This window comes from Jaculus jaculus, chromosome 7 (assembly GCF_020740685.1).
Source record: "Jaculus jaculus isolate mJacJac1 chromosome 7, mJacJac1.mat.Y.cur, whole genome shotgun sequence".
Taxonomy (NCBI): domain Eukaryota; kingdom Metazoa; phylum Chordata; class Mammalia; order Rodentia; family Dipodidae; genus Jaculus; species Jaculus jaculus.
In genome coordinates, this window is record NC_059108.1 from 127,660,703 (window position 1) to 127,786,030 (window position 125,328).

Below are 125,328 nucleotides of genomic sequence, written 5' to 3' on the forward strand. Positions count from 1 at the left end.
AAGAACTTCACCCAGGGCCCATGTACTGCCATCCACCATTCGGCTGGCTTTTCCCTTTTGTCTTTCACACACCACATTTCTAACTTGGCAAAAATCTCTTTCAAGCTTCCAGACAGTAATTAAAGCAAGCAAAGGTCCGGGAGAGGTAGTGAAGAAAGCAGGGAGGGAAGAGAGCGCCCACTGAAGTTTGCAGTCTGGACTTGGCCTCAGTGGGACTCCATTCCTCTCCTCACCTCTCTGCCCCACTCTTCTTCTCCCCAAGCCCTGCTCTGGGGGGGGGGGGGAAGGGGGGGCGTGGATCTGAGGTCTCCCAGCCTCTGGTTTCCCAATCCATCTTGGGTGGTGAGTTCGAGGCCATCTGGTTGCAGCCGTGATGGCCTGCCCAGGGCCCGCGGCACGCCCTGTCCCTCCCCGCTGGCCTCCCGGGGGAAGTCGAGGCTCCAGGCGCCCCCTCACCCCCGCCTCCCCCAGCCCTGGTGCTCTCTCTGCCCGCAGCCGAGCGAGCGAGCAAGCAAGCGCGCAGCCGGCCCGGGCTCCCCTCCCAGCGCCGAGCCCTGGGCCCTGGCAGACGCCCCAAGATTGTTGTGAGGAGTCTAGCCAGTTGGTGAGCGCTGTAATCCGAACCAGCTGTGTCCAGACCGAGGCCCCATTTGCATTGTTTAACATACTTAGAAAATGAAGTGTTCATTTTTAACATTCCTCCTCCAATTGGTTTAATGCTGAATTACTGAAGAGGGCTAAGCGAAACCAGGTGCCGGCGGCCAGGGCTCTCCAGAGGCTCGGAGCACCCCGCGCGCTGGCCCGGCCCTCGGCCCCCCGAAGCCCCCCGCGAGCCCCGGGCGCAGCGCAGCGCAGGCTCCCGGCTCCCTCCCGCCAAGCGTCTTCTCGCGGTCGCCTCTCCTCGGCGCGCACCTCGGACATGCCAGGGCTAACGAGGTAGGTCCCCAGAGGTCTGCAAACCTCCCTCCAAACCTGCTGGGTGGAAAATGGCTAAGGCTGAGATTCCGGCTGGGTCGGGGAGGACTGGAAAAGACGTTAGCTCAGTGATGCAATGACATCGTTAATTATAAAAAGCTGCGCCTCTGAAATTTCCATCTTTCGTTTAGGAGTGGAGATTTTTTTTTTTTCTAGGAGTTTCGAGAGGGCTTTGCAGACTTATTCCTCTAGCCTTTTGGAAAGGGCAGCAACTTTGTGCGTGCCTCATAAGAATAAATAAATAAATACATTATATATACATAATATATAAGCATATATATTATGTATATATAAAATTTTTTTTTTCCTGATTCGGGGGACCGATTGCTAGATCCTTAGCCATTGCTTTGCTGCGCCGGCGGTTTGACAAGCAGACGGAGACTGAACATTCCTGGCTGCTTTTGCTCTATGTCTCTGTGGGATTCGCAAAGGGCATGGGACCCAGAAGTTTCGAGCCAATGAAAAGTGGAGACTGCAGACAGAGATACATGTAAGCAAATGCTTTCTTTGCGGAAATTGCAATTCCAGGCGGCTAAACCTTGAGCCTTACAGAACTTTCAAAGATGACATCTGCCCCCCCCCCCCCCCGCCTTTCTCCAGCGAAACTCTTGAAAACATAGCTGCTTTCTACAAATTAAACCTTCTCTGTGTGGGTGTGTGGGAGGGGTGCGGGCATGCTCAAAGAAACGAACGCTTAGCGTTGTCATCCTGGATTGGGTACCAGCACCTCGGAGACAGTCTTGATAGTTGGTCAGTCTGGCGGTTTCCCTTGCATTTTAGAATGGTGAACCCACCTGATTTAGAAAGTTCCAGGGATGGCTTTGGTACACACCACTCTCTTCCCTCTGTAGTATTAACCATCATGCGTTTGGGGAGTTTTGTAGGGTTTTTCACAAGGTGCCAGCTATTGATGCGGCTGCAGGGGGAGGAGTGCGTGCGGGGCTATTACTCCATTCTTTGGAAACCCTGTCGGTTAGCCCGGAGCTTACTTGTTCCCCCCAGGACCCAGCTATGGCTCCTCCAGGAGACTGGGCTTGGGACTGGCCATCACCCATTTGCCTCTAGCCAAAGAGAATGAGGAACAGGAGAAGGGAGAGAGGCTGGCCGGGTTAGCACGCCTTTTCCACTCACTCTGGAAGTCCGCTGCATGCAGCCGGCCTGTTCTGTCTCCAACATAAACGAGACAGGATTTTATAACCACCCAAAAGGAAACTTCAAGTGAAGAAACAGGAAAACATTGAAATTCATAATATACAGGCTGGAAAATAAATTTGTTATTGTTCTTTCATTCCTTCCAGATATAAATCTGGCCCTTGCAAATATTAAAAATAAAAATTTTTTTAAAAAGCCCTAAGATTTGGCTCTGCTCTTTATAAGGTCAGAGCTGTCTCCAGTGTTGAGAACCTGGCTCACACAGGCAACTTAGATGAAATGAAAAGTGCTTGCCCTGGGGCACTGTGTGTAGGAAGTGGGCTTGCTTCTCCTTGCATCACATGAGAGCTCCCGTACTCTCTGGATCCCCTCCTTCCCCATGTTGCTGCTTCACCTGAACCCTGTATCAGGGATGGAGGGAGGCACGCTGGGTCAGCTCCCTGGGACTCCTTCTGCGAAGGCAGGCATCAAGGAATTAGAGCACCTTGGTGCACCTTGGCAGATCGAGCCTCCGGATGCAGCCAGGTCATCAGGTGTATAGCCATGCTGAAAAAGCTTTCAGGATCCCTTCTTCCCAGAAACCTTCCTTGATGACCTCTGATCCAGCCTGGCCTTTCTGCCCACCCATGCTGCAAACCAGCCAGCTCAAGTGGGTGGTAACTGGGTCGTAGCTTTGCGGCTCTTCTGCCCAGGGTCCGCGCTGGAAGTCATAGTTTCCAGGTAAATTGCTTATTGAACTGAATGGTACCAGCAACTTACTAAAGGCGTTGCATTTGCATACGTTGCACATTTTCTTCTATCTTCACCATATTTTGTTCTTGTTTTTGGTATTTTTTTTCTGCAAGGTAGGGTCTCACCCTAGCCCACGCTAACCTGGCATTTATAGTCCCAGGCTGGCCTCAAACTCACTGCAATCCAAATATCTCTGCCTCTCAGGTGCTGGGATTGAAGGCATGTGCCACCACGTCCAGCAATCTTAACCATGTTTAAGTGTTCAGTTTAGAAGTGTTACATACAGTCCATCCACTTAGCTGTGCAGCTAACCCTCAGAACTATTTTCACCTTGCAAAACAGAGACTCTGTACCAGCCAGGTGTGGTGACACGTGCCTGTCATCCCATCACTTGGAAGTGGAGGCAGGAGAATTAGGAATTCCAGGTCAGCCTGGGCTACATGAGACCACATCTCAAAAAAAACAAAAACAAAAACAAAAACAAAAACAAAAACAGCAAAAAGCTAGGTATGGTGGCTCATGCCTGTAATCCCAGCATCCAAGAGGCTCTGAGATAGGAGCATTGCCATGAGTTGGAGGTCAAGCCTGGGCAACATAATTCTAGGTCAGCCTGGGCTATAGAGTGAAACTGTCTCAAAAACTCCTAAAGAAGGGGGGAAAAAAAGCTTTAAACAACTTTACCCCATCAAAAAACTCCTCCTCTCCCTTGCTCCCAGCCCGTAGGAACCACTATATATCTATTTTCTGTCTCTGAGTTTGAAAATGCCAGGTGGGGCACAGAAGTAGAATTCAACAGCATTTTCTGGGGGTGTTTTTGTGGGTGGGAACCACTTAGTTCACTTAGAATAATACCGTCAGGGTTTACCTATGCCATCGCGCCTGCTGTTTTTCTTTTGAGATGAGATTGTGCAATGTTGCCCAGGTTGGTCTTGAACTCCCGAACTCAAGTGATCCTCCCACCTCAGCCTTCTGGAGTAGCTAGGACTACTGTCATGCAGTACTGTGCCTAGCTTCCCGTGTTGTATCACATGTCAAAATTTCCAATTAAAGTCTTAAAAAATATTTTTCTCTCACCGGGTGTGGTGGTGCACACCTTTAATCCCAGCACTAGGGAGGCAGAGGTAGGAGGATCGTTGTGAGTTCAAGGCCACCCTGAGACTACATAGGTTGGCCTGGGCCAGAGTGAAACCTTACCTTGAAAAAACCAAAATAAATAAATAAATAAAAGTATTTCTCTATCTCTCTCTGTGTGTGATTTCATTCACCTATGGATATTTGGTTTGTGACCTTTTAGTAATTGTGAATAATGCTGTTATGATCATGGTGCACACACATGTGTTCTGGTCCTGGCTTTCAGGGTTTTTGGGAATATACTCTGAGGTAAACTTGCTGTTTTATACAGGTGAGAACTGTCCCAGTTTTCTCCGGCAGCCACCATTTTTACCTTCCTATCAGCAGTGCGCAGGTTCCAATTTCTCCACACCCTCTCACTTGCTATTTTCTGGGCTTTTGTTTTGTTTTGTTATTGCTGTTTGTTTTTAAATCGCCACCTTAATGGGTATGAATAACCTCGACCTTGTAGTTTTGTTTGATTTGAGGCACAGTCTCACTGTAGCCCAGGCTGACCTGGAACGCATCCTGTGACCAAAGCTGGCCTTCAAACTCACAGTGGTCCTCTCCCTCAGCCTGCTGAGTGCTGGGATCAAAGTTGTGTGCCCCACTCCTAGATTCAGGCTAGGTAGTTTCAAAGCCTATTGGCGACCACAGTTCATCAGCTGAAAGAGACCAAGGACTGATTCACCTGCCGGCAAAGAGGCTTAGTGCTTTATGGGTGGCCATGCTGGCTCAAGCCATGGTGTCATGGCATTTCCCGCTGCTTCCCACAGCATTTCTTTTCCTCGGAGCTGTACATATTCCCAGCTCCTCTGCTTCTTGGCGTGACAGGTCCCACAGGTCACATTCTAGGCTAGGGATGGAGAAACTGGGCTGCCTGAGCTCAGGTTCTCTCATGTGTGGACTGAGGGCTCCAAGCTCTGGTTAAGTGACTTCTTTGGGCAGATCTTAGTGCCTCTGGTTCCTGCTTTTCTTTTTGGGAAAAAAAAACAAAACTTTTTACTTTATTTTGTTTTATTTGTTAGAGGAAGAGAGAGAGTGAATGACAGAAAGAGACAGAGAATGGGCATGCCAGGGCCTCCAGCTGCTGCAACTGAACTCCAGACGCATGCCCCACTTTGTACATCTAGCTTATGTGGGTCCCGGGGAATCAAGCCTGGGTCCTTTGGCTTCACAGGCAACTGCCTTAACCACTGATCCATTTCTCCAGCCCAGGGTCCTGCTTTTCTTGCCTTTCACGGTTTGAGGGCATGGGGGCTCATGCTCTGTCTTTCAAGGCTCAGGCCATCTCCTGGTACAAAGAGGAAAGACCGAGGTAACTGGTGAATGTATGATGGATCCCACAGCTGTGGGTCTTCAGCTTTTGGTTTCTAAGCAGCAAAACCCTGTATTCAAACGTGTGGTCTAACTCAGTATCGCAACCCGTGAAGCAAGCAGAAGTGGGCTCCGTGTGGGATGTTTAGGGGACCTGGAATCTGACCTGGGCTCTGTGGAGTGCACCCCATCTCCCTTACAAGCAAGCAGTGAAAGTCACAGGAGGGTCATGTCCCCCCTAGACTCAGGTATCTTTCTGGGCTCACACTGTTTCTTGCCCTCCACAGGATACTCACGGTTACCATCCTGGCTGTCTGGCTTCCACATCCTGGGAATGCACAGGTAAGGTTTTAACTTATCCAGAAGCCTGTCACAAGCTAGGGAGAGTGAGTCCCAAGATTGTGTGGGTGGGAGGCACATTACAGCTCACCTAATGGCACTCCTTGGGAGATAGAGACTGTGGCTGTGGCTCTGTGAGGCTGAGTGGGCCAGATGACTGGCAGGTTTGAAATGGCTTGAGAGCTGGAACTAGAATTTAATATTCTGATCCCAATCTTAGGCTTTAAAATTTTTCATTTATTTATTTGCAAGCAGAGAGAGATAGAGAAGAAGGGGGGAAAGAGAGAGAGAGAGAAAGAGAGAATGGACATGCCAGGGCCTCAAGCCACTGCAAACAAACTCCATATGCATGTGTCACTGGCTTATGCGGATACTGGGGAATCAAATCCTGGTCATTAGGTTTGGCAGTCAAGTGCCTAAACCACTGAGCCATCTCTCCAGTCCAACCCTGTTTTATTTATTTATTTATTTATTTATTGAGAGTGACAGACAAACCGAGAAAGAGGCAGAGAGAGAGAATGGGTGTGCTAGGGCCTCCAGCCACTGCAAACGAACTCCAGACACATGTGCTACCTCATGCATCTGGTTTAAGTGGGTCCTGGGGAATCGAACCTGGGTCCTTAGGCTTCACAGGCAAGTGCTTAACTGCTAAGCCATCTCTAGCCCCCAACCCTAGGCTTTTGAAATCAGATCAGGCTACTTCATTTGTATTCCTCAAGGAGCCTCACCTCATCCTCAGTTCCCCCTGTGCATAGGGCCCTCATGCATATGTGTATGACCACACACATACCAACTAGTGGAAGAGGTGAGAGAGGAAGTGAAGGTTACCTAAACATCCCAACATGCAGTGTGCAGTATAAGGTAATTCAGCTCCAAACCTGTGTGTGTGTGTGGGGGGTGGCATACTCTTGAACCAAGTCCCCTAGGAGAGTGAAGGGGATGGGTGAAGTCGGGTTCAGGGTGAGGGTTTGCACAGCTGTGGCATTCCAGACCTTGTAAAGCCACATAAAGACTGGACCCATGTGTGCCAGCCCTGAGAAATGTAGGCTGAACCCTCTGGATGGCTCAGAGTGTCCCCTCTGTGTGCTGGGCTTGGGGAAGTGGAGAAAACTCCATCTTTGAGCAGGAGAAAGGGCTGCAGACAGGAGATAGTTGTATTTTCCTTTCTGATAAGAGTTTTGAAGCAGGGCTGGAGTGTAGCTCAGTGTTAAAATGTTTGCCTATTATGCACAACACTATGAGTTTGATGTCCAGCACTGAAAAATATTGAGAGAGCTAGCTAGATACATACATGCATATACACTCATGCATGGCAGAGATAGATAGAGATAGGTAGATACATAAAATAGAGAGACAGATAAAGTAAAGAATTTTAGATGTTGGAGAGATGTTGGCATCTTCTTTTTTAAAAAATATTTTATTTCTTATTTATTTGGGAGAAGGAGAGAGAAAGAGGCAGGGGTGGGGTAGAGAGAATGCGTTCACCAGGAAGGGCCTCTAGCTACTACAAATGAAAACTCCAAACACTTTGGGCATCTAGCTTACATGGGTCCTGGGGAATTGAACCTGGGTCCTTTGGCTTTGCAGGCAAGTGCCTTAACTGATAAGCCATCTCTCCAGTCTGGATGTTGGCATCTTCTAATCCAGCTTCATGAGGTATAGATTGAGACATCTAGGTCCAGCGAGGACGATGATTATAAGATTGTGTTCACTGGGTTTAGGCTGTAATTGTGTGCACACTTAGTTTTGCAACAACTTAGAAGTAAGTAGTAGCAACCTCATTTTACAGATAGAGAAACTAAGGCATGGGAAAGTGATGCAGTGAACAGAGGCTTGAGCGGGAAGTTGAAGCCAGCTAGACCAGTGGCCTGAACCTACCCCACTCCAGCAGTGAGTTTGAGAGTAGGACTGGAACCTAGTCTCCTGGGTTCTGTGTCACAGTTTCCTGGATTTTCTGTTCTGTGTCTTTAGCCCTGAGGCTCTGAGGCTTTGACCTCTCCTCAGGAGCCCAGGCCAAGCTCAGCATTTCTACAAACCAACCCACAGCTCAGGGAAGCCCAACCTTGAAGTGGCAGGAAAGTTAGGGACAGCTCCCACAGTCCTAGACACTGGGTTCATTTCTATGAAATATCCAGGCACTTCCAAAGGGCCCCTTGGATTGTCCTTAGTACAATTTTTGAAAAAATTCATAGGTACAGCTGGGTGTGGTAGTACACAGCTGTAATCTGAGCATTGGGGGCGGTGGAGACAGGAGACTTAGGAGTTCCAAGTCATCTTGTGTTATATGAACCCCTTTCTCAAGAAAGCTGAAAAGAAAAGTTCATAGCCAGGTGTGGTAGTGCATACCTGAACTCTCAGCACTTGGGAGGCAGAGGCAGGAGGATCATGAGTTCAAGACAAACCTGGGCTGTATAGTGAGATCCTATCTCAAAACAAGACAACATAAAACAAAAACCTAAACTTTAAAAAGTACATAAAGTGTTATAGCTCAAGTTGTATGTAACATCGCGGCTGCTTGGGACTGCTATGACATTTTCTTTGGAGTTGTCTTGCTGAGAAGAGAGGCCCAATCCCACATTTCTTAGAAAGGGGACTATAGCTGCCATGCAGATCTTATTTTACAAACAGGATGAGGATTTCATGGCGAGCACAGAATTTATGCTGCATTGGGCACTGAGAAGGAGATGGCTCTGGAAGTTGGCTTCCCATTCTCAGAAGAGAGATAATGATGGGGTGTGTGGCATTGTGACCAATACATGTGGCCATTATAACTAGAGCATTAGAAAGCCCTCCTCAGGGCTGGAGAGATGGCGCAGTGGTTAAGGCACTTTCTTACAAAGTCTAAGGAACAGGATTCAGTTCCCCAGTACCCACATAAAGCCAGATGCACAAAGCGATGCATGCATCTGGAGTTCATTTGCAGTGAATGGAGGCCTTGGTGCATCCATTCTCTCTTTCTCTGCTGGCAAATAAATAAAAAATACTTTTAAAACAACAACCAAAATAAAGCCCACTACAACTGCTAAAAGTGAGCTGTCATGTAGCCCCAATACAGGAAGTTTAAAAAACACCAATGTTTAAAATAATTTAATAGGGGCTGGGGAGATGGCTTAGCCGTTAAGGCACTTGCCTACAAAGCCTAAGGACCCAAGTTCAATTCCCCAGTACCCACTTATGCCAGATGCACAAGGTGGTGCATGCATCTGGAATTTGTTGCAGTGGCTAGAGGCCCTGGCAAGCATATTTGTTTTTCTCTCTCTCTCCTTCTCTGTCTCTCTTAAATAAATAAATAAAATATCAAAAAAAGAAAGTCTTTAAAAATAATTTAAGAAAAAAATTATAAACAAATAGGGCTTGACACTCCAAGTATTGGTATTATATGCGTCTTTTTCCTCAATGCCATTTCCCAAATTTCCTGCAAATACAGCTAGAAAGCTTTTAGAGTTCCTAAGAAGTAACCCAGCAAGGTGATCTGGCCTCTTTCTTCTCTCCCCTTCCCCGCAGCAACAGTGCACCAACGGCTTTGACCTGGATCGCCAGACAGGACAGTGTTTAGGTAAGACGCACTGCTGACCCCTTGCTATGGCGGGGATGTCCCGTGACAGCCCCTTCCCAGGGCAGTTCCTCCTCAGCTGTTGTTCAGGGATCAAAGAATCCATCCTTGTCCTCAACAAACATTCTGTCTGACTTTGTTCCATAGAGCTGCTGTCACCAGTTCCCATGAGCATACACCGTACACATTTTGGATTCCAGGCCTCTATAGGACAGAATCCCAACATCTGTCTCTGAGGCTAAGCTCCAAGTGGTGGCAGGGCTGTGTTCCTTTCCAGAGGCTCAAGGGGTGACGTGGCTCCTGGATCACGAGGGAGGGTAGTGGAATGCACCTTCTTGTAGTTGTAGGTCTGCAGTGGTTTTGTTGTGGGCTGTCGGTTGAGGGTCCTTCCCAGATTCCAGAAGCTAGGATAACATTCTTCGGCTGGTGGACCCCTCTTCCAGCTCCAAAGCCAACACTTTGGATCAATTTGGATCAAATGCCAGTCATGCTTTGAGTCCCTTCTCTTTCCATCAGTCAGTTGGTGGGTCATGGCATCTCTTTGGCCAATCTTTCTGCCTTTTCTACTTAGAAGGACTCCTGGGTCACATTGGGCACCCCTCCATAATCCTGGATAATCTGTCCCCCTTCAAGGACAGCTGATCAGCAATTTGAATTGCATGAGCTGTTTTTATTCCCCTTTGCCATATCACCAGGTTTGAGGAGATTCTTGCAGTAGGGTATTCTCTTAGCATGCCAGATAGTGGGAGAGCGAATTAGACACCATGAATGTTGTGACATGCTGGTGTTGTAAGATCATGTCCAAGTGGAGGTAAACATAGTGGGCCCTGTAACAGCAGAGGAGAAAGCACTGCTTTATGTCTAGGGACATAGGACTGATGAAGGTCACACTTGAATTGGGTATTGAAGGATGAGCAGGATTCTGGAAAATCACAACCTAGTTGGAGGGAATAGCATAGGCAGAGAAGAGGAAGTGTGAAGAACAGGGCAGACCTTTGTTCTACATGGCCCCCACACTGGGGAGTAGTTTCATTTTGTAGTTTTTGAATTTGATTTGATTTAGGTCAAATCATTTGTCCTCCTTATTTTATTTTATTTTTTGTTTATTTTGATTTATTTATTTGAGAGTAACAGACAGAGGGAGAAAAAGGCAGAGAGAGAATGGGCGCACCAGGGCCTCCAGCCAGTGCAAAGGAACTCCAGACACGTGCTCCCCCTTGTACATCTGGCTAACATGGGTCCTGGGGAATCGAGCCTTGAACCGGGGTCCTTAGGCTTCACAGGCAAGCGTTTAACTGCTAAGCCCTCTCTCCAGCCCCATTTGTCCTCCTTGAGTCACCTCAGCTGAGAAGCAGAGGGGAGATAGATGGTCTGAAAGAATGACGAGTCAACTGTGTCCTGGGGTCTCTTGGCTTTACAGTAAAGCGCTTTGATCAGGGATGCCCTGTACAGCTGGAGAACAGACTGCTGCATTCTGAACCTCGCCATTCCCCTTTCCCAAGCTGGGAGTTGGCGCAAGGTTTTCAGAGGACATGGTGGGCAACCTGCCTGGATCTAGCCCCTGGTTCCACACAGAGCAGGCTCCAAAACGGATGGCAGGGCCCAGCATACAGAGCCAGGTCTGCTGCCCACTGGAGCCGGAAGTGAGACCTCCCTGGACTCCTCTCTAACAAGGTGGATTTTCTAGACAGACCACCACTCTCCTTCCAACATGAGCTGAGCTCCAGTCTGGATGGACGTGGTGCTGTTTGCTGGCACAGTGTGAGCTGACTTTCAAGTAAGGCTCTCCTTTCTTAGCAAGTTACTACCTCTGAGCCAAGCCTTGTCATTTTGATGCAAAGGTCTCTTTCTCCCCTACTCAGCTATTATTTGGAATGGAAGTGGAAATGATTCATGTTTCCAGAGTAGAGAGAGTATGGGCGTAGGAGCTGACATGGTCTTACGTTCACACACAAGCACTGTTTGGTTGTGTGTATTATTATTCTTACCTTCTTTAAGCAAATCAAGGCTATTTTTATTTGCTATATTCATATATAATGAAAAATATATATATTTGTTTGGGCTGGGGAGATGACTCAGTGGTTAAAAGCACTTGCTTGTGGCCTGGGTTTGATTTTCCAGTACCCACGTAATGCAACACATGCATCTGGAGTTTGTTTTCAGCGGCAAAAGGCCCTGGTGCGCCGGGCGTGGTGGCGCACGCCTTTAATCCCAGCACTTGGGAGGCAGAGGTAGGAGGATCGCCATGAGTTCAAGGCCACCCTGAGACTACAGAGTTAATTCCAGGTTAGCCTGGACAAGAGTGAGACCCTACCTCGAAAAACCAAAAAAAAAAAAAAAAAAAGGCCCTGGTGCATGCATGCACGCACACGCACACACACACACTCCTATCTCTCTCTCTCTACATATATACATATACACATGCATTTGCTTGGGTTTCAAATGCGAGGTTCTCTCTGGGGCTGTGAGGCTGTGGAGAAAGCACTTGCTGTACGACTCTGAGTTTGGATCTCTGGTCCCTGCATGAAATCCAAAAGCTGTGGTTGGCTTCTGTAATCCCAGTGTGCCTGCAGCAAGAAGGGAGATGGAGACAGAACCTTCTGGAATGAGCAACTGTCTCAAAATGAGATAGAAGGTGAGAACTGACCTGAACGTTCACACGCTCACCATGACACGCATACGCCCACACTTGCACACATGAACAAACACACACACACACAATAAAATAACATCAAATAAATGAAATAAAGTGTGGGGCTTTCTAAAGAAAAGCCAGAAGTCGGTGATGGGTCCAGTTTCTGTGGATGGGCTCATACTTGGAATGGTGGGACTCTGAGGGCTGATGTGCGGGTGGTCATTTAGATTCCGTTCAGCCATTGTCTAAGAGCTCTGTACTGCCTGTGGTGAGCTGGCACGGTGTGGCTGGGGGGGCCCCTGACAGATCCCCCTTTCTGTGGCCTTTGCAGATATCGATGAATGCAGGACCATCCCAGAGGCCTGCCGCGGAGACATGATGTGTGTCAACCAGAACGGCGGCTATCTGTGCATCCCCCGGACCAACCCAGTTTACCGAGGGCCTTACTCGACTTCCTATTCCAACACGCCCTACTCGGGTCCATACCCAGCAGCCGCCCCGCCGGTACCAGCTTCTAACTACCCTACGATTTCAAGACCGGCTGTCTGCCGCTTTGGATACCAGATGGATGAAGGCAATCAGTGCGTGGGTGAGTAGCCTGGCGTCTGTCCTGGCCCACCCTGCACTTTGGTGGGGGCACTGTCCAATCCCGTGGGTCTCCCCAGATAAAAGCTGTGCCAGGTACTGTGCAGCCAAACAATGACCTGCTGTCTACAGATGTCTTAATTGACTCTTCCAGCCAATCTCTGGGTTCCTTTCTACCTTGGGAATTGAACTAACCCTCCCCCCACTTTTTTTTTTTTTTTTTTTTGCTTTTTTTGAGGTAGGGTCTCACTCTAGCTCAGGCTGACTTGGAAATCACTCTGTAGTCTCAGGGTGGCCTCGAACTCATGGTGATCCTCCTACCTCTGCTTCTCGAGCGCTGGGATTAAAGGCGTGCGCCACCACGCCTGGCTGAACTGGCCCTTTTCAATCTAGAAAGCCAATTTGCTTTTTCTCTTCCCTTACCTTCCCTCCTCTCTTTCCTCTTCTCTCCTCCTCCCCTCTTCCCCCTTTTCCTTTCTTTTCTTTCTCTTTCATGATCAGGCTCACATATTCCCAATTAAATAGCAACCTGTCTGGTCAGACTCAGTGGGTGACTCTCAACGCAAAGCTGGAGCCTGGGCAGGCATTGGGAGGAGCTTGCACTCCTGCCGGCAGCCTGCGGAGCCAACGCGGCCGCACTACGGCAGCAAGCACATTCCACGGGAGGGAACCTGTGTTCTCATGACTAAAAGGAGCCCTGCAGATGGGAACCCCGGGTAAAAGTGGACAGCCTACATCATGAACCCCAGTGGAGCTGGCAACAGGTATGACCAGTGCCCTGGAGAGCCTCTGGTTCCATTGACCGGCATTATCTTGGAGGAGAGTTGCCTGGGGTCCTACTTGACTGGGGTGAGACCAGATCCATGCACCATCTCTAGCTGTGGGGGAGAATCTAGAGAGAATGAAGGCTTTTTTTTTTTTGTTTTGTTTTGTTTTTGTTTTTCAAGGTAGGATCTCACTCTAGCCCAGGCTGACCTGGAATTCACTATGGAGTCTCAGGGTGGCCTCGAACTCACGGTGATCCTCCTACCTCTGCCTCCTGAGTGTTGGGATTAAAGGTGTGCACCACCACGCCCAGAACTCTTTTGACTCTCTCTGCAACTCTTTTTTGAGCTTGGTTTCCCCTTTAAGGCGTGTTTACTCGTGACATGAGTGTCCTATTATACGTATGTGGTTTGAGAAATATAATACATACACAAGAACTAGAAATATAAAAGGACACCATAAAACATGTGTGAAATGACATTTTAATATTTCCTTCTAATAGTCTCAAAGTGTGAGAGACCATTAATGTACTTAGTGAGTTTTAAAAAAATAATCAAGAGAGAGAGAGAGAGAGAGAAAGAGGCAGATAGAACCAGAGAAAGAGAATGGGCGTGCCAGGGCCACCAGCCACTCCAAATGAACCCCAGACGCATGCACCACCTTCTGAATCTGGCTGATGTGGGTCCTGTGGAATTGAACCCAAGTCCTTAGGCATCCCAAGCAAGCACCTTAACTGCTAAACCAACTTGCCAGCCCTACTTAGTGAGATTTTTCTGTGGTTTTTCAAGGCTCTGCAGTGTTGGGCTGTACCCAACATTTAGACAGACTGCGTTGATTTCTTATAATGCTGTCTATATGTTCATGTGAATGAGTATGCATTTCCATTTGAATATATGTAAATGATATGCAAACAAATGTCCTTGAGAGTTAGAAGGGAAGATTGGATACAACTGAACCCAAACTCCTGCGTTCTCACTGGAATCAAAAGATGTACACGTGTGTATATGTGTTGGTTGAGGTTTAGTTTGAGCATATGCCATGGAAAGGAGTGTGAGACCCAGTCTAGATACATGTCCCTCAGCTTTAGAACAAGGATAGCATCATACTTCATTATGATATGCAGCACAATAATAGGCCAATGTAACTGGAAGGTATTTTTAAAACATTTAATGGACAACTTCCATAAGTATAGACAATATATACCATGATCATAATCCCCTCTCACAACCACTAGTTTCTCCCTTCCAAATCCACCCTCCACTGAATCCCTTCTTTCCAATCAGTTCTCTCTCCTATTTTGATGTCATCATTTTTCCCCTCCTATTGTGTAGGTCTTGTGTAGATGGCATCAGCCACTGTCATGACTTATGGAAAGGCAAATATGGATTCTGAAAACTTAAGCCTGCGCAGGTAGAAGATGAGGCCAGCTGTCCTGACCACCAATCTACAGTCTCCTAACTAGATGCTGTGACCCCTCCCATCTGGTAGAAAAGAAATTACCCCCAAGAAAGTGGAGGAGGGGGATGCTGCTCTCCTAGGATATCACAGGGGTGGGAAGATAGATAAGCAAAGCGATCAGTTCCATCTGTGGTGGCGAGGAAGAGGGTCTGATGACAGTGTAGAGGCAGTCCAGGCTTGGGGACCTCAGCTAGCCATAGTGTAGGCAGTTCTTGGGACCCCTTCTGCGGAACAACTGCGAACTGTCTTGAAGGTCCACGAGAATCCTTTTCCCTCTCACATACGTCTTTCCAGGGTCTGAAGGCCTTCGACAATGAGGGTCAGGGCTGGGAAATCCATTCATCTTCTGATCCCTGTGATGTCAACCCATTCGTGGCTCTGAACCTGTTGCATAGACATGTAGAGCCTTAATAATGGTCCTTTTGTAAGTCTAGTACAATCTGGGAACCCCAGGGAGGACTGGCACCACGCCTGCCCATTTCCAAAGTCCAGTATTATGCATTCATAAGTCCTGAGTTCTTTTTGACTTCCCTTCACCCCACCCCACCATTTCCTGACTTACCAGGAATTTCAAATCGGCCCTCTCCGAGGTCCCCGTTGGCATTGTGAGAGGTGGCGTCAGGGGGCCGGAGCAGGAGAAGGCATGGGAAGGGCAGCTTTTTCTGACTGATGCTCTGGGGGAGCTGGGGTAGGAGTGAGAGGCTTGGAGCAGGCAAAGGGGAGCCAGGCAGCAGCTGGCAGAGGGGAGTAAGGAAGTGAGAAGGGAGGTTGCTGGGAAAGGTGGGCAGGGGCATGGGGAGAATGACCGTCCCCAGAACAATGGGTTTCCTCTGGGTGACTCTGAGAGGAAGCAGTCATGAGGCGTGTGTGGGTCAGTGAGAATTAGAGACATTTCTGAAGTTTTGGTGGCTCGGAGAGAAGGATGGCATCTCTTTGCCATCAAGATAGCACATAGTAATGGCAGAACCAGCAGCAGCCCCAGGCACTCGTTTGCAACCCGGGCAGGATGCTTGTGTGTCAATTAATAATGCACTTGGTCTTCACCACCTCCTGCAAGGTAGAACTGGCACTGCCTGTGTACCCATGAGGAAATCAAAGTGCAGAGGAAGCTCAGGACCCTAAGTGAGACAGGATGAGCCAGAATTTGAAAGACTGGGTTCCGAATAAGGAAACTGGGGTTTGGTAAAGGTTTGTTAAAGGGCTTTCAGAGATTCAGTGCAAAAGCCAATGTTAAGCACAAGGAGCTTGTGGTGCGTGTGTGTGTGTGTGTGTGTCTGCATGTGCATGTGTGTGTGGAGAGATCAATGTCAGGAATCTTCCTCAATTGCTTTCCACTTTATTTTTTTTATTTTTTATTGTTTTGATTTTTTTTGAGGTAGGCTTTTGCTCTGGTCCAGGCTGACCTGGAATTTACTATGTAGTCTCAGGGTGCTCTTGAACTCACAATGATCCTCCTACATCTGCCTGAGTGCTGGGATTAAAGGCGTGCACCACCACACCCAGCTTCCACTTTATTTTTTTGAGACAAGATCTCTCACAGAAGCGAGAGCTCACCAATTAAACTAGACTATGGAGCAGGCCCTGGGGCTCTTGTCTCCAGCTCTAGCAAAGGGATTAGAGACACATACCAGTGGTTTTTACATTGGTGTTTGTGGTCCAAACTCATGCTTGTGTGGCAAGCACTTTACTAAATGAACCATCTCCTGGGCCTCTGTTTTCATTTCTTTTTTTTTCCTTTTTTTTTTTTGTTGGTATGTGTATGGTGTATGTGTGATATCTGTTCACGTGCGTGTATCTGTGCACATGCTGAAATGCACATGTGTAAAAGTAGAGGGGATCATCCAGTGTTCATCTCTATGACTCTTAAAAAAAAAATTTTTTTTTTTTTGATGTAGGGTCACCACACCATGCCAAGCAGCTTTTGGCTTTTTGTTTTATTTTATTTATTTGCAAGCAGAGAGAGGAAGAGAGAGAAAATGGGTACGCCAGGGCCTCTAGCCACTGCAAACAAACTCCAGATACATGTGCCCCTTGTGTATCTGGCTTACATGGGTCCTGGGGAATTGAACCTGGGTCCTTTGGCTTCGCGGGCAAGTGCCTTACTGTTAAGCCATCTCTCCAGCCTCATCTGTATGGCTCTTTTGTCTTGTTTCCATGAGATGGAGTCTCTCACTGAACCTGGAATGACCCCCATCCCTCCATCAGACTGGCTGACTAGTAAGTCTCTATGATTCCTCTGTCTTCACCACCCCCAGCACTGGGCTTATAGGTACCTATGGCCAATCCTGGCTTTTCCCAAGGGCTCTGGGAAAGCAAACTCAGCCCTCATGCTTGCATAGTAAGTGCCCTTACCCATTGAGCCATCTCCCTAGCTCCTCTTCTTTCTCTTTTTTTTTAAAATTAAAATACTTTTTTACTTGCTTATATATTTATTTATGAGAAAAAGAGAATGAGTGGGTGTACCAGGATCTCTTGCCACTGCAAACAAACTCCAGACACATGCCACTTTGTGTATCTGGGGACTGGGGAATCAAACCTGGGCCAGCAGATCTTATAAGCAAGTACCCTTCACCGCTGATTCACCTCCCTGTCCCTATTTTGTTTTTTAGATTCATTCATGTATTTATTTATGAAAGAGAAAGACAGAGTCAGAGAAAGAGTGGAGTGTAAGCATTCTAGGACTTCCTGCCACTGCAAATGAACTCCAGACAAATGTGCTATTTTGTACATTTGGTTTTACTTGAGTACTGGGGAATTGAACCCAGGCTATCAGGCTTTGCAAGCAAATGTCTTTAACTGCTGAGCAATCTCTTCAGCCCAACTTTTAAAAAATATTTTTATGTATTTATTTTCAAGGAGAAAGAGTGCAAGACAGAGTGTGCAAGACTGTGAGAAAGCCAGAGGACGAGGGCCACCTGCCACTGCAAATGAACTCCAGACACATGTGCATCTGGCTTTATATGGGTACTGAGGAACTGAATCCAGTCCTTCGGGCTTAGCAAGCAAGTGCCTTAACTGCTGGGCCATCTCTCCAGCCCCTAGTCCAACTTCTCTTTTGATGAAAATTTTTATTCTGTAAAATTTTGAAATTGGACAAAGTAGAGAGAACACACATGACCAAGGTCAGGTGGCACAATCTCTGTTTTACCTTACACTTAGTCCTGTAACTTAATGCAAATACCAGAGACCTAACCATTTTATCCTTAAATATTACAGAATGATCTCAAAAAGGTCAAGATTAATTGTAAAATGACCACAAAAACAAAACCCAAAGGTCTCCCTTAAGAACCCATTATCAAACCTAGAAGATCCAACAAAGGGCTGGAAAGCCAGATGCACAAAGTAGCATATGAATCTGGAGTTTGTTTGCAGTGGCTGGAGGCCCTGGCTCACCCATTCTCTCTCCTTTCTCTCTTTGTCAAATAAATAAAAATTTTAATATAGTATTTTATTTAATTAATTTATTTATTTGGTTTTTTGAGGTAGGGTCTCACACTAGTCCAGGCTGACTTGGAATTCACCATGTAGTCTCAGGGTGGTCTCGAACTCATGGTAATCCTCCTACCTCTGCCTCCCGAGTGCTGGGATTAAAGGTGTGCACCACCATGCCTGGCTCTCATTTTATTTTGTATATGAGAGAGAGAGAGGGAGGGAGGGAGAGAGGGAGAAAAAGAATATGGGACATTCCAGGGCCTCCAGCCACTGCAGATGAACTCCAGATGCATGTACCCCCTTGTGTATCTGGCTTATGTGGGTCCTATGGAATTGAACCTGGGTCCTTTGGCTTTGCAGGCAAGTGCCTTAACCACTAAGCCATCTCTCCATATATCAATAAGAACTCTTTCCCATGGAATGTCCAGTTAGTGTTCAGGTTTTCTCAGCTGTCTCAGAAATGCCTCTCCCCATTACATGGCTTGAGTCAGATCTAAGCACAATCTCCTAATTGCCTCAGCTGTTGAGTCCTCTCTTGTTTCCCTTGCCACTTTAAGAACATTTATTTTAAAACATTTCTGTGTGTGTGTGTGTGTGTGTGTGTGAATGTGCATGTTCATGTGTATACAGTCTTTCTGGTCGCGCTTGCCCTCCCATCTCACTTTGAGGCAGGGCTTCCCTCTCTGGATTCTCCCTGGGCTATAGTCTCCTGCTGGCCTTACCATGAGCTTCCTGGAAATTCTCCAGCTCTGCCTACCATCTCCCTACCAGCACCGGCATGCCGGGATTACAGAAGCTTGCCGTGGCTTCCAGCTTTTTACACGGAGTCTGGGAAACTGAACGCAGGTACTCCAGCTTGAGTGGAAAGTGCTTGATTCACTGAGCCAGTTCCCCTTTGCGTAGATGACACTGTCATGTTTGTCTGACATTTCCTACATGTGGGGTTTTGCTGATGGCATTTTTGTGGAGGGGTATAGCCCACTTTTTCATCCCCTTTATTATTCTGCAAGGCAGGAGTCATCCAGAGACTTGGCTCGGTGCTGGTGGGACACGTTTGACAAGTTGCTTTAGGGGTAGCATCTTTGGTCTTCCTCCCTCTCTGCTCATCGATTTCTTACAGTGAGAGAATCACCTTAAGGAAGACAATGGGCGTCACTGTTCATGTTGCTTTGCTCTTTCATTTTGGATCCCTTTTCAGCAAAGCTTTCTTCTCCCTGGTGTTCAGATGAGCCAGTGCCCTGTTCCCGTAGGCTGAGCTGAGCCCTGTGTCCCGGGTACCTCTGAGCTTCCTTCCCAGTTTCTTCGTTTTGGATTCCACTTCAGAGGTGACTAAATCTTGTTTGTTCTGGAACAAAGTTTGGCCACAGGTTTGAGTCCATGAGCCCCTGGCTGTAAATCTGAATCACTTCAGGGTACTTTTTGCAGACAGAGGACATAGTGACCTAAGAGCTGCAGCCCATGAGCCAATTTCGTTTTGTGTCATTGAGAAAACTGGCAGCTCGGCTTGAGGGGATCATCAGCTCCACAAGACTGTGGGGACTCATGGCTGATTGGAGTGTGTCACCCAGATCCTCCACCCTTGGGAGATCTGGCAACCAGACTCTCTGGATGGGCAGCCAATCAGATAGGGTTAACTGGCAAGGAGGAGGGGCTGCTGGAGGGGAGCGTCACCAACCAGGGCTCAGATTAAAAGCAAAATCAAACAACACACAAAGTTCTGAGCCCGCCAAGAGCCATCTGGGAGAAAGCAGTGTGGGCCCATTAGCACAGAACTGAAATGAAAGGGTAGGGAAGCTTCAGCTCAATGCTGGTGCACCCCGCATTTGGACCCCCATTCTGGAACCTTTTTTTTTTTTTTCCTCATGGCATGCTGCTCCCTCTGAGTTCCAGATCCCTAAATGTGGCTGCCACTCACCTTTGTATGTTTATCACTTTTGAATTACTGTGGTATCTCTCTGGGTAGACAGGCCAAGTCCTGGCTTTGCTAATCAACTTGGCTCAGTGGCAGACCAGGGACTCCACCAGTCACTAAGGCTCACGATGTGTTTTCCAGCTGGGAAAGCTGTTTTACCAGAGCTGTGCTCCACCAGGGGATTGCTGGAATTCGGGCCATTCATGGGATTGATTGCAAGGAACATAATGATTTTCTGGACTGGTCTGGGAGTTTGTTGACCAGGGCACTCACACAAGCAGAGAACAACACATCCAGATCCTTGTGGAAGACAGATGGAGTTGGCTTGAGGCTCTTTCTTGAGTTATTTTTCCTGACAGCCAGCCAGCGTTTAGTCAGCCATATTCAGAGTACCTTGCTGGTGCCAGGTTCTGGCCTAGGCACAAAGGGGGACAACCCAGGGGCTTGCAGTCAAGGAAGGGTTGTTAGAAACTATACACATAGAAGACGAGGCCTGAGTGGCTAAGATGGTACCAGAGGAGGCCTTGGGTGTGCAGAAGCTGGAGCTCCGAACATTTTCACCTTGGTTTGGCTAGTTCCTGCCTTTGAGGCCTGGGGCTTCACTTCCTCATCTGTAAAATGGGTATGACAATGCCTGTCCCATAAACGAACAAACATGAAAACGCTTTGCTCAGACTTCTCATGGAGTGTCACACACCACATGTTAGTTGGGAAAAATTCAGAGGCGACTGATAGGGTCTTGAAATGATAACTCATACCTAGATCTAGAGAGTCTGAAAATTACCCACTGCTTCAAAAACCTTTAAAAAATGGTGCTCACAGGCTGGAGGGATGGCTTAGTGGTTAAGATATTTGCCTGCGAAGCCAAAGGACCCAGATTCAAGGATCCACATAAGTCATATGCACAAGGTGGCACATGTATCTGGAGTTTGTATGCAGTAGTTGGAAGCCCTGGTGAGCCCATTCTCTCTCTATATATCTGCCTCTTTCTCATTTTCTCTCAAATAAATAAAAGTAACCTTAAAAAACTAGTTACTGACCAAATTCTAACAGGTCATATTAAAAAAAAAAAATGGTGCACGCTTCAGTACTAGAATAATGCAGACAAGATTAGCATGGCCCCTATGCAAAGATGACACAAGGATTTGTGAAACATTCTACACGTTTTATGTAAATTTTTAAATAAGTTTATTTTATAAAATAAAAAAAGAAATAAAGCACTATTTAGAAAAGGAAGAAAAAAAAAAAACCCTTAAAATGGCCCCAAACTGAATTTGACCACACCCACTCTGTAGGCCTTCGGAGCTTTCCAGGGGACGACTTAAGTCAGAAGGTGCTGGAGATGCCAGCAGCGCTCGGTTTATTTAAGTTGTGAAACAAAGTCGCGGGGAGTCGCCCGCCGTGGCACGCGCTCCCAGAGGCCAAGACACCGCCAGAGCACGCGGGAACCGCCGCGGGGTGGCAGGTCTGTGGTTGGCACAAGTGAGGGAGCGGGTGGTCTTCACTTCTTTTTTTAATCCATTTTTAATATATTTTTTTATTTGAGAGAGAGAGAGAGAGAAAATGGGTACACCAGGGTCTCTGGCCACTGCAGATGAACTCCAGACAAATGCATCACCATGTTTATCAAGCTTACCTGACTAGTGCATGCTTCATACAGGCTTCCAGCTTGGGCTGTAACTTGAGACCCAGGCATCAGGCTGACATTGGGGGGTGGGGGGGCGGTGAGAGTGGAGGGCTCCTTAGCTGCTGAGAACCTGAGGTCGAAGTGGGCCTGGAGAGGGGACTCTGATGGAGGCTGGAGGCAGGTGACCCACAGTTGGCTCTCCTCAGCTGTCCTTGAACTACCCCCCCCCATAAGCTTGTGTGCCCCCACCCCGTTTTCTATATCTGTGTCAGTCTTTTCCCATCACAGGCTGATGTGCTGGGCAAGTTGCGGTCTCTCTGGACCTGTTTTACCAGCTGTGAACAGCGGGAACACGGCTGAGGCATGTGCATTGTCTAACCCAGAAACTGGCTCAGGGCAAGGGCTTCATAACTTATTATCATGATTGGTATCATGATTTCAAATCTTAGCATTCCTCCTTTTAAAAAAAAGTATTTTGGGGCCAGACAGATGGCTTAGTGGCTAAGGCATTTGTCTACAAAGCCAAAGGACCTTGGTTTGATTCCCCAGGACCCATGTAAGCCAGATGCACAAGGGGGCGCATGCGTCTGGAGTTCGTTTGCAGTAGCTGGAGGCCCTGGTGTGCCCATTCTCCTCTCTCTCTCTCTAATAAAATATATTAAAATATTATTTCAAAATATTTTGTTAGATCCCAGCACTTGGGAGGTAGAGGTAGGAGGATTGCCATGAGTTCAAAGCTACCCTGAGACTACATAGTGGATTCCAAGTCAGCTTGGACTAGAGTGAATTTTTTTTTTTTTGTTAGAGAGCACGAGTGAGCAAGAAAGGCAGACAGAGAAAGAACTGGCACGCCAGGGCCTCTAGCCACTGCAAATGAACTCCATAGGCACATACCACCTTGTGCATCTGGCTTATGTGGGTCCTGGGGGAATTGAACTTGGGTCCTTAGGCTTCACAGACAAGCACCTTCATTGCTGAGCCCTCTCCCCAGTCCAGATCTTACCATTCCTGTTGACATCTCCTAGGCCATCATTGGGCCTTCAGAACCCTTGGTCCTATTCTGTTGCTGCTTGTTCTCTCCCTCGGGAAACAGCTTGACGAGCGCATACTTGGAGGCTGAGGATTGAGTTCCTGACAGGTGATAGCAGCAGGCGCTGGGATTAGCTTGAGCTTCCATGGAGCCCGCAGCAGAGAAGGGGTTCTGGGATGCTGTCCAACGGGAAATGCAGATTCTGCCTTAAGAGGTCTGGCAGGGGCTGGGGAGGGCTGAGGTCCCTCAACTCTTCATTTAAGGACAGAGAAATGTTTTAGAGATTTACTTACCATATTACTTGACTTCATTGGAATATATTATTGTGTTTAAAAACAAAAACCCAGGACAGAGTCATTTTGAAGCCTACATTGAGGCAGTATGCTACTGAGGTAAAGTGAACATTTAAGATACAGGTAAGAACTGGACCTTGACCCCAGATTTAGTACTTACTATCCGTGAGGCATTAAGAACATCACTTGGGGAATGGAGAGATGGTTTGGTGGTTAAGGCCCAGGTTCAAATCCCTAGTGTCCACGTAAAGCCAGATGCACAAAGTGGTATATGCATCTGGAGTTCAGTTGCAGAGGTGATAGGCCCTGGTGTGCTCATTTTACTCCCCTCCCTGCTTGCAAATAACAGTAAATTATATATATATATACATATACACATATATATATATTTTTTTTTTGAAAAAGAGTCACTTGGCTGCTCTGACCTAAGTGTTTTTTGTAAAACTAATAATAATAATAGGAGATGGTATTATATTGAGTGTCTCAATCTAGAGTCTATACATTTAAATCAATGGCTCAGTTTTCATTGTTTTCCCACTAACTTCCAATTGGAAAGTTATTATTACTGTCTATTATGTAGGCAACATGAATTCATAGGCAGTCCTGTGCTCTTATCAATAAGTGAACCAGGCACATTTCATTATAGATGTGGTAGTTACTCTGAACTGCTTATAAAATCTTAGTCATACTTCTCATTACTTTGATAATGTCAGCAATAAGCCTGGTGTGGTGGCGCACACCTTTAATCCCAGCACTCAGGAGGCAGAGGTAGGAGGATCACCGTGAGTTCGAGGTCACCCTGAGACTCCATAGTGAATTCCAGGTCAGCCTGAGCTAGAGTGAGACCCTACTTCGAAAATCCAAAAAAAAAAAAAAAAATGTAGACAATATTAGATCTGTTGTATAAGCTTATTAATACACTCATAAAGAGGTATCTGTAGGGCTGGGAGATGGCTCAGAGGTTATAGGTACTTGCTTGCAAAGGCCTGGGTTTGAGTCCTAGTAACCAGGTAAAGCCAGATACACAAAGTGGTGCTTGATCTAGAGTTTGCAGAGACAGGAGGCCCTGAAATGCCCCTACTCTTCCCCCTCCCTCCCTCCCTCTCTCTCCTCTCATCCTTTCTTCTTGCAAATTAATAAATTTTTAAAAAAGAAGTACATGTAGAACTATATAACACATCTGTCTTTTTAAAAAATATTTTATCCTTATTTGTTTGAGAGAGAATGAAGCAGAGAGTGAGAGCGAGCGAGCGAGCGAGCGAGAGAGAGAGAGAGAGAGGAGGGGAGCAGGCAGGCAGATAGAGTGAATGGGTGCACCAGGGCCTCTAGCCACTGCAAATGAACTCCAGATGCATGTGCCACCTTGTGCATCTGGGTTACATGGATCCTGGGGAATTGAACCTGGGTCCTTTGGCTTTGCCAACAAGTGTCTTAAGCGCTAAGCCATCTCTCCTGCTCCACACATGTGTCTTTTAAGACATTTTGATAGTTGTTCTTTGGTGTATGAGGCTTCCTTTGTAATCCCTGAGGGGGGGGGGTTCAACCATGCAAGACAGGTTCATGGCACACACACAAAATTTCCTGGCCCAGATGCTTTCTCAGGACCCCTCTCTAACTTCAGAATGTTCTACTATTCTAAATCTTCCTTCCCAGTCTTTAGGGAACATAATTTTTGTGTCCAGACTGTCTGGATTCTGTTAACTCTTTCTCACCTGGATTTCTGGAGCAATGTAACTCTTTTCTACTTGTGAATTTCAACCAGTGCGCTCTCTGCTGGGACAAAAGCGCCTCCCTGTATGCTGTGGTAATCAGCCCTGGTCAGGTAGTGGTGAGGCATGGTGCTCTGCCTGGCCTCCTGAGCTGTGTGGGGCTGTTCTGTTGGGACGTGACCTGCCCTTGGTGCTTTTGTGCAGTAGGTCACTTCCCCAGTGCCTGGCATGGCAATTTTCTCAATGACCTACAAGTTTTTCTTGGCTCTCTTCTTATGTTCCCTGGTCTGGTCATGTTTCTTTGAATTATGTTCTACTCCAGAATTAGCCATTTGTATGTAAATAGCAAGTGGTGGTATAAGGGGAAGGATGAAGTGTGGATCCAGCTCTGCTCCTGAGGGCTCTGGTAAGGACGGGTGCGATGCCAGGTCTCTACAGAGCACCCGCTGGAGGACCGGAGGTCACAGTTACCTTCCAGTACCACAGAGGCCACTGAACCTGATGCTTTTGCAGTTAGCGGGAGGTACACATTGGAGATGGGGTCCTCACTACGTTGTCCAGGCTGATCGCAAGTGGGGTTCAAGCAATCCTTCCACCTTGGCCTTTCATATAGCCGGGATGACAGGGGCATAGCTCTGTAATTAGGTGAAAGAGGGTGACCAAGTTCACCGTCTCTTTTCTTGTTCAGGCTAGTCATAGATTTCTTTTCACACATGCTCTGGCTCCCGGGCCGTCTCACTGGCACACTGTGGAACCAAATCACCCATGCACGTCTGGATGTCACGTAGTTCCATATCCATCCTTGATGGTTCGCCTTTGCTTGTGTGCATGGTGTCCACGGGGCATCAGCAGTTCCTGCCTGCATGCTAGCTGTGATGCAAGAAACAGCGGCACGGAGGTGTCTGGACTGTGGAATACAGGAAGCAAAGGAGGGAAAATGTCATGTGAATGCAAGATTCTTGTTTCATGCATGAAGTCAGAGCATTGGGGGTCAGGCTGGTGTGCTGGCACATGCTTTAATGCCAGCACTTGGGACACTGAGGTAGAAGGATCACTGTGAGTTGCACCCCAGCCTGCGCTACACAGGGAGTTCCAGCTCAGCCTGGGCTAGAGTGAGGCCCTGCTTCAAGACCAAAAACAATTAGGAATCACATTTGAAAACATATTTATTTGTAAGGAGAGAGGGAGAGGGAGAGAGAGAGAGAGAATGAGAATGGGCTGCCTCTAGCCACTACAAATGAGCTCCAGATGCACTGTGTGCACCTGGTTTTATGTGGGCACTGGGGAATCAAACCTAGGCCATTAGGCTTTGCAAGCAAGTGACTTAACCACTGAGTCATCTGTATAGCCCCTAGGAATCATATTTAAAACCCCACATAACAGCTTCATGGCAATGACATCTGAGAGGCCCAAGTTATAATTCGTCCTGTAGGACGCGAGTGACTTACTGTGCCAGGGAGCAGTGGCAGGTAGTGTGAGACTGGAGAGGAGTACACACACTAGTGTCACACATACATGGCTTCACATTTCCCTGGGGCACAATCTTCTGAGTGTCCTGTCTTCAAAATGGGATGCCAATCTTACCTTGTGGCCTTTTCTTTTCTTTTTGTTTTCAAGGTAGGGTTTCACTGTAGCCCAGGCTGACCTGGAATTCACTATGGAGTCTCAGGGTGGCCTCGAACTCACCGTGATCCTCTTACCTCTGCCTCCCTAGTGCTGGGATTAAAGGTGCGCGCCACCACGCCTGGCTCTTGTGTGTTGTTTTGAAGTTTAGTAAGTGATACGTTGCTTGTCTGATAGTCCAGTCTGCACCCTTTAAACAATGTACCATCTCTTCCCACAGTCCTTGAACCTATTGTAAAAGCAACACCTACCTCTGCTTTGCAGCTAATCAGTGTCTGTCCTGGTCAGACATGCGGCAGGAGCTTATCCCAGGTGGGAAGAGTTGGAAGGGAGAGTTGAGGGGCGAGGTCTCCCTTTGTTTTTGTCCACACACAAATACAGTTGTGTGTCGCTTAGGACGGGGATGTGTTCTGAGAAGTGAGTGCACCAATGGGCAGTTTGGTTACTGTGTGGACATTCTAGAACATACCCACACAGACAAAAGTGGTACCAGCACCCCTAGGTGACGTCTTCTTATCAGACCTCTAGCGCATGTGGTCTGTCCATTGACTGTTTCTAGGCAAGACATTCCAGCGCTCCCTGTCTATGAGCAGTCCCTGTTGAAGTGGCTTTTGAACCTCCTCTGGGGTCCTTGTAGATTTTGAGGTGCCAAAGTGCAGCTCAGGTGGCTTTGTTCTCTCTCTCTGGCTGCCACCTTGTCTGGACAGATGGACCCCAGGCTGTGGGCTGAGCCTCATCAGACATCTTCCCCATAGCAGCCATAACTTGGGCTCAAGTTAGAGACAGAAGGCCAGTGCTTCCCACAGCCTTGGGGTGTGCCTGGCTTCTTTCGCACTTTATGGCATAACAGGAGGCTTGGGGGTCTGAGTGGAGTGCCTAGAGAGGGGATTCCTGGAGCGTGGGCACTGTGCCAGTGTCCACTGTGTGTCCACCATGTAGAATCAAGTGAACCCTCAGTGACTGTCGTATGAACGAATGCATGGCTGCAAGGGGCGTGTGGCAACTATTGAACATAGGCATGTGAAGGGCGTTGCTTTTCTTCTTACCTCGCTGGTCTCTCATCTCTCACTTAACTAAAACACAGTGTGATTTCTCACAGTGTACTGGGTGTCAAGAGGGAACTGTGATGACCACCATGACCAATATGGTCACTGTGTGTACCCCACACTCAGCATTGCGTTGGCACACTGGTGCATAGTGAGTGTTGGTCTTTCTACAGGGGTATGCTCTTGTTGGTGGGGGGAAGTGTGTCAAGGTGAGACACACAGCTCACACAACTTCAGAGGGTGCCCTCCAGTGGCCTCACATGCCATGGGTGTCCCAGGAGCCCATAACCACCCAGAGGCTCTTGTTTCTCTTGGACACAGAGGAGAGTGCCTGGGGAAGGATCTTCGGCCCATCTCCTTAGGTGCTGGCAGGGGAAGGACATTCACAGGATTTCTTCCCTCCAGAGTGCCTGAGACAGCAGACAAGAGGTCAAGAACTGACCTTTCATTTCCCTTCAGCTTGCTGGGAGCTGGGTCAGAGGGGATATGGGGACAGCAAGAGCTGGAGCCCTGCTCCAGGCAGCCAGCATCCACGGACTTGGGGGTCAGCTGGCGCAGAATGGCTAAGGAGACAGGGACGCTCGGGGGCTTTGTTAGTGCAGTTGGACTCTCCCTCGAACTGGAGCATTTGCAGAAATGTAGCCAGACTTGATTTATGAGCTCCACATATTTCACAGGTCTTTACATGTCCCCCAGGAATCAGTGAGGTCAGACAGAACAGACTTTGCATCCGGAATCAGTATAAAATTGGCATCTTCTGCTATTCCCATGGGAGGGAGGGGAGAAGGGAGGGGAATAATAATTTGAGGGGGATTCTATGAAACAGTGCAAAGACACACACACACACACACACACACACACACACACACACAAGACCCAGCCTCTGCTTCATTCCTGTTGGGAGACAAAGAGAAGACATATGTTTTCTGTATCTGAGCTGAGTGTAGAGTGGCCACGTCCCTTGGGGCCACTGTGCCTAGGACAGAGCACAATGGCACAGGTCTGATAGGGTGACTGATGAAACCAGAGCCAACTGAGGAGTGACCACGACACCCTGTGCTTATGCTCTGGTGCACCTCCACACGTGACAGACACTGATGATGACTTTGACATCTCATGTCCTAGCAGGAGCTTCCTGCCTTGCTCACCGTGGTATTTCTAGTTCCTCCTAAGTATTTGTTGAATGGGGGTGGGGGGAGTCACATGTGGTGAACCATATGTGAGAAGGAGAAATTGATGGTATCTTGGGTATAGTTGCCCATATAAGTTAATTTATCATGGGTCAATCCATGCATTCACTTATTGTTTATGCACTAGAGTCTGTGCTGAGTACACAAGCATTAATCAAGCATCATTACTAGCCTGGAAAGTTCTTCGTCCCCATTGTCAGGTGGGGTAGTGGAAACTGAAGAACCTGGCTGGTAATGGTAGCCCAGTGAAATGGGGCCACCACAAAGGCAGGAGCTACTGGGCTGGGCAGGCATGAGTGGTCACGTTTTCCCAGAAGGACAGGCGTCACACTTCTGTGCTTCTGTGTGATTAAACAGGGATCCCCTTAAGTACTGTGTAAAATAAGAGGTCTACAATCATACTTGTTTGTGGGACCCCTTCTGCCACTTCAGACCTCCTGAGTAGATTCTTGTGCCAGGCTTAACAATCAACTCCGGAGAAGAGGGAGACTCGCAGCCAGGCCCCAGAACACTTGGTCAGACACAGATGCCCGAGTCTGCCACATCTCCGTGTGGCACTGCATCTGAGCCACGAAGCCAACCCCTCCCTACTTCTATTAGCAGGTGGGGAGGAGCAGTCACCTTCTCACCTTTCACCTAGAGACAAATGACAGGGTGTGGGCTTTCCTTTGAAACAAACAAATTAGCACCAAAAAAAGGAGTGGTGATCTTGGGTTTGTCAACCTCATTTTTTTTTTTTTTTTTTAATGCAAGAGAGTGAGAGAGAACGAAGTGGTGCCCTGGGGCCTCCAGCCATTTCAAATGAACTCCAGACACATGCACCCCCTTGTGCGCATATGCAACCTTACGTGTTTGCATCGCTGTGCGTTTGGCTTACGTGGGACCTGGAGAGTTGAACATGAGTCCTTAGGCTTCGCAGGCAAGTGCCTTAACCACTAATCCATCTCTCCAGCCCTCAACCCCATGGTTTAAGAGACAATGACCCAACTCAAAATTTTATGACAACTTATACAGAACATAATCTCATAATCCCCAAGCCTTTGAGAGTCCTCTGTATCTGAAATCTCCCACTCTTTGGCATTAGGATAAATAAGCTATTTTATCAGACCACAATTAGGTTCTATCCATACTTTTTTTTTTTAAAGTCTTCCCTGACAAAAAGAAGTTGGCAAAGATATCTGAGGTCCGTACAGATTCCTTGAAGCTGAGGTGGTAGCTAGCGGAATTCCAAGGACAGGCTAGGCCCTACCTCATCTTCCCATAGAGGACAGGGCTTCAAGGAATGGTAGGAAGTGAGCTGTGGAGGGCAGAGAATGGCTGACTCTGGTGGAGAGCATCTTGTGGCTGCCTTGGATTAAGTGTTCTGGGAGACAAATTCTGCTGGAACAGACAGTTAGGGAGTCTTCACAGAGACAGGGCATTTACAGGTCAGTCAAAAAGCCTGGAAAGCAGGAATGCTATGTGATGGGATGTGCCCATGATTCACCTAGAAGGCCATTTGCAGAGCTGGAATAAAGCCCGAAGTCCCTAGAATGTTTAAAAAAAAATGTTTATGCGAGAGAGAGAAAAGAGTGAGAGAGAGAATATGGGCACACCAGGGCCTCTTGCCCCTGTAATCAAACATCAGATACGTGTGCCACTTTGTAGGTCTGGCTAAAGCTGTAAACATAGGTACTAAGGAATCAAACCCAGGCCTGTATGCTTTGCAAATTAGTGTCTTTAATCACTGAGCCACCTCTTTGGCCTGTCCCTGGATTATTTTTTTTAATATTTTTATTTATTTATTAGAGACAGAGAGAGGGAGATAGAGATAGTGAGTGAGAATCACCATGCCAGGGCCACTAGCCCCTGCAAATGAACTCCAGACACATGCGCCACCATGTGCATCTGGCTTACCTGGGACCTGGAGAATTGAACCTAGGTCCTTAGGCTTCACAGGCAAGCACTTTAACCGCCAAGCCATCTTTCCAGCCCCTTGGATTTTTATTTATTTATTTGCAAGCAGTCACCCCTATCTCTCTCTCTCACACACACACACAGAATGGGTGTGCCATGGCTTTTTGTCCCTGCAAACAAACACCAGATACACAAGCCACTTTGTGCATCTGGCTTTATGTGGGTGCTGGGGAATCAAACCTGGGTGATCAGGCTTTGCAAGTACGGACCTCTAAGCACTGAGCTTAAAATCTACCCCTGGATTCTTAATTGCCAAAACCAATGCTGTGCTATGGCAGGAGATTGGATTCAGAAACTGAATGACTGTGGGGAAACTCATTTCTTGGCTGTGGGTTTAGATCTTCATTCAATGTGAGGTCAGAGGGATAACCAGTGAACCATGCAGAGCTTGAACTTGACAATGTGGGGGGTAGGTGAGTCGTTCTGTTAGCCCGTGTTAGCTCTCATGTTCTGAGGAGGTTGGTCAGGGTGAGATGAATCCAGCACACAAAACAAGTATCTCCTTAAAGTAAAGGAATAAGGCTTTGCAATTCAGTTGAGAGATCTTCCATTCCTTTACCTAGAGTCTGGGTTCACAGAATTGGTCCCCAGCCTTTAACATGGACACGCCAAGCTTACCCTCTCAGTCAGCTGTAAAGCTCTGTCTTTTCCCTGTGCCAGCTCAAGCAATAAACGTAAACTGAGTGAGTCTGACTATTAACATTATATCTTTCCAAAGATCTCCAAGGTGGGGATAGTGAGGCAGAAGGCCCTGGGAACTTCCGCAGACAGGCAAGAGACAAACTGGTTAAAAAGACCAAGTCAGCTGAGCATGGTGGTGCACACCTTTAATCCCAGCACTCGGGAGGTAGGAGGACTGCCGTGAGTTCGAGGCCACCCTGAGACTACAGAGTGAATTCCAGATCAGTCTGGGATAGAGTGAGACTCTACCTCAAAAAGCAAGCATGCAAGCAAACAAACAAAAATAGGACAAGCCTTCAAGACCACAGGAGGCAGTGTGGACTTGGCCTTGGCTCCTTGGAGCAGGGAAGGCTTGCCAAGGTCACATTCCAGGGCAGCCTTTGACCAGGAAAAAGAGGATGTGTGACTCCCCATCAAGCCCTGAGGGCCACATGCATGCTAATAGGGTCTTGTCAACAAGGTCCCTGAGAGCAGACCCTGGAGGGGAGAGTGAGGCAGTCCAGCCCCTTGAAGCCCAGGAGCAGTCTCCACTGTGGGAGGTGCTAGGACTGTTTTGTGTGTTTGAGTGGGTGGGGGGATTGAAACCTGTATTTGCTGGCACATTCATAACAATACCACAGCTTGACCTGTTAACCCACTCAGGCTATCAGGAGGGCTGCCTTTGAGGGGAGGCTCTGTTGCACACCTTTCTTCTTGCCAATAGCTGTGTCTTTTCCTTTTCTCTCTGGTCATGTTTCTGTCCAAATTTTCTCTTCTTAGAAAGGTACCAGTCAGGCTAGGGCTCTGTGGCACCTGGCTTATCTCTGAAGATGCTGTCTTCAATTGCAGTCACCTCCTAATGTACTGGAGCAAGGACTTCATACTAATTTCGGTGGGAGGCGACAACACAGTTTATCCTGTGTAGAGAGCCACAGCAAGGAGAAGCCATTGACCCAGGCACAGCCATGTCTACCTCCAGTTGAACCATAGAGACCAGAGTGGGGCACAGTCTCTCCTCAATTCCTCCTCTTGGACTGTTCATATGAGCCTGGCCTTGAGTATGTACAAAAATTCAGCCTACAGTGGCCTCATTCTTAGATCATCTAACCTTGTCTCCCTGGACCCATGCTTTTTCTATATTTGATTTAAAAAAATAAAGTTATATCAAAATTTTTCTGAGTGTACACAAAATAAACCACCGCTGTTTAGATAGTGCTGCAGTGTCTCCATCAGAACTACTGAGCCAACTTTCACTCTATTCTTTGTGTCTGTCCCTACCTTCCTTCCTCTCTCCCAAGTCACCCCAACAGGTCAAAGTCACACTGGGCACACAATCTGGGCATAGAACACTGCCTTATCCGCTAGTGGAAACCCTTCTGAGATCAGAGGCCACAGAGAAGCCATCTTTCTTCTTGTCCTTAATCACCCTCATGTGTAATTCCTTCCAAGAGGACTTCTTTGGCGTTTACTGTCCCCATTGTGATCCTGTTGGAACCTTCCCCTTTGAGCTCCTGAAATGCTGTATGTGTCCCTTTATTGGGACATTTCTCATCACCTCCCTTAGACTAGAGACTCACCTATGTGCCCTGTGTCCTAACCAAGCCTCTATCTTGGTTGGTTGTCTTTGATTCTGTCATCTCCCTCATATCCTTTCATGGGGTGGGGGGCATCTGTAATGTCTTTTGGCCTGTGGATGGGCCCACAGCCCAAGAACACTGAGTAGCAAGTGCTGGGTAAGCAGGAAGATGAGACTATTGGTAAACGCCACAGCAACAAACCTTTGTTTAGATTCCCCACCCTCATTGACAAAGACAAGCGCCTACATTTTTTTGTGTGTGTGTTTGTTTTTTTGAGGTAGGGTCTCACTCTAGCCCAGGCTGACCTGGAATTCACTATGGAGTCTCAGGCTGGCCTCAAACTCATGATGATCCTCTTACCTCTGCCTCCCGAGTGCTAGGATTAAAGGCATGCACCACTACTCCTGGGTAAAATTTTTTAATATATTTTATTTATTATTTATTTATTTATTTATTTATTTAGAGAGAAACAGTGGACCTCTAGCCCTTGCAAACAAACTCCAGATGCACGCGCCACCTTGTGCATCTGGCTTACATGCGTGCTGGGGAATTAACCCTGGCACTTTATAACCTCAGAGCCATCTCTCCAGCCCCAAATTTAATTTTTATGCTCTTTTTGAATATGCATATGTGTGGCATACATGTGTGTATGTGCACATGTTCATATGTGTATGGCACACATGTATGTACAGGTACACATGCATGTGTGTGTGGCCAGAGGGTAACATTGGCGTCTTCTTCAGTTGGCCTCCACATTATTCTTGGAGTCAGGGTCTTTCAGTGAACCTAGAACTTACCAGTTTGACTAGCCCAGCTAGCCAGTTTGCTCTGGGGATCTGCTGTCTGTCTCTCAAACGCTGGGATTACAGGTGGGTGCCCTCATGCCCAGCGTTCATGCTGGGGATCTGAACTCAGATCTGAACCCTCCTGCTGACATAGCGACTGCTCTATGGACTGAAACATCTTCGCAGGCCCTCTGCAGAATTTATGGAGACACGAGACTTTCTCCATCCTTTCCTCCTGGCTTGAGCACAATGGGTCAACGGAGGAATCTGCAGACTGAGTGCTCAGCGTTCTTGAACCCCCAGAGTTCAAAGGGAATGACTCTTCAGGCTAATTTTGAAGAAACTCTTTAATCATTTCTTAAATAGTGGCATTCTTTTGGCCCGGCTTTATGGAGACACCCCTGCTCCCCCACCGTGACCTTCTGGCCTCTTGTTTCTTGGCGGAAAGTCTGGGTCTGCTGGAAAGACAAAAGCAGTTTCAGCCGGGCGCAGGGTCCGTCCGCGAATGCAGAGCCGCGCGCCCCAGAGAGCCTGACTCTGCAGAAACAGCTGGGCCTTGGCAGGCGGGCTTCAGAAGAATGTGCAGAACTTGGAAGCATCCTGTCCCAGATGGCATATGGAATACGGAGAATGTGCTGTCAGGGAGGGCAGATCACTGTCTGGCTAGGAGAAGCCTCACCTGAGGATTGGCTCAGAAACACCATCCTCACTGCACACCTTCCCCTAGACCCAAGCTACCCGGCTGGCACATGGGGACAGAATGCCTGGGCATTGTCTTGTTGGCTCATGGGATGGTTGGCAGGAACTTCTAATGCCTGGGCCCTCACTCACCCCTTGTGCCATTAGCTACGTGTGCCTTAACATGACAAGGGCTGGGAAGACGGCTTTAACTATTGTGTTCTCAGAGCTTTCTAGGAACAGGGGGCAGGTCTCTCAAGATTTACCTTTAAAAAATGAAACACTCGGGGGCTGGAGAAATGGCTTTAGAGGTTAAGTGCTTGCCTACAAAGCCAAAGGACCTCGGTTTGACTCTCCAGGACCCACGAAAGCCAGATGCACAAGGGGGCGCATGTGTCTGGAGCTTGTTGGCAGTGGCTGGAGGTCCTGACACACCCATTCTCTCTCTCTCTCTTTCAAATAAAAACAAAACGCTCATTCTCAGTTAGCATTGATGCCCTGGCTTTTGATGAAGTGACGCCAGCACTTGGACTCATTGGTTCGTTAAAACTGTAGGGAAATTTGACTAAATTCAGTGCATCAGCGATTAGGAGTTTAGAACACGGCGCTTTGAGAACTCAAAGCAGGAGGTGCCAATGGGCTCAGGATGGGGACAGCAAAGACCTTAGAAGGCTGGTCATTAGGGACAAGAAGGGAGAATGGCTTCTCGGTGGCCTCTGACCTCAAAAGGGTCTCTTCTAGAAGAGAAGGTTGTGTTTCTTATTGCAGGTGACGGAGCCCTAACTCAGCGTAGCTTAAGTAAAACAAGCAAAGAGCACGGAGCAAGAAAAACATGGTATGTAATTTGTATTTTCATACCTGAAAAGCCCGACAGTGGAACTAGCTTCAGACATGGCTGAATTCCAGGGCTCAAGTAATGCAATTCAGACCTTGCTGTTTTCCGTCTCCATCTCCTGTCTCCGATCCATAGTCTTCTGCATTCTTGGGACAAGCTGTGTCTGGCAGCTCCAGGCTCGCATGTTAACGCAGAGACCGCCTCCAAATCCCTGGAGCTGCTGCTGCAGCCGAAGACTTTGGCAGGCTCCGGGAGTCAGCCTGGGTCGCTTGAAATCCCTAACTTTACTGCTATGAGCAGCCACCTGTGGGGTTGTGACTGTGCCACACTGTCTAAGGCTACCTGGAACAAATGGCAGGGTATGGAAAGGTCCCTCGGAGCAAATTGGGGTGCCACGACCACATGAGGGTAGTATGGGTGCTACATGGGCAAGGGCTAGACCTGGGATCCTGTGAAAGGAACTTAGGCAGTATTTGATGTTCACACAGATTATATGGAGCTTACACTGAACTGGAAGCTTGTTTCCTATGCGTGTGTGACAAGCCAGCTCCCAGTCTAAGAACGTGTGGTGTAGCTTCTGCTTGCTTTACACCACTGTACCCTCCACCTCTTTCCAAGGTCTTCCAAGCCTTGCTTATTTCATCCAGCATTGGGTTTCTAAGATTCCCATCTATGCTGGTGACTGTAGCTGAAGGTTCTTATTTACTTAGTTTTCTCAAGGTAGGGTCTTGGCTCTGGCCATGCTACCCTGAACGTGCCCAATCTCATCTGATTGTGGACGCTAAACCGTGGCAGGCCCGGTTACTACTTGGGTGGGAGGTAGGGTGTTGCTGTAGCCCAGGCTGATCTAGAACTCACTGTGTAGTTTTAGGCTGGCCTCAGACTCATAGTGGTCCCCCTGCCTCAGCCTCCTGAATACTGGGATTAAATGAGTGTACCGCCTCATGCGGCTTATTTTATAGATAAAAATATACTATGTATATGTATAAAAATTATCATAAACCCCTCCAATTACTTTATCTTGTCCCTCTCCCCTACTCCTTTTCATTATTCCCCTTCTTTTTAACTACTTTGCTGTCTCTCTCTCTCTCTCTCTTTTTTACCCTTCTCTTTTATCATCTATGACAGAATGTTGATGGGCCCAATGTTGTACAGGTAACAACAGTCACTGTGGTGTCATGAATGCAAATGCCACTTCATGTCTGGAAGACAGCATCCCACAGCACTCCTCTCCATCCTCTGGCTCTTAAATTCTTTCCACTGCCTCTTCTCCAGTGTTCCCTGAGCCTTGGAGGGGGGTGATAGAGAGGTCTTATTTAGTGCTGATCCCTCAACAGTCTCTTATTGTCAGTACTTTTTGATGAGTTAAATTTTTTTTTATTATTATTATTTAAGGAGAGAGAGGCAGATAGAAAAAGAATGGGTGGGCCAGGGCTTCTAGCCACTTAAACGAACTCCAGATGCATGTACCACCCTGTGCATATGGCTTTCCGTGGGTACTAGGGAATCGAACCTGGGTTCTTTGGCTTTGTAGGCAAGTGCCTTAACTGCTAAGTCATCCCTCCAGCCCACAGTTTTTTTTTTTTTTTTTTAATGTTTAGTTATGTGAGAGACCAAGAAAGAGGCAGAAAGAAAATGGCACTCATGAGTAGGGCACACCTCCAGCAACTGCGAGTGAACTCCACACACATGGGTTACTTTATGCATCTGGCTTTATTTGGTTACTGGGGAGTTGAACCTGGGCCATCAGGTTTTGCAGGCAAGGCAAGGGCCTTTAACCACTGAGCCATCTCTCTGACTCCTTTGACAAGTTTTGAGTCTCCCAGTAGTTACATGGCAAAAAGAAACTTCTTTGGCCAAAGGTGTGAATAGCACTGATCTATGGATACAGACATGAATATTTAGAGGGTCATTTAATGGGCACAACATATCTATTTAGCCAAACAACCATAGCATGTTCCCTCCTAGGACCTATGACTTTCCCAGCTACAGGCTTTTGACTAGATTTTCAGTGCCAGGCATGAATTCTTCCCATGGAATGGGCCTCAAATCTAATAAGAGAGCATTTGGTTACCACCATAATGCGGTTTACTGTTGTTTACTGGTGTTAAAAAAAAAAAAAAACTACCAGTAGAAGTCTCCAGTATGAGGATAGATTATGCCACAGTTTATTGACTCACTCCTGTGGCAAAAGCCATTTGGGTGGTTTCGGCTTCTTTGCTGTTGAAAAGAATGATGCTGCAAATATTCTCCCAGGGGATATAGTACTGAGCTATAATGTAGTAATCTTAACTTCACAAGCAGTGCATTTCCCAAAACAGCTATCTGCTGATTTACAGTATTCTAGGGTATATTTTGATCTAGAATCTCATGGGTTTCTTAGTTTGTGCCAGTCGGATTGTTGCTTAACAAATAACATCTTCTCAAATATTCAGTAGTCTTTTTGTTGCTAATGTGTAAAAGTGCCATTTCTTTCCTCCCTTCTCTCTCTCCTCTCTCTTTCCTCCTTTCTTCTTTTTTTGGTTTTTCAAGGTAAGATCTCCCTCCTCTGCCTCCCAAGTGCTGGGAATAAAGGAGGTCACCACCATGCCTGGCTCAAGAATCGTTCCCGTTATTGTGACAATCACAGTATCTGTGAATCATGAGAGCTTTTTCTTTTTTTATGATTTATATTTATTTTTTGTGTTTTCAAGAAAAAGAAAATGGATGATAGCCAGGCGTGGTAATTCATACCTTAATCCTAACACTGAGGAGGCTAAGGTAGAAGCAGTGCTGTGGGTTCAAACCCAAACTGGGCTACAGAGTGAGCTAGAGTCAGACCTTGCCTCAAAAAAAAAAAAAAAAAAATGTAAATTGTGACCATAGGCATCCTTATCTGTTTCCTGATAAGAGAATTGCGTCTAATGTTTCACTATCGACAGTTAAGCTTCGCTGAGCTGTCTTTCTCTTGTGAAAAAGCATGGTGTAGCTCAGTGGTAAAGCACTTGCCTAATATACACAAGGCCCTGGGTTCTATCCCAAGTACCACTAAGAAATCACTAATGGGTATTACATTTCATCTAATGCTTTTTATGAACATATTGAAATATTTATTTGCTTTAAGAAATGTGTTCATTTGAGTACTCACAGTGGTAGATTTTCTTATTAAAACCCCCTCCCTCTCATTCCTAGGGAAATCAATTTGGTCATGAGATAGCCATAGTTTGTTTAAAATATACTGTTCAACTAGTTTGGCTAATATTTTGTTTAGGATTTTTGACATCAGTATCTACAAATTAAAGGGGCCCCTCACATTCCTTCTTTTGAATTTCTCTTTCTGACTTTGGTATCATATAATCTTGATAGAGTGAGATTTTTTCTTTTCTAGTCCCTGGAAAGCTAAAACAATCAAATCATAGACTGTTTCATGGAAACTTTATTAGAGTTTGCCTATAAGATCATTGAAATCTGGCATTTTGTATGTGTGAATGGGAAAGTTTTTAGCTGCCAATGTAAATTCTTTACAATTATGGGATTATTCAACTATTTGGACTTGATATTCCTTTTTTCCCCTCAGACATGATCTTACTTTGTAGTGTAGGCTTGGCTCAAATTTGCTATGTAGCACAGGCCAGCCTCAAACTGGCAACCCTCCCCCCTCCTCCCTCCTCCGTGCTGGGATTCCAGGCCTGCACCACCACATCTGGTTTCTAATTCCTTCCTAAATCAGTTTTTCAAAGTCATATTTTTCTAAAAATTAGTCCTTTTAGGTTTCTAGAATATTTGATGAACTATTTCACTACATTCTTTGATTTAGTTCTTTTTGCTCTATAGTTTGCTATTTTCATTCCTAATATTTTGTACTGACTTATTTCTGATTTGTTTCTTTTAATGACAAACCTTTCCAAGTCCATAATCATTTTAACTACTTCAAAGAACCAATTTCTGACCTTGTTAACCTCTCCCTCCCTTCCTTCTTTCCTTCTCTTGTCTTCTTTGTAAGTGTAGGCCATTAGACTTCTTGGGTTTTTTGTTGTTGTTGTTTCCAATTTCTCAGGCTAGATGCTTCACTCATGACTTTTAAGCCTTTCCTCCCCCCCCACATCAGAACTTGGAAAAAATATACATATATAATTTTCCTGTGTGTCTTGTAAATGTGTCAGTTAACAATGAAAGTATGTCCTGACCCCGGTTCGAGGCCCGGTTCCCCAGATCCCACGTTAGCCATATGCACAAGGGGGCGCACGCGTCTGGAGTTCATTTGCAGAGGCTGGAAGCCCTGGCGCGCCCATTCTCTCTCTATCCCTCTATCTGTCTTTCTCTCTGTCGCTCTCAAATAAATTAAAAAAAAATTTAAAAAAATGTTTCAAAAAAAAAAAAAAAAAGAAAATATGTCCTGAGAGATATCAGGGCATTTTGTCCTATGTGAACACCACAGAATGTGCTGACACAATCCACATCTGGGCTGTGTAGCAGAGCCCTATTTCTAGGTTACAGACCTATAAAGCACGTTATAGTACTGGATTCTATGGGCAGTTGTAACAGAAGTATTTATTTATATTCTGTAGGCAAGAGAGAGTGATGAGAGGCTATTCATGTATTTCAACATATATAAACATAGCAAAGGTCCGGCAAGCATACAAAGTAAGAATTTTCAGCTTCTTTATATTTCTATGGATCCCCATAATATATATGGCTATTGTTGACTGAAATGTCATTTCAACACATGGTGTATAGTATGCCATTGCTATTAAGGTCTAAGAATATTGTTTCCATTGCATTTATTTATTATGATCTATGATTTATTCAGTGATGAGTTCTTAAATTTTACACATTTATGAGACCATAATTCACCTTTTATATTGCTTTGTAATTTAATTACATTGTCACCAAGGAATATGGCTTGTATGATAAAGTCTAAAATTTGTTTGGATATGATTTATTCACTTTCACATCCATAGTGTCTAGCCCAGTGCCAAGAACACAGAAGTTTCTTGGTAAATAGTTGTTGATATAATGAATGACAGATGTCTATTGACTATGGATGCATGGAATCATCTCTTGTGACTCAAATTGCCCAATGCTGCAAGCCACATACTGTTCCAGAATGCCCTGCAGGGAATCAAAAATATTGACTTCTCCCCTGTTTATTGGCCTAGGAAGCAGACGCAGGGGGTGGTGGGGAGGCTGCTTGCAAAACTGGCAACTTGAAGCCTTCCCAGCAGCCTTACACTCAATAGATTTAGATAATGGCTTTCCCACATGCTGATTATATGACCCAGAGAAAGGGAATTTCTCTATAATGGTAATGGTTCTATAAATACATTTCAGATGGTGTGTCCTCCAGTGAACCTCACATTTTATTGAATCCCTAAAACTCAGGCATGATGCCTCTGTGAAAAAAAAATGGTGTAACTGACATCAGCCTAGTCAGTGGTGGGCCAGCTGAGTTCCTGACATGTACATTACCCACCTCTACTTCGTCTTATTATTTCTAATAGTGGGATGGTAATGCCTTAGACTCACCTAAGAGGATATAAGCAAATAAAAACCAGACTTAATTCTGCTTATGGAGACTATCTGGAGACAAAGAATGAAAAATTCTGAGCTGTCCAGCACCAGTCAGTAATGTTGGTTAAATGAATGGAAGAAGAATGAAAAGTCCCTTCCTTTATGAGCACACTCCCTCCTTCTTGAGTTCAGTACAACTTTGGTATATTAAAAAAAAGATTTAGTCAAGAGCCAGGCGTGGCGGCGCACACCTTTAGTCCCAGCACTTGGGAGGCAGAGGTAGGAGGATCGCCATGAGTTCGAGGCCACCCTGAGACTACATAGTGAATCCCAGGTCAGCTTGAGCTAGAGTGAGACCCTACCTTGAGAAACCAAAAAAAAAAAAAAAGTAAGTCATAACTTCTCTGTATTTTCCTCAGCCTCTTTGGAAAATAAATGCCTGTCAGACAGGTCTGGAAAGAGGTCCACATAGAAATATAAGAACATTCTTATCTCAGAGCAAGCCTCATGAAATAGCACAATGTTTATACATTACAACATTTATGTCATAGCAACCTATCTGTATTGTCACAATGTTCCATTTGTATAACTACACACTATTTATATAGTGTAATTCTCCATATATGTGCATGTGCATACATATATATGTATATGGGGGGGAGAGAATAGCGATATTTTTAGTAACATTTATAGAAACAGTGCTTATAATAGACACCTGATATACAGCTGACCAGAAAGCTGAAGATAATTCATTGTCCTCCCAGGTCCTTTGTGAAGTGACATCAGGTGAGTCTCCACCATGAGGCTGCCCACCCCACTTACCTGGCCATAGTGAAGTCCAGGCCCCTGCTCTGTACGCAAAGGCAAGTTGTAGGTAGGTGTCTCCTACCACGTTGGTGTCCCTTCCCCTAGCGTCCTCCAGAGGGCCTCCTCTGCCTGCCTGGGTTTGGGAAGGGCCCAGCAGACACCTGTGCCTCGGAGGAGTAGGGTGAATCAGGTTTCCAGATACTACAGTCCTGAGACCTTGCTTTCTCAGAGGAGAAAGGCCTCCAAAGAGCCAGTTCTGAACCTGGCTTCCTGGCCCTTTTTTTTTTAAATTTTATTTTTAGAAGCTAGATTCTCCTGTCCCTCTCTTCCTTCTATTTCTTCACATGAAACAATCAACAAGTTATCTTACCTGAGGGCCAATTCCCTGCCTAGCACTGTAGTAAGGATTTTACTTAATACAACATCTTCACAAAATCCTACTGACTTAGGGGTCATCACTAACTGTCTATACACATAAGGGAACCAGGATGGTAAACAGAAACCCCAAAAGTTGTTTTATATCATGCAGCTAAAAGAGTCAGGCAGGGGCTGGGGATATAGCTCAAGTTGAGCAAAATGCTGGACATGAGGACCTCAGTTTGAATCCCCAGAACCCACATAAAAGCCAGCTTGGTGGCATGTGCCTGGAATCTCAGTGCTGGTCAAGTGGAGACAGGAGGATACCCGAGGCTTGCAGGCCAGGCGGTCTAGCTGAATCAGTGACTTCCTGGTTCAGTGAGACACCTTATCTCAAAACAAGGTTGAGAATGGCGAGGAAGGTATCCAGCATTGACCTCTGGCCTCTACACACAGGTAAATTGGTGGGGTAGTTTCTGAATGGAGCCAGGTGTGGTGGCGCACACCTTTAATCCCAGCCCTTGGGAGGGAGAGGTAGGAGGTGAGGCCAGTCTGGGACTACAGAGTGAGTGCCAAGTCAGTCTGGGTTAGCATGTGACCCTACCTGGGGAAAAAAAGACAAACTTTAGGGTTGGGGAGATGGCTCAGCAGTTAAGATGCTTGCTTGCAAAGCCTAACAACCTGGGTTTGAATCCCTAGTACTCATATAAAGCCAGATGCACAAAGTGGCACATGCATTTGGGGTTTGTTTGCAGAACCTGGAAGCCTTGGCATGCCCATTCTCCTCTCTCTCTCTCTCTCTGCTTGCAAAAGATATTAACTTTTGTATTATGGTAAAATACACTTGACATACCTATCATCTGACCCTCTTGCAAGAGATTTTCATTCATATTGAGAAAATCCACAGTGCTGTGAAACAGATCTCTCAAATTCATCTTGTGACTCCAAAACTCTGCAAGCCATTGCACAATCACCATCCCTTCCTTTTGATAACTGCCATTTTCCTCTGTATCTCTATGAATTTGACTCCTGTGGGCATGTCATGTCAATATGTTCCCCATGTTGTCACATCATTGCACATAGCAACACCAGTCAACCCTTCCAGCATGCTGTGAGGCATAAGGGCTCAGTCCACTGATGCCCCACGAAGGGTCATGGTAGTTGAGGCAGATTGAATCTGGATTGCTGGGTTCCGATCTTTCAGAGCTGTACTGTTTGGGGCATGCCACCTAATTCTTCCAGGGCTGTCTCCTCCCCCGGTACTTTCACTAAAGCCTCGTAGAATGGCTGGGAGGACGTGATGAGCTGGTACAGGTGGGGTACTCAGCACGGTGGCTGGCACGTGGTAAGCCCTAAACACATGCAGCTATTCATGGTTACTAGGATTGTGAACCACTCTGATTGTGTCAGGGACCGTAGTAGGCATGCAGAAAGACTGGTATTTGTCCTGAGACCATCATGTTGTACAACAGAGAGCTCGTTTCCTTATTTAATGAGGAGGTGACTAGCTTTTATTTATACCTTCGTGTGTGTCCGTGTAATAGGTATGGTATGTGTGTTATATACCCATGTGTGCACACACATGTAGAGGTCAGAAAGGCATATCAAGCAGCCCCCGCCATCACTCATCTGTGTGTTCCCGCGAGTGGGGGGTCTCTCACTGAATCCTCACTGGTCCCTGAGCCTTACTGGGGGGGGGGGGGCGGGGTGACAGATATTTCACTTAGTGCTGAACACTGTACTGTCTTGGTCTCAGCACTCTGATGCATTTTAAGTCTCCCCAGCAGTCACCACTATCTGCAAAAAGACGCTTCTTTAACCCAAAGTGAGAGTAGCATTAATACAAACGTAAGTATTTAGAGAGCAGTTTGGTGGACACGAAAACCCATTTCATTGTGGAAGAGGGGGTGGAAAGGTAAGAACCACAGAGTGGGTATGAATATCCTGAGTCACGGTCCCCAGTCACCCCCACAGGGACTGACTGAGGCCTTCGTGACCCTCCAGTGAATACCATAACCTCACTGAGGAGGGCCTCCAGGGTAATGGGAGCTGGGGTGAGGGGATGAAAGAATAACCTGTTATAACTACTAGAAAGTAAAAATTAATATTCAAAATACATTTATCCAAATAGTAGTAGCTTCCTGGCTAGGTCTTATTGCCTCCCCAGCCATAGTTTTTTTTTTTTTTGTTTTTGTTTTTAGTTCAAGCTGATCTGGAATTCACTCTGTATTCTCATGCTTTTAGTGAAAGCTGTTGGCATTAAGCCTCCAACTCACAGCAATCCTCCTACCTCTGTCTCTCGAGTGCCAGAATTAAAAGCGTTTTTAGTGCCAAGCATTAATTCCCTCCCATACAGCAGGCTTCAGTTCCGTTCAGAGAGCAGTTGTTTTCCTCCATCACAGACATGCCACCATGCACCTTTTGTGCCTGGCCAGCCACGAAGCTTGCAAGGTCCATGGCTGGTTAAGACTGTTAATGACTTTTCTCCCCCAACAGGCTGCACAGGTCTCTCCAGCATCCTGAAATCTTTATGACTAGCTTTTATTTCAGAGTAAAAACGAGATACAGAGTGAGTGAGAAAGATGCAGAGAAGAGAGAGAGAAAATGGGCTTCCCAGGACCTCTAGCCATTGCAAATGAACTCCAGATGCATATGCTAGCTTGTGCGTCTGCCTTTACATGGGTACTGGGGAATTGTACCTGGGTACTGTGTCCTTTGGCTTTGCTAGCAAGTGCCTTAACCGCTAAGCCATCCCTCCAGCCTTCAGTGTTTTTAAAAAAATATTTTATTTATTTGAAAGACAGAGAGAAAGGCTGGGAGTGGGGGGAGAGAATTGGCACGCCAGGGCCTCCAAAGCTACTGCAAACAAACTCCAGACGCATGCACCCTCTTGTGCATCTGCATTACATGGGTCCTGGAGAGTCGAACCAGGATCCTTTGGCTTTGCAGGCAAATGTCTTAACCTAACCGCTAAGCCTTCTCTCCAGCCCTGTTCTCAGTGTTTTTACTAGAATTTCCCCATTCCTGCTACTTACACGTATTGCAAAAGTTTAAACAAACTCAAGTGAACAGCCAGGAAGATGGTTCAGTGGGTCAAGTGTTTGCCATACAAACATGAGAACCTGAATTTGGATTTCCAGCCCACATAAAAGCTAGGCGTGGCACATGCCTGGAATCCCAGCCAGGGGGACATGGAAACAGGAGGGTCCCCAGGGCTTGCTGCCTACATAGTCTAGCTGAATCAGTGAGTTCTAGATTCAGTGAGAGACCCTGTTTAAAAAAAAAAAAAGTGGGCTGGAGAGATGGCTTAGCGGTTAAGCGCTTGCCTGTGAAGCCTAAGGACCCCGGTTCAAGGCTCGGTTCCCCAGGTCCCACGTTAGCCAGATGCACAAGGGGGCGCACGCGTCTGGAGTTCGTTTGCAGTGGCTGGAAGCCCTGGCGCACCCATTCTCTCTCTCTCCCTCTATCTGTCTTTCTATGTCTGTCGCTCTCAAATAAATAAAAAATGAACAAAAAATATTAAAAAAAAAGTAATAAGGTAGAGAGCAATCTAGGTAGGCTTTTCACCTCTGGATTCAAGATGGCTGCTATAGCTCTCACCATCACATCTGTATCCCTGAGATAGGAAAGAAAAAAAAAAGGGAAACGTCTGTTCTTTTTCAAAGAAGGACCCAGATGTTGTACCCATTATTCTTACTGGCCGGGCTTTAGTTACGTAGTCCTACTTCACCACACAGGAAGCTTTAAAATGCAGTCATATTTATTTTGGAGAGACAGAGAAAGGCAGAGAGAGAGGGGGAAAGAGATAGAGAGAGAGAGAGAATGGGCATGTGCCACCTTGTGCATCTGGCTTATGTGGGTACTGTGTACTTGAGCCTTGAACCGGGGTCCTTGGGCTTCACAGGCAAGCGCCCAACCGCTAAGCCATCTCTCCAGCTTTAAAATGCAGTCTTTTGTTGGGAGAAGGCTAGTGAAGGATGCTAGCAGCCTCCACCACATCCTTCTCCTAGCTCCTCCGGAAGTGATTCCTCTCAGGGATGCTCCCCTCCCCACTTTTCCCCACCGTGACTCTTGCCATACTGAATGGGGGTCATCAGGCGCTGCTGCTTTTCATAGACATGCTGCATCTCATTTGTCTTTGAATCCCAGAGCCTTTCAACAGTGTTGGCCCATGGTAAATGTGTGTGGTGTGGACGAGCCCCGAACAGATGTGCTGTTGGCATTAAGCCCCTGGCGCCATGTGAGTCATGGTGGGAGGCGGAGGTAGCGGCTGGCACAGGCTGGCAGGTCTGCCAGTTGTCTGCCCCTCCTCCACCCCCACAGCTTCTTCGCCTTCCTATCTTACTGGCCCGGGAAACCCAGGAGGCTGTGGCTGACCCTGCAGGGCCAGTAGGAGGGGCAGTACCCATTTCACTGGCCAAGTAAACACTCAATCCTGAAAAGTGTTCACTCCGTTCCAATACTTATCTTAGGTTCCAGTGATATAACCTGACTCTTAGCCCAGAGGGGGATGGGAAGTGGGGCGCGGCTGTTTCAGCCTTGTGCTCCGTGTGAGTTGGGATCTCACTTCGAGATCAGGACACAAGACCACTCCTCACCTAGGGACAGCGTCTGTCTCTTTCTGCCTGTCGCATTCTCTTCCCACTCCATGGTTCTTATACCCCTCGCCTCTTGCTCCCCTCCGCCAGAACCTCAACAGTTACCCTCTGATCTAATGAGCACGAGAAGGGGTGTAGGATCCTTCTAGACGAAGTGGTGGCTGCTGGCAGAAGAGGGTGGCAGAGTGGCTTGCCCTCTGAAGTACGCAAAACTGACCCAGTTCTTGAAACTTGTTATGAAGAATGAGCTTCGAGCTTCCAGTCACTTCTCCCTACTTGTGCTAGGAGACAGGTTTTGGAAATGGATGGGAGAACTAGTCTATCGTGGCTCCAAGCATTAAGACCTGCCCTCCCCTCCCAGAGCTGGAGTGTTCCTAGTTACGTGTTCCTTCTGCACCCCCTTTGTAAGCAGTGTCCGGCTTTCCCATTCCTGTGGGCTCGAGGAGGGTAAGTGAGGGTGGCCACCTGCTAGAGATAAGGAGGCTGCGGAGCAGGTCAGCCATCCCCACTAGGAGGTCCTTGTGAGGTGGTGAGGGAATCACACTTGGAGTCTGGCCCCGGCTGATCTCAGCTGTGGGAAGAAATGCACCTGCGATTTCCTATCCAGCGCCAAGGGGGACCCGGCAGGGGATGTTTGTTGCTGCCTCTGGACTGATTAGTCCCTTGGGGTGGGTTTGCACACCTGGGGGTTCTCACACCAGCACCAGGCTGAAGGCTTTGTCTGGATAGAAATATAGATGGGATTTCCAGCTATGCCTTAAGGTCCTGCCGATATTTTTTTTTTCTAAAAAAAAAAATGCTTATTTAGATATCTTTAAAAAATATTTATTTATTTATTTGCTGGGGGGAGGGGAGAGTGTATGGCATACCTAGACCTCTTGTCACAGCAAACGAACTCCAGATGCATGTCCCTGGTTGTATAAGTCCTGGGGAATTGAACCAGGCCTGCAAGCTTTGCAAGCAAGTGCTTTTAACTGTTGAGTAATCTCCTCAAACCCTTTTAAAAAAATTATTTATTTATTTATTTGAGAGCAATAGATAAAGAGGCAGAGATAGAGAGAGACAGAGAGAGAATGGGCGCGCCAGGGCTTCCAGCCACTGCAAACAAACTCCAGACGCGTGCACCCCCCAGTGCATCTGGCTAACGTGGGTCGTGGGGAATCGAGCCTTGAACCAGTGTCCTTAGGCTTCATAGGCAAGCGCTTAACCACTAAGCCATCTCTCCAGCCCTGTTTTTGGTTTTCTGAGGTATGGTCTCACTCTAGTCCAGGCTGATCTGGAACTCACTCTGTCGCCCAGGCTGGCCCCGAACTCATGTTGATCCTTTTGCCTCAGCCTCCCAAGTGCTAGGATTCAAGGGGTGCACCACCACGCCCAGCCTGACGTCTGTTTTCAAGGTGGGAAGCTGTATTTTTTTTTTTCCTTCACTGATGTCTTCCCACCTGTGATTGCTGCAAACACCCCCTGCTCCTCTGAGATGTCCAGCTCTCTGGGGAGGAAAGAGGATCAGCAAAGTGTATCAGGCCAGCAAGTTGCTATGGGTGTCTGTCCAGCCCTATTCCTCTGTTGATGTCCTGATTCCCAGGGTGATGTGATCAGTAGGTGAGGCCTTATGAGGAGACCAAGAGCTCAGTTCTCTCCATCAAGTGAGCATCCTTCCTCAAGACTGGGAAATGATGGCACTGTTAACACAGACAGAACACTAGGAGCAGGAGCCTTGCGCGCACACGTGTGTGTGTGTGTGTGTGTGTGTGTGTGCATGTGTGTGGGGGGCTCATGTCTCAAACTTTGAAACTGAAGATAACAAGACAGGAGTCAGGATGTGGGTGGGGAGTAGGCAGAGAGGACGCAGGGCATGTTGGGGGCCAGGCAGATTACAGGAGTCAGGACCCATGGCCTTCGCTGGCTGTGCTCTTGAGGGTTCATTTTACAACGATGATGATGTGTATTGAGGGAAAGACGTTAACCTTTCTCCTACTTGGAGCCTTTTGTGCTTTCGTCATCACCTTAGGGGCAGGATTTCTAAGATCTTGGTTAAGATTCAGGAAACTGAGTTCACTCATAGGAAACACAAACACCACTAAATAACTAAAAGGAGCAGAGGACCTTTGGCAGGTTATTATGACCTAGGGTCAAGGCCTCGCAGAGCAGCCACCAGCTGGTGCAAGGGCGGATGGAACCATGGCAGTGTGTGAACAGAGCAGCATTCCGTGTAGTCAGACTGTGCTAGGGGCTTTAACAAGACTCTTTTTTCTCGACATAGGGTCTCACTCTGGTCCAGGCTGACCTGGAATTCACTATGTAGTCTCAGGCTGGCCTGGAACTCTCGGTGATCCTCCTATTTCTGCCTCTCGAGTGCTGGGATTAAAGGTGACTCTTAAACAACAGTATAGTTATCCCTCAGCACCCATAGGGATTAGTTTCAGGAGCCCTTCAGATATATATTCAAATCACTCAACTCCTCAAAAACAAGTCTACTACAAAATTGCCCAATAATCTCTGCCATCCTTCCATAGACTTTGTTTTTTAAAAAATACTTTTTTTTTTTAAGTTCAGAGAGAGAGAGAGAAAGAGGGTAAGCGCAGGCACATGAGGGCCCCCCGCTGCTGCAAATTAACTCCAGATGCATACACCACTTTGTGCCTCTGGCTCTATGTGGATTCTGGGAAGTCCAACCCGAGCCGTCTGTCAAGCTTTGAAGAAAGTGTCTTTAACTGCTGAGCTATCTCTCTAGCCCGCTTCCATAGACTTTACGTTATCTATAGACCACTAATAATACAAACACACAATGTGAATGCTATGTAAATAGTATTTTGCATTGTTTAGGGAGTGATGAAAAAAAATACTCTGTAGCTGCACACCTCTTATCCTAGCACTCCGGAGGCAGGGGAAGTAGAATTGAGTGTTTAAGGCCAACCTGGGCTACATAGTAAACCCTTGTCGAGAGAGGGGGGAGGAGAGAGGGAAAGAAAGAGAAAGGAAGGAAGGAAACAAAGAAAAGCTGGACATGGGGATTCACACCCACAATCCCAGCATATGAGAGGCTGATGTAGGAGGATCGATCACTGAGTTTGAGGCCAGCCTAGGATGCTGTAGCAAATTTCAGGTCAGCCTGGGCTAGCCTCAGAAAGACAAGAAGAGAAAAGAGAAATGAAAGAAGGAAGAGAAAAGGAAAGTAAAGAAGAAAGAAAGGAAAAGGAGCAAGTAAAATCCACACATGTCCAGTTTGCAAATGTTTTTAGTCTGTAGCTGGTGGAATCATTGCAGAGCCCATAGCGACAGGATTGGCTACAGCAGGGAGGGAATTGCAGCTTGCTTTTTTTTTTTTTTTTTTTTTTTTTTTATCGCTTCTTGATGAATGCCCTCCTAGGCATCTCAAATGCCTTCTGAATGTCCAGCAGGTTGTATGGACACAGCTGTGCATCACTCAGAACAGTCTAGCACCTTGCTTTGCAGGGTGGACCCTGAACCACTACCACCGGCATGACCTGGGAGCTATTAGAAATGGGCACTCTGGGGCTGGAGAGATGGCTTAGTGGTTAAGGCGTTTGCCTGCAAGGCCAAAGGACCCAGGTTCGACTCCCCACGACCCACATAAGCCAGATTCACAAGGGGGCACATGCATCTGGAGTTCATTTGCAGTGGCTGGAGGCCCTGGTGTGTCCAGTTGCTCTCTCTTTCTCTCTACCTGCCTATTTCTGTATCTCTCTCTCTCTCTCTCAAATAAATAAAAATAAAAGAGAAATGGGCACTTGGAATCCTATGTTAAACCAGATCCCCACTGGTTCATATGCATGCTAAAGTTTAAAAGCACTGGCCTATGATAGTACAGTGAGTTCCCAAGATGGTTTTGCATTGAATTAGCTTAGGTAACTTAAAAGTTATACAGCTTGCCAAGCTTAATCCCAGACATTCTGATGTAGTCTGATGATTCTCATGGGTAGCTAGGTTTAGAAAATGCTGGCTGGTGCCACCCATTCAAAAATCTTCTCTGGTGATGGATGAGTGGCAAGAATTTTAGCAAATGGAAATCTAATTTCAGCTCCATGTCTGGTTGCTCTCTAGTTAGTGAGGGGCCGAACATCAAGCCTTTAAGAAAACATGTCTAGATTGCCAACCAGCAGCCTTTCCCCGTTCTTCTTAGGACATCTTGATGCAGGATGCTTGGAAGGACATGTGTGCTTTCCCTCCCCCCCCATTGCAGTGGCCACTGTATTTTGGCATGAGTTGAATGGGCTTGGCCAATTCACTGCCCTGTTTGAAAGCAACTGCAGTCAGTTAATGTTTACCATACATGCTGCGGATGAAAATAATTACCCACAAACCAATGTGATCCTCATTACTTACATAGCTCGTCTCTGTAGAAGATCATAGCTAAGGCCCTCTCAGAATTCTCCTCCAAGCTCTTGCTTTATGGCTAGAAGAACAGAATCCAGGGAGAGGCCGAGTTCTGGATTCTTCTAGTTGGTCTCTTCCAAGATGGAAGGACTTATTTTGTTGTTTGGAAAATGGACCACATATTTGTTGCCTAATTAGTGCTACAGAATGAGCAAGCCTTGGTGTTCCACGCTTCGCATTAAGCACTGGGGAAAAGGCTGTAAACACAAAAGGACTTGATGCCTGGTGATCACCCAAGGCTGCGAGACACATGGAGTGCAGATGTCCTAGGAATTCAGCGAGCGAGTTCTCAAATGCTGAAGTCTTTAATTAAGCAGGTGTTTGGGAAGTAAATCCTGTGTAGCTTCCAGCCTTGGCTGGGCTTGTCTGGCTGAAAAAAAAAAAAAAAAAAAAAAAAAAAAAATGGCCCTGGCCCAGCCCAGCAGCAGGGCTAAAACAGCCTTTGCTTGAAGGCATAGGAATGCACCATTATTATTGTCTTCTTTCTTATCAAACTCCATTAGCTAGAGCAAGAAAGGAACAAAAATGGCTGGGAAAAACATGTTTCACTGGATAAAAATTTACTACCAAGAAAATGATTTTTTTTTTTGGTCTTGATTAAAAAAGGAAGAGTGGACCCCTTGGAATGCTGTGGACTTCCAAGGACTTCTGGGCAGCTCTCAGTGTCACTCAAGGAAGAGTGTTTCCCTTTGGTTATCAATGGTGTTTCTCACACTAGAACAGAGACATTCAGGGGAGGCATCTCACATCAGCCCTTGCTTGTTCACAGAATTGGAGCCCAGAGACACAGGAAGAGGCAAGGATCAGAGCTGGCGGCAGTCCTCCTGCCTCAGCCTCTAAGTGCTGGAATTACAGGCACATACCACCACATCCAGCATGTATAGTTGAAAAAAATTTTTTGAGCCGGGTGTGGTGGCACATGCCTTTAATCCCAGCACTCAGGAGGTAGAGGTAGGAGGATCGCCATGAGTTCGAGGCCACCCTGAGACTACATAGTGAATTCCAGGTCAGCCTGGGCTAGAGTGACACCCTAACTTGAAAAACCAAAGAAAAATTATTTGAGACAGAGAGAGAGAGAGGATGGGCATGCCAAGGCCTCTTGCCACTGTAAACAAACTCCAAACACATGTGCCACCTTGGGCATCTGGCTTTACATGGGTGCCAGGGAATCGAACCTGGATCATCAGGGTTTGCAAGTAAGCACCTTTAACCATGGAGCCATCTCTCCAGCTCAACATATAGTTTTCAAAGAACATTTTATTTTGATCAGAGTTTGTGCTATGAAAGTAGACTTAGTATTTTCCTATTACCTTTCAGGAATAAATATGAAACTATGAATACATGTATTTATAATATGAACATTCAAATGTAATAGCTGGCATGCGGATGCCTGTGATTTATACTGAGACATGTTCACAGCGGCACATTAAGTCTGTTGTGCCTACCACTGGAAACTTTGAGGTAATAACCCGAGAGTTAACACTAGGGCTTGTTCTTGGAACTCTAGCCTCTGAGACAGAAACGTGTTGCCTGACGCTTTCTGAGAAGGATCCACTCCCAAGGAGAGGGAATTTAATGGGCATGACCAGGCAGTACAATACTCAGTCTTCAGAGAACTCCAGATTAACGAGTGTGTGTGTGGGGTGGGGGGGAAGGGGTGCCAGTCACCCCTTGTTTCTGCTGCTGACTTTTCCTTTGGAGGCTGAGGCTTGCAATAGCATTTGGGTGCAGCACCATCTCATCCTGAATCAGAATGGAAGGTTGTAGCCGGGCGTGATGGCGCACACCTTTAATCCCAGCACTCAGAAGGCAGAGGTAGGAGGATCATTGTGAGTTCAAGGCCACCCTGAGACTACATAGTGAATTCCAGGTCAGCCTGGGCTAGAGTGAGACCCTACCTCGATAAAACCAACAAACAAAACAACCAGAATGAAAGGTTCTGCGTGTTTTGGTTTGCCAGAATGGTCAAATTGTGTTGCGATATGAGGCCCATCCCTCCATCTGGTTTCTGTGTGAGATCATGACTGAGCCATAGGCCATTTCTCTGTCTATATTGCCTTACATTCTTGCCCACATTACTGTCTGGCTGGGATGTGAGACGTAGATGTTAGCAGGAAACCCCAGATGAGCATCCTGTGGTGTGGCACATGGTCCTGGGCCCTGGAGCCTGTTCTGCTTGTGGCCTCCCAGCGAGCATCAAGGTAGGGTGGTGACTGGTTCAATGTTTTTTAAAAAAAATATAATTTAATTTATCTGAGAGAGAGGAAGAGGCAAAGGAGAAAGAGAGAGAGAGAGAGAAAGACAATGGGTGCCCCAGGGCTTCCAGCTACTGCAAACAAACTCCGGATGCATGCGCCCTCTTGTGCATCTGGCTTACATGGGTCCCGGAGAGTCAAACCAGCATCCTTTGGCTTTGCACGCAAACGTCTTAACTGCTAAGCCATCTCTCCAGCCCCCGGTTCAATGACTTTTGAGTGAACAGTTGTTTGAGTGGAGAAGGCCACACTGGAGGCTGGGGAAGGGAGCAGTTGCAGCTCAAACAATGCTTCACGAGTCAGCAAAGCTGTGCTGCTTGACGCAGCTGAGGGGGACTTCGTCCTGGGCAGGAACAACACTGGGCTTGTTCAGGTTCCAGAAAATTCCATGAGCCCTTTCTTCCAGTTTCTAGAATGCTGGTCACCGGGACAGCAGTTAAACATTGCCCCACCTGGGGGATAAGTAAACCACGCTTACTGTAGTAGAAACCTTCAAGTGCCCAGGCAGCTGACTGGAGTCACAGATCCTAGGAGGGAGCAGAGAGCCAGCAGAAGGGCATTCAGTAATGTTCCAGGAGGGACTGTGCTTGATGCCAGCTCTCCTTTAGGGCCCTTAAGGAGATTTAGAAAGATGGACAGACACATACACAGTGCCACTATAAAGCATAAAGAATGAACGAGGGGTTAGGGAGATGGGTCAGTGGGTAAAACCCTTGTTGTGAAAGCTGAGTAACCAAATTCAGCTCTCCAGAACCCACATAAAGCCAGGAGCAGTTGTGAGCATCTGTAATCCCAGCTGCCTATGGAGAGATGGGAGGCAGAGACAGGAGGGACTCCTTGGAAGATTCTAGACCAGCTAGTTTGCTGAGCACAGCAGTGAATGAGAGTGGCTGCCTAAGATGGACTGAATACCAGCACCCGAAGTTCTCCTCTGACCTCCGCATGGTGTTGAATCACACACAGAAAGAATGAGTGAATAAGTGACTGCACAGATCCAGAATCCCTTCTCCTGGGAGACACTTCCTAACTATTGCACAGGAAGGGAAATAGAAGGCAGGATTTGTGCAGGAGGATAATGACACTTGCTCGGGTTGCTGTAACTTGTGCTTTTTCCACTGATGCCGAAAAGGAGGCTCTGCCAAAGAATGTCCTTGGAGTGCTGCAATGTATTTTTCCTTCTGTGATTTAAGTCAAATGCATTGAATGTAAGCGATTCAGCTGTGGGCCGGAATGTGTACCGCCTCCTCCGACTCCGCGTGGAAACCTGCAGTGCAAACATTCCCAGGCTGAGCCCCCTCAGGTGTGTGAGCTGACGGTTTAGGGGATGGTGCTCGCTGCTAAATGGTCGTGTCACTTGGTTGGCTGAGGAAAGCCAGGCTGGGACTTGTCAGCCACAGCTCATGCTTTTGGTGCACGTGCACAATGTCCCACAGTTACTGAACGCTTACCATGCATACACCATTACACTGCGTATGCTTTAAGGCTAGAAGTAAGCCCTTTAAAGAACACTCCAAAGGGGGCTGGAGAGATGGCTTAGTGGTTAAAGTGCTTGCCTGTGAAGCCTAGGGACCGAGGTTCATTTCCCCAGGACCCACATAGGCCAGATGCACAGGGTGGCGCATGCATCTGGAGTTCGTTTGCAGTAGCTGGAGGCCCTGGTGCTCCCATTCTATTTTTACCTGCCTCTTCTTCTCTCTCAAATAAATATGAGAAGTCTTGGAGTATAAATACAAGTCTAAATCTTTAAAAGAAAAAAAAAAAACTCCAAGAGCCTATAGAGGTCTTAAAATATATTGACATTCAGTAAATGAATTAGTGAAAGTTAAATTTTTATATTTTATTGCTATTTTTAATTTATTTGAGAGCAATAGACAGAGAGAGAAAGAGGCAGAAAGAGAGAGAGAGAGAATGGATGTGCCAGGGCCTCCAGCTACTGCAAACGAACTCCAGACGCGTGCGCCCCCTTGTGCATCTAGCTAACGTGGGTCCTGGGGAATTGAGCTTTGAACCAGGGTCATTAGGCTTCACAGGGAAGCAACTAACTGCGAAGCCATCTCTCCAGCCCAAATTTTTATTGTTTTTAACGTGTTGTGTGTGTGTAGGCATGTGCGTGCCATAATGCACATGTGGAGGCCAGAGAACAACATAGGACTGCTTCTCTTCTCTTTTAATTTTCCTTTTTTTTTTTTTTTTTTTGTTTTTGAGTAGGGTCTCACTCTAGCCCATGCTGACCTTGGATTCACTATGTAGTCTCAGGGTGGCCTCGAACTCATGGGAGGCAGAGGTAGGAGGATCGCTGAGTGCTGGGATTAGAGGCCTGTGCCACCACACCCGGTTTATGATCACTTCTTGAGCACACAGCAAACCAAGCCCAATGCTACACCAAGTCCGGTCTCAGGGAGCTACCACACCCTATTCTCTTCTACATGCACGGTTGTCATCTCTGGTGCCGGGGATCAAAACCAGGCCCTAAGTAGGTACTCTACCACTGAACTACCTCCCTAGCCCCTAAATGCCATCTGGGTGAATGAGGAGAAATTGTGCAACCTGCAGTGTTAAGAGGCAGAAGAGGTGTGACGGGGCTGTCGGACATAGGCAGCGCCCTGGGTTAAACCTAAGCTGTCTGACAGGGTGAGGTGGGGCAGAGAATAGGCAGCAAGGCCTTGCTCAGCCCTTCCTGTATCTCCTCGGCTCTGGCCATTCCCCCCAGGGTCCCCGCGCACCGTGAGCTCCAGTCAGGCAGGCGGCCTGGGCTCAGCCAATGGCTTGATGTTTATTGTTGTTCCCTTGGCCCAGTTTGCTCAGCTGTAAAGTGGGTCTGTGAGGTAGCTACTAGGGTAAATATGGCACCAGGCACAGCACACGGTAAACGGCAGCTTTGGATGTTCCCGCAGCCACACAGTGTACCATTTGGCAGGGGTGAGGAGAAGGTGTAAGAGAGCAAACCTGACGCAGTTGTGAAGGTGGGACACCAGAAGGGGTAGGCAGGCCATGGGGGGCAGTGCTGATGAGAAGAAAAGGCACTGGATTTGGGTCAAGAAGATCTAGGGTGCTCCTGTGGTACCTATCAATGTATGAACACTTAATGAAAACAAACAAACAAACAAACTTTCTTCCTGAAACTGGAACGGATGGTGGTACATGCCTGTAATGTCAGCACTTAGGAGGAGAAGATATTCAAGATCATCCTTAGCTACATGGTGAGTTCAAGGCCAGCCTGTGCTACATGAGATCATGGAGAGGGAGAAAGTGTCCTCCCTTAGTAAAAGTGAGACTGTACCATAATACGATCCTGTCCTTGGACCCAGGGTATTCCTCCCACAAGCTTTGTATAGGAAAAAGGGAAGAAGGATGTTTGTGTTTAAACAATTTTTTTAAAGATATTTTATTTTTATTTAATTACGAGAGAAAGAGGCAGAGAATGGATGTGTCAGGGCCTCTAGCCACTGCAAATGAACTCCAGACACATGCACCACCTTGTGCATCTGGCTTATGTGGGTACTGAAGAATTGAACCTGGGTCCTTAGGCTTCAACAAGCCAGTGTCTTAACTGCTAAGCCATCTCTCCAGCCCCTTTAAACAGTTTTGAACACTGATTGTCCAGTGCCTGTATAAGGCACCTTGGGAGATACCATCATGAACACAGGTTAATTTTTTTTGAGCTTGGATCCTCTATTAAGGAACTTGGAGATGTGAGTGCCATCTAGCTATGACATCTGTCATCCCATTGTTCGCCAGGGTTGATTCCACTGATCTGGCTGCCTTCCAGCCAAGAAAATGAACAGCTGGGACCTCTGATGGCTGCAGAGCCCATATGATATGAGATATGAAGGATGTTCTCTGGGATATTTTTGTATTACAGATGTGGACGAGTGTGCGACAGATTCCCACCAGTGTAACCCTACCCAGATCTGCATCAACACCGAAGGAGGGTACACTTGCTCCTGTACTGATGGCTACTGGCTTCTTGAAGGCCAGTGCCTAGGTAAGAGCCGTGGGAGGGTGTGGCTACGGGGGACGGGGACTCTTGGAAACTGGTGGTTGCCATTGCCGTGCAATGTGGTGTGTGGCCCAAGTATGGTAAGTTTTTCTTGGAGGGGTACAGAAGACTATTAAATGAGCTTATTTTTGTCACCTCCCATTAAGATCACGTATCATCATTAGCCTGTCATGGTAGTTTTTCAAAGTACTTTAAGTGCTTGAGTTTGAATTTACCCAGACCTTCTTCCTGCATTCGGGATGCTCATATCAAAGCCAAGAAGTGATCGAAGTGAGGGCTATTTTGCTCTAGTTAGTGGTAATACTAGATGGAGGGAATACTTCTGCTTAGAAAAATGTTCCAAGTCCCAAATGTGGATCAGTAGATTCTGATGAAAGCCCATCATCTCCCAATACCCCCACCTCTGCCATGTCCACCCCATTAGCTGGCTCTTTCTTTTTATGCAAAGATCGTCAGCCATCACTGAGAATTTTGTCCTTTGAAGTTGGCATCTGATATGAGATCTTTCTGTTTGTTTTTGCTGGAGGGCCTTTTTTTCCCCTTAATTCTTTTTCACTCCGGATTTACATTTAGCCAAGTGAATGAATCCGTAGCAGTCTCCCCCTGCCACTTCAATTTCTGCTCTCAGGCTGTGATTTCTATGTCGTGTTTTCTTGGAAAAGTCTTGCCAGTTTAAATTCTCTAAGACATTATTCTGTAGGCTGAAATTCAGTCCTAGAGGAGCTGAGAAACAGATCCAACGAACATCATGGAAAAAATATATATATATAGAAAACTGTACTTCCTTCCAAGTCTCTTGGTTGAGGCTGTGTTGGGTCTGCTCTCCTGACCTGTCCAGGGTCCTAGAGGCATGGTCAGCTGCCTAGTCTTGGCCTGGTCCTCAATTCCAGGTAGGCACAGAAGAGCCGATGCACCGGGTGCTGAGAATATGATAGTCCCTGTTCATTTTAAACCATCTCTGCTGTAACGGAAAATTTGATGCTACCGATTTGAACGTAGGCACATCAATGACAGGAAGTTATTTGTAAGGAACTTATTATGTAGAAATTCAGAGCTGGAACGGATGTCAGATATTATATCATCCAACTTTTATAGAATTGGAGGCAAACTCAAAGAGGAGGAGCCATTCCAGCAAATTTAAACTGAGTTAGTTCTAACCTTGAAATCTCCTGCTTCTCAGGCTATTTTTTTTCCACCAGAAGGGGCGCTAGAGAGATGGAAGAGACCAGGATCCAAAAGTACTAGACTAGTCTGGCCAGAGAGATGCCAGCCACTTCCTCTTTTTGTGAAGATCATTCTCTTCCAGAGTTGGAAAGAGGGCTACTTATCATGGCCATGTGACAGTCAGACACATGACCTGGAGACCTTTCCCTAGTCGAGGCTGGCCTCCGGCCTTCCCTCCGTCAACGTGCAAGTTTAACAGCCACCTTCCCTTCTGTGCACCTGTGAAGGCCTTGCCTTTGCAGAGAGGTGTGAGGGCTGTCTTTCCTTCTTGTGCTCCTAAGGGAAAGGGCACCTTTCCTACCTGCTTCCCTGAGCATTGGTGATGTGCCAAACTGTACTTGATGAAGAGGTTAGGATCAACAACTACACAAACAAAGACTACACAAAGAGCTTTTCAACTGGGAGCTTGCCTGCCCAGTGCTCCGGCAGCGGAGGTGGTTGGGATAGATTAGAAGTAGCTAGGGTTCAGATAAGGGAGGATCACAAGACGGCGCACGTGACCGGATGAGGACTGAACAGTAGCTAAGGGTTTGGGATGGACTGGGGAGGTGGAGTTCATCCTGGCAGTGGAGAGTAGAAACTGGGCATAGGAACTGAGGCTCCAAGCTGGTTCCCCCTGGTTCCAGAGGAGCTGGGGTACCAGGGAGGGGACATGATGATTTCCTGGCACAGTGGGAATGAGAGAAAGATCAGTGATGGCTACAGTCAGATCCTAGCTGAGTCTAGATAGATGAGATCACTGTCCCCTCCTGCAGCTGGTGATTTCATTTGAGACACCCTGCCCTATGGGAGTGAATTGCCCCGCCCATTACCCCTTTCCCAAAGACATCAGGCTCCCCAGGGGTTGGTACAGGGGAAGTCATTGTATGCTGACAAGATCCACTCTGCACATCTCTGCTGCTGTCCTTGGGGAGGCCAGCAGTGGCGCAGAAGGAAGGTGTTTACCCAGAGGTTTATGTCTACTCGGGCAGGAGGACGAGAGCCAAGGTGCACATGAACATCTTCGTGTTACTGGGTTCACAGGTCTCACTGTAGCATTACCCATCCCTCGTGGCCCTGGCTCTTGTTCCCGACGGCAGGACATATTCTTTGTTAATGGAGTTGGCAGGCAGCCCACTGGAGTGTTCCTGTGGATCGTCTTACACGTTAAACTAACTTGTCTGTTTTCCTTGTAGTGAAAAAGATCATATAGACTTGTAGAGTTGAACCTTAATGCTACATAAATCTTAGTGTTGGATACATTCTGAGAAGACATCTTGAGCTATATTCTGCTCCAAGCAGAAATGTTTCCTATAGCTTTCAGGATAGGTTCAGGCGTTCATTGCAGAGATGGTTCAGGGGTGGAGGGCTTCCTGGAGGCGGAGTCCCATGATCCTAAGGGCATCACCAGCCTGGATACTCAGGCGTTGTCTTAGCATCAGCTCCCCTTCCTGTGTCTTTCCAGGTTGCCCAACGGAGGGCAACGACCCTGCGCTCACGATACCCTTAGGAAAGAGACCTGTCTTACCTTGCTTGTACTTCTATTTCTAGACATTGATGAATGTCGCTATGGTTACTGCCAGCAGCTCTGTGCAAATGTTCCTGGATCCTATTCCTGTACATGCAACCCTGGCTTTACCCTCAATGAGGATGGGAGATCTTGCCAAGGTATGTGACGTGCATGGTAACTTGGACGAGTTGTGAAACCCTAGATGCCGTCTTCAGAGCCTGACAATTTAAGTCTCTAAAACACCATCATTAAAGTGTATTCCCATGCCTCCTTATTGCCTACCCATCCTCACTGCTTATAGAAACCCGAGACCAGAACTGGTGACGTGAAACAGCTCAGAGAGTGCTGAGTATTGCATAGGGTCAAACCCTAGTTGTCCTTCATTTGGGCACTTACATGTTTGTGATCTGCCTGTCTTAGGGGGTTTTGTGTCTGCTAGCCAGGAGTGGCCTTGCAGAGGCCCAGAGAGGGAATGTTCAAGGTCCCTGATCCTTGATGAAGCACTAAACGAACACATGCACACTATACAGGTGTTTTGGGGGCCATTTCTAGATCTCACTAGTTTTCTCTGCCCTGTGCCAGGAAAGCCTACTGCTGCTGAGCACAGATTCAAGGGTTTTGCAGGGCCCGAGGAGGTGATTCAACAGATAAAGTGCTTGCCATGCAAGCATGAGAACCAGAATTTGGATCCCCAGCACCCATATAAATGCCAGGTGGATGTGGTCCCCACATATAAACCTTGTACTCAGGAGGCTGAGGCAGACACAGGCGATCCCCGGGAAAGCTGTCTAAATAGACGGGGCTCTGGGTTCAGATGAAAGACCTTGCCTCCGCAGAATAAGATGGGCAGCAATCAAAGAAGATGCCAACATCGACCTCTGACCTTCACACCCCCATGCACACACCCTGTGCCCACATACATGTGAGCACGAATCATGGAGTCACGATGTAGGTATCTTCCCAGGCTCCTCCACAGGAAGCAGAAGGAATCAAGTTGTACTTGTTTGGCTTTCGTGTGATCGCCCTCGGTGCTAAGTGAAAGAAGCAAGCTGCGTGCCTACCGTGGTTTCCGTCAGGAGGTTCTTCTGCTCAGGAAGTGAGCAGGGGCCTTAAGACCTGAGAAATCACAGTGTAAGTCATACTCTGGCCCCAGCCCCAGCAGCCAGTCCCTGGCAGTGGCCTGGTCCCTGGTGGGGGCAGCATTGGAGACACAGAATGAGGTCTTTGTTGGAGCCTGCCACCAGGTTGCACAGGGGCCCATTTCCTTGTCACACTATTGGCGTGAGTTGTGACCTGCAGGCTCCTGGCCAGCTAGTCGGAGGATATTATGTCCCTATTAGTTTAATCGTCATCTAAATCACTGGGTAAACAGGAAGGTATCAGCATTCAGGAGCTTGAGCCTAAGTTCTTAGTGAGGCTCTCCTCCAAAGCTGGTTCTGCTAATTCTTCCAAGCAGTCTCCCCCGACTCCTCTTGCCAGGAGCAGTCATTTTCTTCTGGGAACGGAGCTGGGCCAGGAGGTTGATGGAGCAGGGCCCTTGCTCCCCATTGGAGCAGGGAGTAGGCGCCTGGCACTTCTGCTGGCATGATAAGCTGCCTAGTGCAGACACCAACTTCCTGGTGCCAAGGCCGGGGTTGGAGGTGCCAGGCCAGGTTTTCCCTCGGAGGGTGGCATGGTGCACCCAGGCAGTACCTCCTGAGGGCCAGCCATACGTGGCAGAGCCAAAAGCCACGTGAGTCTGGCAGGCCTCTCGGAGATGGCTATGAGACACAGGTCAGCTAATACACCTAGTAGCGACAAGCCCAGCAGAGGGTCAAAAGCCATGGATGCAGCCCGCTGGCTTGGACACAGGCACCAGGCCGCTGGGATGTGACATCCGCGGGGCTGGAGAGCAGCACTCGGCTGCAACAGGCCTCATCAAGCTTTTGCAGTCCTCGCACCGCAGGCGGGAGAGCACTTAGCCTCCCCAGAGCACTATTGTGTCCGCTGGCTTCCCCAAGTCCTAACCATAACCTTGTGAGGCAAGTGCTCGTGGGCACTGCTTCACCATAGAGGTGAAGGGGGAATGCCAGGAGCCCCGAGGATCAGTTGGTGCTTTGCTCTCGGGATCCAGAGGTGCCTGGGGAAGGCTGGCCATGAGGGCCAAAGGGTGGAATCCTTCCTGTCCTGTTCTCAGATGCAGCTGTGAGCTGGGCATGGGGTGGGGGGTGAGGGTTGAACTCATTGCTTCCACACGGCAAACAGCAGACATCTGACCAGAAGCTAAGGACACGTCTGTCCGAACTGGTACGTGGTTTAGCACCATGAACATGTTCCTGCCCAGCTCCACCCCAGCCTGGCTGGAGAAATGCCAGTCCCCCCCCCATGGGCACCAGGGCAGACTAGTATATCTCACTGGACCTTCCCTACATGGCTGTTCACTTATTTATTTTTCCTTTGAGGGCTCCAAAGTCAGCAGGAAGCAGGCACTTTGTGGGCGTGGGATTAGCCCTCCCTTTTGAGCAAAGCCCTTCAAGCTGTCCACCATAAAGTCTTTTTTACGTTCGAAAACACTCAAAGATCTCTTCAGAGCCTTAGGAGGCTTAACTGGACTTAAAATTAGATAAGATACCCCTCAGTTGGAACCTCAGCCCTTGGCATATGGAGTATGGGACAGGGTGCTATCAAGGGGTCAGGTGATGCCAGTGTTAGGAGTGGCTCCTTCCCCCCTCATCCACCACCTTGATGGGCCAGGCAGAGTGAATAGTGTGTATTGAGGAAAGGCTCCTGTGTCATACTCTTTCCAATCAGACCCTTGTTAGCATAGCATCTCTCAATCTTCAAAAGCATTTAAATAGCTTTGTTGATATGAATGCAATTCATGTATAATGATGCATTGCTATAGTCATACAATTCCATTAAGGTTGTCACGATGAGTCTCCTATTGCTTTTTGTGCCCTTTGTGGCTCTCTCCTTAACCTGTTAGAATGGAATGGAGCATAGAGTGGTTCTGCAACAGATGTGTTGTAAGGATTGAGTGAATGCAAGACTCGATAATCACTGATTTGTACATAATAAATATATATTTTTTAAATGTTTGGCTGGGTGTGGTGGCATACACCTTTAATCCCAGCACTTGAGAGGCCAGGGTAGGAGAGTCACTGAGTTCAAGGTCAGCCTGAGACTACATAGTGAATTCCAGGTTAGCCTGGGCTAGAGCAATACCCTATCTCAAACAGAAAAAAAATTTTAAAGGTAAAAATTGTCATGATTATTTATGTATGTGAAACTTTGAAGTCAGTGAGGGTGAGAGATGAGAAAATTGAGGAAAACAAAACAAAACAAAACAGTTGCTGTCTGGAGATTCTGTGGGTGAGCCTGGGAGAGCAGACTTATTCTGTGGGAGAGCAGACTTCCTCGCAGGTGTATGCACATAAACACACAGATGACGTGTGGGATACTGTGTATCCTCTTCCTGACTTGCCACCCCAAAAGGGGCATGTGGATGGCACTTTGGAACCTGAGACCATGACCTTCAGGGTCCTGGGTGGAGATCTGTGGCACCTGGGTTCTTGGTGACAGTAGGTTTTATTGCTGGCTCATGTCTCTGTCTCAGTAGTGCATAAGTCCTCTTGTACAAAACACCAATGATGTGCCTTGGCTTTGTGCAGATGTGAACGAGTGTGAAACCGAGAACCCCTGCGTGCAAACCTGCGTCAACACCTATGGCTCATTCATCTGCCGTTGTGACCCAGGCTATGAACTGGAGGATGATGGCATTCGATGCAGCGGTAATGGGCTTGGTGCTGGCAGTTTCCACCTGTACTAGGGCCCTGGGAATAGGGAGATCAAGGGCTACGCTGCAGCTGTTTCCTGTCATTTTCTGGACACATATCTAGTTGGGGACATTTCCCAGTGTCACAGCCTCCCAACCACACAGGACAAAGCTGAGTCACTTCCTAAGAGGTGGGGTACAGCCTCACCTTCCTGGTCATCTGACCTCTAATACAAAGTTATTGGGGCCACTGTGTAGCTCTGAGATGGTCTGAGAGTTCTCACCTAACATCTGACTTAAGGTAACACAGATCACCTTCACAGAGAGCAGTGGGCCCAGGGATAACAGTGTCTCTCATTATGTTGGGGGACAATGAATCAATCATCTACATAAGTACAGATACTTTGGGAACTTTGAGAAACTATCAAGTAATTAATGCTCAGTTCTAGGTGTGCCCCACAGTGAGCAAACAGTAAGCAGCTCTTGAGACAGAGGAGGAAAGTTTGTTGATTGAATGAAATCTTACTGATTCATTGTGAGAACACCAATGTGGTGAACTAGTTGACTTCAAAAACATATTTTTATTTTAGAGAGTGAGAGAGATAGAGAGAGAACTGGCTTGCCAGGGCCTCAGCCACTGAAATTTAACATCAGATGCTCACACCACCTAGTGGACATGTGTGACCTTATGCTTGACTCATCTTTGTGCATCTGGCTAACAGGGGATCTGGAGAATTGAACATGGGTGCTTAGGCTTCAAAGGCAAGTGCCTTAACCACTTAGCAATCTCTCCCAGCCTTTTTTTTTTTTTTTTTTTTTTTTTACAAATTCTTATGAAGCCCAGAAATCTCTCATCCTGTGCCCATGCTAATTTGTTGTCTGCCTTGAAATTGTGTTATTAACCTCCTTTTATTCCCCCCCACCAGAAAGTTAGAATCTGGTTCCTAGTTAGAGCACTATTACTAAATTATTGACGTGAGACTAGGGAACACATCTGACTTGTATTTAGTCTGTGGCATTCTACACAGAGCCATGCATGATCCTCTCTCTTTGTCCCTTTTACATGTAGAGTTAATGTGAAACCTGTTCTGCCCTCTCAAAGTCATCAGCAGTTGTGAATTAGCCAAGGCCACATTAATGATGTTTCCTGTGCTTTTCCAAACAAGAAGGCTATCTATACTCTAGGATATGAAAATCCTCTTGTCTTACAGAACAGTTTCCTGACCCTGTATTGTGCTGTAACAGGAACCTACCTGGGCTGTGAGCTTCACTGGGGACCTGAGTATTCTAGGGACAGAGTCCCTGAAACAAATGAGTGCCTTTCCTCCAGGGCCAGGACTGTTAAAGCCACAACAGACAGCCACAGAGCCTTCGCCCGATGAAATATCAAACCCCAAGACACAGACATAAAATACCCTTAGGCTTGAAAAGCCTCTTTCTTCTTAGAATTCAATTCCTTCCATGGCATTCCTTAGGGAATCTGGGCCAAGGAACCAAGAGGTGTGGAAAGCTTTGTGGTAGGAGATGGGATTATTGCCTTTTCCAGAACTGCCTGCAAGCCCACAGGCACTCACTGACCCCCTGCAGAGGCTGTGAGAGCCAGAGGGAGCTGAGTGCGAACTCTGCCTTTGTTTGCTGCCTTCCTTGGCCAAGGCATTTGGGGAGCCTCAGTTTCCTCCTTATCAAACAGCCATCTATCTTCATGGAGTAGTCACAAGGAAGGGTCATTCCATTTGCACAGCCCACCCCATGGTCACTGGGTGCCATTTTCCCCAACTTTAGTGTGAGCACTGGCTGCTGTGGGCTTTGTTTTCTGGGCCTTCCTCAGACACTGGGATGCTGTCGTCTCGCTGTGCTTTCATAGCTGTGGTGGTCCCCGTGTGCAGCACCAGACCCTTCTCAGCCTTGTCCCTTATCTGTGTTCCTTGAGGGATTTGCTGAGCCCAGCTGATCCTGGAAGCCGAGGTGGAGTTTCACATGGAGGAATGAAAATGGTCTAATATATACTCCCTGCCAGAACCTCGGCTCCAATTTCAGCTGATCGGTGGAGGGTGGATCCTTAGCCCTTTGTGAAAAAGACATTCTGGGATGTCTGGAATTGCAGACCTAGAGATAACCAGAGTGAAGTCAGTTGGGGCCTCTCCCTCCCAGTGGGAGGTGGATGGTGTAGTTTTGTTTTTTTTTTTTTTTTTTGGTTTTTCGAGGTAGGGTCTCACTCTGGTCCAGGCTGACCTGGAATTAACTCTGTAGTTTCAGGGTGGCCTTGAACTCACGGCCATTCTCCTTCCTCTGCCTCCCGAGTGCTGGGATTAAAGGCATGCACCCACCATGCCCAGCGGATGGTGTAGTTTTTAGCCTCTCCATCTCCACTGGATCTAACTCTGCTAGGGCACTCCCCTCACACCTCAGGACTCCCAGATCCACCGACGTTTAGTTCTGAGCAGTCACTCTGGAGACATCAGTGCATCACATTACCAGTGTCGGATGGGGGTGCTGGGTGCGTCTAGATCCCTGCTTTCCTATTTGCGCATTTAGTATCTGTGAACTTGGTCTAGTTGCCCAAGCTCTGTAAGCCTCAGTTGTTCTTTCAGGAACTACGGACAGTTGGAACACCTCTTCCACTGGGTTAGGGTGGGAATTAACTAAGTCAAGTCATGTGAAACTTTTAAGGTGGTTCTTGACACATAGTGGGTCTCAGGCATTGACGCTGGTCACTACCACATCTACTAAAGGTGTGAATGGCACCTGTAGACTGCATGGAAACAAATGAGAAAACTTATAATGGGCGGGGCCCAGAGACCCCGCTTGCTCAGCAAAGCTGGTGAGGGAACACAGGAGGGAGGGGATACAGCAGGACCAGGTGTGACTGGAACGTACTGTGACTTTTCAAATCAGCATCCCCTCATCTGTAGCACAGGGACCACTGAGAGATGGGGTGAGGCTCCCTTCCCCCATGCAGGAGGCGCTAGGCACATGACGTGCAGATTCTCCAAACGTGGGGCTGTAACTTTCTTTGTGGCAACATCCCCGCTCGGTGATCCGAGCCACTAGTGGCCTGTGAGTTACAGAGTGATCCAAGGACATGTCACATGGGGAAACCAGTGAAAGCAAGTTTTCGGGAAACAACAAATGCAAGAAAAACATGTTTTCTTTGGCATGCCTTTTGAATGAGGCGCAAACGGGGGCTCTGTTGCCAAACGCTGTGTGTGATGAAGAGTTGACTTTTCTGGAAGGTCTGCTTTTGTGTTAGCTGCCAAAGTCTGAGCAGATTAGTGGTAACAGCTCGGGGATAGCGCCTCTTCCCCACAGCCCTCCTCTGCAGGCTCCTTCCAGACTAGCGTGAGGCCGCTGGGTTTCTCACGGAGCATCTCTGCAGATGGGCCACCAGAGGCCACAGGCCTGTCCACACCACACAGTCTCAGGTTTCTTTCTCAAGGGGGTTTTGGGATAGAATGAAGTTTTAACGTAACAAGTACCCCTTTCCTTTGGGGTGTGTGTCTCTTAGTTGGGATTATAGAAACAATATTGTTCAATGCAGGGTGGATACTACAAAGATTGTCAGTCAGAAGACAAGGGCCAGTGAATATTTGGCGGGGGGCAGGTCTTTGGGAGGAACTCTGCTGTTAGAACTCCAGTGTGCAAACAAATGGAGGGTAGATGATCACACATCCATGGCAAATGAGTCAGTATCAAATGGCGGAGGCAGCTAAGTAAGAGACCGAATGCAGGAAGCTTGAAGGTAAATCAGCTCCACACAGGAAGGTGTTTCCTAAGAATTAGAGCTATGTGAATATCAACAGTCAGCCTCAGGTAGCAAGCCACCCATCATCAGAAGTGTTCAAGAAGTGAATTAGGGGTGGGAGAGATGGCTCAGCAGTTAACGCACTTGCCTGTAAAGACTAAGGACCAGGGTTTGATTTATCTAGTACCCATGTAAAGCCAGATGCACAGTGGCACATGTGTCTGGAGTTTGTCTGCAGCGGCTAGAGGCCCTGGCATGCCCATTCTCTCCTCTTTCTCTAATAAATAAATAAAATATATATATATAAAAGAAGTGGATTAGCCGGGCGTGGTGGCGCACGCCTTTAATCCCAGCACTCGGGAGGCAGAGGTAGGAGGATCACTGTGAGTTCAAGGACACCCTGAGATTACGTAATGAATTCCAGGTCAGCCTGGGCTAGAGTGAGACCCTACCTAAAAAAAAAAAAAAAGTGGATTAACAATCTCATAGCATTAAAGCCACTGTATCTATTGGGAGAATGTGGGCGAGTGGTAGTAGATGACGGCTTAGCTCCCATTTCCAGGTGGCCCGTGGTAATGAAGAGTGGGTATGCCTTGTCACTCACAGATATGGATGAGTGCAGCTTCTCCGAGTTCCTCTGTCAACACGAGTGCGTGAACCAGCCAGGCTCATACTTCTGCTCCTGCCCCCCGGGCTATGTTCTGCTGGATGACAACCGAAGCTGCCAGGGTAAGACTGTCCCGAGGGGCCAAGTCAGGTGGTCGTCAGGATGCCTGCCCCTTGGGGAATCCTGTTGCTTCAGGGAGGTGGCAGGGGTGGTGAGGGCATGGGCACCTCACCTCGCTGAGTGACCCATCCTTTGGTCAGGATGTGGGGCCACTCGCACAACAAACCCTGAAGAGGTCGATGGCATCTTCTGAAGGCTGGTTTCTGCTTGCCTTGCGGGCAGATCTCTGTGGCCCCTCTGAGGATTGCTCCAGACCTAACCAAGGCTTCTTGTGGCCAGCCTCTGCTCAGGGACGAGTGTCCAGGCTCCCTTGTGTGGTGTGGAGGGTACTTGCTTAGCTTTGATTTTTTTTGTTTTGTTTTTCAAGGTAGGGTCTCACTCTGGCCCAAGCTGACCTGGAATTCACTATGTAGTCTCAGGGTGGCTTCAAACTCACAGAGACCTCCTACCTTAGCCTTCCAAGTGCTGGTATTAAAGCTGTGTGCTACCATGCCTGGCTCTATTTTTTTTTTTTTTTTTTTTTTTTTGAGGCAGTCTTACTCTAGCTCAGTTTGACCTGGAACTCTCTGTAGCCCAGGTTAGTCTTGAACCCATGGTGATCCTCATACCTCAGCCTCCCAAGTGCTAGGACTAAAGGAAGGTATCATCATGCTGGTCTTTGAAGTTATCTTAATACTTTTTTTTTTGAGGTAAGGTCTCAACTCTAGCCCAGGCTGACTGGGAATTCACTATCTAGTCTCAAGGTGGCCTTGAACTCATGGTGATCCTCCTAGCTCTGCCTCCCGAGTGCTGGGATTAAAGGCGTACACCACCACACCTGGCCTTAATACTATATTTTATCTAAGCAACAGATCCAAAATCTTATCCTTTTGACATACAACCAACATAAAAATCACTAATGAGATTCACAATTACAATTTTTTGTTTTTGGAGGTAGGGTCTCACTCTAGCCCAGGCTGACCTGGATATTCACTATGTAGTCTTAGGGTGGTCTTGAACTCACAGCAATCCTCCTACCTCTGCCTCCCAAGTGTTGGGATTAAAAGTGTGCATCACCATACCTGGCCAATTAATTTTTTTTTTTTTTTTTTTTTTTTTTTTTTTAAATTTTTATTAACATTTTCCATGATTATAAAATATATCCCATGGTAATTCCCTCCCTCCCCACCCCCACACTTTCCCGTTTGAAATTCCATTCTCAATCATATTACCTCCCCATTACAATCATTGTAATTACATATATACAATATCAACCTATTAAGTATCCTCTTCCCTTCCTTTCTCCACCCTTTATGTCTCCTTTTCAACTTACTGGCCTCTGCTACTAAGTATTTTCATTCTCACACAGAAGCCCAGTCATCTGTAGCTAGGATCCCCATATGAGGGAGAACATGTGGCGCTTGGCTTTCTGGGCCTGGGTTACCTGACTTAGTATAATACTTTCCAGGTCCATCCATTTTTCTGCAAATTTCATAACTTCATTTTTCTTTACCGCTGAGTAGAACTCCATTGTATAAATGTACCACATCTTCATTATCCACTCATCTGTTGAGGGACATCTAGGCTGGTTCCATTTCCCAGCTATTATAAATTGAGCAGCAATAAACATGGTTGAGCATGTACTTCTAAGGAAATGAGATGAGTCCTTTGGATATATGCCTAGGAGTGCTATAGCTGGGTCATATGGTAGATCAATCTCTAGCTGCTTTAGGAACCTCCACACTGTTTTCCACAATGGCTGGACCAGATTGCATTCCCACCAGCAGTGCAGAAGGGTTCCTTTTTTTCCACATCCCCGCCAACATTTATGATCATTTGTTTTCATGATGGTGGCCAATCTGACAGGAGTGAGATGGAATCTCAATGTAGTTTTAGTCTGCATTTCCCTGATGACTAGTGACGTAGAACATTTTTTTAGGTGCTTATATGCCATTCGTATTTCTTCCTTTGAGAACTCTCTATTTAGCTCCTTAGCCCATTTTTTGATTGGCCTGTTTGATTCCTTATTAGTTAACTTTTTGAGTTCTTTGTATATCCTAGATATTAATCCTTTATCAGATATATAGCTGGCGAAGATTTTTTCCCATTCTGTAGGTTGCCTCTTTGCTTTTTTCACTGTGTTCTTTGCGGTGCAAAATCTTTGTAATTTCATTAGGTCCCAGTGGTTAATCTGTGGTTTTATTGCCTGAGCAATTGGGGTTGTATTTAGAAAGTCTTTGCCAAGACCAATATGTTGGAGGGTTTCCCCTACTTTTTCCTCTAGCAGTTTCAAAGTTTCCGGTCTGATGTTAAGGTCTTTAATCCATTTGGACTTAATTCTTGTGCATGGCGAGAGAGAAGAATCTATTTTCATCCTTCTGCAGATATTTATCCAGTTTTCAAAACACCATTTGCTGAAGAGGCTGTCTCTTCTCCATTGAGTATTTTTGGCATTTTTATCGAATATCAGGTGGCTATAGCTACTTGGGCTTACATCTGGGTCCTCTATTCTGTTCCACTGATCTACATGTCTGTTTTTGTGCCAGTACCATGCTGTTTTTGTTACTATGGCTCTGTAGTATAGGTTAAAATCAGGTATGGTAATACCACCAGCCTCTTTTTTGTTGCTCAGTATTATTTTAGATATTCGAGGTTTTTTATGATTCCAAATGAATTTTTGGATTGTTTTTTCTATTTCCATGAAGAAAGCCTTTGGAATTTTGATAGGGATTGCATTAAATGTGTAGATTGCTTTAGGTAAGATTGCCATTTTCACGATATTGATTCTTCCAAGCCAGGAACAAGGGATGTTTCTCCACTTTCTAGTGTCTTCTGCAATTTCTCGCTTGAGTGTCTTAAAGTTCTCATTGTATAGATTCTTTACTTCCTTAGTTAGGTTTATTCCAAGGTATTTTATTTTTTTTGATGCAATTGTGAATGGGAGTGATTCTCTGATTTCATCCTCTGTGTGTTTGTTGTTAGCATATACGAAGGCTACTGATTTCTGTGTATTTATTTTGTATCCTGCTACATTGCTGTAGGTTTTGATTAGCTCTAACAGCTTGCTAGTAGAGTCTTTAGGGTCCTTTATGTATAGAATCATGTCATCTGCAAATAGTGATAACTTGATTTCTTCCTTTCCAATTTGTATCCCTTTTATGTGTGTCTCTTGCCTTATTGCTATGGCTAAGACTTCCAAAACTATATTAAATAGAAGTGGAGACAGTGGACACCCTTGTCTTGTTCCTGATTTTAGTGGAAAAGCTTCCAGTTTTTCCCCATTTAGTAATATGTTGGCTGTAGGCTTGTCATAAATAGCCTTTATTATATTGAGATATGTTCCTTCTATTCCCAGTCTCTGTAGGACTTTTATCATGAAGGGATGTTGGATTTTGTCAAATGCTTTCTCTGCATCTAATGAGATGATCATGTGGTTTTTGTCCTTCAACCCATTTATGTAATGTATTACATTTATAGATTTGCGTATGTTGAACCATCCCTGCATCTCTGGGATAAAGCCTACTTGGTCAGGGTGAATGATCTTTTTGATATACTCTTGTATTCTGTTTGCCAATATTTTGTTGAGAATTTTTGCATCTATGTTCATGAGGGAGATTGGTCTGTAATTTTCTTTTTTTGTTCTATCTTTGCTTGGTTTTGGTATCAGGGTGATGCTGGCCTCATAGAAGGAGTTTGGTAGGATTCCTTCTTTTTCTATTTCCTGGAAAAGCTTAAGAAGCAATGGTGTTAGCTCTTCCTTAAAAGTCTGGTAAAATTCAGCAGTGAATCCATCCGGGCCTGGGCTTTTTTTAGTTGGGAGATTATTGATAACTGCTCGGATCTCCATGTTTGTTATAGGTCTATTTAAGTGATTAATCTCATTTTGATTTAATTTAGGTAGGTCATATAGATCAAGGAAATCATCCATTTCTTTCAGATTTTCATACTTTGTGGAGTATATGCTTTTATAGTATGTCCCTATAATTTTTTGAATTTCTCTGGAATCTGTTGTGATGTTACCTTGTTCATCTCTGATTTTATTAATTTGTGTCTCTTCTCTCTTTCTTTTGGTCAGATTTGCTAAGGGTTTATCAATCTTGTTTATCCTTTCAAAGAACCAACTCTTTGTTTCATTAATTCTTTGGATTGTTCTTTTTGTTTCTATTTCATTAATTTCTGCCCTAATCTTTATTATTTCTTCCCGTCTACTACTTTTTGGTTTGCCTTGTTCTTCTTTTTCCAAGGCTTTAAGGCGAAGCATTAGGTCGTTTACTTGCGACCTTTCTAATTTCTTAATATAGGCACTTAAGGCTATAAATTTACCTCTTAGAACTGCCTTCATTGTGTCCCAGAGATTTTGGTATGTTGTGTTCTCATTATCATTTGACTCTATAAATTTTTTGATTTCCTTTTTGATTTCTTCATTGACCCACTCATCATTTAGTAGTGTATTGTTTAGCTTCCATGATTTTGTGTATGCTCTGTAGCCTTTCTTGCTACTGATTTGTAGTTTAATTCCATTGTGGTCAGATAGAATGCAAGGAATTATTTCAATTTTCCTGAATTTGTTAAGATTTGCTTTGTGTCCTAATATATGGTCTATTTTAGAGAATGTTCCATGTGCTGCTGAAAAGAATGTATATTCTGCAGCCTTTGGATGAAATGTCCTGTATATATCTGTTAGGTCCATATCTTCTATGACCTCATTTAGTCCAGATGCCTCTCTGTTTATTCTTTCCCTGGATGACCTGTCAATTGATGAGAGTGGGGTGTTAAAGTCACCCACCACCACCGTGTTTGGTGTTATCTGTGACCTTAGTTCTAATAGTGTTTGTTTGACGAATTTGGGAGCCCCCATGTTAGGTGCATATATGTTTAGGATTGTAATGTCCTCCTGTTGTAGTGTGCCCTTAATCAATATAAAGTGACCTTCCTTATCTTTTTTGACTAACTTCGGACTAAAGTCCACCCTGTCTGATATTAGGATAGCAACCCCTGCTTGTTTTCTAGGCCCATTTGCTTGAAACACCGTCTTCCAACCTTTCACCCTAAGATAATGTCTATCCTTTGTAGAAAGGTGAGTTTCTTGAAGACAACAAATTGTAGGATCCTGCTTTTTAACCCAGTCTGCAAATCTATGTCTTTTCGTTGGGGCATTGAGACCGTTGATATTAAGAGATATTATTGAAAGGTGTGTATTTATGTTTGCCATTTGTGTGTGTGTGTGTGTGTTACTTGTTCTACCTGTGCTCTCTTCTGTTAACTGGTATTTGAGTATGGCTGGTTTTTTCTAGGTTCCTTATATGTGTGCTTTTCCTTTTGTTCAGCATGGAGGATTCTATCAAGTATTTTCTGTAGAGCTGGTTTTGTCTTCAGATATTCCTTTAACCTGCTTTTGTCATGGAATGTCTTTATTTCTCCATCTATTTGGATGGATAACTTTGCAGGATAAAGTAACCTTGGTTGACAGTTGTTATCTTTCAGAACTTGGAATATATCACTCCAGGCCCTTCTGGCTTTAAAAGTTTGTGTTGAATAATCTGCTGTAATCCTGATGGGCTTGCTTTTGTAGGTAACTTGATTTTTCTCTCTAACTGCTTTCAATATTTTTTCTTTGGTTTGTGTGTTTGGAAGTTTGAGTATAATGTGGCGAGGAGAGTTTCTTTCTGGGTTTTGTCTGGCTGGGGTTCTAAAGGCTTCCTGTATCTGTATTGGCACCTCTTTCCCAATTTGGGGAAAATTTTCCTCTATGATTTTGTTGAAGATGCCTACTATGCCTCTGGAGTGGAATTCTTCTCCTTCTACTATGCCCTGAATTCTTATATTGGATCTTTTCATAGTGTCCCGAATATCTTGAAATTCCCACTCATACTTTTCTATAAGTTTGTCTTTCTCTTTGTTGGACTGCATTAGGTCTGCCACCTGATCTTCTAGCTTAGATATTCTGTCTTCTCCCTCATCCATCCTACTGGTGAGATTTTCTACAGAGTTTTTTATTTCATTAACTGTGTTCTTCATTGCTAGTAATTCTGACTGGTTTTTCTTTATTATTTCTATTTCTCTATTTATGTCTTGTATTGCCTTCTTTATTTCATTAAATTGGTGTCCTGCCTCTTCTTTGATTCCTTTGATTTCCTCTTTGATTTCTTCTTTGATTTCTTCTTTGATTGTTTTCATGTGTTCTTTGACCTCTTTGAACATATTTATAATTATTCTTTTGAACTCTTTCTCAGGCATTTCCTCTAACTCTTTCTCACTGGAGGACATTTCTGATGCATTAATACTTTTAGGTGGATTTATATCGTCTTGCTTTTTAGTGTTTCTTGTGTTATAATGTATATATTTTTGCATCTTGGATTAAGTTAATGCTTGGATTTTCTAGCTAGCTGTGTATTCTTAGCTGTATCAATTGATTTGGTGTAATATATTTTCAGGGTAGGACCTTAAGGTATTAGGTGTGGCTCTTAAGACTTTCAGAGTATCTACAAAGATGTTCTTAGGGGTTGAGTTTCCCTGCTATAGGAGTATTCAAGCAGGCTGAGTGGAATAATATACTGGTAGATTCTAAAATTTAGCTAGACACTGTACCCATTCCATCAAAAACAGCCCCGAGTATGTATGCAAGAGTAGTTATTATAATGACCAGATCCTCTATCAACAAAGAGGTTTAGATTTCTGGTCTGTTGAGGTATCCAAGTCAGCTTGTGACCAAGTGAGACCCTTCCCTGGTGCAATCCCAGTTACCTTGGGTGATTGTGGTCTCAGTCAAGTTGCTGCCTGGGTCGTCGGGCTGCTGTTCTGATTTCTGGAGCTGGGCACTTGCTTTTCCTACGGGGCAAACTGAGCTGCTGCCGCCGCCTCTGCAGCTGTTGTATGCGCCACCCCCGGAGCCCCCACCGCTGCTGAAGCTGCCGTTGCCGTGTCCCCGAAGCCGCTGCTGCGGGATATGTCACCGCTGCCGCTCCTGGGTCCGCTGCTGCTGGGGCCACTGGTACCGGTGCTGGAGCCGCTGAAGTTGCTGCCAAATTCTGCTCCTGCTTGGGTCCCGCCGTCAGCCCAAGTTGGCGTGGCCGGGTCCCGGGCCGCTGCTGTGTTCGCTGGAGCTGGGTTCAGGCGGCAGGGGAGGGGAGGGAGCCGCGCTGTTCTGGTTGTATCGTTTCTCCACGTGTGCTTTTACCTCGCGGTCTGCTCCTCCCTCCGTTGCTCGCTGCCGCTCTCCCCTCACGTTTCCCGAGTTGCGGAGAGCGCGGTGTGAGGGGAAAATCCCGCACCTGGCTTGTCCTGCGGCTCGAGCCGAGAGACCGGCGGTTTTTCTGCCGCTCCGCGGTTGCGGCGGGTAGCCGAGTGGCCCGGAGCCGCTGTTCCCGCCTGTGCAGGCTCTGGATGCTCTGGAACTCTTCTACTTCTCCGCTGCCGCCTCAACTTCCTATACACCTCACTTTTTAGTAAAAGTGTGTATTTTGCTGAGTTTTTTTTGGTCTTCCCCCCCCCAGGCTGTTTTGGCGTGGTACCTACGCCGCCATCTTAACCGGAAGTCGCCCAATTAATTTTTTAAAAATAGTATTTCTTAGAGAGAATGGACACACCAGGGCCTTCTGCCACTGCAAATGAACCCCATACACATGCACCATTTTGTACATCTGGCTTTATGTGGTTCTGGATTGAACCTGGGCCATCAGGCTTTGAAAGCAAGCACCTTTAACTGCTGAATCATCTTTCCACCTCAAGATATATATATATGGTACTAAGTCCTAGAGCTCTGGAGTGCATTCCTATTTTGGCACATCTCAATTTTCATTACTCACATTTTGAATGCTCAGTAAGTAACCATGTGGGGCCAGTGACTGGCCATATTGGATCATGAGACCCAGATGGAACCCACTCCCATGCTACCCACCCCCCAGCCCAGGGTCATTACCATGCTTCTTGTCTACTCCTCATTTCAGATATCAATGAGTGTGAACATCGAAATCATACATGCACCCTGCTGCAGACGTGCTACAACTTGCAAGGGAGCTTCAAATGCCTTGACCCCATCCGCTGCGAGGAGCCGTATCTGCTGATTAGTGATAAGTAAGTCAAGGCTATCCCTTGGGGAATGGAGACACGGATTGGGGTGTGGGGGGGGTTACTGGGTCAGGAGGCTGATAGTGTTATGTAAAAGATCATCCTGGCCTGGGACTCAAGACACGTGGCCAGCTCCCTGCTCTATATGTGAGCGTCCATGCCTACAACACCCTTCTCTGTGGCTTCTCCACTCATGCCAGTTAGGAACATCCTGCAAAAGCTAACCAAACGGGGACGGGATTCCTGAGCCTGTTTCCACCATTAGTGGAGCCTTTTAGACAAGCTCGCAGAAGAAATGAAAGTCTTTCGATCCTGGGATTGCTGTGTGAGGGGTGAGATGCTAGAGAATTCTCTAGAGAGTTCTCACTGTTCAAGAGTCACTAGGTTGCCCAAGTGCAGTTTCTGATGTCACAATGATCAACGGTCTACTAACTTAGCAGGTGGCAAATAGCGTGGAGGTGACTGCAAGGGGACACGTCCTCCAGCCCTGGCATCCTACAAGCTCCCTCTGCCTTCTCCGTTCGCTCCCACTGGGTCGTCTCACTTGCTCAGTCTGCACGCACGGCACATAGGCACACAACACATGCGTGTGCTTGGACGTCCGCCCTCCTCTCCTCAGTCAGCCGCGCAGACTGCCCCCCCCACCCCAGCAATTGCCAGCCCTCCCTCCCACTGGAGGAAGAGGTTAGCCATGCCCACCCTGCTCTTCTCCGGAAGAGGACTCGTGGTTTGCCATTGTGGTTCCGGCTGGGACCAAGCCAGAGCAGGGTTTTACTACCAATTGTTCCTAAGAGCGGCACTTTCAAGCAATTCTATTTTTCTTAAAATATTTTTATCCATTTGTGTGAAAGAAAGAAAGAAAGAGGAAGAAAACGGGCATGTTGGTGCTTCTTGCAGCTACAGACACCTGTGTCGCTTCATGCATCTAGCTTTATGCGAGTACTCAGGAATTGAGCCCAGGCCGGTAGGCTTTGTGAATGAATGCCTTCAACCACGGAGCCATCTCCCCAGCCTCCCGAGCAATTCTTTTTTTCATCATTGTTTTCTAAGACATTTTATTCATTTATTTAGTTGAGAAAGAGGCAGAGAGAGGGAAAGAGGCAGATAGCGAATGGGCATGCCAGGGCTTCCAGCCACTGCAAATGAACTCCAGACACACGCGCCGCCTTGAGCTTATGTGGATACTAGGGAATCAAACCTAGGTCCTTAGGCTTTGCAGGCAAGCGTCTTAACTGCTAAGCGATCTCTCCAGCCCCAAAGTGATTTTTGTTTTTCAAGGTAGAGTCTTACTGTAGCCCAGGCTGACCTGGGATTCACTATGTAGTCTCAGGGTGATCCTCCTACCTCTGCTTCCTGAGTGCTGGGATTAAAGGTGTGCACTACCACACTCGGCTCCAAAGCAATTCTTTAGAACATGGATCGTCCTGCTTCCTACTTCTGATCCAAGGTGTCTTTATAGCAAAGCATCGGCTGGTCTCACTAGCTTCCATCCTGCTTCTCTCTGGGCTTCCCTGGGGCCGGGCACTGATCCCATTCAACTAGCAGCCCCGAGCTGGTGTCAGCAGTAGAGCCTCAGCCCTGGCACTAGAAAAGCTCGATGACTCCTTCCCTTTAGATCCCATGGCAGCGAGAGGGCTGCATCCTTCCAGCTCAGGTGTCCTATGCTCACACTTGATGCACACCCAGTGTGTCCTGACCCCCTGCTGCTGCGCATACACTTCCTGCCAGATGGAAGTCATTTCTTCCATCTCTGCGTGGCCAGATCCACCCCATCTTTCAAGATCTCTGCTCAGTGCTCCTCTCCCAGCTGCTCGTGATCCTTCTCAGCTGGGAACCATCACTCCCCTCCTCCAAATTTCTTTTAGGAAGCAATGACTTTCCTATCTGACACGGGATGTTTCATGTGGCCATTTTGGTGCCAGGGACATTTTGAGTCCGCTGTTTTGATGCAGCCTTTGCCAAATGGATCTTTGACCATTCTTTGTATACTTCTGCTTGTTAACTGTTGGCAGCATTCCTGTTGTGTGCTAGGTGTTGTGGAGTTTCCTCTTGTAGAACTTTGAGAGAGACATTATGTCGGTTGGCACATATGTGAATGTAGAATCACAGACTGGGAAAGAAGTTTATGAAAAAGTGTAGGTTGGACCTGGTCTAGACCCAGGAGTCCAAGGACCCGCTAAGGAAAGATCTCTGGGCCGGGCAGGGGAAGTGAGTTGGTGTTCAGTATACTTGGAGTGGAAGGAGCAAAGGGGGCAGCATGTGCAAAGCTGTAAGGCACATGTGACCCACACGGCATGGAAGCAGCTGGGTGGCTATAGCCTACTGAGTAAGGAGGGCAGTGGGTAGAGATGCTGACAGAGGCCAGACCCAGCAGGATTACAGAGGCTGGAAATGGTGCTTAGGTTTCACTGACATTTTAATGAGTAACCATGGAGGGGTCTTGAGCATCCTGGCCTGTTAGGAGGGTATTGTAGAAGGCCCAGGTAAGAAAAGATGATGGTCTGGATAACCATATGGCAATGACAGGGAGTGTGAAGAGGAGGAATTCAAGTTAAAAATCTATCAGCAGGCTGGAGAGATGGTTTAGTGGTTAAGGTACTTGCCTGCAAAACCTAAGGACCTAAGTTCAATCTCTTTCCAGGTCCCATGTAAGCCAGACATACAAAGGTGAGGCAAGTGCAAGATTGTGCATGCCCACTAGGAGGTGCAAGTGTCTGGAATTTGATTTCAGTGGCTGAGGCCCTAGCACACCAATTCTCTCCCCTTACTCTCTCTAAAATAAAAAATAAAATAAAATAAAATCAGCAGTGGAACTTTTTTTTTTTAATTTTTTATTTATTTATTTGAGAGCGACAGACACAGAGAGAAAGACAGATAGAGGGAGAGAGAGAATGGGCGCGCCAGGGCTTTCAGCCTCTGCAAACGAACTCCAGATGCGTGTGCCCCCTTGTGCATCTGGCTTAACGTGGGACCTGGGGAACCGAGCCTCAAACCGGGGTCCTTAGGCTTCACAGGCAAGCGCTTAACCACTAAGCCATCTCTCCAGCCCTGGAACTTTTTTTTAATTGAAGCTTTTAAAAAATATTTATTTGCAAGGAGAAAGAGAATGGGAATGCTAGGGCCTCTTGCTGCTGCAAATGTATTCACTACTTTGTGCATCTGGCTTTACATGCGTTCTGGTGAATTGAACCTGGACCGGCAGGCTTTGCAAGCAAGTGCCTTTAACCGCAGAGCCATATCCCCAGCAAAACTGACAGTTTTTGTAGAGAGATTGGAAGCTAGGGGAAAATGACAAAAAACCAACAGTGATCCCTTACTTCTAGCACCAAGACTCATGTAAACTGTGACCCATGGGGAGTCTCAGAAGTGGCATGAGAAGTGGGATAAATCTGGGGGTGTCTGTAACAGACACTTCTTGGCAATAAATGATTTTATATTAGGATGTGCTATTGCTAGTGTCTCAAATTAGCCACAATTAGAAGTATTTGTGTTCATGACTTATTTCCCCTATTTGAAGATAAACTACTTGAGATCATGATATTATTTTACAAAACATTTTATTTATTTATTTATGTATTTATTTATTCTTTGTTTTTTTTGAGGTAGGGTCTCTCTCTGGCCCAGGCTGAACTGGAATTCACTATGTAGTCTCAGGATGGCCTCAAACTCACGGCAATCCTCCTAACCTCTGCCTCCCGAGTGCTGGGATTAAAGGCATGCGTCACCACGCCCGGCTTAAAAGACATTTTATATACTTACTTATGAGCAAGAGAAAGAGAACGAGAATGGGCGTGCCAGGGCCTCTAGCCAGTTCAAATGAATTCCAGACACATGCACCACCATGTGCTTCTGTCTTATGTGCATTCTGGGGAATCAAACCTGGGTCCGTGGGCTTCACAGGCAAACACCTTAACTGCTAAGCCGTCTCTCCAGCCCTGTTTTACTTATTTTTATTATATTTTTACATAAGGTAACAGATGTAGGTTTCTATGTGGCCTTTTCATACATGTTTAGTTTTTATTTATTTAGTTAGTTTTTGGTTTTCCAGGGTAGAGCCTCACTAGCTCGGGCTGACCTGGAATTCACTATGTAGTCTCAGGGTGGCCTCGAACTCTTGGCGATCCTCCTACCTCTGCCTCCCAAGTGTTGGGATTAAAGGTGTGTGCCACCATGCCTGGCCATACATCTTTATTTTTGGTTAATATTTCCCTCATCCCCTCTACTTTTCTGTCCTCCTTCCCTACCCCCACTTAAACTTTTCCACCCTCACTACTGTGCACCTCCACTGTCATATTTGTTATTGAATTTGTCTAATGTCATGTCTTGCACATAGTGATTTTTGAGGCTTTGAATATTGGATGAAAAGATTCAATTACATTCCAGACCTACTAAGTTAAGTGCAATGGAGAATATAAAAGGATCCTTGAGACCCATTGATCTAATGTAATTCTCACTTAAAAATCCTTAATGAGAGTCTTTGACTGAGAAGTTGTGTGACCATTGGCACATTTTGCAGTCTAAATACATGACAAGTGTAAAGTGCACTGGAGAATATTCCAGTGTTCTGAAAACCAGAGCTCTAATTTACACCCTCTCGTAGCCAGAATATCTGGTGCCAGAAAAGGCTATTGTCTTAGAAGCAGAAGTCACCTACATGCTAGAGAGGTTTTATATTTTATTTATTTGAGAGCAACAGGGAGGAGAGTGAGACAGAGAAAGAGAGAGAGAGCGAGCAAGCAAGAGCGCAAGAGTATGGGTATGCCAGAGCTTCCTGCCACTGCAAACAAACTCCAGATGCATGTGCCACTTTGTGTGTCTGGCTTTACCTGGGAACTGGGGCCTTGAACCCAGGCTGTTAGGCTTTGCAAGCAAGCACTTTTAACCACTGAACCATCTCTCCAGCCCTGGAGATAGACCACAGCCGGGGTGATAAGAATGGGGTGACTTTATTCTCATTGTTTAAGTGAGGGAGAAGGTAAGTGCAGCCAGTGTCTGTGAAGGATTTACCAAGTTCTCACATGGTTTCTCTCCCACCAGCCGCTGTATGTGTCCCGCTGAGAACCCTGGCTGCAGAGACCAGCCCTTCACCATCTTGTTCCGGGACATGGATGTGGTATCAGGACGCTCCGTTCCCGCTGACATCTTCCAGATGCAAGCAACAACCCGTTACCCTGGGGCCTATTATATTTTCCAGATCAAATCTGGGAATGAGGGTCGAGAGTTCTATATGCGGGTAAGAGGGAGTAGAGAGTGGGGTCTGCCATCTTTAAAACTGGCTGCTGTCTTCAACACTGGCTTCATGTGATCTAGCCTAGGGGTGTGTTTCATGGACACAGGTAAGGATATAGCCAGGAAGGACAAGTGTGGCGGGAGGAAGGGAGGTGAGAGCTTGAAGTTCAAGATCTTATGTCTATCACTTTCATCATGGCCTTGCCAGAGACACTTCGTCAATGAGCTCCAGGATCCCCTCCTGAACAATGAATGAGGCGGTAGACTGTGGGATAGTCACTCACATAGGTCCTTTTCTCCTAAAACTCTGGAAGCGGCATTTATACCTCCGCTCTCTGGAAAAATAGAGCAATATGTTTTAAGTTCTACTATGCACTTCTGAAAACTGAGGATAGAGCAAAGAGAACACCCCAAATCCTGACCCTCACAGTGTTTACATGCTAGGAGAAAATGGCATAGCTCATAGATTTTTTGTTGTTGTTGTTTTGTTTTGTTTTGTTTTTCGAGGTAAGGTCTCACTCCAGTTCAGGCTGACCTGGAATTCACTGTGTCGTCTCAAGGTGGCCTCGAACTCTCAGCAATCCTCCTATCTCTGCCTCCCGAGTGCTGGGATTAAAGGCATGCACCACCACGCCCAGCTTCGCAGTAGATTTTCCTGGCATTTCCTGCCCAGCAGTCATGTAGTAGTTGGGAGTCTTAACATCTATACTAATTAAAATAAAAATTGAGTTCTTCCATGAACACATTCCATGTGTTCTACAGTACCTATAGCTCCTATACAGTAGCTCAGATATAGAACACCAGTTTGATTGGCTTAACTATACTGGTAAAAAGTTTACAGCCATGCATCTGCTATAAATATACTTTTAATAGCATTCTGTGCATTTTATTGAGGTTCATCTCTCTAGCCTGTGGAGTGACTGTGCCTCTTTAGAGGCCACTGGCCCCACGAGCAGGTTTTGGAGGGTCCTCCCCAGAGAATTTGCTTCTGAAAGTGGTGAGAGAGGTCTAATGGTTTTATTTCTGTAGCTACTGGAACAACAGACCACATTCCTGGTGGTTTGAGACAACAGAAATAATATATTTTCTTGTGCTTTTTTTTTTTGTTTTGTTTTGTTTTTCAAGATAGGGTCTCACTCTAGCTCAGGCTGACCTGGAATTTACTATGCAATCTTCAGAGTGGCCTCAAACCCATGACAATCCTCCTATCTCTGTGCTGGGATTAAAGGCGTGTGCCACCACACTCGGCTCTCTCGTGCTTTTTTGAAACAATATTTTTAGCCATGCATGGTGGCACACGCCTTTAATCCCAGCCCTTGGGAGGCAGAGATAGGATCACCATGAGTTTGAGGCCAGCCTGAGACTACAGAGTGAATTCCAGGTCAGCCTGGGCTAGAGTGAGACCCCTACCTTGAAAAAAAATTATTTGCAAGCCAAGACAGAGAAAATGGACACACCAGGGCCTCCAGCTGCTGCAAACAAACTCCAGGTGTATGTGCCCCTGTGCATCTGGCTTTATGTGGGTACTGGTGAATCAAACCTGGGTTGTTAGGCTTTGTAGGCAAGCACCTTAACCACTGAGCAATCTTTCCAGCCCCTCTCTCATGCTTTCACAAACCAAGTATTTGAAGTCATTTTCATCGAGTTGATACTGAGGTGTTAATAGAGCTGTGCTCCCTCCTGAGACTAGAACCCATTCATTCCCTGTCTCTTCCAGTTCCTGTGGGCCCCCAGTATGTCCTGATTGTGGCCACATCACTCCTCTGTAGTAACATTATAAGCCTATAAACACTGGCATTTCCCAGAAACCCAGCCCTGCCAAGCCTTGGTGGGCTGGTTGTCCTCTTGAGGTAAGCCCAGCCCAGGAGCCTCCTTCATCTGGAGATGTATGGGTCCCCAATTACAGGATGAAGAGATGCCCTGTTAAATAAATAAATAAAAATAAAAAATAAGTACTTAAGAGTGACAGAAGGAGGCAGAGAGAGAGAGAGAGACAGAGAGAGAGAGAGAATCGGTGTGCCAGGGCTTCAGCCATTGCAAATGAACTCCAGACGCGTGCGCCCCCTTGTGCATCTGGCTAACGTGGGTCCTGTGGAATAGAGCCTTGAACCAGGGTCCTTAGGCTTCAAAGGCAAGCGCTTAACTGCTAAGCCATCTCTCCAGCCTCTGTTAAGTATTTAAACCGCTGACTTCCTTCTTTAGGCCTCCTCTCCAACCATGAGCAAGGCAGGCACTCTGCAAAGGCCACCTTTTGTTCCTGCCTTGGACACCACCCACTAAAATCCCCCTGGGACCCCACAGTCCCTGTGGGTGGCCAACTTGAGAGAGATGCCCAGGGATGATGGGGAGAGGAGACCGATAGCTAGAGACTCCCATTCCGGGAACTTCCCTTGGGTCCAGACTGTCTCAACAGCCAGGTAATACAGGCATGCCAGAGTTCAGGGCTCCACACAGCTGCCATCTCTGAGGAAGCTGGCCAGGGCCTGAAGGCATCTACGTTTATTCAAAAGTTTATCCACAGAGAGGCACAGGCCTTCCATGAGAATAGATCTTCAGCTATACCTAAAGGTAGGGGGTGGCAGCTCCTGGCCCCAAAGTTCCCAAGACTGCACATATCTGGGACCAGAACAAAGGCTTCAGTGCTGGAAGGGTCTAGCTGGGAAGCTGGAGGGCATGGGAGCAGGGAGACCGAAACTGAAGGGATGATGTGTCCAGAGCTCCGGGGCCTCCCCAAGAGGCTACTCGGGTGTTGTGTTCATGTTCTTCAGTATGCCCCAGCCCTGTGAATGGACACTTTATCTAACTGCTCTGAATCTCAATTTCCTCATCTCTAGAGAGGAGATCATAACAGTGTTTACTCTAGGATTAGATGAGGTCATCCACTTAGCCCTGTGCCTGGAACACAGAATGACTTTCTGTTGAACGTGTGTGGTTGGCGGGGTGGGGGGGGGGAGGAGGGGAGGGGGGAGGTTAAACAGGGCAGAACTCCCTTGCTTTCTCTCCCTGCTGGTTTAAACCTGTGCATCGCTAGGTGGCATCTCGGCTTGCTCCTCCAGGACTTGCAGGAACATTCCCGCAGCTCTAGTTGGACGGACGGTCTTGTTCTCTTTCACGAAAGGTCCCCACTGGCTTATGTTGAAATCACAACCTTCATGGTGTGGCTGGCCTCCATATAGCCTTCCTTTTCACCTCCCAGCAAAGACAACACTGATTCTGGCCCCTTCAGGGTGGGGAATGCAGAGTTGGTACGAGGGGAAAGGAGGGAGGGCCAGGGTCTCAGGTCCTTGTCACTGTAGTCAGGCATCAGTGCCCTCTCTGGAGCACACACCAAAAACATTCTTGCTTTTATAAGATGGTCATAGGGCTTTTTTCTGGATATGTGCCTGTGGGTGTCACACTGACCAGTCCCCCAATGTGGGCCTCTGATTAATCACGTACCATCAACAAGCCTCTCATTTTGGTGCTATGTCCACGCAGACTTTTTTTTTTTTTTTAATTTGACAGAGAGAGAATGAATGGCTGTGTCAGGGCCTCCAGCTACTGCAAATGAACTCCAGACATGTACACCCCCCCTTGTGCATCTGGCTAACATGGGTCCTGGGGAATTGAACCTGGGTCCTTTGGCTTTGCAGGCAAATGCCTTAACCACTAAGCCATCTTTCCAGCTCATCCACACAGACTTTTGATGTGAGGGTGCTGGGATGTCTGTGCACCCTGGCAGACAGCCCTCAACCCAGGGCCTTCACATTCTTCTTTGGAATGTGAGCTATTTGGACCTACTCCTGTAGCATGGGGTCAGCAGCCCTTGAGCTTACGCCAAAATCCGAGCATCCAGTCACAATAGAAAGGATTCAGTAAATCTGAATTGTTATTGTATAATGCTATTGTTACTTCTACTTTTGTAAGGAGGTCGTGAGCTCATGGGTCATTGAAAGGGTCAGGGCAGCTACCCTGGGGACTGGAGGATAGTGTGGTCATTAAAGTTCTACTTGAGAACCAGTGAGTCTTAGTGTTTGAGGAGGACAATATATCACCTAGCAGGCTATTCACACCCCCTCACCCATATGCGTGCACACCCATCCCACAGGCGTGCACACCTCACAGTACATGCAGAAGTGTGCACACATACACATATCTTCACATCTCTCATAAGTTCTGGTGGCAGTCTATATTGGCTTTCCCCAGGTGGCTTGAGGACACAATCAGGGCCAGAAAGAATGTGATCACAGAGTTCAGACCACGCCAGTGAGTTTTGTCCACGGCGACAGTGATGGGATGGCAAAGCCCGGGGAAGCCGACTGCATGACTGCCTTCCGTGGGTCGAGCAGGGTCACCCCACACGCTGATATAGCGTGTGAGTGTGCATGCAAGACCAGGAAGCCATTTGTGGTGGTTTGTCTGCACGCAGCTCTCTCCCCCTTGGGTCAACTCCACCAGTGCCCCGTGGTCACTCACCTGCATTATCTCAGTGCCATCACTTACTAGGTACCCACCTATGCACATTTCAGTCAGGTACTGAGGGTGTGGACACAAAAAAGATGTGGAGGTGTGGCTTACGCCCCCCCATGTACACACTGTGGTGGACAGGAGGGAAAAAGCTAATAAACATAGGTAGGTGCCATGGGATGGCGGGAAATGGAGGGGTACTGAGTGTCTCACTTCATATAGTATCTTTAACCTACCTAAGAAATGGGTGAAGCCGGGTGTGGTGGCACATGCCTTTAATCCCAGCACTTGGGAGGCAGAGGTAGGAGGACTGCTGTGAGTTCAAGGTCAGCCTGAAACTACATAGTGAGTTCCAGGTCAGCCTGGGCTAGAGTGAAACCCTACCTCAAAAAAAGAGAAAAGAAAAAAAAAGGCTGGAGGAATGGCTTAGTGGTTAAGGCGTTTGCCTGCAAAGCCAAAGTACCTAGTCTCGATTCCCCAGGACCCACGTTAGCCAGATGCATAAGGGGGCACACACATCTGGAGTTCATTTGCAGTGGCTAGAGGCCCTGGTATGCCCTATCTCTCTCCTTTCTGTCAAATACATAAAGTAAATTTAAAAAGAAAAAGAAAAAAGAAAAGAAATGGGTGAATGGTTGGAGCCTATCCTCACATCATTTTGATGATTTCTTCCTGGGGTAGAAGCTAGTGAACCCAGTGCTTCAAGCATACTAGGCAACTGGTCTACCACTGAGCCATGTCCCCAGCCCTATCACCATCATTTTGAACCAACAGCCAGCAGTGAACAGGATTCCAGGGGGCAGATAGTTTTAGGGCAGAATCTGGGCATTACTAAACTGAGTGTGGTGTGGGAGGTGGTTATATCCTCAGCTGTCTTGGCAGGAATTTGACCCCTGCCCACCACCCCTCTCTCCCCGTGCTGTGACTCACTGACCCCTGAAGGTTTCTAAACGGGAGGGTCCAAAGTGTTCATTCACACACTTGGAAACACTGCCTTTCCTTAAACAACCTCATAGCTTCCGCTTGCTCCATTCCCCCTTCAGACATGTGGTTCTGTGGATTGCCACCTGTGAGGGTGCCTCCAGCTGAGGTCCTTCGACCTTTGCTCATGCAGATAGTGAAAACTGGTGATATAGCTGAACCTGTGAATGCCATGGGCACTTCCCTGTACGGCTCTTCCCCCTGAAGCCCTAGCCCAGGGCTCAGAGGTTTTGCAAGGGTTGACAAGGAAGTCTAAGAGAGCCACTGCACAAGGAGATGCCAATTATGCGGGTACTGACGGGAACACAGAAAGCCAGTGCCAAGAGGAAATGGCGTGGCTGTAACTGCTGATAGCCCAGTGGACACAGCAGTCTTGGGACTTGGCTTGCACCTGTCTTTCCAGGTTCACCTCACGGGCAGCCCGTGGGGATTGTTCTTAAGTTTATAGGGGCCCTGTATGTGTGGAGACAGAATGAATGCCTGGTGTGGCATTGCAGCTTCTGTCCAGCCCTCCCGTGTTCTCGTCATGTTATTTCCCCAGTAGACATCCTACATCTGTTCATACACTGACTCTGGGCATCTCTCGTTTAGGACAGTGCTAGTGAGAAACAAAACACTCAGTCTCTTCTGATAATTGTGCAGTGGGAAGGGGCTGGGTGGTGGGCAGAAACCCAAATGAAGTCCTCAGCTCTGCCCCCAAGCAGTTATTTCCTCTCGCTGGACGCCAGGTTGCTCATTCATAAAATGGAATAATGAGACATGCTTTCATTACGGTTCTTAGACGAGCACTGCGCCAGGGTCCTTGCATCAGGGCCTGGTGCGTTTAGGTCAGCACTTTAAAAAAATTTTAATGTGAGCATGAATCACCCGGGTTTGTGTATAGCAACAGATCCTGGCTCAATAGATCTTAGGTGGAGTCTGAGGTTCCGTACTTCTAACAAGTTCTATAGAGACACCGATGCTTCTGGTCCAGAGACAACACCTTGAGTAGTAAGGACCTTGAGGATCTTATAAAGCTGACACAGAGGTGCCTTCAAGGTGATTGGAAGTGAGTCCTCACTTGGTGATACTTCTTTCTCTCTGCCACTTTAAAAGTTCTAGAAAAAAAGGTGTTCCATTGTGGAAAAAGCTGGCATGAAATTATTAGGATTTCAGTGATAGGGTCACAGAATGGTGACATTGGAAATGACTATAGGGTTTTCCAGACATGGGCTCTTAAATTTCCCCTTACACCCAGAAATGTGCTGGACTAGGAGATTCTGGAATGTTCCCTGGAATTGCATCTCAGAGGATTTTGATGCTATTTGTTTGGAAGTTACCTGTTGTGAACTTTATTTTACAAGCAGGGCCCTGAGACACTTGGGACAGTCTTAAGTTATGTTCATTCACTCGAGATACATAGACGTCTTTGGTACCTGCAGTGTGTTGGACCCAGGACCCCAATGAGATGCTCAAGTCTCTTATTAAAATGGTGTAGAACTTGTAGCATGGGACCAGGGAGAAGCTCAGTGGATAGAGCACTTACTATTACACATGGAAGCTTTGTCAGGCTTCTATAATCCCAGCGCACGTAAGGCACAATGGTGGTTGAGACAAGAGAATTTCCAGGAAGCTTCTGAATGGAGCCATAAACAACGAGAGACCCTTTTTTCTACACATTCAGTACAGATGCAGCACTTCCCCCCAAGTATATATATACATACACATATACAACATATATGTATTTAGTTTTTAGAGAGGTAGGGTCTCAAACTAGTCCAGCCTGACCTGGAACTCACTGTGTAGTTCTCAGGTTGGCCTCGAACTCATGGCGATCCACCTACCTCTGCCTCCCAAGTGCTGGGATTAAAGGCGTGCGCCACCACGCCCGGCACCTCCCCCATTTTTGACCTGCAGTTGGTTTCACTCAAGGGTGCAGACCCCACAGGAATGGAGCGCGTTTTGTGGACAATTGGACTACGCTGTGTATTCTAGGAGTGGTTTTTCTTGTTTGTTTGTTTTTCAAGGTAGGGTCTCACTCTAGCCCAGGCTGACCTGGAATTCACTATGTAGTCTCAGGGTGGTCTCGAACTCACAGCGATCCTTTTACCTCTGCCTCCCGAGTGCTGGGATTAAAGGCATGTGCCACCATGCCAGCTAGGGATCTCTTCATTCTCTTACAGGGACCTAGATATCAAAGGTGGTGCCTGGTAATAAATGCTTCCCATCGTGTGTACAGTTGAGGATCCCCAGGGAACCTGAGTTAGAATGGGGGCGTTCAGGGAAGGGGTCTCCTTAGGATATGACCTTTCAGGTGAGACCTGGAGGGTCAGGAAAGAGCCAGGTGAATAGTGCTCAAAGCTGGAGAAAGAAAGCCGGGCATGGCGGCGCACGCCTTTAATCCTAGCACTCGGGAGGCAGAGGTAGGGGGATCTCCATGAGTTCGAGGCCACCCTGAAACTACATAGTGAATTCCAGCTCAGCCTGAGCTAGAGTGAGACCCTATACCTCGAAAAACCAAAAAAAGCTGGAGAAAGAAAGCACAGCACCACTGAAAAGTGGACCTGGCATGGCGTCCTGGCTCAGGCTGCAGTGCCACCAGCCACACCTCCTTCTGCTTGCATCATACCATCGCTAATTAGCGTCCTCTGGTTCTACCCACAGCAAACAGGTCCCATCAGTGCCACCCTGGTGATGACGCGTCCCATCAAAGGGCCCCGAGACATCCAGCTGGACTTGGAGATGATTACTGTCAACACTGTCATCAACTTCAGGGGCAGTTCTGTGATCCGGCTGCGAATATACGTGTCACAGTACCCGTTCTGAGCCTCGGGCTATGGCCTCTGACACTGCCTCTCACCAGCACCAAGGGATGGGAGAAGAGAGGAAGCCAGAAAGAATGAATGAGAGCGAGACAGACGCTGCGCCTTTCCTGCTGAACTTTCCCCTGGGGCGTCAGTGTGGTGTCCTGACCCCCACCTTACTAGTGCACACGGTCACTCTGAACGACCTCCCTTCCCCCAGTTCCCACGGTGCAGTTACCAGAAAGTATTATATCTCCTTGGGCACCTCACGTGAGATCGTCGGTGACTCTTGGAGGCCTTCAGTTTATTTCCAGCTGTTTTGTTTTGCCCCCGCCCCCCACACGCACCAGAATGTAGATTAGGTTTGCAGGGCGTGAGTCTGTTTGGAGACGGAACAGCCGGCTCGCACCTCTCCTGCTCCCTTCCTCGTCTCTCGCTGCATTGCCGCTTCGCAAAGGCCCTAAGAACGCCAGGCAGAGCTAGCTTGCTTCGTGCGTGTGCTGAGAAGGCTGTGCAGACAAAGCACAGCAGGATCTAAGGGTTTTCGAGAGTATTTCAAAAACCACGTCTGGTATTTTCAGTGGTAAAAGAAGTTGTAGTTGTCCTTAAAATTTGTATAGCTGTTTAAACCTTTCCTTGTTCATCTTGAGTACTTCTTTTAAAAGTGGTTAAAAAAAAATCCCTTCAAAAGGCCTCAGACACAAGCTATGTTCTGTCTTCCCAACCCCAGCCTCCCCCGCCACCCTAGCCGCCCAATTTTTTTTGAGGACCCCATAATCATGCTTTCTTTAGGATTTTTACCCAACTGGGTTGGAAGGCAAAGGTCTCTGAACTGATTAAATATTTGAAGAGGTCTTGTGGTTTGGCTCATTTTGACACCATAGGTTCAGTGCTTTGGGGGGTTGGTTTTGCTTACTATCCACTGGCTTGGAGAGGTCCTCAGGGGACTGAATCCTCGTCCACAACTGGGTCGAGTCCATAGGAGGTAGGGGCTGTGCGAAGGGGGTCAGCGGAGGAGCAAGGGGACAGCACCAACCCTGAGCCCACGGGGTGAGATCCACAGGGTGGAAAACCACTCGACAGCCGCTGGGTGGCATGCTTCAGGGAGTCTCCCAAGGTGGGCAAGGACGCGAGCCACTTTAAACCAGTGGCCCTAAGCCCTGTCTAGAGAGAGACCTGGTAGAATTTTCAAGGAGAACTAAATCCTGTAGGGCTCATCCTGAAGCCTGGAATCAGGGCTGTATTAAATTTTTTGAGTGTTTATGTGGGGGGGGGGTCATGTGGAAGACCCCTCAGGTGTTATCTCCTCAGGTTCACTTTTTTTTTTTGAGACAGGGTCACTCATTGGCCTGGAGCTCAGTAGTTGGGGTAGATTTGCTGGTCATCAAGCCCCAGTGATCCACCTCCCTCTGCCAAATTGCCTCCGCAACACCAGGATGCACTACAGGCATGCATTACCAACCCAGTTTATGCAGGTACGGGGATCCAACGCAGGTCCTTCTACTTGTGAAGCAAGTGCATTACAGACTGAGCTATCACCCCAGTCTCTCAGGATTTAAAAAACAAAATGAATGTGAGAGTTGAGAATGCGTCATTAGAAAGCCTAGAAAGAGGTGGGTAAGAGTGGTGCAAGCTCTGGCCACCTTCCCTCAAGCCCCTTCGCAGTTCCTTCGAGGGTTCCTTCCTTCTTCCCTGGTCAGGAACTCTAGATCTCCCTGGGTCAGAGGCGCACAGCGTTCCAGCAAGACACCAACAAGCCTGGTCAGACAGGTGCCTTCCCTGCTCATCCCAGGGATAGACTGGAGGCTTCAGAAAGAAAATGTGTCTTCTTTGACAGACTAGGCCAGGCCCACGGGATCCGCTTCCATCTCATCTGTTGGCTAAGTGTTTACTAAAGACCTCCAAAGTGCCAGCAGCTGTGCCCTGGACTCCAGGGTTAGTGACAGGTCACAGGTGCCACTACTTAAAGATCTGGCCACAACCCCTCCCAGCTGATATAATGAGCTGTGATCCTGCAGTCTTTCTCTCCTTACAGCTCTCACAAAGTGCCCAGTACTCTTCTCTGTGAGCAGGGTGGGGAAAAGTCCTGCCATCTAGGGTCTGAGGAAGGTTAATTAAAGGTCACATATTAACCAACCCTGCTCCCCATCTTGCGTCTCTGTGACTCCTCTCATGTAGAAATCACATCACATCTGCCCATTGTATGGGTGACAGATTAACTAAGCCAAGCTTCCTTGTGGTGCAACAGCCATTCCCTGCCCTTGTAAGTGTGAATGCAGACATCTTGCTTTGGTGGGCATATGCTAAAGTGCTCCTTCAAACCCCGCAACATTCACGACTCTCATTGATAAACCAATTGAAGGGTAACTCGACTAGCCCTCCCTCGAGCCCGCTCCATTCCTAGAATTTAAAAATGAGCACAGATCCTTAGTCTCTCAGGCTCTTCGGTGGAGGGAAATAGCCTGACAGGTTCCCTGCAACATCCATGCCTTCCTCATCCACAGCCCCACACCGCACACCTTGACTCTGGCTCTTTTTTTCTATTTGAAGTTTTTATTTTTATGTATTTGTTAGAGACAAGAGAATGGGCACACCAAGGGCCTCTCTAGCCATTGCAAACAAACTCCAGACACAGAGCCACCATGTATATCTGGCTTACGTGAGTACTGGGGAAATCAAACCCCTGTCCTTAGGCTTTGCAGGCAAGTGCCTTAACCAATAAGGCCATTTTTTTTTCAGCCCCTGTTTCATTTTTTTCCCCACTAACAGACTGAGCCCATCCAACCCATGTCCAATAGCTTTCAGGTAGGCTCAGGAAACATTAGTGACACCCAGGAAAATGGCACAGGAGGCTCCAGTTAGGAAGCTTGAGAAAAAGGTAGATTCATTATTTCGTCCTGCCAGGACACAATTAGTTTAAGGGGAGAGGCGTTTATTTCAGCCTGCAGCTCTGGGTCATGGTCCACAACGACAGGGAAGGCATGGCGGCAGGGGCTGGAAGCAGCCACTCACACACTCAGCCCCCAGTAAAGAAAGAGCAAGGCGCAGCCAGCTCTTTCCTTTTTATACATCCCAGGATCCCGCCCACAGCTAGGCTAGGTCTTCCCACCTCAATTAACCTAATCCAGATAATCGCTCACAGGTGACTGACTCGTGGTCCGGGCAAGTTGACAATAAATGTAGGTCATTACACCTTCAGACTTGATGGTAGGCAGCCTCAGCTGGGCTCTCTACAGAACAAAGGCCAATAGCTTCCCTCCAGCCGAGGGCAACCCAGTTGTAGGGAAGCTTTGGTGTCGGACAGGGACAGAGTTAGAAACTCTGAGGCTTCTGCTCCAATGGAACATTCTGGACCATAGACCCAGGCTCCACACAGCATGGGGTCAGCTTTCCATCTGACACAGATGGCTGGGAAACTTTGCATTGGTTTGTTGATCTGTTGGTTTTTGAGGTGCCACATTTGGAACGAGACCCAAGACCCCAGGGCTTTCATTCTAGTTGCGATTGTCCAAATGTGGCTTCCTGCTTCTAAGCAAAAAAGCACAAAGGGCTCTTTCAAAACATTGCTGATGAGTTTAAGTAAATGAATCAGAAGCATGTGGGATTAATTTACCTTAAAATACGCTGGGGTCTAAAAGTTAAAAGAAGAATGATCTGGGGCAAAGTGCGTACTCTAGGGCCAAACCCCAAACATTCAGGAAACAGTTCCAGAGGCTTCTAGAACCCAAAACACTATTTGCTCCACACTCCTTTTCCCAGTTGGGAATTGTTGTATGTTATTTTTTCATGAGATTGGGGATCAGTCTGCTCACAGAATCCCAGCATTGTGCTTCAGTGCAGAGCCTAGCCGCTTCCCTGTTTGGGGGGTTTCAACATGTTCGGGTTACCCATTCCTGTCCCTTATCAGTGTTGACTGCTCCAAAGCTTGCAAAGCGAGCAAGTGCTCCATGCTATTCCATCAGTTCCTGAAAATTGGTGGAAGCTGTGGATAAGAGCGGAGACACCTGCAAAAGTCCTTGTGTTACCACCTAATCTTCGAGTTCCCTGCAGATGAAAACTTCCATTCATCTGCTGCTAATCCCCGAAGTTCTGCGATACCTTGAAATGTGCTTGGGGATGACAGCCAACATTTCCATTGAACTGTAACTTTAGTTTCACAGCAGCATGCCAATCACAACACTTTCTAATTGGCACAAAATCCACCTACCTGTTGCCTTGCAGACTTGGGTAACACCCTTAGAAATTTTCTTAGGTAACAGTCCTGGCCCTGGGGGTGTTATTTGCCCAGATGGTGAGCTATTTAAGGAGGTCTGATTACTTCATTTTTGATGGCCTAAATATATTTTTAAGTTTATTTTGTTTTATTATAAAAATAGAGAGAGGAGAGAATGAGCATGCCAGGGTCTCTAGCCACTGCAAACAAACTCCAGACACATATGCCACCATGTGCCTCTGATTTACATGGGTTCTGAGAAGTAGAACCTGGGCCCTTAGGCTTCACAGGCAAACACTTTAACCACTAAGCCATCTTGCTAGCCCCTAGATGCATTTTTGTGGCCTGGGTGTTAACTGTAGTGGGCACACATTATTCACCCTAAGCCAGGAAGTCACCCAGAGATAGGTGACATGACAAAGGGGAGATTATTCTGAACTCTTTCTTGCCAGTGAAATCCTGGTGGTAAAAGGTCTTTGAAAATACCACACTTTGGTTAAGAATCAACTGGTTGGAAGCCGGGCATGGTGGTGCACGCCTTTAATCCCAGCACTCAGAAGGCAGAGGTAGGAGGATTGCCATGAGTTTGAGGCCACCCTGAGACTAGAGTTTATTCCAGGTCAGCCTGAATCAGAGTGAGACCCTACCTTGGGATTGGGGGTGTGACTCAGTTGGTAGAGTACTTGCCTAATATTCATGAAGCCCTGAGTTTGTTCCCCAGGACAACATAAAGTGGGTGTGGTGGTACACTCTATAATGTCAGTACTTGGGATGATCAGGAATTCAAAGCCGTCCTTAGCTGCAGAATGAGTTTAAGGCCAGCCTTGGCTATATGAGACCTTGACTCAAAAAAGTAAAAGAACCAGAAACCTTGGTTGGCCTTGTTGCATTCAGAAGGATGAACAAGGTAGACAGTTTATAGACAACATATTTATTAAAAATTTATGTGGTATCTTAGACAAAAATGGAATGCAACATATCTTAGTTAAATTTAAAAAAAATATTTATTTGAGAGAGAAAAAGAGAAAGAGAGAGATAGAGACAGTATGGACATGCCAGGGATTCTCACCACTGCCAACGAACTCCAGATGCATGCGCCACTTAGTGCATCTGGCTTTACTTGGGGAGTAGGGAATGAACCCAGGCAGACAGTCTTTGCATTCCTTTAACTGCTGAGCCACATCCCCAGCCCTTAGTTAGAGTTTAACAATTATTGACATGTCTACCTTATATAACCAAAATGCTTACGAACATTCACAGTCACATGTTTGAAATTTAGAATAAGCTCCCTGTGCTTGGGACTATTAAATACATTTAAAGGAACCACAAAATAAATGTTAGGTAAAGAAATTTCTTTTATTTGACTTGCTATTTTATTTCCTGCTCTAATGTGAATATTTAGAAAAGCCATTTGTTAGTTTGAAACTGGGCGATACTTATCGACTGCAAGCAAATATACAGATTGTTCCTTGGTTGATATTTTAATGTTCAGATTCCTTGGTCCTTGAGCTTAACAAATGGTTGATATCTTATTGTTTTCTTTTTTTTAAGATAGTTGATATCTTCACTAGAGTGCCCGAGGATAACTAAAAGATACTTCTAAACATAACCAACAGGTTAGAGAACAAAGAGAAGCATAAGGGCAAGACCTACCACTTGGGCGCCTTTGCTTGTGACGCAGCTCCAGTCGGCATCTCTGACTTGCCAGTGGCTCCTCATCACACATCTCAGCCGGCCAGCAGTAGAGAAATAAACAACCCAAGACTGAGCTGGGACATGGCTATTGTGGATGTCTTCTCATAGTGGGGAAGAACGTGTTAACAGGCAGGGATTAGCAGCACATTTCTCGGGAATGTCAAATATTCTTGAGCAATGATATAAAACTGAAAGCAGGAGTAAACTGTACCAACGTCATTGTCATCTCCTTTAGCCAGGACTTGATAATTTATTAATATTGATCTGGGCCCAGAGAGCTATTGCATAGCTTGGTTCCATTGAAAAGTAATTTGTCTTTGGGGAGGAGTGTTTTGGTTTGAACCTAGCCCTATTCCTAATTCTTGCTTTCCAGCCTTCTACTTAGAATGAACTGAATGTTGCAAAACTGGCTTGCTGGTAGAAAACTTTAAACGAAGTGCTCTGAGTTTTAATGTGTAAATCTTCAGAATTTATTCCTGAAATGGAAGAGTATGGATTGCTGTTGTGTTTGTAAATTCCCTGCATCCCCTTCCCTTAAAACTTTTACCAGATGTTTGCTGTGCAAACTTGAATACTAAGCTTGTATCTCCAGACCCCACATACATGCTAGAAGCTATGGTGGCTTCTGTAGTCCCAGCACACCTATGGTGAGACAGGAGGTGGAGAAGGGAGAATCTTCTAGAAGATTGCAGTCCAGCTAGCCTGGCGAAAGGAACAACAAACACCAAACAAGAAACCATGCCTCAAAGAGTTGGAAGGTTAGGACAGACACCCGAAAGTTGTCCTTTGACCTCCACACATGAGCCATGGCGCACACACATGCACACACACATGCCAAAAATAAATAAATAAATAATAATAATAATAACAAACAAAAAAGCTAACACTGAAACCAAGCTATGGGATATGCAGGCACATAGCTCTTTCTGCCAACCCTCCAATTTCCTGTTTTTGTTTTAGTCTACTTTCGCATTTATAATGGTGGAGGGGGCACACATTTCTGCCCCTAGGCTGATACTTGCACAGCATCTTGCCAGTTTTAAGAAGCAATCATGGGGACCAACAACAGTGATGGACTCTTATTGGCTAAAAACACTAATTGAAATCATAAGCTACTTCTTCCAGGAAAACCACTGTAGCCAGTCAAGGGCATTCTCTCAGCTCAGAATCATGCAGATTTGAGGAGAGCTAGCCCCTGGCTTCCTGCTCTCCTTCACATTGGAACTCTGGGTCTTGTTATTGTTTGGGGGCCTTTGATGCTATTTTCTAAGAATTCCACAGGACAATTTTCTCATCAAAGCCAGAGCTTTTTACAAGTAGTGGGCAAATAGCTCCCATGTTTTCTATAAGAATTTGAGGCCTTTAAAGTCAGGACAAAAGGGAGCAGTTTACCTCATTTGGACCAACTGCAGAGCAGGAGCATGTGGCTCTGTCCAGCAAATACTGAGCCACTGGGTCCTGGTCCTCTACTCTCCATACTCTCTGCAGCCCTGTGCTTCCATCCAGGGAAGGAACCACCTGGAGGCTGAATTTGGGCCACAGTTCCCTGTTCTGTCATCAGGTTCTTCCACAACCCAGGGAAGGGTAAGAAAGAGGAGAAGGAGGAGGAAGAGGAAGGAGAAAGGGTTGGCTCACTTCCTTCTGAGGTTGGAATCTAGCCTTACTTCTGGTTAAGTGCACAAAGGGCAGGCCTGTGTTCTCTCCTTTTGTCCTCCCTCTTCTTTCTTCTTCCTTCTGCCTCTCCCACTTCCTCCTCGACCTGGTCTCCATCCTGAAGTCAGACAGAGGTGGTTAGGGACAGGTGCTATCCAGTGAGAGCCAGGCTGGGTTCAGGGAAAACCCAGAAAGTGATACCCAATTTCACCTCCTCTGCTCCTCTCCTCTCTCCCAAACACATGGAACCAGTCCTCAGGCCACTCCTTCTGAGCTCAGCTGTGCCTTTCTTTTTCCTGTTGCCCCTACTTAAGAAAGTATTTATAAAAACATTTTTATTTAGTAATTAGAGAGAGAGAGAGGGACCACGGCATGCCAGGGCTTCCAGCCATTGCAATCGAACTCTAGGTTGCCACCTTGTGTATCTGGCTTATGTGAGTCCTGGGGAATCAAACTGAACTCCTTTGGCTTTGCAGGCAAGCACCTTAACTGCTGAGCCATCTCTCCAGCCCCAAGAAAGAAAGTATTTTTATCTGGTCATGTGAACATGGGTCTTTCTTGAGGGTATATAACCATTATTCCAAAAGGAGGATCCATTCTCAGAGTTCTTTCTATATACACACACACTTTATTTGAGAGAGAGAGAGAGAATGAGCACACCAGGGCCTTTAGCCACTGCAAACGAACTCTAGACACATGCACTGCCTTGTGCATCTGGCTTATGTAGGTACTAGGAAATTGAATCTGAGTCCTTAGGCTTTGCAGGCATGCACCTTAATTGCTAAGCCATCTTTCAGCCCAGAGTTCTTTCGTTAAAAAAATTTTTTTCAATTTGCGTGTATGTGTGTGTTTCTATGCATGCATATCACCTATGCCTGGGCACATACATGCCACCACATGTATTTGGAGATCAGAGGCTAACTCAGGGTATCAGCCCTCTCCTTCTACCTCTTCAAGACAGAGTCTATCTTCTTGGTTTGCCACTGAGAAGACCAGTTTAGCTGTCCCATGAGCTTCAGGAGTCACCTCACTCTGCCTCCCATGCTGTGGGTTCACTGGCACTACAGACATGTGTGCCACTGTGTGTCCAGAGTGATTGCTGGGGATTGAACATGGGAGGACAGGCTTGCAGAGCGAGCACCTTTAACTGCAGAGCCATGTCCCTGGCTCCTCTCAGAGTTCTTTCTAATTTCATCTCTCCATCCTAGGACTCACTTCTTTTGTTCCAGCAACCCTTGTCCAGAGGCTAGGCTGCCCCACTCCTTCCCGGAATTTGCTGCCTTATCTTTCCTGCACTCCCTTTGTCCCCAACCTATAACACTGTCTAATGGCCTGACATGGTGTGTGTATCTTCATGTGAGAGAAGCTGAGAAACATTGGAGCCCTTTTGAGTAAAGGACACTGCACAGCCTCCAAAGGCCAGGGTCTCTTGCCAGTAACAAACAACCCGTAGCTTTCTTTGTAAAGCACAGAATACTGTACAGATCTACAGACTGCAGAATTATTCATCTAAAGGACTCAAGTGCCAGAACAGAGTGGCTACCAGGCAATCAACCTACATCACTGAAGCTGGCTTTCTGCTGTTATAACAGAAGACCCAAGACTGGCAATTTGTAAGAAAAAAAAGGATATTTTGGTTCCTGGTTCTAAAACTAGGAAGCCCAAGGGTATGATACTACATGTGGCAAGAGCCTCGTGCTATTCTAACATGGAAGAAAGCGAATGGACAAGAGAGAGTACGAAGAAAAGTCACAACACGAGGACCCTCTTGATTTATTATTATCCACTCCTGTGATCGTGAAGTCTTGCAAGAATTCACACCTGTGGGCACAGACTTAATCCCTTCATGAGGATTAAAGGTCTCACCACCTCTCAATACAAGACACTGGAGACCAAATCCCAACATGAGTTTTGGAGGAGACAGGTCAAGTCTAAGTCTGAATAGCTGCCTTTACCACACACCACTTTTTCAGTCAGGTTGCTTTTGGCTCTGATGTAAAGCATGACCAAGAATTCCTCAAACATGAAGGAGGGAGGGACCCTAGGAAGACCAGCATGGTTGGAAGAGAGGACATGGGGGTGTCTATGGCAGGGGGTGGCAGATGATAGACTGCCCTTTTCACATAACTAAGTGGGGTCTTCACTGTGTAATGCACAGCAAACTAGTCAGTGCTCTGAGGAGACCAAAGGGCTCCTTCATTCAATAAGCTGGGGAATCTGAATGCTGAAGCCCCTTTTCACATTTACAGTTGAGTCTGGAAAACTAATGGCTCAAGTACTATAATGAAAAAGGAAACCTGTTTAATTCTATATACAGATTAATTAATCGTAGTGCTTGAAAGGTAGAGACAGGAGTATCAGAAGTTCAAGACTATCCTCAAGTACATAGTGAGTTCAAGCCAGCCTGGGCTATATGAAGCCCTGTCTCAAAACAAACAAAACCAAAAATTAAAATTTATTTTTATTTTATTTCATTTCATTTATCAATTCATTTGAGAGAGAGAAAGAAAGAGGGAGAGAGAGAGAGGGGGAGAGAGAGAGAGAGAGAGAATATGGGTGCACCATGAGTCTAACCACTGCAATGAATGAGCTACATATGTGTGTGCCACTTTGTGTGTCTGGCTTTATGTGGATACTGGGGAATCCGAAGTGGGTCCTTAGGCTTTGCAGGCAAGTGCCTTAACTGCTGATCCATCTCTCTAGCCCAAGCTTTTTTGTTTTGTTTTTAAACAAGGGTGTTCTCCTCACTACTACTCCACAGCAATTGTGAACATCTCCAGGAAGAACTTTCCTTCAAATGGGGGAATTGCTGCTTTCTACTGTGGGGAGCTATACTAGTATTTGTTTTGATTTGTTTCTAGGTCATGCCATGATCTTGTTTGTAGAAAGATTATTGGGAAATGGCACATGAAGGAAGGGCAGAGTCAAGGAAAATACTTCCGTTGTTCATGTAACAGATCATTATCTTGGAACTGTTCTTTCTGATGAGTGAGACTGACTGGATCCTTGTCTAAAACTTTACTGGCACCTGCTGTGCCCCAAGGTTCAGGCTCAGGGTCCTGAATGCCCTTCACAAAGCCGCCTTCTGTAATAGGTGCAGCTCTTGGGGGGTACCTGCTGAAGTTTCTGGGTTCTTGTATTGCAGGACAAGGAACCGCGCCAGAAACACATAGGAAAATAACAGAAATAGGGACAGTTTACTGAGAACGAGAAGGCAATCCATAGAATGGAGGTGGGCTAGTGAGTTGGGGAAAAGCATGCACTGGGCACAGCCACAGGTGCCCTGGCCCTTGCTGGTCAATTACATAGCACCTGCCTTTCCTGTGTTTCAACATCACAGGCTTTCCTCACGCATGCTCTCTTTGTCGCATGCACTGCGAAGGCTCCAGTTTTCCGGTGTATCACCTCCTTTCACATGTTGGTGTGGCTGTCACTCTCTCCAAGTCCCCATTTGCCTACTACATTTCTGTCGTCAGGTTCATGCTTGTGGCTCCAGTGCCCCCCCCCCCCCCGCCCACTTCCTCCTCCTTATACAGGTTTTCAAAGCAAGCAAACCAACTCCCCAAACCAGAATGGTTTATTTACTCTCTTCTCTTGCAGAACCCTTCTCTGTAGCCAGAGAACAGATCTCTCCCTCCCCCACTCTCTCTCAATGCTTTTGCATCTTTCAACATTCCGCTCAGAGGGGTGGAAAAATGTAGGAGCCAGAGGATGAGGAGGAGCGCTATGACACACTGCCTTCCAGACATGAAGGAGCCATTTCCTTTATGATTTCACAGCAACTTTTCACCTGAACAATATTGGGTCTGTCAACATTCTGTTATGGATAATAGAGAAGGAGGGAACCATCAAAGAAGAGGGACTAGTTGGAAAGAAAGGATTTAATGGAAGGAGAACGGGGGAGAGACAACAAGAGAAGTGACTAGAAGGGGACCGTGGTCAACATGCATGCTGTGGGGCTGGAGGGATGGCTTAGCAAAGGCATTTGCCTGTGAAGCCAAAGGACCCAGGTTTGAAGCCCAGGACCCAAGTAAGGCAGGGGCACAAGGTGGCGCATGCATCTGGAGTTCATTGGCAGCAGCTGAAGGCCCTGGTACACCATTCTCACCCTCTGCCCCGCCAAAGAAAATAAAATAAAAATTTTAAGTGCACACTGCATGTGTATAAAAATTGTTAATAAAAAATTGTTTTAAATCCCCTCAGAGAGGCACTCCTTGAAGACTTTCTAGGTGGATCCACACTCCCCTTCCTGCTTGCGCTTTGCCTGCATCTCTCACCTCTGCATAGAACCCCCACCTTGTCTTACCCAAGCTTCTGAGCATAGTTCTCACCAGGCTCTCCCACTACAACTCCCTCCCAACGCAGCATGCGCTGCTCATCGCCACAGACACAGCAGCTGACACAGGGCCTGACCCACAGAAGGTGGCCGGTGTCCTTTGAGTGAGTGTGATGGTGGGAAGTGACAAGAGAAAGGAGGGAAGGGGACGACTCAAAAAGAACTTCCTAGATCAAATCACTAGGTGTGAGTGATGCATTGGGTGTTGAGGCTTAGGGAGCTAAGGGACACCCTGAGGTGAGCTTGAAGACTCAAGCAGAGGAGTTCTGGCAGAGAGGAGGACTCACTTCTTTTTCTGCGCATGCACATGTGCACGTGTGTGGGCATATGCATCGGGAGGGTACACTTATACGTGGGTGTGTGTATGTATGTGTAGGACAGAGGACAACCTTGGGTGTCATCTTCAGGAATACCACCCACCTTTTCTTTTCTTTTTCCTTTTCATTTTTTTTTCCCCAAGGTAGGGTCTCGCTCTAGCCCAGGCTGACCTGGAATTCTCTATTTAGTCTCAGGGTGGCCTCGAACTCACGGTGATCCTCGTGCCTCTGCCTCCTGAGTGCTGGGATGAAAAGCATGCGCCACCACACTCAGCTCCCATCCACCTTTTCTGAGACAGCTTCTCCCATTGGCCTGAAGCTCAGTTAGGCTACATTAGCTGGCCAGGGAGCTCCCAGGACCCTCTGCCCTACCTCCTCAGCATTGGGATTACAGGCATGTGCCACCACACCCAGAATTTTTTTTTTTTTTTCTGGGAAAGAGGTTTATTTTGGCTTATAGGCTCAAGGGGGAAGCTCCACGATGGCAGGGGAAAGTGATGGCATGAGCAGAGGGTGGACATCACCCCCTGGCCAACATAAGGAGGACAATAGCAACAGGAGAGTGTGCCAAACACTGTCAAGGGGACACTGGCTATAACGCCCATAAGCCTGCCCCCAACAATATCTCCCAGGTTCTACTCACTCTTCCTTAATTTTTTAATTTTTTATTTTTTAGAGAGAGAGAGAATTGGTGCACCAGTGCCTCAGCCACTGCAATTGAACTCTGGATGCTTGAGCCACCTAGTGGGCATGTGCAACCTTGTCCTTGTCTCACCTTTGTGCATCTGGCTTACGTGGGATCTGCAGAGTTGAACATGGGGACTTAGGCTTCACAGGCCAGCACCTTAACTGCTAAGCCATTCCCTCCAGCCCAATAAATAAATATTTCTTTAAAAAGGAATTCTGGGCTGGAGGGATGGCTTGCAATTAAAGTGCTGGCCTGTGAAGCCTAAGGACCCAAGTTTGACTCCTCATAACCCATGTAAGCCAGACACGCAAGCTGACACATGTACACAAGGTCACACATGTGTACAAGGTGGCACATGTGTCTGAAGTTTAACTGCAGTGACTGGAGGCTCTGGCACGCCAATTCTCTCCCTCTCTCTCTCATAAAAAAAATTAAAAAAATATTTATTTATTTAGAAGAGAGAGAGAAAGAAAGAGAGTGAATATGGGCACGCCAGGACCTCTTGCTATTGCAAACAAACTCTCAATATATGCAGCACTTTGTGCATTTGGTTTTACATGGCTACTGTGGCAATCAAAGCAGGGCCAACAGCCTTTGCAAGCAAGTACCTTTAACTGCTGAGCCAACTCCCCAGCCCACAAGGGAAGAATTCTGAGATAAGCAAAAGTGACTCACAGTCAAATACAAATAGATGGAAACTGCATTATGCATGTAACCCCTTAGCTTCCTGAAGCACCACTCTGTAATTTAGGCAAATAAACATTCTCTAGTCATTAAAGGTTAGCATTCACTTCTCTCTGAAGTATATTGCACTTAATTAAATATATGGAGAAAATTCTCAGAGGACTGGTGATGTCATAGAAGGGAAGACTGCCTGCCTGGAAGTTTAGAAAGTTTTGAATTTTTTTTTTTCCTAGTTCTCTCATCTGTGATTCCCATGCAAGTCATTTGGCTTTTCTGAGCTTCAATTCTTTCTTTTGTAGTTGGCAGAAAGTGTTACGCCTGAAGCCCATGTTCACCCAAGTGCTTTATAATACTGGGCCTTCTACACTGTTTCTGGCCCTGGTCTGGTTAAAAATCCCTGCATTAAGGGTGAGACGTCTCCATCACACCCTCCCAGGCTCAGGGACCATCGTAGAAGAGGTGGTAGAAAGAAGGTAGGAGCCAGAGGAAGGGGAGGGGTGCTTACAACACTGTCTTCCAGATATAAGGTGGTCTGGATATCCATGATCTCACAGTGACTGATGCCACCTACACAAGGCCTGCATAATTGGAGGAAAAAAGAATCTGATGCCATCAGAACAGAAGAGAGACTAGAGTGAAAGAAAGGATTCAGCAGAGGGGGACTTGACAGGGAGGAAAGGGAAGGTGGTGGGGAGGGATTATGATGATAGTATATTATTTATATTTATGAAAGCTGTCAATTTTAAAAGGTTTTAGAGCTAGAGAAATGGCTAAGCTGTTAAGGCACTTGCCTGGGAAGCCTAAGGACCCAGGTTCAGGTCCCAACTACCCACGTAAGCCAAATGCACATGGTGGCACATGTGCCTGGAGTTCATCTGCAGTGGCTAGAGCCCTCCCTCCCACCGCATAAATAAATAAAAATAAAATATATTTTAAGAAAACATTTTTAAAAACTCTTCTCTAGAACATTTGTTTTTTGCTCTGGTCTTTAGCCAGCTAGCAAGCAGCGAGGAGGAACACCAAGAGCCCTCAGAGGAGTATTGCCCTGATGATGTCTTGATTTTGGATTTTTAGCCCTCAGAAATGAGAGAATAAGTTTCTGCTGTTTTAAGCCACTCAGTTTGTGACATTGTCATGGTAACCCTAGGACACAAACACCCGCCATGCTCATCTGGAGATGTAGCTAGCTTCACGGAGGATTTGAGCGTGGAGTGTGGGAGGGCAATGATGTTTCAGATCTCCATTCCTGTGGTTCTACTAACTCCCTCTTCCAACACCCATCCTTCCTCTTTCCTGCTCAACTTGAGTCTTCATCTCTTCTTCCCCTGAGGTCCCCAGGCTCCAGATTCAACTGCCTCTACTGCAGGGCTCAGCTCCCAGTCCACCACGCAGGCCAAAGTTCCTCCAGATGTTCAGCTGCACAAAGGTCCTTTGCAAGGAATAGCAGCTCCCTCTCAGAAGGGAGGCAAGGACTTTCAAAGCTATTTGTATTTCTCTCTGGGGATGACATAACTCTTCTTTACTTCCTTTCCTTCAGCCCTGCAGAGGCAATGGGGTAGCCCTATCCTCAGATACAGAGAGTAGAGGTTGAGAGGGATGTGTCTGTCCACTAGTCTATGATAACTGAGCTGTTCCCTATGTCTTAATGTTGCCTTGGGCTCTTTGGGGAAGATACTAAAGAATAGAAGAGGTTTTCCTGCACATAAGGAACGTTCTAGAAGACCACTTTCAGATTTTGTTCTTTAAAACCTTTGGTCATTCAGTTTTGTCTTTCCCGTTGCTGAATGTGAGCCTCTTGGGTTCTTCCTCCTTGGTCTCTAGGTCTCCTCCCTTCTTCTGTGTTTATATGTGTTGAGATTTTTAAAAATTCTGCCATAGTTATAAATTATTTTTCCAGTGAATGCACATTTATAAGAGCTGTGGGGCAGTATTTTTTTCTATCCAGTTTTTATAAGACTTAAGGAAAATAAAGTCCAGAGGTAAATTAAGTTGCCCAAGATCAACTGCTTTTACATGACAGAGCTGGCCTTATCCCCAGGACAGTTCCCTTCCTCCAAAGTTCAGGACTTTCTTAAAAAGAAGCTGCAGATGCTCAGCCTGGGACAATCCGAGGCATTTAGGCTAGCCATCTTCTGGCCTGAGCCACAGCTCTCAATATGTAAGCTTGACTCTGCTCTCAAACCATGACATGCTTTAATAAATTTCTAGCCTATTCTAAATAAAGATTATTCATCAGTTTGAAGGCCTCTGAATTTTGACACTGGCTTCAGAGAAATGGTCTACTGGGTTACATGAGTATTTTGAAACTCAGTCCTTACTTTAAAAAAAAATTCAATAAAAGTTTGCACAAACAATGTATCCCACAGGAGAAACTAAGACCAGACCCCAGATGTCTAGCACGTTTGCTTGAGATATTAAGAGTTCATGGCCTCTTGTGCTTATTAAACCAAAATATGTGGGCCCACAGAAATGATTTTTAATAAGCGGGAGGGATAGATGGTCAAGCAACTGCAGCTCTCCAAATTTAAAAAAAGACATTTTATATATTTAAGAGAGGGAGAAAATGGGCATGCCAAGGTCTCCAACCACTACAAATGAACTCCAGATACACATTCCATCTTGTGCAACTGGTTTATGTGAGGCCTGAGGAATTGAATTTGGGTCCTTTGGCTTTGTAAGCAAGTGCCTTAACTGCTAAGTCATCTCTCCAGTCCTTCAGCAATTTTTAAAATTTATTTATTTATTTATTAGAGTCAGAGAGAGAGAGAGAGAGAGAGAGAGAGAGTGAGAATGGGTGTGCCACGGCTTCCAGCCACTGCAAACGAACTCCAGACATGTGTGCCCCCTTGTGCATTTGGCTAATGTGGGTCCTGGGGAATCAAACCTGGGTCCTCTGGCTTTGCAGGCAAGGACCTTAACCACTAAGCCATCTTTCCAGCCCACAAAATTTTGATCACAGATTTTATGTGTGTATGTGTGTAAGGGCAACAGAGAAGGGAGACACATAGAAGACAGATAGAAAATAGCTTTTTGTTTGTTGTTTTTTGGTATTTCAAGGTAGTTTCTCACTCTAGTCCAGGCTGACCTGGAACTTACTATGTAGTCTCAGGGTGGCCTCGAATTCATAGTGATTCTCCTACCTCAGCCTTCCAAGTGCTGGGACTAAAGTCATGTGCCACCATTCCCAGCTGAGAATAACTTTTTTCAAAGAGTTCAAGCAGAGAGTGAAATGGGAGGGATTATGAGATCTTGAGCTTTAAGGCAGTTCCACCTCAATTCAAAATCTACAAAGAAGAATTTAAAAAGCTCCTCATCTGGTCCAGTTTGTCAGTTTCAGAATACCACAGAAAGAGTGGCCATTTGCTGTGTGATCATCACTGCTTTCTTCATCTATCCTGCAACATTTACTCCTCGGATCTGTGGCCTCCACTACTGCCACCTTTGTCCTGGACACGCTCCTCTCCCTTTGGTCACAGTCAGTCACCTGCTTGTCTGCTTCCACTCGTGTCCGCCGAGCCTTACAGTCTGTTTTCAGCCCAGCAGCTGGAGTGATGTGTCTAAATGTCAAATCACTTCATGTAATTTTTCTGCTCCGAACCCTCCAGTGGCTTCTCAATCTACTCAAAATAAAAGCAGATGTCTTTGTCATGGCTCAAGCTATGCCCTTTGCCCCAAGCCCTGTCCACATGCTCTTCTAAGCCGTAGTTTTTATTCTTCTTCCTGTCTTTCCGTTGCTCGAGTCCTTTAGTCCTTCTCACTGCTTTTCAAACACGCTGAGCAAGTTTGTTTTTGGTTCACTGGCCAGGCAAAAGTTCAAGCACACCTGTTACATCTACACAAGTAACAAAACGGGAGCTAATTTGTTTTCAAACAATTAACAAGTTAGCAATCAACTGGTGGGGTTGAAAAAGAACCCAAAGCCCATGTGTTGCAGTCAGGTTCGCATTGTGGCAGAAATCACCCAACCAAGAGCAGCTTTTGGGAAAAAGGGGTTTATTTTGGCTTATAGACTCAAGGGGAAGCTCCACGATGGCAGGTAAAATGATGGCATGAGCAGAGGGTGGATATCACACCCTGCCAACATAAGGTGGACAGTATAGCAACAGGAGAGTGTGCCAAACACTGGCATGGGGAAACTGGCTATAACACCCATAAGCCCATCACCAACAATACACCACCTCCAGGAGGCTTTAATTTCCAATTGCCATCAGCTGGGGACACTAGCATTCAGAAGACCTAAGTTTATGGGGGACACCTGAATGAAATCACCACATTCTGCCCCTGGCCTCCTTAAACTGATAACCACACATTATTTAAAATGCAATGCATTCATCCAACTCTAAAAGTACCCATAGTTTTTATCAATCCCAATGATGTTCAAACATCCCCATAGTACAAGATCTTTTTTTTTTTTTTTTCAAGGTAGGGTTTCACTCTAACCCAGGGTGACCTGAATTCACTATGTAGTCTCAGAGTGGCCTTGAACTCACAGTGATCCTCCTGCCTCTGCCTTCCAAGTGCTGGGATTAAAGGCATGCTCCACCACGCCTGGCCTTCAAGATCTTTTAACTGAGCCACAATACCAAAAATCCCCCTAAAGCCCATAATGGCACAGAGCAAACATTCACACTGAAAAAGATGCCATTGGGCATAGCAAAGAAATATTCAGCCAGGGCTGGAGAGATGGCTTAGCGGTTAAGCGCTCGCCTGTGAAGCCTAAGGACCCCGGTTCGAGGCTCGGTTCCCCAGGTCCCACGTTAGCCAGATGCACAAGGGGGCGCACGCGTCTGGAGTTCGTTTGCAGAGGCTGGAGGCCCTGGCGCGCCCATTCTCTCTCTCTCTGTCTGTCTGTTGCTCTCAAATAAATAAATAAAATATTTAAAAAAAAAAAGAAATATTCAGCCAATACAAGACTTAAAACAACCAGCGTAAACATCAAACTCTGTAGCTTCAAGTCCAACAACTCTAACCAGTGACAAATCTCCAAGTCCAATAATTGTAATGAGCAACAATTCTCTGGAGTTCCAATTCCGCCCCTCCAGCTAGGCTACTCACAGTCCTGGAAAACTTCATATGGGGCCGGCAGCTTTCCTTAGCAGCCATCTTGTGGTCCTGGCATCTCCACTGGGTCTCCACTGCAACCCACCATTCATCCTCACAGCTCCATTGGTCTCCCTGCAGGCATCCAGCATACCTGCTTCACACTGCCCATGGCTGTTTCCAAATCACAAGACCACATTGAAAACTCAAGGACCCTCTCTTTCTTGCATTTCTTATGCTTGATAATTCCAGGTGGGGCTCCAATTTGTTAATCCAAGGGGAAATAAAGCAGACTTTGAAGAACAAGACACTCCTTAAGCATTCAGGCCCCTTCAAAAGACTGCATTCTTTCTGTTGTTGCAAAGCAGATCAGCTGGCCCAATCTCAATGTTTGTAATCTCTCATGCAATTGCAGCTGAACAGGTAGAAGTTTTAGCTCAAAAATTTCTCTGTGTCATATTCCTCTGCACATATCAGTCTGTTTCTATGCACTGCAACCCTGCACAAGTTTTCAGGACATGGGTATAACAGCAAGCCTCTCACATAAACTGCTTCTAGCCCAGTCCAAGCAAAACTCTTTCTTGCCTTCATAAGCCAACCTCACAGTCCATAGTTCTTACTGTATTCAGGTCTTTCAACTCTGACCAGAATAGTGCATCAAATTGTACTTCCAGCACTGCAAGGCGTCGCTTTGGCTGAGGTTTCAAATCCTTCCACACTCCTCTTGAAAATCAGCTCCTAAACTGGCTCTGATGGCATACACCTTTAATCCTAGCACTTGGGAGGCAGGGGTAGGTAGATCACTATGAGTTTGAGGCCACCCTGAGACTACATAGTGAGTTCCAGGTCAGCTTGGGCTAGTGTGAAACCCCACCTTGAAAAACAAAAAAAAAATTTGTTTTTATAGAAAATCATCTCCAAAAGGCCAAACCACACAGTCAGGTGTCTTGGTAAAAATGTTACTGTTGCAGGCAGTTTCACATTGCTAGTAGAAATCACCCAACCAAGAGCAGCTTGTGGGAAGAAAGAGGGGGTTTTTTGGCTTACAGACCTGAGGGGGAAGTTGCATGATGGCAGGGGGAAATGATGGCCTGAGCAGAGGGTGTACACCACCTCCTGGCCAACATCAGGTGGACAATAGGAACAGGAGAATGTACCAAGCACTGGCAAGGGAAACTGGCTATTATACCCACAAGCCCGCCCCCAACAATACACTGCCTCCAGGAGGTGTTAATTCCCAAATCTTCATCAGCTGGGAACCTAGCATTCAGAACACCTAAGTTTGTGGGGACACCTGAATCAAACCACCTCACTGTGATCATCTATTTTCCCCCAACAATCTTGATGTAGCAAATTTGGCTAAAGACAGATTTCCCTTATAAATTGTAAAAGGGAATGCCTGTTGTTGGGATTTGTTCATTGTCATTCACTGTTGTGGTCTTTTCTTCATGGGTATTTAGTACCTGTGATTGTATGAGTAATGATTCCTAAAAACAAGGACTGTCTTGAATAGTCAGAAAATGAATCATTTAGGGAAATATATTTCAAATAATTCAGAAAAAATACTTCTTAGGGCTGGAGAAATGACTCAGTGGTTAACGGCACTTGCTTGCAAAGCTTGATGGCACAGGTTTGATTCTCCAGTATGCACATAAAACCAGATGCACAAAGTGGCATATTTGGAGTTCATTTGTAGTGGTAAGAGGCCCTGGCATGCTGTTGCAGTCAGGTCCGCATTGCTGGTAGAAGATCACCTGACCAAGAGCAGCTTGTGGGGGAAAAAGAGGTTTATTTTGGCTTACAGGCTCGAGGGGAGGCTCCACGATGGCAGGGGAAAATGAAGGCATAAGCAGAGGGTGGACATCACCCCCTGGACCACATAAGGTGGACAATAGCAACAGGAGAGTGTGCCAAACACTGGCATGGGGAAACTGGCTATAACACCCCCAACAATACAATACCTCCAGGAAGCATTAATTCCCAAATCTCCATCAGCTGGCTACCTAGCATTCAGAATACCTAAGCTAATGGGGAACACCTGAATCAACTCACCATGCATGTCCATTCTCTTTGTCTCTCTAGCAAATAAATAAAAAGAAGTATTAATAAATATGAACTGATGATTTTTGTCTTGGTGGTGATGGTTCAGGATTACCATCATGAATGTCATGGCTGTTCATAAAACAGTGCAGAGAAAAGGTGGCTTTATTTACAATGACAGGGAGCGGCCTCAGGCTACTATGGTTCTTGGATCCTATGTTTCCTTTGTGTAATTTTACATGGGTGTTTAGAAAGGAAAAAGGGAGCCACAACTGGCCTTTTTTGTCCCTGGAGTTTTGTAAGGGTCTTAGCATGGTGAGGCTTTAAAGGGAAAGGTAAGGCTCTATTATAATTAAGAATGAAAGGAACTTCTTATTTTATTTATTTACAGGCAGAGAGAGAGAGAAGAGAGACAAGTGGAGAGAATGAGTGTGTCAGGCCTCTAGCTGCTGCAAACAAACTCCAGATGTGTGTGCCACTTTGTTGTAAGGCTTTGCAGGCAAGTGCCTTAACCATAAAGCCACCTCTCTAGCCCTAGATGGAATTTTTTGAACCTCCTCCCCACCAACTCTGTTGCTACCACAACCTTTGGAACATTCCCCACTTATAGAACTTGCCAAAGGCACTTTAACACACCATTTGGACCAAACCAAGGATTAGGCAAGCAACAAGAAAATGAAAGACTACTGAATACAAATTACTTTCACTGATAGCTTGTTTATAGAAAGTTTTATTCATGATACTAAAATTGTCATTCAGTCCAAGACTGACATAACCTGCCCTCATTAATCTTTTTTAATTTTTTTCTTTATTTATTTACTTGTTTTAGTTTTTTTTTTTAATTTACTTATTTATTTGCAATCAGAGAGAAAGAGAGAGAGAGAGAGAATGGGCACGCCAGGTCCTCCAGCCACTGCAAGCGAACTCCAGATGCGTGTGCCCCTTGTGTATCTGGCTCGCATGGGTCCTGGGGAATTGAATCTGGGTCCTTTGGCTTCATAGGCAAATGCCTTAACCGCTAAACCATTTCTCCAGCCCTTCATTAATCTTTACACACATATCTATTGTTATAAATGGGTCTTCACCACACAGTAGACATTTAAATAGTGCTGCAAGGTGCAGAAAATTCTTTCCCTTACATTCATTAAATGCTTGTTCAATAGCTAAGCCACTGATTCAGACCTCATGGTAACTTTAGGGATGTCAGAACAGGGCTGGGCAGATGGCTCAGTGAAAATGCACTTGCTACACAAGCATGAGTCACTGAGTTCGGATCCTTAGACCCCCATGTGAAAGCTGGAAGCTGCGGAGGACTTCTGTAATCCCAGAACACCTGTAGCAAGATGAGGGTGGAGACAGGAGGATTCCCCGGGAGGTCACAGATTAGCTAGACTGGCAAGTGAAGTAATGAACTACATTTGAGAGACAACTGCCTCAAAACGAGGTGGAAGATGAGGACCAACCTAGAAGTTGTCCTCTGACCTCCACACTCATGCTGTGGCGTGTACACACACACACACACACACACACACACACACACACACACCCCACAAAACAAAACAAAAGGAATGCAAAGATGTATATAGCCTTGTCTCTTCCTCCTTTTCTTATTTTTAAAAATTTTTTGTTTATTTTTATTTATTTATTTGAGGGTGACAGAGAGAGAGAAAGAGGCAGAGAGAGAGAGAGACAGAGAGAGCATGGGCGCGCCAGGGCCTCCAGCCACTGCAAACGAGCTCCAGACGCGTGCGCCCCCTTGTGCATCTGGCTAACGTGGGACCTGGGAAATCGAGCCTCGAACCAGGGTCCAGGCAAGCACTTAATCCCTAAGCCATCTCTCAAGCCCTCCTTTTCTTATTTTTATCTGCATATAACTTCATTCTGTCATATGTTCTTAGGAGATATGGCCACTCAGTGGAGGATTGACTGATTTTTTTTTTTCCCCCTAGTCATAAGTTGAAAAAAAATTTTCAGGGAAAAATTCCGAGGTTCTTCTCCTGAACTAATCATCTCTGAATAGGAAAGTAAAAACATAACAGCCACACACATGTGGTGTGAATGAAGAGTGGGGTGTCCCAAGCAGACTAAATCCAAGCACCTCTAAACTTAGTCCACAAAGGGAAGACACAACCAACTCAGAGAGAACTGAACAGAAACTGGCATCATGTCCACCGTACTTCACTCAGGGGCAGTCACTATGGTCAGCATAGACAACGTTTAGAGGACTAGAGCCCAGCTCTCGTTGACAAGAATTTCAAAAAAGTGTGGCTATAAGTTAACTACATTAGCTAAAATGCTGCCATTCTTATGACCATTTGAGCTTGTCTTTCCATCATTTTTGACTAAAAGCATCCTTGCTAAAAAGCTGATTGTCACCCCAGCAAATGCAGCAGAATGTCAACTATCACAGTTATCAGTAGTTTAACAGTAAGGTTTTAAAATTATTTACTTTCCTTTCCTTTCAAACAGTTCAGAATCAAGCTTATTCCTATATTAACATGCCATTTGATTCTAATAGACATTCTTTTTTTTTAGAGAGTTGAGACACTAAGTTTTATTTAGCGAAGTTCTGGTCATAGGTTACATAATGCAAGATGTTCCACCTGAGCAATAAAGTAGATTTATGAATTATGGAATTGTCTCCACCTCTCAGGTTAACACACCAGGCTTCTTTCAATGCCTTCAGCCTAACCTGTAACAACATTTTGTCAATGTAAAGTTGTCTACAGTGTCACATAAAATAAGCTCCAAGGCTGGAGAGATGGCTCAGCCATTAAGGCACTCACCTGCAAAGCCTAACAACCCAGGTTTGATTCCCCAGTACCCACATAAAGATGCACAGAGTGGCACATACAACTGGAGTTCCTTTGCAGCAGCTGGAACCAGTGCTCATTCATTCCGTCTCTCTCTCTTTTCTGATTGTAAATAAATTATATATATATATATATACTCAAAATAACATTTTAAGTGTTTATTATTATTAACATGTTTTATATAGATACATCATGTGTCGGTACTCTCTTTTCCCTCATCTCTGTCCCCATTCTATAGGGGACACTCCTCAGTGGGGTTGTGGCTATCCCCCATGGGGTTCTGGTTTATGCATTGTGGGAACAGTAGTCAGTTATTTTTGGAGGGAGGGAATGCCTCTGGGCATGATGTATCAACCTGTGGCTCTTACAATCTTCCCCACCCCCTCTTCCATTAAAAAATTATTTTTTTTTGGTTTTTTTGAGGTAAGTTCTCACTCTAGCTCAGGCTGACCTGGACTACGTAGTCTCAGGGTGGCCTTGAACTCATGGCGATCCTCCTACCTCTGCCTCCCAAGTGCTGGGATTAAAGGCGTGTGCCACCACACCTGGCCTAAAAAAATTTTTATTGAGACAGACTCCACATATCAGCAATTCATCCATTAAAACTATATGATCTGGGCTGGGAAGTGAACTAGTTTACCATCCCAGATTATAGAACTTAAATTATTATATTCAATTGGTGGAATGTTTGGCCTACCATTCTGGGCTCAATCTCCAGACACAAATCAGTTTATGCCTGTAATTCTACATTTAGAAGGTGGGATTAGGGATTACAAATTCAAGGTCATCTTTGACTATATAGTGACTTTAAAGTCACCCATGGATATATGAGATCCTGTCTCAAAAATAATTAATTAGCTAAAAATAAATTAAACTATACACTCTGGTAGCTATTACTTCACATAGAATAAAAACATCCACTTCATTTTAGAATTTCAGTCCATATTAGAACATTTTTTCATCCAAGAAAGAAAATCTGTAGCCATTAGCAGTAATTTCCAACTTTTCTCCCCCTGCCTTTTCTAGGTTATGATTTATTTACTTTCTGTCTCTACTTATTTGCCTGTTCTAGACTTTCTCCTTTTCTTATATAAATATAATTCTCTCTCTCTTTTTGGAGGTAGGGTCTTGCTATAGACCAGGCTGACCTGGAACTTACTTTGTACTCTCAGGGTGGCCTTGAACTCATGGCTATCCTCCTACCTCTGATTCCCAAGTGCTGGGATTAAAGGTGTGCGCCACCATGCTTGGCTACTTATATATCATTTGATCAAATCTCTCTATGCTCTCCACCAACCTCCCCAGTTTCTGAGGACCATCATTCTATTCTGTCCTTCTATAATACCAACTTTTAAAGATTCCACCTGTGAATGAGACCATGAAGCATTTGTCCTTTTGTGTCTAGCATATTTGATTTAACATCATGTTCTCCAGGTTTCATTTGTACTGCTGCACAAAAAAACCACCCAGATTTTGTTCTTTGATATGACTGAATAGTATTCTATTGTCTATATGCCCCATTTTCTTTATTCATTCATCCATTGAGGCACACCTAAGTTGATTCCATGTCTTAGATATTATGACTAGTGCTGTAGAAAACATGGGAACATAGATGTCTCTTTGACATACTAGTCTCATATAACCAGTAGCAAGATTGTTGGATCATATGGTAAGTCATGCTTGTATTGTGGAGAGTGTGTGTGTGTGTGTACAAGTGTGTTGTGAGTGCAGGTGCACATGTGCTATGGCACATGTATGGAGGTCAGAGGACAACCTCATGTCAGTCCTCACCCTCCACCTTGTTTCAGGCAGGGTCTTCTGTTGCTCACTGCTGTATACACTGGGCTAGCTGTCCTGAGAGCTTCTGGGAATTCTTCTGTCTCTGGCTCCCATCTTGCTGTGGAAGCTGGGATTATAGGTGCTCACTACTGTATCCAGCTTTCCCATGGGTTCCAGAGATCCAAACTCAGGCTTGAACAGTAAGTGATTTTTTTAATTTTGTTTTGTTTTTTGAGGTGGGGTCTCACTCTATCCCAGAATGACCTGGAACTCACTCTGTAGTTCCAGGTTCCAGGCTGGCCTCGAACTCATAGGGACACTCCTACCTCTGCCTCTGGAGTGCTGGGATTAAAGGCGTGTACCACAGGCCTGGCTCTCAGCAAGTGCTTTTACCCACTGAGCCATCTCCCCAGGCCAGCAGTTCTGATTTTAATAGTATGAGGAACCTCCATACTGTTTTCCATATTGGTTTTGCTAATTTACATTCCCAGCCTACATCTCATAGAATTTTTTGTTTGTTTGTTTGTTTGTTTTGTTTTTCTGAGGTAGGGTCTCACTCTAGCTCAGGCTGACCTGTAATTCACTGTGTAGTCTCAGGGTGGCCTCAAACTCAAGGCGATCCTCCTACCTCTGCCTCCTGAGTGCTGGGATTAAAGGTGTGCACCACAATGCCCGGCTATCTCATAGAATTTTTAAAATAATTTAAAGCATTTACTTATTATATATTTATTTGAGGGGAGGGGAGAGAAAGACACAGATAATGAGAAAGACAATGGGTGCACCAGGGCCTCCAGCCACTGCAAATGAACTCCAGATGCGTGTGTCATCTTATGCATCTGGCTTAGGTGGGTCCTGGGGAATCAAACCGGGGTCCTTTGGTTTTGCAGACAGGCACCTTAGCTGCAAAGCCGTCTTCCAGTCCTCATAGAATTTTCTGAATGCAGGATAAAGAGACAGAGTCACAATAAGGAGTCTGTCAGAAGTGGGTTCCAGTTTGAGAGCTACTGGCTTCAATGTCTCTTTGGCTAAGAAAGTTGAAAGGAGATTTAGTGTTCCTTTGCTTGGGCTCAGATTCTTTTCCTCCATTCAGTGAGCCTCATTTAGCCTGGTGAGGCCAAAGATTGTCAGACATTTGGTATTCTTTTCTAGTCCTCATGATCTTTCTAGTTATGTGCACAAGGAAGGAATAAACAAATTCTTAATCTTTGCATTGTTCTGGCCCATGATAAACTCTAATAATATAGCCAATCACTTGGAATAGTTTTCTGTGTTCTTAGCACTCTGCTAAGCATTACAGATATAACATTAAGATGTGGACCACTAAGAACCTAAAAACAAACAAACCAACAAACAAACAAACAAAAAATCAGAAAACACTTGGAGAGCCACAGGAAGTCCATTAAAATTAAATGCTAAGCCAGGTGTTGTAGCTGGATAAAGAAAAGGGGAGCAAGGAGCTGGGCGTGGTGGCGCACGCCTTTAATTCCAGCACTCAGGAGGCAGAGGCAGGAGGATCGCCGTGAGTTCGAGGCCACCCTGAGACTCCATAGTGAATTCCAGGTCAGCCTAAGCCAGAGTGAGACCCTACCTCAGAAAAAAAAAAAAAAAAAGAAAAGAAAAGAAAAGAGGAGCAAGGAAGAGATGAGCACTTCTCGGAATTCAAGGTGCCTGCCTCCCTGCTTAGAAGGTGAAGTACCAGGTCCCTCAATGATTGGACAAGGTGAACATTTGAGCCATGGATGCCCAACCGTTGAGCTGCTACCCCCTGGGTCTTATGTGGCCTGTCTGGGAAGTAAGAGCAGACAACCAGACTCCTTTCTCAGAAATTTGGCTAGGGGGACAGAGTCACTTCTTCAGGGGTAGACTCTGAGCTCGCGACACGATAGATAAGAGACTCAACATGCTGGCTGGGATACCCAGGTTTGCAGAAAAGACTTGTTCTCCGTGAGAGGAGAGGCTGAAGGATATGGGCTGCTCCAAGCCTTGCCTCTTCTGAGTCCCACTTGTTCCTGCTTCTGAGTATGTCCCCATTGTTTTAGTTAAGTTGGGGGTTGCCTTTAACTTGTGCTAATTTGGGCGGATTTCTCTCGCTTATAACCAAGAACAGTCCAGAATCAACAGATGAGATGGTGGTTCTGGTGGATTTAGAGTGATCTGTTGAGTTTGCATAAAGTCGGGACTTTATGGTTTATTGGCCAAGTCAGTAGTCTAGGTTCCAGATGTTATTAACTTGCTGTGCAGACAAGGTTTGTCTTGAACTTGTGGCAACCCTCCTGCCTCTGGCTCCTGAGGTACTGGGATTACAGGTATGTGCCATCACACTCTATAATGAAAAAGGATCTTGAGCATTAGCCTTAGGCTCACACTTTGGCTCCCTGATCAATTCTTTGTCATCTTGGAAAGGCTTTTTATCCACAAAGTATAGATGTTAATGCCAATTCATTCTCCTGGAATGGTTTAAGAGCTATACGAACATTAGTGTACTGTGTGGCATGTTGCAGCTGGTATCATTCCAGAGTGGGTTTCTGTACATGCGAGAAGGCAAGTCATTTTCAACTCTGTCCCCGGTGATGTAAGGTAGTGTCGATGGAAGCATTTTAGGCTTCTCAACATTTTAGGAGTTGCCTGTGGGAGTGTGGGCAAGCATGTTTGTTTGGCAAGGGTGTTGTTTGGATCCCTTTACCCCTCCCCCACCCCCCGCTATTGGCTCTATTCGCTATGTCCTCAGAAAAGCTATTGTTATTTATCAGGCATGCACCAAGAGATGAACAGAGGTGATGGAGTTGTTCAAGCTGCCAAGTAAGTTCATGTTTTACAGGAGACACCAACTTGTTTCCTGAGGGGATGTTTTACAGGAATGGTAGGGATGTTTCACTGGTCCTCAAAGAAGACCCTTCCCATCCTTTGAATGTTGTCACCTCACTAGGCAATGGCTCTTTGAAAGCCACTTTATGGAGCTGCTGGAAATGTGTGTGCATTGTTTATGTCTGCTGGCAAATGTAACCCACATCAAGTAGGAGATGGATTACAGACCCCCCACAGTTCCTTAGAAAGTATCCCAACACCATTAGTCTCTTCAGAAGCTGGAGCTGTGCAAGCTGGTGAAAGGCCGAGAAGGGGGAGATGCAGTGGGGGATGAAGACGGATTATATAAAGAAGTGGGGTTGTGAAGTGGTTTTGACTTTTCCATCCCAATGCTTCTAATTCACTCAGGGACCAACGTAGGCTTTAACAAACTAAAGATACGAGTGTCTGGAAGAAATGTGTTTTTGTATTTTTGTTGTTGTTGTTCATCTGTCAACCACATTGATTCATGAGCTCTCCTTGTGGATTTGAAACAGATTTTAAAGTCAGAGGAAGAAAGCTTTGGCATCTGAAATTGTCTAGGGATTTTGCTGGGTGTTCCTAAATTCTGCTAAAAGCAAAAATTATGATTATAGGCTTCACATTGTATTTCAGAGTGTGATTATTTTTAGGCAGTTGCAGTCATTACTATTCAGAAGTTGCCCTCTGAAGGATTTTTCTATTTTTTCTGTACTCTACTGTAACACATATGTAGATTTTATATCTAACAGAAAGGACTCAAAATATCAAATGGAATTTTGCTGAAGGTGAGAAGCTAAATTCCTTAGCTAACCACTGGCCCAACTTTTGTTCTCCAGATAGGCTGGACTTCGTGGATACACTGGTCTGGATTGTGGACCGTGTTTTCCACCCCATCCCAGAGCATCATAGTTGAAGGATACGTCAGGGAAGTATTGCTGTGTAACCCAGAGCCCCCAAATGCCGTGACAGGAAAACACCATCATCTGTTTTTCCTCACATGTCTGCTAATCAGCTGGGAATGCGCTGATCTAGGATGGGCTTTTCTCTGGCATGGCCCTGCTGTGCCTGACTATTGTAGTCAGCTCCATGGGTTGCTGGGACAAACATCCAGCCAGACACATTTTATGGGAGGAAGGGATTTATTTCAAGCTTATAGATCCAGGGGGAGTTCCATCAATGGTGGAAGAAGCTGGTTCCCTTTCATAGATCCAAGCAGAGAGAAACCACCAAAAGCTGGCACCACCAGCAGCAGGCACAAACTGCCAGAGTTCAAACTGCGCTGAGCACACCTACTAGGGCTAGACTCAGATCCTCCCCCAGTGACACACCCGCTCTAGCGGGGATCTGCCTGCTAGAGGGCTTACATAGGAAGTTTAATCAAAAATTAGGCTGGGCGTGGTAACACATGCCTTTAATCCCAGGAGGATCATTGTGAGGTAGAGGCCATCCTGAAATAATATAGTGAATTACAGGTCAGCCTAGGCTAGTGTGTGAAACCCTACCTCAAAAAGAAAAAAAATTAAGCTGCGTCTATGGGGCCATACAAACTATCCCGTTCAAACTAGCACACTGACCCAGGAAAATTTCCTAGCATTGGCAAAAGCATAAGAGCAAGCAGAAACATAAAGTCTCTTAAGGCCCAAGTTCAGAACTTCAATACCGCTACTTTCACCTCATGCAATGGGCCACAACAAATCACATAGCTGAATACAAAACAAGGGCATAAAGAAGTCTACCCTACCCTTTCAGCAAAAGAAACTTTTTTTTTTTAATTTATTTATTTTGAGAGCGAGAGACACAGAGAGAAAGACAGATAGAGGGAGAGAGAGAATGGGCGCGCCAGGGCTTCCAGCCTCTGCAAACGAACTCCAGATGCGTGCGCCCCCTTGTGCATCTGGCTAACGTGGGACCTGGGGAACCGAGCCTCGAACCGGGGTCCTTAGGCTTCACAGGCAAGCGCTTAACCGCTAAGCCATCTCTCCAGCCCAGCAAAAGAAACTTTATAGTCATTGTAAAGGGCCATGGGCATAGCGCAGGACAAAGGTATGTGCCAATTCTGTAATCTACTTCAGAGAAGAAAGCTTGTGTCTAGGACTAGGCCACCAATAAGTGGATCCACACAGCTTGACTACTACAACCACAGCAGGTGAATCCCTTCTTGGTTATTGATAATGGCTATTATGTTTGGATGCTATTGAACATTCAGTATTCCTTTGAACTCTCCTAATTGTGGATCTGAGTCCCTTCCCAGAAAGCCTTGATTATCAATAGCTTTCTGAATGGTGGCTGTTCATAGCATAGTGTTTTTGCCCATAAGCCAACCACTGCCACAGTTCTCCTCCTTGGTTTGTATTAATAGACAGGCAGCCCATTATCTACTTCTAGTAAGCCTGACAGGACCTTCTTCAAGAGAAAGATTTACTTAATGAACGTGTTAATGGAAAAGAGAGCCAATTTACTCAGATTGAATGAAAGCTGACACTTCGAAGGTAGTGTGCATCCAATGAGCCCTCTCTTGGAGGGACCACTACCATGATGTGGGTTTTTTAACCCAAATTTCTATAGATCCTACATATAACCATAGCAGTTTGCCTTTAATAGTAGAAAGGAAGGACAGAAGGTGCCACCTTATCATTAGTTGGGCAGTCAAGCACAGAGGGGTGCAATCAGAGAAGCAGAACTCATAGAGTATTAGCGATGGACAAATAAGATCTTACAGCCAGGTGTGGTGGCACACACCTTTAATCTCAGCACTTGGGAGGCAGCGGTAGGAGTATCACCATGAGTTTGAGGCTACCCTGAGACTACATAGTGAATTTCAGGTCAGCCTGGACTAGAGTGAAACCCTACCTCAACCCCTCTCCCCACTGAAATAAATGATCTCAGAGAAGACACCATTGGTGTAAGGTTCTGGAAGAGGGATTTAAGAATTGGAGAACAGACACTAGGCTGTTCTTCTGTTGCCTTTGAAGAGTCAGGACATACAATATATCTAGGATGCCAGGCACATCTAAGTGCTGGGATAGTATTCTGAAGAGAAGTTCAGGAAAGGTTTGGGTAGCTATCATTTCTAAAGGGCTTCCACAAAGCTCTGCAGGAAGGTTAGGGTCCTCAGATGGTCAATAGGACCTGAATTTAGGAAGAAGAGCTGGACATGGTGGTCAAGGATAAGGCAGAATCTTCCCAGCATCATTGTGTCTGCCTTCCACTGTGGATAAACATGGTGGCCTTCAAAGATCTTGGGTTCTGTTTCACCTCTTGCCCAGATTTCTTTTGTGCAAATCTAATTTAGAACCACGTAGGGAAAGAAGTTTGGGGACTGGAGTTCCAGCTTAGGCAAGTCGACATGGAGTTTAGCCAAATGGACTCTGGAGCTAAGTAATTTCTCCCGATTCACAGAGTTATCTTGAACTAGGGACTTAGAGGTTTCTCCGATATACGCAGCAGACCTGGAGCCTTTGTTCTGGAATCTTGGGCAGTCTTATGTGACCTGCTGCATATGCTATCACCCTCATTGGACCAGCTGTTCAGCCTCATGAAGTGCTACCAGGGCTAGTAGGAAGCCCTCTTTTATTTTAATCCTCTCCATTGTTTCCTTCATAGCTTTCTTTACATCCCATTGGAGCTATTGTTTCCTGCCTTGGATACTCAGTATTTACTGGTTAGGCCTCTGGTAAAACGGTCAGCCTCAGGGTGTGTAGTAGACCCTTCCATGATGCTGGGATGAGCATCTAACCAAACACAGTTTATGGGAGGAATGGGTTGACTTCAAGCTTACAGATCCAGGGGAAGTTCCATCAATGGAAGAAGAAGCTGGCTCCCATTCATAAATCCAAGCAGGCAAGAGAAACCACCACCAGTCAGCAAACACCAAAAAGTAGCAAGCAGAAACCCCACCAGAGCTCAAACCTCTGTGCAGACCTTTGGGCTAGAGTTCACTTCTGCCTTCAGTGACACGCCCCTAGCCCCATTTTCCCATTGTTCCCTTAGTTCGGTGTGAGCCAGGAATCTAGCAAAAGAAGATGATAGAAAAAGGAAAGAATAATAAACTCACGTCCCCACAAATATTTCCTTATTTTTTTCACTATGTGTTCTGTAGATTAATGTGCAAAGTATTCAATAAGAATACTTCAAAGCCAACTTCCTCATTCCTAGCTTTATCTCTTACCTTAGTATATTCTTGACTTTGGGTAACACATGACCTTCTGAAGCCCACCCAAGAACATCTGTCAATATGCACAAGACAATCTGAGAAGGACTGACAAGGATGACAAAAGCAATAAGAGGGTGACTCTACCTTCTTTCAGATTAAGATGGCATTATATCAGGTGACCATCTGTGAGAAAACAGAGACATGTGTATCCATGAGGACTGTTCTTTATCTAATTGGGACAAATATTAACACTTTCATGGAACATTTAAAAATATTTATTTATTTATTTATTTATTTGAGAGAGAGAAAGAGGCAGATAGACACAGAGAATGGGCGCACCAGGGCCTCCAGCCACTGCAAAGGAACTCCAGACACAGTCGCCACCTTGTGCGTCTGGCTTACGTGGGTACTGGGGAATTGAACCTGGGTCATTAGACTTCACAGGCAAGTGCCTTCACTAAGTCATCTCTCTAGCCCCATCAAACATTTTTCAATTTCCATGTTCCCCTAAATGTGTATAGGAGGCTGGAGGAATGGGCCTGGGCAGAATGCACTACATAAAGCAAGAATGAATAGAAATCAGGAATAGGAGGCTGGAGAGATGGCTCAGCAATTAAGGTGCTTTCTCGCAATGCCTAATGACATGGGTTTGATTCCTCAGGATCCATGTATGGCCACATGCATCTGGAGTTGGTTTGCAGTGGCTAGAGCCCCTGGTGCACCCATACTCATTCTCTCGCTCTGTACTTCTCCCTCTCTTTCCCTTCTTGCAAATACATAAAGAAATTTTTTTTTTTTAAATTAGGGCTGGAGAGATATCTTAGCAGTTCAGGCACTTACCTGCAAAGCCAAAGGACCCATGTTTGACTCTGCAGATCCCATGTAAGCCAGACACACAAAAGGTGATGCAAGCACAAGGTCGCACATGCCCACTAGGTGGTGCGTCTGGAGTTCGATTTAGTGGCTGAGGCCCTGGTATGCCAATTCTCTTTCTCTTTAGACTTAAAAACCAAATCCAAGAATTTAGAAATAGGGCTTCTGTGATTTGCCTCTGTTGAATGACAGAACTGAGACATGGTAAAATCTAAATGAAAACTTTGGTCATCTATACCTACCCAAATTTATTTTGGCCCCAAGATCTGCCTCATATAATACATTGTTGGTAACACTAAAAAAGCAAACAAAAACCTTCTCAGTGTTGTGACAACAATCCTCTTTATGATAAGAGGTTAAATATAAGAACACAAAGGTACAATAACCTCCATTCATCTGAACACAGCCTTGCTTCTGAGAGCAGAGAAGTAAAGAGGACCATTTGAAAGAGAACAAGGGTGGGGATTTCATGGTTTTGCAAAAAGTTTATCTGCCCACAGAGTGGATTCTTTTGAGACAGCTTTTCTAGAATGATTGTGAGGGAAAAACAGAACAAAACAGAAACAATTCCAGGAACTCCTGCTCTTGTAACCTCTGCCTCAGTGAAGATGTTGTTCAGAGAACCATGTACTCAATCTAGTTTTACCACTAGCTATTGAGCATCCATGCATTCATTCATTCTTCATGCAGCACAGTTCAATGGCACTTTTGTGCTTTGAGTTGCAGGGAAGTAAAAGATAGATAAAGATATCGTCTTATCCTGGAGTTGTTTAAATCACCACATAGTTAGAAAGATGTGCTCAATTTAAGGATTAAAATATATATATGTATATATGTACCTACATAAATACATGCACTTATTGTGTTAAGTATATATTAGCCTTGGAGTCCAAAGTCAAGATTCAAAACTTGACTACTTATACTTGGGAAATCAGTAGCTGGTTAACCCACTTTTTTTTTTTTTTTTTTTTTTTTTTGAGGTAGGATCTCACTCTAGCCCAGGCTGACCTGGAATTCACTATGGAGTCTCAGGGTGGCCTTGAACTCACAGCAATCCTCCTACCTCTGCCTTCCAAGTGCTGGGATTAAAGGCATGCGCCACCACGCCCGGCAACCCACATTTAAAAAAAAAAACAAACATATATATATATATTATAGCCCTGGAGAGATTGCTTAGTGGTTAAGGTGCTTCCCTGCAAGCCAAAGGGTCCAGGTTCGATTCCCCAGGACCCACATAAGCCAGATGCACAAGGGGGTGCATGCATCTGGAGTTCATTTGCAGTGGCTAGAGGCCCTTATATGCCCATTCTCTGTCTGTCTGTCTGTCTCTCTCAAATAAATAAAAAATATTTTATATATTTGGGGTGGGGGAGAGGCACATAGAAAGAATTGTCATGCCAGGGCCTCTGGCCACTGCAAATGAACTCCAGACACATGTGCCACCTTGTGCATCTGGCTTATGTGGGTCCTGGGGAATCAAACCTGGGTCCTTAGGTTTAGCAGGTTAGTGCCTTAACCACTAAACCATCTCTCCAGCCCAAAGAAATTACCTTCTTTTTTATTTCTTTGGTTTTTCAAGGTAGGGTCTTGCTCTGGGCCAGGCTGACCTGGAATTCACAATGTAGTCTTACGGTGGCCTCAAACTCATGGTGATCCTCCTACCTCTTCCTACTGAATGCTAGGATTAAAGGTGTGCACTACCATGCCAAGCCTATATTTTTTGAATTAATTAATTAATTTGCAAGTAGAGAGAGACAAAAGAAAGAATAGCCATGTCTTTTTTTTTTCTTTTTTTTTTTTTGCTTGTACACATGAGGGTAGAGTATGTGGTGTGGTTTATATATACTGGTGTGTGTGTCCCATGTGCTACGTGCAGGGGCCAGAGAAGAATGCCAGGCAGGTGTCCTCTACTACCCTTCCACTCTATTTCCTTAAGATGGAGTCTCTCACTAAACCTGACCTGCCTTTTATTTATTTATTTTTTTTGGTTGACCAGTGAGTCCCAGTGATTCTCTGGTCTCTGCCCCTCATAGGGTTCAGGTTACTGGCACGAATTCCCTCCTGTGGAGCAAGCCTCAGATCCAACCGGTGAGCAGCTGCCTACCTACATAACAGTCATGCCACTATTGCACCAATGGGCACGTCTTGCCTGACTGGTCAGTTGTATAGCTGACAGGGTCCACTGCTGGGTAAGATTGTTTATGTATTTTCTCCCCAGCAGCCCGCATAGCACTTTCCAGCACTATCACAGCGAGCCAGCAGGGAGACTTCCAGCTCAGTTTCAGCTTGCTTTCTCAGTGTCTTGCAACAGAAGCATGTGGTGTCTTCAACAATAAGCTAACTCATATTTTAAAACTCTAAAATGAAGCTAATGCCAGCTCCATCACAATGCCAAGAGTCAATGAGATGACTCATGTGAAAGCTGTGTTTAAACAATACAGAACTTTACAAACACTGGTGGTAAATTATTAAAGGTGAATGTACTAGAACTTTTCAACAGTATTTATCCCAGTGTGCAGGCTGAAACATTAATGTCTAAGGATGGTATTTCTCAAGAAGAGCATTCTTTGGTCAAACGGGAAGTGTAGAATTTAGCAAAGTAGAAAATGGCCTGTAAAACACTAATGGGCATTGTAATCTCAAGGACAGTGACTAAAATGGCTGTTTCTTTGAATTAAAACGATCTTGGGATCTACAAGGAACCTCCCCACTCCAGTATTTCCAGGGTCCTGAAGTTGGCAGAACTCACCATGGGAAAAGGTTAATCTTTGACAAATGACCAGCCTCATCAGATAATCTAGAAATTCATGCAATCATTGCCCACGTAGAGTATTCATATGCCTATGGGAGATGAGAAGGAGAACCGCTAGCCAGAGTTAGGGGAATTCCTTCACAGAACTGGGGATACATGGCGGTGT

The 125,328-nt window shown here is 46.2% G+C and overlaps 1 protein-coding gene and 1 pseudogene across 2 annotated transcripts; both read left to right on the forward strand.

Moving 5' to 3' along the window:
* The first annotated feature begins 501 nt into the window (after positions 1-501).
* Fbln5 (fibulin 5) lies at positions 502-90,154 on the forward strand. Of its 2 annotated transcripts, none has more exons than XM_004649334.2 (11): positions 502-936; positions 5,574-5,628; positions 9,130-9,181; positions 12,145-12,402; positions 56,742-56,864; positions 59,634-59,750; positions 63,243-63,362; positions 67,695-67,817; positions 75,741-75,867; positions 80,899-81,094; positions 89,161-90,154. In XM_004649334.2, the coding sequence occupies exons 1-11, from the start codon at positions 920-922 to the stop codon at positions 89,320-89,322; spliced, it is 1,350 nt and encodes a 449-aa protein (XP_004649391.1). In that variant the 5' UTR covers positions 502-919; the 3' UTR covers positions 89,323-90,154. The 2 variants fall into 2 exon arrangements, with proteins under 2 accessions (XP_004649391.1, XP_045010955.1); XM_045155020.1 differs by lacking the exon at positions 502-936 and adding an exon at positions 1,289-1,465.
* On the forward strand, positions 21,036-21,132 carry LOC123462558 (annotated as a pseudogene).
* Positions 90,155-125,328: the final 35,174 nt, after the last annotated feature.

Coding starts and splice junctions, on each gene's coding strand:
- Fbln5 (XM_045155020.1), top strand. CDS start 1,410: ATGGGACCCAGAAGTTTCGAGCCAATGAAAAGTGGAGACTGCAGACAG. Junction 56,865..59,633: donor TCTTGAAGGCCAGTGCCTAG/GTAAGAGCCGTG, acceptor TTCTATTTCTAG/ACATTGATGAATGTCGCTAT. Junction 63,363..67,694: donor TGATGGCATTCGATGCAGCG/GTAATGGGCTTG, acceptor TGTCACTCACAG/ATATGGATGAGTGCAGCTTC.